Raw genomic sequence first — 126201 nt, 5'->3', positions numbered from 1 at the left:
AGGGGCATATTGGTAAAAATAGAATATAAGTATTTTTTCTTTAGTGTTTTTCAGTCTGTTCCTAGGGCTGGCTATTTTCACTGTTTTCCTGATTCGATTTGATTCAATTCGATATTGATTCGCTTGGGGATATATCACCTTCAATACCAATTTTTGGTATAATGTGATAGAGATTCTGAGAGAACTAATACTGTAGATTTACAAGGAATTATTTTTCAAAGATAGTCAATTTAGAACAGGAATAAAACTAAATGATGTTTGTAGAGCAGCAACACTAATATTAAAACAGCAAAGTCACAATATAAACTCAATGTCTCACTGGAAACAAATCAAAAATGTCAGTATATACCACCCAGCCTGAGGTTGGACAGTAAAACCGTCCCTCTGCTCCTGAGGAGATCACTGCCTGCAGGTCACATTACCGTTGGCAAATTTTAAGATATGCAAACTAAGCTAAACTGTTACACATAAACAGTTGTTTTAGTTTGTTAGTAACAATTTGCTATTAGCTAGAAAGCACTCTGTTGTTGTTTAAAAGAAAATGTTAGCGGTAGTGGATGAGAGCAGTAGTGGATGAGAGCATCATCATCTGTTCCAGAGCCACAGTCGGACGGTCGGATGAATTTCTGACATGTCAGAAATTTTGGTCAGCCGGCACAGACATTTGCACAGTTGAAGCAGAGCCACGAGCCGATTCACCAACGTCTGTGCATTTATCCCTCAATGCGCCTGCGCGAAGACATAGATCACCATGGCGACGCGTCGGTGGACTGTAAATATGGAGGCCAGGTTGGTTGAGCTGTGGCAACAGTATGAGTGCCTGTTCGACGTTAATTCTTCCACCTACCACGACCGCTATCAACGAGAGAAATGCTGGCAGGAGATAGCCAATATTCTTAAGCTGCCTGGTAAGTTTTTTCTGCTCTCATTTTCAAGCAAGTGCAACAAACATACAAGCTAGCGCGCTAGATGAGGTACAACACACAACACACACACACACACACACACACACAGGGTGCACCCGGCTGTAGCCGGCTCACCTCCAACTCTCGTTGTAAAATGGACAAACCATACTGTCCACGTCTCTCAAGCCATCTGCGAGTCCATATGCGCTGACGCCTCTTCTTTTTGGACGTTTCAGCACACAGTATAGCGCAAATCATCAAAGCAAACCGCTTGTCCTGCTTCGTTGGCAACATCCGCACTTCCGGAACAAATCGGAGCTTTCAAATGTATCTTTATTGACAACTGTCAACGGGCAGGACAGTCAGCAGTGGCCGACGAGCCGTTTTCACCCGTACAGTGTGAGCTCTCTGATCGTGCTTTATGATCGGAACGTACAGTGTGAGCACATAAATCGTGAGCTTTGGCCGCACATCGCAGACGATTCACTCGTACAGTGTGAGCTGGTATTAACAACAAGATTTTAAAAATCGCACAGTGTATGCTGGGCTTAAGCTAGCAGAAATTAAAGAGTCAGTAACATCGGGGTTTCTAAATACTACGATCGTTAATAATTAGCGCTGCAGCCGTTTTCTATCAACGAGATTAACGGAGTTAAAGCTTCACGCATTCGTGGAAAAAAGCGTATATTAAAAGATCGATCTCAGATTTTATGAATCGATGTCGGGTCATTCAAATTAAAATCGATGTGAATCGGATGAATCGATGATATTTACCCAGCCCTATCCGTTACCTTAGAATGAGTCACTACAGAGTGGGATGTCCATGTATATTACCATGTTGCAATTCCATGTGTCTACCGAAGCCCAGGATGGACAAACCAAACACTGGCTCTAGATTAGGGCTGCAACGATTAGTTGACTAATCGATGACTAATCGACTAGTAAAATAATCTGTGACTATTATATTAGTCGACTAATCGATTTGAGGTCATTTTTCATAGAAAAGTACAATAACTCTTAATGCAGCTTCTTATGTTCAGATATTGGCAGCTTTACACACTCTCCCATGACGGTGAACTAAAACCCTTCGGCGTGAGTACGAAACAAGACATTATGTGACATCATTTTGGGGTTTGGGAGAGACGGACCGACTTTTTTCAACATTTTAACACATTTTTCAATAAAATGATTAGTCAACTAATCAAAGAAATAATCAACAGATTAGTCGACAATGAAAATAATCGCTAGTTGCAGCCCTACTCTAGATGGGGCCATTTGTGTGCTAGCATCGATCACCATAATTACCAGCCCCTCCACATTTATTCTGTGTCTTTAGCAGCCCATTTGGTTTGGAAACCAACTGGAACTGTGAAATTGAGCAGGTGGAGTCGTATAAATATTTGGGTGTCATTTTTGATTTTAACTTGAAATGGAGCAACCATGTTGATTTTCTGTGTTCCAAGCTGGCCCAAAGAATTCACTTTCTTAGAAGACTAAGACTGTTTGGAGTTAACCCTGACACCATGGTAACATTCTACAATGCTGTGCTGGACAGCATCATTAGATATGGTTTGGCAGCTTGGTACGGCACCGCCACTGTCCAGCTAAGAAATAGAATAACAAACATGATCAAAACTGCCATGAAGGTGATAGGCAAAACTGTTTATCCTTCCCTTCAGAACACTTTTGAAACAGTGGTGGTCAGACAGACGCACAGGATTCTTAAGGACCCAACAAACATTTTAATGCCCGAATACCAGCTCCTGCCTTCAGGCAGACGCTACAGGGCTAGCAGGTATAAAGGCAACAGATACAAACTCTCTTTTATACCTACATCCATAGCGCTCCTGAACAAAAAACCAGCCCTGTTCCCTCCGTAGTGAGGAATAGCCTCAGTCTAAACATGGTCTCCTCTTAAATTTAGTTTTTAACTTTTAATAATTTAATTTAATAATTTTCAGTTAAATTATTTTAACTGTCCAACTCTCCCTTAACTTTCTTTTAACTTCTCTATGCACTTTACGCTGCCGGGCTTAGTAGTGGCCGACGCCTGCATGGTGGCCAGTATTTGTCCTATTGTACACCATGTGTACTTGTAAGTCTTTGGAAAAACCCTATTGTTGTTTGTGTACTGTGCGTTGTGTGTCATTGTAAACGCAGTTTTCACACACTCTGAGCCCAAGACGAATTTCCTGTAAAGGACAATAAAGTTTATTTGATTTGATTTGAAAGAAGGACACCTCTGCAGATAATTCAGTTCCAGATAAAAACCTCATGAACATCTGGATCTTAATTTATCAGAGAAAAAATCTGAGTACACATTAGCGGGTGCTTGGCTAGTGGCCCATCTCCAACATGATGACGAACAACATTGGAAAAACACTTTCTTTAAAAACTGTTAAACAGCTTCATTGAGTGTTTTTACTGCTTTTAATCTCCAGGGGTCTCATTTATAACCGTTGCATACACACCAAACAAGGCCTGAAAGAGGCGTAAGACACTTCCCATGGAAAAGTTGTGATCTATAAAAGCAGACTTGATGGGAGAAGCTTTGACCCATGCTTACAAACATTTTGGAGACAGGAAAATGGCAATGCAGATGGTGAGGTGGAAGCCTGATTGTAGAAATTGTCGAATATTTTCTGGCACATGCCATTTTTGGCTTTTGTCCGTAAGTAGACTTTTAGTATTGATCCTACACACTGTTTTATAAATGAGACCCCTGGTTTGTTTGTTTGGAGAGATGAAGACCTCTGCGGATAATTCGGCTCACAGTAAAAACCTCCTGAAACAATGAACATTAAAGGAATTCAAACCAGTAAAAGTTTCAGTTCATTGCAATTCACAGTCCAAGCACTAAGTGCTGCTAAATCCCCCTAAATCTTAAAACCTGTTCCTTTTAAGTAGAAAAACCGTAGTGTAAGAATACTAAGTTACAGTAACCATTTAAATTTCAAACAACAAAATTTACTTACAAGTATCAGAGGAAGCTACTTTGTGTGTATTATATTATTAGAGTAATATTATTTATAAAGTGTAGGCAGCATTTTAATGTTGTAGTCAGTGTAGGTGGAGCTCATTTTAAGTGCCTTAGTGGAGTAAAGGTATAAAGTGAATGGAAATACTCATGTATAGTACAGTCAAGTACTCAGTTACTTTCCACTGGGGTTGCAACTGCCAATTAATTTTCTGCAAATAGATTAACCAACTGATGACTTTGGCTCTACTTTCCATCATTCCTCAATACAACACAGTAGATCACACTATGCCCTCGTCTAACCAATGGCAGTATATGAAAGTGTAAACTGATACTGCAGTTGCTAGTTGTAAGTCCTGCTTCCCTACAGCAGTGGACAAACACACACTCAGACACGCGAGGGGAGAAATGAAGAGGAAAAACAGAAACCACACATTAAATCCAGCTTCCATCAACCGTTGGATTGTATTTGTGTCTCCCTGTGTGTCAGCTGACCTTGAAACCAGTGCTTTGTCCCATTTGTGTCTCTCATTCCTTATTAGGAGTAACAGACTCGCCCCCGGTGTAAACCATTCCTGTCTGGCGAACACTATGCATGGCAGTCGCGATGGCTGCCAGTGCCCAGATTGTTTTACTTAATGACATCACCGAGATTTTGGTTTTCAAATGCAGAGGGAGTTGAAGCCAGAAGTTTTTTTATGAGATAAATTACTTCTTTCCAGAGAAGCCCTGATAAACCCTGAAAATGTAGAGCCGTGCCAGAGAACACAACAGAGTACTTGACTGGGGCTTGAACTATTCTTTTTACTGTAATTCAGCATGAATCCGACACTGAAGTGAGCACTGGGCAGGCACGTTTATGGAAATTAGTGTGTTATGAGAAAATTACAACTTTAAATCTTGCTGTGTAGCTTCAAGCAAAAAAGGCTACCCTCCCTATTGTGCAGCTCAGACAAACACAAACTGGGTTAAAACAACACAGCGTTAATCAAGATTTGCAAAGGTATCAATATTTGTAATTAAAGTCTTAAAGAATGTGTAATTTCAAGACTCAGTGATACATATCTAGCAGGGATTTTTGCCCCGTGGGTTGGTGAGGGAACTCTGCAGCTGGAAAATATAAGTGTTTGTGGTACGGAACCTCATGCTGCATATTGGCAGCGTGCGATCGGGAGTAAGCTGTGTCTTGCTTCAATTCACTGCAGCCTGAACACCCACCAAACGTTTGGAAAGGCCAGTGAAATGTCCTCTGGATTTGATTACACCCTGACAAAATGTCCAGAGGTTATATGAGGGGTTTAATATCCCATCAGAGGCCCACGCTTGGAGATGTGAAATACTACAGCCTGTAAGAAACACTAGGACAGTTGTAGTCTTTTTCCTTTCCAAGTCAGGTTCTGCAAAAAATGTGACATGCAGTGGCACTGATGACACATTATAATTTGGGATGCATGTGGCGTGGGTGAGGAAATTACATTTAATTACACAGAAATTGCCGCATACAGAATACAGAGACTGGGAGACTGCTGTGGTAAGTGGGGTGAGGACAGAGGAGAAAGCCAGGAGCTCATCAGGACACCTGCACATAATTACCCCCCCCTCTATATCTGCCTGGGTATCAGCAGAAGGTAGCAGACTTTGGACTACAGACATGTACCTTAGAGCTAAATGCAGCTGTTTATCAAACCCCTAAAAAGAAGCATAGACTGTTGGGGACTTTCTTACAGCACAGGTGGTGTGCTCTGGAGGAGCCTGCTTTTTTAATTCTGGCTCATTCCAGTGCCAAATAAAACACACAAGCCTCCAGCCTCCCCTGTCCTTGCATTAACAAAAGACTAAACAGTGCTGCAGCCTCCTGACGACACTAGACCATCCTGTATTTTCAGCGCTGTTGTGGAGACAGTGGGTTTACAGGCACTGTTTAAATTTAATCAAGCTGAAAGAAGAAACAGATGATTCATTAGGGAGGCAGACTATAAAGAAAATGCCCAATATTGAGTATAAACCTAGAAATTCCTATGAGGAAAAAGAGAGCTCATGAGAAAAGGGACACATGGGAAAATGAAGCTGAAATAGTCCCTCCATTTATTCAATGATTTTCCCGTATGACTGACATGAATATTATGGGGCATATACAGTAATCTAAAGAACGTATTGTCCCTTTCACTTATGTCAGCGCACTGCTTCAGGCGATATCTGTCAGTGGTCGGACACACCTTGGGTTTCTTTCCACTTTTCTCTATTTTTGACACAACCTTCTTTTGGTGGTGCAGCCAGATGGTTTTGCAATTGCACGTGACTCACAAATCCTAGACACTTGGTCCCCTAAACCTTGCTTAGGAACCCACAATTGCAACATGATTATGAAGAATGAGTTTTATTTTTATCTCAAATGCTTTGATCACTCCGCAGAAAGTTTAATTACTAGTCCCAATCAATGGCGAGAGCAGCACTCCTTTCCCCCACTCAACTCGTCCTCTTCTAAATTTGTCTTTACGTCATCCTTGGCTCAGCTCTGTCGACGTCAATCCCACTTATGAGGTCCACGGGGCATCCACTGGCCCAGGGTGTGGTCTAGGGGTTTGCTAGGAAGGGGTTTCATCAACACCACATTTAATCTAAGACCAAAGAACTTTAACAAGCACAGCAAGTACTTTTTTTAATGTCACGCCAGAGTCTGGCCACAAAAGGGAAAAGAGGTTAGGCATGAATTAATCCACTTTGATCATGGGCGGTCTGCCTTCCATTGTCTCAGACTAAACATCTGAGCTTGCCGTAAAGATTTGAGCAGCAAATTATGTGAATGCACACAACCTGTGTGACTCTCAGTCCTATAAAATTGCATTTTTACCAAATAGTCTGGGTTTTTTCGGGCAGTGTTCCTTGAAAATTACACATAATGAGCTCTTTTGCTGGCCTTTCATTTGAATGTCATCATTAGGCGGCCACGTGAAAACCACAAAACCGTTCCAGAAGTAGGTTGAGGAGAAGAGGATTCAACCCTGCATTAATCTCGTCCTTGCAGTGCCACCTTTATCGCTCCAAAGAATCTGTTCATACACCACTAATTTGCTTTGCCAAATGCAGTTTGGAGGATACATAATCGTTGCCTGGACAACTATTTTTTTAATGGCAGGATGGGGGACCTTTATATATCCCAGAAGGCACAGGGAGGAGGTCAGGGTGAGTACTTAGATGTACAAAGCTCAGGACCTTGACACCATGACTTCGGATTCCTGTGTTCCACATGTTGTTAGGACTAGCCACTTACACGCTTAGGCCCTGATGAGACAGAGCGCATTTTGCAGTTTGCTGCACTTTTTTTTTTTTTTTTTGTAATTATTGCAAGGCAACCACTGACTCACATGGACAGACATAAGGCACTTGAGGACTGCACATGGGGAGAGATCTGTGTGGGTATATGAGACACTCAGAAAAAGGAGAACTCACAGAGTACCATGGGCTGATCCAGGAGCTTTGCCTGGATGATGGTTGGTTCACAGCTTATTTTAGGATGAGTTGGGGACAGTTTGACAATCTGCTGTCAATTGTCGAGCATAATTATGGTTGCTAAAACATTAGAAAGTAATTGAGGCCGCAGTTTGTTCAGATATGAATTGCAGATTGCCAAGGACGATAATGAAAGTGAGCTAACGTTAGTTTAACAAAAATTATGCACACTACCACTTGTAATCTCAGCTACAGAAGGCCCGCCTTTCAATTCATCTGATTGGGCAATGGCAAAAAATGCCAACAACGCTTTTTTTGCTCTGAGTTGAAGTCGAAAACAGAAAAACGTGAGGTGCTTAGCAAGGCATAAAGAGGCGAGCAAAACGCTTCACTCTCATCGAAAACAAGTACAAAAAGCCGCCACAAGCTGCTAAAAGTCACTCTGCCTGATCAAGGTTAGATTTAAGTTAGATTATAGTTACATTAAAAATACATCGAGCATGTTTTGTAGGTTAAAAACAATTTGATACTTTGATTCCATAGCCTGTTGACCCAAAAGCACATTTGCTAATGCATTTGTAAGTGGTGTATGAAGATCACTGTTAGGAGAAAGTGTTAGTGAGATCTAACATGTCTCCAGTCTTTGGTTTCCTCTTAGGAATGTCAATGTAAAAGTAAATAACCATCCCCCGTTTTATATTTTACATCTCCTCTCTTTCCCCTCATTGTGTGTATATGGTGTTTTTCTAGGCTGCGTTTGCACAGATGTTGCCTCAGCCATTTGTTTATCTCAGCTGTTTGAAAGCATGAGAAATTCCAGATCCTGTATGCTGTCTGTAGTGAGCAGACTACATTTTATTTCTCAATGTGTGTTGAGCTCCAGGAGTAATCAGAGGAGTATATTTTTTGTTCCATGTTGGCAGGAAACAGAGTTAACAATTGTTTCCATAAAGATTCTGGTTTCAATGATTTGTTATCATAAACCCCTACAGGACATACTTACAGTCCCAGTCAGCCTTCACAATGCCTTTTAAAACTCACTTTAAGTTGAATTCTCAAAATGTGCGCAGTAATTTAACCCAACAGTTCTAAGAAATGAACAATAGAGGAACCTCAGCCCACAGTTGCTGGATGTGTCAGTAGTGTAAACACATTACTTTAAGACAAGAGGCTGGCTAGTTGCCCCAACTTACATACTGTCATTTTCTTCAATCACTGAGGCATGGTAAAAGTTGTTTGTATCCCCTAACTTCCACACATCAAACTTACTTATGTAACCAGTTATGTCATTTTTAAAGACTTGCACAGCATGAATTTATCACACAGTTTTCAACATTTTATTATGTGTTTAATTATAAGGGAAGTCTGTGACATGGGATGTTGCACAAAACAGGACCCTGCATACTCAAGCTGAAGAAAACATCTGTGTTTCTCTCAGCTGGGGACATCTCAGCCAGCAAATCACTGTGGGAATGACATCAGTCACATCACATGTGTGTGTGGCCTGGGTGTTTGAATTCATCCGAAACGTGGAGAATTTCTCAAGATTATCTGACGCACAAGTTCAGGAAATCCAGAAATGTACATCTTCATACAGAATATCCCCAGAGTGAATTCTGAAGAAGTCTCCACAGTTCTTTCAGAGAGGCGAAAAACACGGAGGAGTTGCACATTAATCTTGACCGACCACAGCTGTTTCTGTGTTGACTGTTTGTTGGAGAAAGTTCTCGATGATGTTTATTGAAATGTGGGCTCACCAGGAGTTCAAAGGTGAGAGTTTACCACTTTTACGACACCAGTTAATGTTGTAATACAGCACCCATATAAACGGTGGTCAAGATGCAGAGAAAACAAGGTTTAAAGTAACTTTAGTTTTACTCTTGGCACAGCTTGTTTATTATGTAACTTGAGCACTATGGGGCAGGGTAGGAATGATGAGGTTTTGGTTTAGATCCAAGAATTTTTAACATTGCAAGACCAGACATGTAATATTCTCAAGAACTTCAGCTGTAACTTGGATGAAAATCAAGCTTGTGTCCCATGACTGCAGGGTGTCTTAAAATGTCTTAAATTCAATGTTACAACAATAAGGCCTTAAAAGCCATTAAATAGTCTTAAATTTGAATTTGTTAGGTCTTAACTGCTACAAACATTTGATCTAATGTCATTTATACATCTTTTAATTTGTGTTTGTGAAAATGAGTAAAGCCTTTCTGTGTTAAAGTCCACATTTCTAATTTTGCAAACCTTTAAAAAACTATAATACTGTCACTTTACTTCATACTTGCACTTACTTTATGGTAAAATGTACATCAATGTAACTCACTCTCATAACCATATTCCTACAAAACACCTACCTCTGCACAGGACCACATATATACTACTTACCTGCAATGCTTAAATAAGTAAAACATGATTTGTCTATAAATCAGTCCTAAATTTGGTTACAAGGTGTCTTGAATGGGTCTCAAAAAGCTTTAAATCTAACTGTCTAATACCTGTAGACACCCTGGACCGTCTATCATAAAGTGCATTTTAATGCATGTAAACCTGGATTGAGATGCAGATAAGAAATGTAAAATGGAAATTACTCAAGAGTACGTACCTCTGCCAGAGCTGTCCAATGCTCGCACATTTTTTTCATGTGAATTTAAACTCCTTTAGTTTAATCTTTATTTTTCTCAGGAAACAGCTTCTGTGTTCTCTTCATTTCAAAATGTTGTCATCGTGAAGAAAATGACTCAAATTGATCACAGAAAGAGAAAGTGTTATCTGGTGATCACATACAGTAAATGACTAAACAACACGCTAACATTAGCCAATACCACCAAACACAAAGTACAGCTGAGGTTGATGGGAATGCCATTAGCTTTCCGGATATTCGGTTGTAAATGAACAAATTTAACAAATAAGAATTTTGTCCTGATGACAGTGCTAGACAAAAATTGACAACCCAATCGCTAAAGTAAGTGTTGGCATTGTGCATTTCTGGCCCCAGTGAGACGGAGCGCATTTTGTAAGTTGCTGAAATGTACCCTAAGATCTAAATAAAAAATGGACAGGCATAGGGCACTTGAGGACTGGACACAGGGAAACAGATTTGTGTGGGTCCATGAGATCCTCAGAAAAAGGAGAACTCACAGAGAGTACCATTGGCTGCTCCAGGAGCTTTGCCTGGGTGATGGTTGGTTATTTTTGGAGCCTTAAACCAACCGGCCAAATGGTTTACAGTATTAGTGCAAAAGGAGAAGATACAGAAGGAGAAAATACTCTGTTTTATGTATACTGTCAAAACCAATGGCAATCTGCTGTCAATCATTTCTGCAAACCACGGATGTGTCACATTTGTACCTTTTTATAGCGGATAATTTAAAACCTTACATTTCTTTACATTTTTAATTTTATGTTGTGACAGTGCTGTGGTTAACGAGTGGTTAGGTTTAGGCACAAAAACCACTGATCGAGGGTTGGGGAGAGATCATGTCTTGGCTTTGAATACCCGTTTTGGTCGCTCCAACCACAACTGGAAATGTCCTGAACTCTTGTTAAAAAATCCCGGCTTTTCTTGGTCTTGAACAGTGGTCCGCTGCTGGGCAGCCGTCTTGCCAAAGTATCAGACCATCCACCATCCCTCCACCTCCTGATGAGAAATTCAGCCATATAAACGGAATCTGAATGACACCAATTAAATTAAATGCACAAATGTAACATATCCGGGGTTTGCAGAAACGTACAAAGCCAAAAATTAATTGCAATTGGGCTGGAAGCAAAGGGCTAGCCAAAGCTGTTTAGTTCATCCTTAGGGGAACATACATGTGTCTACCAATTTGACAATTCACACATCACTTAAAACAAAAAATGTCAGAGGATCACCAAATTCAGTTGACCTCATTCTCTGAGGCCTATAAATATCTGTACCACATGTGGTGCCAGTTCATCTAATAGATGCTGAGATATTTGTCAGGATAAGTACAAATTTTTACCTGCCAGGATTGAACATTTTCCGATGATCAGGAGAAAATGGAATAAGAAATCACCCCTATCCATGTCCTTTCTGGCCCCGCATGTAGACGCCTCCATGGTTCACATTGTTTTCCAACCACAGCTTAATTAGCTGAAGCAGTCAGAACAGTGCCACGTCATATATTCCAGAAAATCATGCCAAGCAATGTGTAGAAACTATCATTATTACAAAACGGGGGCTTTGCTATGACTCAGAAATTCGTAGAAGTCTAAGATAGTGAAGTGAATTCATATGAACCTCGAATTCAAAGGGACCTGTGGCCTCAAACGTTTTGTATTACAAAAATGATCACTTAACATGGTGGAGTGGTGACAGTATCCACGGACACGCTGACATCAGCCACACTGGAATGTTGGAGAACATTTCCACATTAGTGATTTTTAAATCTCCTATAAATCAAAATCTTATTGAAAAGATGCCGTTGTTGCACAGATGTAACAGATTGTGAAAAATAATACGCAAGCTGCTCCAAACTGCACCACAAACTGCTTGATTTAACCCTCTATTCAAGCTTTGCTTTTTATTCTGCCCCAGAGTAGCTCTTTTCATAAGATGTGTGATTAAAAAAGCTTTAAAATGGCAGTTCTTGAGGTTACACCCAAGGTTAACAGCTTCAGGTTAATGGCTTACTTGAAAAGGGAGAAAATGAAATGTTCTCATTTCCCTTTTCATTTTACCCTCCAAGGACATCTGTGTTTAACACAATCAGTCCAATCAGTTACTCTGCAGGCTGGAGTTTTGTGGAAACATATAAAAAAATAAAAATAAAATAAATTACATCCATGTTTTATGAGAGCTGCTTAAGAATATTGCTTAAGAAGGTGAAGGTGGTAATCACAGCAGCTGGTGAACTAAAGTAATTAACAAGCAAGGCTGAGTGGTTTTACATGACCACTGACAAGGTCTAACCCATTTAACACTCATAGTTACAAACTGCAGTGAAAGGACTGTGGCTCAGAAGGCCCCTTATAGAGTAATGAAAATAATGATTTTGGTGATTGAAGACATAAAAACCAAAGGAACTGCACACATCACTTAATTTGTTATTCTTATTAGTATTTTTATTGAAGAGTTTTCATGGACTATTTGCACAATTTAAGCTTAGCTCACAGAGTTAGTTTGCATTCATGACTCAAATTGGTTTACAGTATTAGTGCAAAAGTAGAAGAATAAGTACTCTAACTGTTTTTATATATACTATAACTGACTGGGAATACCTAAACTCCCTTTGTATCACATTCTGACTTTAATTTTTGGCTTTTAAACACAATCAAAGAGCCTTCAGAGGACTAAGCACCAGCGTCTTATACTATTAATCCATTTGACCAAACAAGATGCGCAACATTATCTGGGTAATCCTAATGGCATGGGTGTAAGTTAGATTTACTTAAACAGAGTAATTAAAGCCATGAAAACAGAACAGACTGCAAAAAACATCCATCTTAAGTACTTAAAAATATACTACACAGGATTTTATTGGAAATGTATACACACATACAAAAGTAATCCCTCTCAGTCGTTACTTGTGACCCATCGAGGTGTGAGGCAGTGCATTTATCTGCAGAGACTCCACCCTCTGCCTGTATTTTCTCAATTTTTATTATCTTCTGTGCTTGGGATGTTTATGGGCACTGCACTCAGGTGAGGTTGGGACTTTATAAAATGGTACTGACCAGGTGCCAGACCATTAGCAGCACATATCCAAAAGACACAGCACAGAAAAATGTAAATATAACAAAGCAAAATGCCAAAGAGTCAGTCTAGGGTTGGCTTTTACTTAGCTCACAAACAGTAGCCAGCAATCCTGCATAGTGTACCTTTAATCATGTATTTGTTCTTAAAATCAAGTTTTCAAAAATACTGCTCATTAAAGGTGAGATAAATCCACTCTGAGAATCAATACATTAAAGGTAGAATAAAACACTGTTGACACAAGAAAATGACTTAAGATGGATTTTTTTCCCAGTTTTTCTGAACCACAGATGACATACACGCCATTGTCATCATGCTACAAAAGAGCTCTGAATGGCCTTAAAAGGATAGTTTGGATCTTTTCAAGGTAGGAGGTTGTATGAGGTACTTCCCTACAGTAGATGTCAGTCCCCCTCAGTTTGGAGAAGCAGACAGGAGTGTCAAATCACAGGCAAAGCAATGAACAAAACATATTTCAGCCACCTGAACAAAGTCCCACCTAAAAACATCAGTTTAAGTTTAAGTGTATGCTATATCGCTATATACTGCTTTATCATGCCATCAGACAGCAGTTTCCGGCAGGGATGGAAGCCTTTAAATCGCTCTTTTCAAAGCCAGACTCCATTGAGAATAACAGTAATTTGAAATTGGTGAACACAGGAGCTGCTGGTCTACTGCTGCCTCTATAAGTTACTTTGTGTCATTTTGTGACTTTGCTGAATTTAAGCTAACCCTTTAAGATGTGAAAGTCACACGACGACCCAAACAAACTGACTGATCGAGGCAGCAGTAGACCAACAGCTCTGCTGATAGAAAGGGCAGTCCTGCCCCGCATCAAGGTAAAGAGGTAAAAATATTCTAAATACAGGTTACAATTAAACTGACAGTGATTTTATTTCAGTGGGACTTTTTTGGGGGTTGCTGACGGCAACTATGACCAAAACAAACTGACTGATTGAGGCAGCGGTAGACCAACAGCTCCTGTGTTCAGCAAGCTAAAATTACTGATTTTGTTTATGGAGTCTGGTAGCTTTGACGAGAGCACAGATGGGGAAGTGAACCCTTCAGCTGCTTCCCAACGTGAAGCGCTGTCTGAAGGCAAGGCAAAGCGGTAAAAATATTCTTAACATAGTGTAAACTTAAACTATTATTTTTCTAAATGGCTGCAATATGTTTTGCTGCTGCCCCCGTCCACAGCAGTACATTGCTTTGCTTCTGTGGCAGTACCTTTGCCTGCTTCTCCAAACTGGGGGTGTGCCGACCGCCATCTGCTGTGTGTAATACACTGACTACCTCATGCCCCTTAAGTGACATTTAAGTTACCCCCGCCCCTTAAAAAATCTAGATTAACCCTTTAAGGTTGATGTAGCACATACTGTAGATAAATTATATGCTACAATGTTCCATACCATTCTTAATCAGGCTGAGACACTCTATTAAATCATATTTGAATTTTACAAGGAGGCATGGTGCACAGCAGTGTCAATGGCAATTTGATTGAGGTTATATTTAACTTTTTGGACACATGTAAAGGTCGCCACACCATATGTAATGCAACAGTGAGAAAAATCAAGTGGATATACTTGAAAATGTACGCAGAATATGGATATTTAGCTGATTTAATGTACACCATCTTCAAAATATTAGTCTTTATATTCATAGTATCAGGTGCTGGTGTGTAGTTCCTGGAGTCAGCAGTAGCCAACACTGTAATACAGTAGCATGCATTTCAACCTGAGTTTGTCCAAAAATAAACAATGTCTTTAGACACTACTATTTCAATAAAAACCTATGGCATAAGCAGATTGAGTTGGTCTATTTGGGCCATGTTGGGTTATTCTTAAATGAAAAGCTAGCTCCCTCTTGTGGACAAGACAGGGGGATGGTACATGGAGCCATAACCCATCTGCTCCCAAATACACAACCTCTACAGAGTTAGTTGACTATGCATAATTGCTATGGCGTTGAAAATATTATTGAAATCCTACGTTATTTTATGTTTCTGTTTTAAACACACACAAGTACACTCATAGCACACAGACACGCACACAAAGCAGTGCACACACACACACACACACATTACTCTATGTTGACAAATTGTAACAGACCAAAATATAAAACCATAAATGAGGGCTTTGAATATCTGAACTACAAACTACATTAACATCTTGATTATTAATATGACCAAATTACACAGGTGCTATGTGGCTGACCTCCTCGGCGTACCGACCATAACGACACCAGTTTTCTGTCACAAACTGTATAACAGCACTTGCCTGTATTAGTGTCACCCTTTTTATTGACTTGTATGTGGATGTCATCCTACTATGCAAGTTTTTTAAGTAGTAACTAAAGGTTCTGGGCCCAGATGGGCTCAGCGACCATAATGTAAACACAAATGAACTTCCTCATATAAAAACTGCACTGTGCAACTGCACTCACAGCCCAGTCACATGTTTAAACAACCAACCTGAGCAGCTAAGACTAAAACAAACCTTCTATTTCATTGTTCATGCAAAATTATAATGTGTGGGTACCTTTTGGGTACGTTCTTTAAACTATCTGTTTGAAGGTTGTTCTGTGTTAGGGCATTTGGGACTGATCATCATGGCTTTGTGGCCTTGTTCTTCCAGGAATGTTTGTATGCTTATATGGAGATCCTGATTGGCTCCTAGTTAGTAGACTCAAAGAACATGAAATCCTGTGTAGAAAAACAAGAAGAAAAAGATGCGTTAAACTGACACAGAATGTACTTGAGGTTAAAATACTTCAGCTGAGGTGTAGAATTAAATCGCTGATATGTAACTGCCAAATTATCTGTGAAAACATTCTGAGATTTTAGCATTGGGGCATTTTAGCAGATGTGGCTGCAGCAGAAAGAAGTTTTGAAAAGCTGTTTTGCATCTGTAGTGATTGGGGTTGATTCAGGTCACATTTCCCACAAAATGTAGGCTAAGTGGTGCATTAAGTGGTAGGTACACGAAGTTTCCGACTACCAGTGAACTGAAAGACATCCCCATGAAAGCGGGGTCATATGAGGCTACTGCTACTCTGTGACTGCCACATTCGGCACTCTTATTTTGCTCGGAGAGAATCCTAGAGAAGAAATGTAACTTTACTTTTTTGACATGTTGCTAAACAACTAAGGGTACATACTACTTTACTTACAATGAGGAAACATGCGCCGATCATTACAGCCTTCATTCTCACATCCAGGTCCATGGGGAACTGGATACCAAAGTTGTCTGAATCTGTGAATGCTTCCCGAAGAAGTCCTGTCCACTGCTTACTGACTTTTCCGATCTTGCTGACTTCATCCATCGTCAAAATCTGCAGAGAGAGTTTCAGAGAGGACAAAATGCTGACATGTGTTGCATTAGGATGAAGATCAATCCCTTAACTTGTTTGGTTTTGTTGGAGGGAGATCATGGAACGATTCATAATCCCATCCAATTTCAGCTCTTTGCCTGCTGCCACAGTAACTTGAATTTTCTATCCCAGTAATGACTTCAAAGCAGCTAGGGAGGAACCAGGATGGTAATATCATGCTTCAGTTACCCCTCCTCTGGGTCTGGTAAAAGGTCTGTATCAGTGACCCAAATCCCCTTCACAGCTCAATCTAATAAAACCAGCTGAGCCGTGGAACAATGGCCACACTGTGCCACACAAGAGCATGCCCTGTGCGATGGCTTCATCCAAGCTGCAGCCCGCTCTGATTGGAAACATATTTCCTGCTTCAGAGCACATGGAGAATCCCTTTCCCCCCCCAAAAAAAAGTCCTGAGGGCGAGAATGTTACCGTGTTTTCACAAATTTAATGGATCTCTATGTTTAGATAAACCCACCTCAAAGTCAACATCTGGAAGGCAGCTCCATCCACAGAAGGGCCCGTGGATCTTCAGTACAGGCTCGGTGTGTTCGTTTGCAATGATGAATTTGGGGGAGAACGGGTGCCACTGTTGTGCAACGTACCCCACTGTGTTACCGGGGGGAGCCTGCACCTCCAGCTGAGTGAGGGATTGTGGGAGAACAGAGTGTGATTTGTAGCCACATCTTCACAAAAAAAACTAGACGACACTGAATGTAAACAGTAATGGATGTGGTGAACAAAAAAACTCCTCGAACACTGTAATTTCACGGACACGGTGTCAGCATGTCGAAAGGTGCTTTCACTCACCTCTTGTAGACAACAAGGGAAGAAGCAAGACATGCACTTAAGTGGCCGGGTGACGGTGATGACCTCTTGTCCGAAATTGTCGAGGACGTGGATGGTGAAGGGGCGCAGGGGACCACAACACTGTCGACTCAGGCAGTCGTTCTCCTCGACCGCATAGAACACATTCTGACCCATGCTGTTACGCACTTCATACTTGTTGTTGCTTTCGAAACCAACAAGGGCTGCATGGAGGAAAAGTACTCATGAAGATATCATTGCTGCACAGACCCTGCAAAACCAATCTGTACTTTACAGAAATCAGTACTTGTTTACATACTTTACCTTCAACAAGCTCTACTTTCTGTTTGATGAGTAGCTGATCCACCTAGAAAACCAGATACAATGGATTCAAATGTATGCACTTTTGTCTTTTTACATGCAGCAGTTCAGTGTAGTGGGTGTAGTTGGAGAGGAGGGCTTTAAATACAAGATGGTGTAAGCATCACAGCTACAACAATTAATTAATTAGTTGTCACAGGTTTGAGTAAAATGTGTTCTTAAATGTGAATATTTTCTTGTTTCTTTACTCCTCTATGACAGTAAACTAAATATATTGGGGTTATATATGAAACAAGACATTTGAGGACACTATCTTGGGCTTCGGGAACCACTGATCAACATTTTTGACAATTTTCTGACATTTAATATTCCAAACAACTAATAGATTAATCGAGAAAATAGTAGACGGATTACATGACAGTGAAAATAATCATTTGTTGCAGCCCTAATAAGCATGTTCACATTTTGCATCTGGCCAGTAAATGATAGTGTGGGGTCACTGACATGTTAAAAAAGATCTGTCCAGCTGTGCAGGGTATAAATATGCAATAGTCACTTCTTTTTCCAGTGGATCTGTATATTGTTTTTTTTCTGTGGACATTGTCATGCACTTCTCAAGCTCCACTAAAATGTAAGTGTTTTTCTCCAACAGAGACATTGTGTGCTCAGTGCAGTTTCTGGGCGTTCAATCTGCAGAGGTGAGGGTTGGAAGAAAACTCTTTTCCCAAAAGATCCTTTTTTTTTTTACAGTCGACAAATTGACCTATCGTAGCAAAAGTGCAGGCATGATTGATAACATTGGGGATGTTGCTGTTCTTTTGAAAAGGCTTGAGACAAAGTGAGACAGCAAGCACAATAGCAGGGCCCTGAAACCGGATTCAGCCCTCATGCAGTTAATAATTTACAACTTTGCTTTTGCTACTGTGACGTGTCAAAATTTCGTTCATTAAAAGACCTATCTTCTGTAGCATCAGTGCATTATAATATCTGTATCTTTAAAGGAGAAACACCCGCATCAAAGTTCATACATGTTATTAGTACGGTCTATGACAGTCCAAAAAATATTAGTTAACATGGGCACCTCTCCCAAATCCAAAAGCTAGAGTGCTACAACTCAAATTTGTGATGTCATCATGTATAAAGTCTGGAACTGCTTCAGTGACAATGAATGTAATGGGAAAGATTACTGGGAGCACCCACAGCAATGTTCTGAGTATAGACCTAATCACAATGTTTGTTTGCTATAACTTCTGGGTAGAAAATCTTTGCTTAACTAAAATCAAACGGCACTGAACAAACATTTCTTCAGTTGGTTAGTTTTTAGCCACTTAAAAAAAGTGCCACTAAAAATCTGTGTAAGTTTATGCTATATTTACATTTTTTGCTTGCTATTTTCGTCGGGGGATTGAAGCTGTTACATCAAAGCCATCAGACTCCATTGACAAAAACAGTAATTGTACACAGCAGAACACTGGAGTTGCAGGTGTGTGAGCTCAGGCTGTTAGTATGTGTGGTTAAGCGGTTTTGCTGCAGCCCTATCCACGTCAGTGCATTGCTTTGCTTCCATGTCAGTAGATGTGGTTTATCAAAGATAATTTTAAAGCAACACAGCACATAAAATAAGCACAGCGAGATGTCAGATGGGTCTGCCCACAGTGTTTGATTATATATCTTTAAATGTTAAAGTTACGGCTAAATATGCCAACAGAAATAAACAAGTTTGCTGAGTTCACATATCTCAGCAGCTGAAATGAATTGCCAACTGTCTACCTGGAAGCGATTCTCGTTGTTAGTGTGAATTGATTTGGTCTGTATGAGTACATTTTCTGTTTCAGAACTGAAAACACTTCAAGAGGATAAAGCTTACTGGGTAAAAAGGGAAAACATTTTGTGAGTACTCAGTCTCCCAGTTAGTGTCTACAGAGCAATTCACGAGTTTATACTTGATGACATCACAAGGTTGAGACTTCTCTGGTTTCTGGCTTTAAGAGAGAGCAGCTCAAGTTCACAAATTTTAAATCGACCTTTCCTTTTTTGCCATGGAAATAACATACTGGAATTCTTAATTGAAGTGGTGTTCCCCTTGAAGGTGTGAAATATGTTTTAAAACTAGTTTGAAGTATTCTGTGATATTCCAGGCATGATGTGATGATGTTAGTTTTTTATTTCTTCTGCTCTTAATGAACAAATAAACAGACTTTATGTAGGAAACAGGCCACTAAACTAACTTATAACATTTGTAAGAAAAACACAAGCTTAACTAGTTTAATATTTTACCTGAGTCAGGTATTCTAGTCCTGGTGGACAGCCTGGTATCCCCGGGTTGGGCACAGCATACATATCCATTTTGTCAGACTGGAGGGAGACCTGTTGATAAATGCAAAGATTAAACTGAGATACAGCGCCATCTTGTGCTCATAGAGGTGACACATAAACAAATGAAGATGAGTCGCGGTTAATATGTGTGTCTGGGCTGTGTTGTTAAAGGGAACAGGGGACACTCTTGTCCTCTCTGTTACAGTGTACATGGCATTATTGAGGTATAAACAAGCAGCTGAGCAGCTCGTCCACAGCCTGGGGGAGCTGCTGCTGGTGGTGGTGCTGCTAGTGGTGGTGCGGGGCTCCACGGTGGGCGACACAGATAATCTTGCTCATATCTGGATTTAACGGGCTCCAGACGGGAACACACCACCATGAGCGATCCTGTTACTCCGCTTATTTACACATATAAATCAGCCCTGAAGGCAGCACATGCCACACCGCACGTCTCCCACATGTAGGCCATCTCCACAGCACGTCTCTGATTGATTATATTAAGAGTGTGATGTTCCCAGCCTATGACTGTTTGGGCTGCTGACGGGAACGCACGCCGAGCACCGATCCGCCTACTTTCTCACTCATAGGAGACGTCGACATGTTAAAGGCGACGCGCTGTCGTCAGCAGTCTCCATCAGCTATAAAACAGGCAGATGTTTGAATGAAAGCAGGATTACTCACCGATATTTCACCTGCTACTCCAAATAATAACAGGCCACTCCGGAACCAAGCCTATGGAATAAACCTATAAGCTCATTGGTCGACGTCAGCGTACTTCCCATTTCCATGCGCCAATCACAAGACGGGAATATAGAAGAGGACTCAACAGAACAGACATGAACGGACTAGAACAACATGTAATAGAACATATCCACTAATACCAATTGTATGCCACTTTTTTCTGGATTTTCTGATTATACATCAGAAGCTTGAAATATGTTTTTATTTTCAGACATATTTATAGTGATGATAAATGAACAAATTTTAATTTTTCATTTTCCAGATGTGACCAATAATTTGACAAATGTCTGACGGTAAATCCATTGAGAGAGTGTTCTCATGCAAGTACTTGGATAGATGACAAGCTTTCATTTAATGTACATAGTGCTGCTCTAATTAGGATGCAAGATTAGCTTTTTTATTTTACGTTCAGTGCTAGGAAAAAACACGTGGGAGCTACTTTTCTGTCTGTGATTGATTGCAGTGACATATGCAACCTCCTTGATTCAGTATACAATGCATCTCTACGTTTTATCACAAATGCAAAGCCCCTTACTCATCGCTGCATTTATAATTTAATGGGTTGGACGCCATCGACCACTCAGACAACAGCACTGGTATATTTTTATCTATAAAGCAATATTGGGCAAACTTCCACCTTACCTCTGCACCCCTCTGTGTGCCAGCTATGCTCCTCCAGGTGGTTGCTTTTTAATGTAGCCCACGTTTTAACAGATCTATATTTTCCTACTCTGCACCATGGACATTGAACAATCTTCAAAAAGATCTCAAATTAGAAACACTTACATCCATTGATGAATTTAAGGGCATCATAAAGAATGTGGTGACAGAGACATGTTTTCTTGGGAGGCCACTATGATTGAATAGTTGTTGTTTTATTCTGGATTTTGTATTTGTTGCATTGTAATGTGTTGTGATTGTGAAAAGAGGTTTTCAATATCAATAGGACTTCCTGGTTGAATAAAGGTTAATGCGTGGCACAATTATGTCTTTTACAAAAAACTTATGTATCACATACTGTATTTTATTTTAGATATTTGTAGGGTCATTTTTTTTTTTCTGTGTAAGATTTAGAGGGCTTTAGTGTCATATGGCAGCGAGGACTGCACACTGGAACCAGCTGAAACTTCTGGTTAGAGTTCTTTCAGTGTTCATTGGTTAGGAGGTTTTAAACATGAGCCAAATTATCCACAGAGGTCTCTTCCTCTCCAAAACAAACTCACCCAGTGATTTAAACTGGTAAAAACATTGAATAAAGCAGTTTCACATTACAAATCAGTGTTTCTCTGATGCGGTGTGGCATGCTGGAGTTGTTCAGCTCACGGACAACATGCTACTGTGTGCTCACCATTTCTCCCTGATAATAATAATGCATGCTCACCTTTTTTTTAATCCAGATTTTCAGGAGGTTTTTACTGGGAGACAAATTATCCACAGAGGTAACCTCCCCTGCAAAACAAAGAGACACAATGACTAAAACTGGTAAAAAACAAACAAACAAAAAAACACTGAATAATGCAGTTTCACATTACAAATCAGTGTTTCTCTGATACTCTGCGGCATGTTGGGGATGTGCAGTGCTCCCACCACATGCTAATGTGCTCTCAACTTTTTTCCCTGATGACTTAAGATTCAGATGTTGGGAGCCAAACTATCTGCAGAGGTCTCTTCCTCCCCAACACAATCATACCCAGTGATTTAAAAACACTGAATAAAGCAGTTTCACATATCAAATCAATGTTTTTCCACTGCTGCTCATCACAGATGGGCCTCTGACAACTGTGGCTGACGCAAAAATGTGAAAATGCAAATAGAACCAGTGTTTGATTTGTCTGTTCAGGGCTACTGTATTAACATGGTGGGGAACATGGTGATCTCCATAAAGGAGAACCCACTCGCTATGTAGATATAATTGGCTCATTCTAAGGTAAGGAAAACACAATTATTCTTATTTTCAGGTGATTATACACTAGAGACAAATATACTTGTAATGTTAGATTCCATTTTGCCAATACATCCCCTCAAATCCAACATACTATACCTTTAAATAAAAAATATAGGCACCCTCTTCATTTTCAGACTCTGCTGTATAACATCGAATAAAAACTTTTTAAATATGCTTTTGTTATTTGATATGAAGAAGGCTAAGCAGACTGAAAGGATGGAATCTTCGAAAGAGGCGTTCAAATTTTCAAAAATGTCCTCACCAGAACTATGTAAACATTAGGAGTCCCTGTTTGTCTTCAAGAGTATGTTGACTAGTGGCCATAGGGTTCTCTATTTGCAGCTAGTGACTTAAATCAACAGTGAGTAATAATTGTACATGTAATTTGTTAAGCTATGAGTTGAGGAAGAAAAGTCAGCTAGCTGCCAGGCTCATTTATACAATGCACTTAAGCAGTTAGTTAGTTATTTACATTATCTTTGTGTTGTTTTTTAACTTTTATGGCCAAAAGCAAATAAAGAAAAGGGTTACCGATGTGTTATATGGGCAGATAATATCGTCTCATATCGATCGCAAGCCCCTGAATCGCATTGAATCGAAACCGTATCATGGCAGACTTTGTAATATCGGCAAATATCGTATTGTTGTCCAAAGAATCAATATAACATTGTACTATGATGAAACCAGTAATTTACACCCCTAATTTACCTTGATGCTGGCTTCAGTTCCCTATCTTTGCTCCCATCAAAGCCACCAGACTCCCTTGGCAAAAGCAGTAATTTTAGCTCACTGAACATCGGAGCTGATGGTCTACCGCTGCCTCAGTTACTTAGTTAGTTTTATTGTGTGACTTTTGGGTATCTGAACTAAGTCTTTTATAGGACAAAGTCACACAATGACACAAATAAAATAGCTGATCAAGGCAGCAGTAGACCAGCAGCTCCTGTGTTCAGTGATGTTAAATTACTGTTTTTCTCAATGGAGTCTGGCCTTTCAGAGAGCAATAAAACGTTTTCATCTTAGGAATCACTGTCTGTTGGCAAGGAAAAACAGAAAATATTCTAAATATACATGAACGATACATCACTTAGCTTCCATGCTAATACTCCTGCCTGCTTCTCCAAACCTTGAGCAGGTTTACTGACATCTACTGGAGGTAGTACACTGACTATGGTAAAGTACCTGATACACCCCCATTACAGCCCCTTTTACACTGCCAGATTTTCCGCGAATGTTGGGTCGTTTTGCCGGCACGCTGCGAGCGTTTAGACACACAGAGCCAGATTGGTGGGTTGATCCGAGGCCCCAATTTTCTGCCTCGTAGGGTAGTCATACTGGTGGAACCCTTTTAGTTTAAACAGACCGAGGCGACCTTCCGCAATGGGAGAGGCTGTTGAAGACTTGTGGGAGGAGCTGTTGATGACGCCGCACGTGCGACCCGCTGGCGGGGGATAAACAGGAAACAGCTGATAGCAGGAATTAGCGAGCAGCTAGTAGCAAGAGGGAAACACAAACCTGACAGACACTGTAAAGATGAGCAACTGGGGACACAAGGAATTGTGCGCCCTCCTTGTCCTCGCAAACGAAGAGGCCATTAACCATCAGATGACGGGGACGGCGAAGAACAGGCCGATTTACGAGAGAATTGCTGAAGGACTGAAGGACCGTCACTGTTTACGTCACACGCTGAGCTAGACGTTTTGTTACTTGCTCACGCCCCCCATTGCCCCGAAAAAGGCGCATTCTGTATCAACAAAAGTAGGTAGGCGGCATTTTGCCACACTCCCCGATTTTGTTTTTATACTGCCAATGCTATGGCTAAAAAAAGACTGCTAAAAAAAGACTGATTGGGCTTTCCTGCAAATTTGCACAATTCCTATCTACGTAAAAAGGGCTTACAAAAGATCCAAACTATCCCTTTAAGTCGCTGCATAGCTCACCAAAGAAGGAAACTCTCAGCTGCTGTTTAATTAGCAAGTACTGAATGTGTTTAATGTATGGTACAGTGCACCCTGGTGAATGTAGGTCACCAGCCGGTTACAGTTGAACGTATGTGAAGACAGTGTATTTATCTCTTACATTACCTGTACTGTATATAGCCATCCTAACAGTCACAATATGAGTCTATGCATATTATTGGGACACATACAATGATAAAAAACACACAAACGCTGTCCTTCAAGAACAGCATTGCTTCTCTGTTAAGGTTATATTTATACTATCGGATGTCAAGCAGTGATTGTGTTACATCTACTGTATTCTAGCAAATTGCATGTTATGAGAGACACTATATTTTTGCTGTCCCGACATTGCAGTGGGAGAATAATTGTTGACAGCTGTGACCACAAAGCTGTTCTCCTTGTCACTCAGCTGCACACACAAGCAATAGAGACATGCAAGGTAAAAGTTAGCTGCAGGCTCGTTGTTCTGATCCGGTAAGTTAACAGTAATATAGAGTAAGAAAAATCAGATCCAAATGAAGTATGAGCATCCTAAGGAACATCATAAACCTCCTTACATTTGCATATAAGGAATAGATGAGCAAATTTTATGCAAGAAAAACAAGAATTTTAAAAGTTCAGTGTCACAGTCGTACCCTGCAGTGCATCACTTAAAATCTGACAGAGATTAGCGGTTTATAATAGTTAGAATAAGTCATGCTGCTACAAACTTTAAGGCAGTAACATAACGACATGTTAAAGAGAAGAATCTTTACACACAGCTGATGTGCACTTGAACTTTATGTGTGGGTTATTATGCTTTATATCCACTGGAGAGCAGTGTTGAGCTAATGATGCTCAGCCTCATGGCCATTACTAAGACTAATGCAGAAATTGCCTTTTCATTGTTAAACAAAATAGTCCCAAACAGACACACAGTGACATACACACAGTACACACACACACAAATACACTTACTACCCTGTTACAAATGACACGACGTTGTTGGGCCGAGTATCCTTATTTGCGAATACAAATTACCTGATTTCCTCAAGCGCTACTGATTTCTCCAAGAAACACTAATGAGAACAAATGATGACTCGCACGCAGATCTGCTGACACTTCAGGCACAGACAACTAAAAACACGTTTTAATTGATTCATGTTAGTGTAATTGCTTACAGTGACCTGACGTAGCCTAGAAAACACTGCATATATAATAAGTAGTGTGTTTTCTGCTCTACAAATAAACAAATTTATATATATTTTTAATGATAGCTTTACATTTTTAACTTTTGAGGTGTATATTTAATTGAGCTTTAAACACACTATATCACACGTAGAATAAAGCTGAACAGTTGGTAGCATCAAGGGTCCTTTTTATCACCCTGAGTGTCCAACCCGCAACCCTGAAACTTATGTTCTTCATCAGTGAGATCAAAACAAAGTAATGCAATGACTTTGAAATGGTGGCGTTCTGTGCTCCCATCTGAATAAACACACCGGACAGTCAGGGGTCTTTGAAAGCCAGTCAGATTGTCTTTCTGACTCCAAGAGCCCAGTTACTCCCACCAGGGGTTTGTGTGTGTGTGCGTGTGTGTCTGTGTGCAATTGTACAGTCCCTGCTCTCCACATTCCTACCTGTTTTACAATTTTTCTGTGTGTTTGTGTTTTTTTTTTTTCTCTTTGCGTTAAGGTGGTGCTCTTTACCCGCATGGGTAATCTTTCGTGCACTCCTAACGAGGTTGTCATATTCGGCGCATAATGAGGAGCCTAAAGATGAATGTAAAAATGCCTCCATTACACCGCTTTCATCCTCTTGTTCATTAGGTTAGCATAAGGTTACAATACATTACACCGGTCCCAATGTTCCACACACAAAATTGCATGTGTCACCGAGGGGTTGTGTGTTAGTTTGCCATGATAATATTCATCCATGTACACACAAACACGCACATAGTGGTGCTATACCTGCCTAAATTTAACCCCTAACAGAACCTCAACATTGTCAGCTTAAATCTGACTTTTTTTGGTGATGTTTGGAGAGTAGGTTTTATAAATGTCCCCATCACACTGGGTTTCTGATACATTATGTCTGTAATTCACACCCACACACACATACACACACACACACACACACACACACACAAAATGCAAATCTGTCCTGCATGTTTTCATCATCTGTGGATGTCCAAATTTGCCACATTCACCGCTTTTGTTATTCCGTCTCTGTCTCTTCACCTCTGCCCATCCCTCACCTCCCTCCCTCCTTTTATTTCTCCCATTTCTGCACCCCTGTCAAGTGCTTTGTTTGCTGTGACTTTCCATGCGGTTATCTGAGCGCAGACAGTATGCCTCACCCTGGCACAGGACCTCAGTTTCCACGGCAACTTTATAATTGTTTTGGATGCGTTCCAAACGCCACTGGATACCGAGGCATTATTGATGTCAAAAGAAACATGTATGAAATGAGGAGATGTGGAGGCGTCCATATGGTTCTGTACACAGCCTCATGCAAAGCCATTTAACCGTTTTTCAATGGGAGTTTTGTGATACCGCTGAATAGATCCCACATGTGTCGCATGATATTTCATAATTTTGATCTTTCTGTTTCACAAAGGGATAATGGCACGCATCACAAGCCACTGAACTGTGCAATATTTCCCCTATTCATGTCATTAAGTCATTGTCACAGTATGCACTGCTGGGCTGAGTATGGTGACCTTACTGAATACAGTATGTCCATCATGATGCTTTTATGCTTTTATTATTAAAAAATCTGAATGGTAAAAATGAGAATAAGGTCCATCTGAACCCATGAGGGAAAATAAAAGTCTGCAGCACCAATAGCTTTCCCCAGTTACCGTAAAGTGGGCTGTTGCCGGCCTCATTCACTTCAAGTAGTCTTTGTTTTGACAGCAGAGGCGGTATGAGTTATCCCAGTGCTTGTCACCATAACCATATTGTGACCCCCCCCCAGCCCCCACCAACTCTCTCTCACACACATATGCACAGCCTCGCAGCACCTCTGCGCCTTGAGCTGTGGCCATATTAACCACTACGCCGCAACACTCATTAAAATAACATATAGTGTCAACAGCAGTGTGGCCCCAAGTGGATAAACCCAAAATGCTCTGTCTTAACTTAATCCACAGACTTGTCTCTACATCAGAGAATTGCCCTCCGAGCAGCAGGTTCGCCTCTTGCTGTTGCTTATGAAACTTTGACTCTTACGGCACTCTTATATCACAGAATGTGTGATTTAAGAAAGAAGAAAAAAAAAGAACTGAAATGAGGTCCTGACTGATCTTTTTTCTCTGATCTCGAAGCCTCCCCTCCCTCTGCTTAATTTATGACCTGCGAGGAGGAACCCAGGGAGTGAGAAGTGAGTGAGACTGGTGTGAAAGCCCTGAATAGAGCAGGGGCAACAGGCCCTCCAAATAACACAAAAGAGGCACCACAGCTGTTTGGAGGCAACACAAGCCTTCACGAGGCACTGTCTTCTGCACTGGGCTCCCAGACTGGCACTCACGCTGACTTTGTAAGCCAAGTTGTTATATGAATACTGTAACACAATCATCACATTAAATCTGTGAGTGGAAAACCTTCCAAGGCGTGTGAGGAAAGTTAAAAAGAAGACAACTGATATTACCCAAATAAGTCTGCCTGTTTTGCTTGAATGAAAAACCACAGTTTTTGTCACTGATATTTATTATTGGCTCTTAACTTGTCGCTAAAAGGAGGATGCTCCTACTGTGACATTCGCCTTTGAATTATTTGATCTTTCCATGATGCTAGCAACCGAACATGAGGAGAGAAAGATGTAAATGAGGTGGCAGGAAGAGATCAAACCGTCTCTATTCCGTAGTGAGAGCCAAGAGGAGGGAAAGAAAAACAGCACAACAGCCGATCACCTTTGCAGAGGGCCGGATCATTCGAGGACCCTGCTGAGCCGCAGGAAAGTGTCACCAGGCCTTCGTGAGCTCGCTGTCAAGCGCCAGTTACTGACTGTCAACTGCAGCTAAAAATGATTTCAGAATCCGGGGTTAGAAGTTCAGCGCACTGTTTTCTTCCCCCAGACTGAGGGGAAAATGCTGTCACCATAGCCGGGCCCGTAATAATTTATTCCCCCCTATACAAAACTCTGTTGGCTCCCCGTTCCTACGTCTGCTTCTTAGTTTTGCACTCACGCCCATTAGCTAGCCACATGCAGGACACGTGTGAACTCTCAGGATGATGGCGGATTTTCTGTATAACTTAATTGCAGCCCGTATCCATCGTCATGACCGTGTTAAAGGAGCCACTATTGGAAAAGTGCTCACTTTTGAGCATCTTTGTTTGCATTTGGTGCGTTCTCAGGATTGTATTTGCATGTTTTGTTAGCATAATTGAGCATTGACATCGTCCTAGCAACCTTAAAATCATTTTTTGAGCCTCCTGGATGCACAAACTTGAAGCTGCATTGTTAGACTAGAATGACAAAACAAAGATGATACTTTCAAATCATGTAAATTGGGAACTTGGATGAAAAAGAGTGTAGTCTGCTCTCTTTTTCCATCTCTCTCTCTTTCCCATCCGTCCATAGAGAGAGTATCCGGAGCCATCTGCAGACCACGATCCATCCCCAAACACTGGGGATCACAAAGGTGTTATTTTTCAAAGCTGGCCCTGTCCACCTCCTGCCGAGGGTTTGCGGCTGCGGTTCAAGGGAAGGTGGGAAACTTCTGAGGCCCTGTTCCCCTTGTACCCCCCTCCCTGTCGCCTGCCTCCTCAGGGGCAGCCCTTTGAGGGTGTCATAACTGCGGCCTGTATAACATGGGTTACTGCTGACGGCGGTTGGTCACAGTTGATGAAGCCTTTAAAGAAGCCTCCCCTCTCATGGTTTCTGTTAAAATTCTGGAGAGCGGGAGCAAAGGCCTGGCTCCCAGACAATTACAGACGTAGTAATGGGAGGACTCTGGGGTAGGCCTGCATTTTGACTTGTGATGGGTAGAGGGTGCTCCAAGTCCACGTTTGAGGAGTATGTCGGTGCAGTGCAACCCTCCACTACCGCCTTCTCTTTTCCCCCCTCCAAAAAAATGAAATCACCCTCTCCATTTTAGTTTTGTGCCTCCATGCTTGCAAGTTGCCTCCACAAAATGAGTCCTCCATGTTTCGCGCGACTCGGCGGTCTCCATTTCCCGAATCTAAAGGGAGAAAAAAACCCATGAAGACTATGAAATACGCTTTAAATGGACAAAGCTGCAGAACATGCAGCTGTTGTGGTGCCATCCTGTTATCTTGGGCATTGGGGGAGGGTGTACGCAAGGTAAAATGGGACAGAACGCCATGACAGTCTGGTGGTAATAGCATGAGAGGGTTCGCAGCACCTGGTACTCACCTCTTTCTCCGGAGAGTCCCTGCGGACACGGTGTCCCGCTGGCATACCGTAAAACTTGATTGTGGAAAACACCATCACGCTGAGACTGATAAAGGGAAAAATAAAAGATGTTTTTATTTTCAAATTTTGGTTGTGCCAGCAGAGGAGGGAAGAAATTGTTGTTTAAATAACAATTTCGTTTTTTATGTTTATGTCCAAAGCCTTTGTAGATTTATGTTTGTTAAAGTCCAGAAACTTCATTTAATGTTTAGTAGTAGTAGTATTTTTCTTCTGAAAACTATTGACTTAGTTGCACTGGCACATGCTTCTGTAGTGTAGATTTTCTGATGACATATGGTTTCTAAAATTTTTCGGAGATGGGCAGTCATGGATATTTAGTAGATAAAAATTACTTTAGATTTCTTTTCCTTTTTCCACCATTTCACTTCTTTCTTTCTTTAACTTTGCTAAAATCTCTATATTGAAGTTGTTGAGAATAACCAGATTTTCAGTCCTGGGCTTAATTATGGCCAAAGTATTATCTCGATAAATCAAAAGTGATTTTATTTCGAAAGAAAAATGTTACACGCCAAGAACCACAGATGCTTGGACATGTTCTAATTAATAACATTTGACATCTGTTCTGCGGTTTGCATCTGCAAATCCAGTGAAAATCTAAAATAAATATTCTAAAAAGAGAGATATTAATGTATTTATTTTTAAATTCTGAGTACATTTTTATTTTTATAATTTAATTATTTTTACATTTTGTGTTTTTTTTATCTTAAGTCTGTCTCATTTTACTACAATTGATTTTTAAAAATTTAAAAAATATTTTTTGGACTTTGGACACATTAACAGATTTAAATTTATATAATTTAATTTTCCATATTTGTGCTGAAAAAAAGTCACAAAAGATAAATATTCTGAAGTTAGTGCACCAGTACTGAATGTTAAATAAGAAAAACTGCAAGCGTACAGTGAGTGTGCTGTTTCTCCACGTGTGTGTGTTGAACCCCGGCTTGACCAGACAGATGCAGCGAGGCGGCCACCTTGCCCTGTGTGAGTCAGTGTCGGTGCAAAGTGCAAAGGCCAGCGCCGTTCAGGACTTCTCCTCAGGCCGTGCTACGTGAGCTGCAGCATGTGGACGACGTGCTCGGGAGCGGACCTGAGGAGCCCCAGCGCCGCACAATGCTCCTCTGTTCTTTGTGCTGTACTTCTATCTCGCTCTCTCTTTGTCTCTCTCTTTCTGCCCTGCACACACACACACACACACTCACACTCACACTCACACTCACACACACACACACACACACATGCACGCACACTGAAGAGTTCTCTCCACACAGTTGGAAAGACAGGGGTCACTGACTGGATGCTCCCAGCTGAGTACTTCAGTGCAGCCCTTTTCTCAAACACACACACACACACACACACACACACACACACACACACACTTCACGTGCACTGTGTTAATGTCTTTTTCCATGCTGGCACCCTGCACAAAGCTCTGGCGGTGTTGTAGTCTGCATTTCTCTCTGAAACTCGAGCATTAACTGAATGTTTTTCTCATTCATTATATAATCAGTAAAAACTGTTTCACAAATGCATCTGAGGGAATGTGGACTGTTGCTAAGAACAACAATCTTGATAGTAAAATGTTTTAATAGTATCTTTTTAAACCAAACACTCATTAAAACCGAAACTATTTGCGGTCAAATTTAATTGTAATTATGCTCATTAAACCTATGTTGACGACTTATTAGTCTCCGAAAAATAGAACAGATAGTGTTCTTAATTCAAATAATAAAACAAAGTGATTAAGTCATTATTTAAGAGATTCTCTGTCGTCATTGCTCTCATACAGGTGCTGCAGGATATTCAGTGTCTCAGCTGGCACACTAGTTAGATCTGGCTGTTTTCAAACCCCAGAGCGAAGCAACCCTCGGCCTGGAATCTTACTTTGGGATCCCCGTAAAATGAGTAATTTCTTTGTGAGATCCATTTATGTTTATTTTACAATAAAGCGACCATTAATGGTTCTGGAAAATTGAAACCAGACATACAAGATACTTGAAAACAAGGTCTGCGCAGTGAATGGGTATTTCATTAATCCTATAAGGGATGTCCCGCAGTGATTAGCTGGAAAGCCCATAAAGGTACTGAGTTTCACTTTATTACAAGGCAGGCTTTTTATATTATTGTAAATTGCAATAACTTGCAATAAAAGTAATGTTTAACAAAAAACAAACAAAAAGTATGAAGGGAGTGATTAAATTATACATGAATAATAGAGTTTACTCTTGCAGAAGTTTGACTTTGTCTAAACTGATGGACCGTGGTTCGGCAGATGATTCAATCGACAACCTCTCGATGCTCAGCTGAATTAATTACTGCCATAACGCTGCCGTATCGATCAAAAACACAGTGATCCTGTGGCCGTTAATCATTTGTGTCAAAATGGGAGAAACATAACCCAGCCAGGCAGTGCAGGGGGCGTGCAGAGGAAGTGGAATGCATGAGGAACAGGGAGGTTGATCCCTCTGCCGCTTTGACGTCAGGCATCCATCTACTGGTGTTATTCCTTAATCTGATTCACTTGGCTGCTCAGCAGACCAGTGTTGCCTGTTGGAAAGGTTTCATGTGTGTGATGGATGCTATTGTCAGAAATGCCAAGGTCAATATGCGACGCAGCAGCAAAAAAAAGAGGACTTTCTTATTTCAAAAGTGCTTCCCATGTATCATCATCTCTGCAATCTGACCTTGCTTCCCTCTGTAATAACATTCAGAGGGAGGACAACTGCTGGGTGCATGCTCATGGGCTGGCGTTGATCTTTAAAACGGGTCATGGCGCCGCAGAGAAGAGGCCCGTGTCACTCATGACAGTATGCAGGCGTATTACTTACACTAAGACAGATTTGGAAATGGAGTTGTACTGTCTGGCGTGAATGCTCGGGGACAATTATGTCTTGATTTGAGCATCTTAACAGAGGGGCCACCATTTGACTGCGCGCTCTCTGTACAACAGCAATTAGCTGATATCCAGGCACATCATCGTGTAAACAGATTTAGAGTAATGAAATGTCAATTTTGGCAAATGACAAACAATAAAGAAGACGTCGCACGAACAGATAAGAACTCTTAATAGTTTGACTGACACTGTCAGCCGTGGTTACTTTTGCTTTGCATTATACGATTCACTCAACCACATCACCATTAAAACTTAATCTCAGCACTGGCAGTTATTGATGCCACATGAGGCAGGCAGTGGGCAAACTTCGTGTGAAGGAGGGATTTTCTTGTCAACATATCCCGATGCTGGAGCTGTACGGGCTGATGTAATCCTGGTCATATTAAAGACCAACTCTTGACATTTTTATAAGAGCGTATAAAAGATACTCTGCTCTGTCTGATACAGTTTTTCCAAGGTAAAATTTTCTATCCGTATTAAAATATGTAAATATTGTCAGTTTCAAATTTAACACTGAGACACAGATGTTTCCTACGTGATGTGCACTAGAGGCTTTAAGTTTCCACATCACACTTGTCAGCCCTGTCCCCTAGAAATTATGTTTATATACAGGTAATTTGAAGCAGTAAATACATCTTGAGGGAAACAATTGCGAGCAAATTACGTTTTCTATTAATATAATGGGAAATTAATGTACCTGGCAAGTCGCAAAAATGTCGGCAAAACGTTTAATGAAAACATATTTCAGTTGTTTTCTGCCAAAATAGGCAACCCTTGGAATACGCTATCTGCTCATAGTGGCTACAGCATTGTTTTTTAAAAATAGCTTTTTAATTAACATTTAACCAAAATCACGATCTTTCCCTGAACTTAACCGAAGTGCATTTACTGCCTGAAGTTCTGGGGTCGATGTCCTGCAATTTGTATGCCCGCTATCCTCCCTTGCCACCTTCCGAAGCCTTCACTGTTCACGAAAGTAGTTTTTCGTTACCTGAAAGAAATGTCTATGAACATAATCCAGACACTTGTGTGATTACACTGCGACAACAACGTAATTTCAAACGCAGTTTTGCAGCGTACAAACATAAATTCCAGGAGACAGAGTTGCTGTTGTGTAAGCTGCATACTCGGCCATAATTGGCCCACAAACTAGTAGTGATGTCACAAACTCATGCTCCTGCATACATGTCTTAAACTCAGATTAAAGATGAGAAACTTTCCTCTTTCAGCAGTTGATTGTGAAAACAGCCATGTATTGTCCCTGCACATGCACCAGTCTGCACAGTGAAGGTCAAACATCCAAGTAAAGTCACAATAAGCAAAAAAAAAAATTGATTGTAGGGGGACTTTAAGTTAGAACCAAGATCAAATAGTAATGTTTTGCTTTCACTCAGTTAACTACTTAATTACTGATTTTAATTAAACTGTCAGATCAGGAAAAAATATTTCATGGTGTGTTATAACAAGGCTGTTATCACTCAACAAGGTGGGCATCACACCATCAAATTTCTTTCCTTAGTAATGTAAGGAAATGGCCGCTAACCCGGGCGGGGTTTCCCCACTGAGTCCTCATCTCCGACTGTCCACTGATTCACCGCTCCCACAGGGGAGACTGACCTCCTCAGCCACCTGGGGACGACCCCCCTACACACAGTTAAATATGCTCACAGGAAGGAACCGCAGAGGAGAAAATCATGTTGTTAAGACTCTACACCAAGCCGCTGTGTCCGGCTTCCTTTTTTCTACGGCCAGGGAATAAGAAATACCCCAAGTCTTGGAAAATGACTTCAATTAACCATAATGTTAATCACTATTGCTCAGAACAAAAGTCAAGCTGAGAAATCCCTTGATGGAAATTGTTATAATTGCCCTAACAACGGGAATGAATATTTCTCCCTGCTTAATTACATGTGACTTAATATTTAAATATACCATTTGCGGGTTTTAAAGTATCTTAATCACAGCCATTAATTTTAAATATCTAGCATTTGGAGTGGCGGGGGAGCAGACAAACACCTTTTACAGTGTGACTGGTTACATGTGGCAGGTAACGTTAGCAGAATGTCAGGTATGTATTATGCACGAGGCGCTGCTGACAGGGCCTGTATGCCACGACAAGAACAGGTAATTGTGCTTTCCTCGTGCGGTAGGAGGTAGGGAGCGATCTGTTACACACGAGCTGGAGTCTGACTTGTCGCTCTGACCCATCCATCGTAAACAATGGCACTTTTCAGACAAAACTCAGGCTGGATTTCCATCACCATGATAAAGTAAGGCAGGTTGTGGGAATATACTTCACTGTATTTTATTTTATTTTTTACAAAATTTAAGGTAGTGCTGAAATGATTGATAAGTTGATATGTTGGCCAGGAATATTATCACCAACTGTTCTGACACTCAGTTAATTGTTGAAGCCTTTTATCAAGCAAAATTGCCAAACATCAGCACCTGAAGTGTGAGAATTTGCAGATTTATACTGTTTAACATCATTGTAAATGTAATATCTTTGAGTTTTGGACTGTTCATCAGACAAAAAAAAGCAATTTGAAGATACCTCCCTGGACTTTGGGAATTACATTGGACAGTTTTCACTATTCTTGGACCTTTTGGGGGTCTAAATAATCAACAGATTACTCCATAATGTAAGTAATCACATGTTGAACCTTCTTCCATTTCACTGTAACCAAGACGCTAACATTTTCCAAAATTAATGCAGTCCTTGTCATCAAATGTTCATTCCCTCCTCTCCCTCGCTGTGGTCATTTAGGAACTCGTGGCATGGCTTCTCGAGGTTCAGAGGTGGCAACCCCAGAGTCCTGGCCAGCTGCCAACAGTGACTCTCCCAATCTGGCCACCTAAATCACCGCCTCATCTAATTGGCCAAATCACCCGCTGTTCTCAGACCCCCGTTGCTGCGTGGCAAAGGCCTTCTGAGGAATCAGACAATGTTTGCAAACTGTTAATGTTGTGTTTGGTCGGTGTGGATGGAGACGCTTCGAACTGTTGGGAGTATACAGGTTATACGGTAGGAGGAAAAAGTTTAGATCAGAGTGGAGTAAACCCGAATTGTATCTAGCCTGGCATCGGCAGACCAAATCACAAATGCGAATTAGTTGAGAATATTTTAGTTTATTTTCAAATATCAAGGGGTGGTATCAATACGTGACATCGCCCTGGGTGGCCATTGACCAGGTTCATCTGGTTTAGATGCCAGTCACAGCACATTACAACAGGGTGCAGAGATGAGCTGGTATATTAAATGTTGGCATATGAAACTTTTGCCAAATCCTATCCGAAGTGTGCAAACACATCTTTCTTCTTAAGAAAAGCTTTTAAGTGCAGATGATTGATCTTCTTTTGGCAGAACCGTCCGGTTGGTTCAATACAGACATAAAAGCGGCTTCAGCAGAAAGTTCCGCATCAGCTGCAGCCATGTTGGTTGTTTTCGAAAATGCCTCAACAATGCTCCTCTTTACGGTCTTTGTCATAAACACGCCCCGTATTAGATACATGGTTGTGATTGGTCTGGCCCGTTTCAGGCCGTTGAGAATCTGTCCAATGCGGAGAGGGACCAGACGCATCTGCCAGAGCAAATAAAAGCTCGCAGATTCGTCTTGTTCCCAGGCAAAATTTCATCCATTTCATATCTGAATTTCAACAGTCAGAATAAGTTTCCAGTTTCAGAGCAATTACAGCAATATACACAAATCAACCAGACACTGGGACGCTGCATTTCCACCATGCTGTCACTTATCGAGAGTTGACAATAAGCTGAAATGCTGCAGGGCTAACAAACACGCAGACATACACGGAGAAGCGCACACATCAACAGACAACCGTGCGCACACACACACACACACACACACACACACACACACACACACGAGTTAAGCAGGCCTTTGGGTCACGCAGTGTGAGTGAAAAACAGAGAGTGGGAGTGAGCGAGCAGCTGCAGGAGCCATGGGGTGGGTTGGGCCTTACGGCGAGCAGCGAGGGGCTGGGGGAGGCTTAGGGGATGGAGGAGGCTGAGGAGGCTGGGGAGGGCTGCGGGGAGACCCGGAGCTAGGGGCCGCCTGTTTAATTGGAGCTCATTTACACAGCAGTGGAGCAGGAGACACCTGAAGGGCCTTCCCTGCCTTATCAGCTAAATGGCTCCCGCTCCACATCTTCCACAAGTCGGATTCTTTTTCTTATTTATCACTCGGTTCTCTCTCAGAAAAACCGCTCTGATACTGCAGCTTTTTCTGCACACGTGGATTCCTTGAAATGCCCGTCCTCTCAAACATCAGACAATTAAGCGCAAAGAAAAAGTTACAAAAACAGCAGCAGAGGCAGCCCCGAGCTGCACACACAAGTTGTTGACATGCCTCGTAAACTGAATTATAAATGATATGCACCTTTAATACATTCTGCTGTTGTAATATAATTAAATCAGCCAGTGTTGACAATGATAATACCCACCATACCATCTTCCTGTAGCTTTGAAAAGCAGGTAGAGGATGGCAAGGTGGAAAACAGGAGGCAGCGGTGAGGTGAGGGGGAGTATGATGAGGAGGAAGACGAGGAGGAGGAGGAGGAGAGGAGCCAAAAGAAGGAACAACTTACTGTAATCATAGTCATGTTCAATCAGACACCTGCTATTAAGTTGATAAATACACTTTTCCCAGTGTGAGTCCGGATACACTGAGTACCCCTAAGGCACTGTTCTGCTCTTTAACTACCTACTCTGCCTGGCTTCTTCACTCAACCACCAACTCTCTTCCCATTAACTCACATTTCACCCAGTCTCACAAGATGTCCCGAAATCCATTCCTTATAGGGCACTGTATGATTGAGTAAATGCAGTCCTCGATGGTGAGACCAAGAACAGATTTGGTGAGTGGTTTTTCTGGCTGTTGCGGAGTGAAAGGGTAGGGATTTGGGGACATTTTTACTCCATTAGTAAGTACTATTTTGTCCTTTTTTTCCCTTCGTGCTTACGGTAATAAGAAAAAATGAGAGCGGAGTGTATGTGTGTTGCCGGGTTGGTGGGGGTGTGTGAGGGAGGGTGTATGGAGAGGTTGTTGTGTTTGAGGCAGGGAGGGTGCACAGACAAAGCTTGCCTCCTTAATCTCTTGTCTCGCCTTTTCAGCTCCAGTCGGTGCCCACATGCTGGTGACGGGGCCAAGAGGATGCCTCCTGTAGAGAATCTTACTCAGCACGGTGTCATGGCCGCCACGACACCTGATAAACATTAAGTACAGGCTGTGATGCCTAAGTGTTATTATTGTTGTTTATTTATTTTATGTCCCCTTAGTGTTTTACAGTCATCTCAGCTGTAGGCTGGTGGAATAAGGGAGCGATACGGGGGTTTGCGTCTCTTTAAGATGACTTTGCTCCGGACTTTAAGAGAATGTAAAGTAACCGACTTTAGCTCAGGCTCCAGATTTAAATGGGCTCTGGGATTTAATTAGCCGAGTTATCCAGATAACTTTGTAATCCTGAACTTGTGCTATACACAAAAATACCTTCCAGCATATTTGGTCCTCCTGGCATGTATTGTACCCCCTGAGTGGCTGCCTCTGGCATGATTACAGGCCATGGGGATGTGTTAACGGCAATCTGATCAATAAGAGCACACAATTTGCCTCTAATTAGCCTATTTTCTTCCTCTGTTTTTGGCAAAATAAAGTTGCCCAAAAGCCATTTTCAAATACAGTTTCTCCCCCAGTAAACGAGCTGATAAGCATCCTGCGATCAGCAGTGTAACAATATTGTATTTGGGTTGTCTAAATTCCCTGCACCAATATTATGAGTGTTCTAAAGAATGAGCAAAACAAACTTGTGGAAACAGCGTGGTTTAAAAGCCAGACTTCCCAACGTTATTGAAATCTAAACTTGCTTTGAAACATGAATATCCTGTGTACATTGTCCTGAAAATGTTTTCCTTAAGTTCCTCTGAGCCTTAAAAGAAAATTCATAACTTTGCGGTCAAAGTTCAAAACCATCCCCGGCGTGAACATCTGAACAAAAAAAAAAAGAGGCAAAACATACAATTCCCCTCTTAAAATCGCACATGTCACTGATTGAGTTGCAAACTGGCTGGGACGAGATGCGTCTGGAGGCATCGGAGGGGGGTCTCTCTCCATCTTTTCTCTTACTCTTCCATCCCTCTCTCTTCCTCTATCTATCTATCTATCGGCTGAGTGGAATTCATCATCTGTTGCAAGGGCGCGGCGCATGATAAGCATGCAAGCGGGTGAGCCGGGCCGCTATATCACTGGGAATGAATGAACGACCTCACTTTGACCCGACCAGGGGAGAAAAACACATGTTCTGCTGGTCTTGGCTGGCTGGCTACCTGCAGAGAGGGTTGGGAATTCCTCCAGCAGGAGGGATGGGGAGATGGAGAGATGGAGGAGGAGGAGGAGGAGGAGGAGGAGGAAGAGAGTCGGGCTCCATGTGTCTGCGGCGCCCTCACATTAACTTGGGGAGGATGTTGGCATATTGTCCTTTTGTCAGACATGGCTGGTGTCTTGCTGAAAGGGTTAAATAATTCAAGATGTATAGATGTTGGGAGATAAATTTGGGCGAGCGGGGAATCTATGGAGGGTGATAAAGTTAGGTTGCATTATATCAGTGGTACATTGGACTTGTTAAGGGGAACAATGTGAGAGAGTGTTAACCTCTGCACCGTGATAGACATTTAACAGGACGTTATAAAGCTGCTAAGCTCTCTTAGACCCAGCTCACACCGCAAATCCTGCGTTTCCTGCTATGAGCCCAGCAAGCTCTATGGCTACCTATTGTTTTTTATTACGTGTAAAGCATTTTTCCACTCTCTTAATCTATGGAGGGGAGCTCTTTGTCCAGCATTACCTCAATACCGAATCAGTTTCCATACTCTGTCCACCCATGTTCCGATGAAATACAGCTCTGGATTCCATCACCAGTGAGTTTATGTGCGCCCATATGTTGGTGTGTGACACCTTAAACACCTTAATTTGAGGTAATCCAGTGTGCATATGTGTGCACTTGTTGCCTCATGCGTGCATGTTTGCAGTTGTAATCTGCGTACATGTGAGTACACTTTATATGTGTGTTTATAGAGCAGTGTGTCTGAATATTTTACGCACATGGAGAAACGCTGTTTGCACCACCGCCAGAGCCCATATACTGCAGCTACCCGACTGTGTTTCAGTGTCAGACTGTTACAAACTGTGGAGAGGGGGCCTTGGCCTCATGTCTGGACATGGAGCTGGAGAATGTAGAAAAGGCGGCATGTGGCAGTGGAGGTATGGATGGCTACGGGAGGGCGTGGTCAGTGGATAAAGAGAGCGATTCCTGTTGCCGGGCTGTGGGATGAAGGGCGGAAAAGGGGTTGGTAAGGGGGTTGCTGGAGGCGGTCCACGTCGCCCCTTTATTTACTTTGACCCCAGGTCCGCAGGAGGCCCGGGGAGGGCACATGCCAAACTCCCCAGGCGGGCAGAGCTGCCCTGCCCTCTCTCTCACCTCTCTGCCCGCCCCTCTGTCTCCAGTTAGATATATGTGTGCTTGGAGCCAGGGCTGCATGAGGGCCGCTGATAGTCCTCTTCTCTTTCCCTTACATATCTGGGTTAAGACAGTTGGCCTCAGCTGAAACAAGGTTTGGATATGTGTGTTTGCGTTTGAAAGCATTCCTCAAAATGTTGTTTTATAGTGCAGATCATTGAATGAGTGATTTTATCATAACAAATTGCTGTGCATCTAATGTTAATGGCAATAGTTTGATTACTTTCTCAAATATTCTCAGTGTATCTTCTTAAAAAAAAGGCAGCATCATCAGTGTATCCATGTCTTCATATTCTAAATTAACTCTAATAATGTATCTAATATATGTGAATTTCGTGACACTGCACGATACTTTTCTCTTTTGCATTCCACCATAAACCAACTATGATTTATTCCCAAGCTTCTCCGCAATAGCTGCAGGGATATTCTTAGACAAATTAATTTCTCAGTCACGAGCAACAAGACACATTAAACTTTAATCTTAAATAAATGTGACACGTGTTATTTGAAGATGCAATTTTATAAATGCATATAACTAATTGGTAAATTATGCAAAGGCCTCATCAATCCCTTCCTTAATAAAATCACAATTAGAAGCAGAAACGGAGGATGATCGAGGAAGAAGGAAAAAAAAAAGGGAAAAGGAGAAAGAGCAGTGGCTCTTGAGATGTTAATTATTCTAATGAGGCAAAGTGTACCTGCCTGATGTCAATGTCATCACAGTAGTAATTATTACCATGGTAATGCTATTGCCATGGCGAATCAGAGTGTGATTTATTTCGTTAAAGCAATTAGGCGCTGTGATTAGAAATACAAACATAAATGCAAATTTAAACAGATTTTTCACTTTTATTGGCCGTTTCCATTTTTTAGTGCACATTTCTCTCAGCAACCTTTGACACGACCCTCCGCAGTCTCGTAGCATTCATGGCGGCATTTAAATGCTTCAATTAAAAAACAAAAACATCACATTTGGAGTCACATTTCTTCAGATTGTTATCGGCAAAGAGGAGCTTTTAGAGTCAGGAAAATAAATGAAGGCTGAACAGAACGCTGAAGCAATCATCTTGGCTCGGCGACGAACGTGCCAGTTGAAAACCATTAGTGTTTATTAGGAAGAGTTTTATTATTTTTTTAACACAAACACACTTTTTCACCCTGACACGTCTGACAGTGTTGCTGCTGACATCACTGACTGACTGCGCCTCAGTATCGAGGGATTTGGAGTGGAGAATTCTTGTTTAGCGAGGGGGACGGTTAATTGATTGTCAAATCATGTCATAGTGTAGAGGGTAACTGAGATGACTCCGGGGCAAATATGTCCTCGTGAACACGCTGCCCTCCTGCCCGGTGAGCTCAGCGGAGTCAGTCGCAGCACAGTGGCAGTGCTGAAAATGTCACCCCAAGATGACAGTCATATTCCATTACAGCTATCGCTCAATATCTTCATGCAGGGCAAATTATAGCGTTTCAACGGAGCATAAAGTAACAAAGGAAAAGCCATATGGATATAAAATAAATTGGAATTATTTTGCGAGGACTTCGGAACTCCCAAATTGTACTTTATTTGTGGATTTGATAGTTAATCGCGATTTCACAGTTGCTTTTACACTCAACAAAGAATAAAGGGGGGGGGGGGGGGGGGGGAGAGTTCAAAAATGAAAATAGACATGTTTTATGTTGAGAGTAACACGCTGTGACATATTGAATGACCATTACTCCACTGTAAACCGCTTTGCCATTGAAAGCTGAGGCCAGTGACAAAAATCTATCCAATTCCAGTTGTTGTAAGTACCCAGAATATATTGGACTTCTATGGGGACGCGAATGAAGCTGCTGGGCATCCAGCGTATTTCAGCTCCATCTTGTTTCTTGCCGAAAGGCTCTGGCGTGGGCCTGTGGTTGCCAGGCGCCTCCTGAGGTGACTCTATCAGAGCCAGTCAAGCCTGAAATCAATCACTCACACCCATCAAAGGCTGCCCTGCACCGCCATTGTGACTGAGCCATCTGGGCCTCAGCACACTGTCTACATTTATCTCTATGAACTATATGTGTGCATTCTTGCTTCTGTGTGTGTGTGTGTGTGTGTGTGTGTGTGTGTGTGCATATGTATATTTGTGTGCTTTCTTACAAATTTAATAGAGTTAAAATTAAAAAGGCACACTGTATTGCTTCTTGAAACCATAACCATAGGCAGTGGTGGATGCAGGACAGCAGAGGCAGGCCTTAGCATCCATCACACACGCATGCTCCTCTACACCTGTTCACAGCCTTCCACTACATGTCTCTCCTGCATGGCATCATCTGCTTGAACTAGTTTTCCTGTGCGGAGGCCTTCCTCCTTTGGCCCCCGCTTTCGGTCAGTCTCCCGGTCTCCGGTCCGTCCTCTCAGTGCCGAGCGCTAACTGCCCAGCACTGGCAGGCAGAGTGGAGTGGAGCGGCGCTGAGTGTGTGCGGCAGCCGCCATTGGAGGGCAGTAGAGCACCAGCGCATCCATCTCTATCAAAGTGGCCCCCTTAGCCCCAGAGGGTGCCCGAGTGTAAAGCACTACTTAGAGGGATGTTGGGAGCACAGAGACAGGCTGGGGGAAATGTGGACAGGTCAGGCCAACATTGGACTCGTGTGGCTCTATGGACTGTGTGCAGCATGTGCGCTCACAGCTTTATATGAGGAGACAGATTGACTGTAACAAGTATATGGAGAGGGGACAAATAATTGCACTTGCACATACATTGAGTTGCATATCAGAGGTGTGACATGAACAAAAAGTAGAGAAGATAGCAATTACTGCTGCTATAGAATGACTAATTTACATGATGTTTGCATTTAGATAATGTCTCAGTAAATTTAAAAACATACCCAAAGTGTAATATCCTCATATAATACTGAGTGTGGTCATTATTGTAGAATTCTGCACATGAAATTGCAAATTACTTTAAAAAGAGCCTGCCACAAAACACAATTAAATTCCAAGATTATATGCTAACTCTCAGATTTTAAAGCACATCCCTCTTAATCTTAAAGTTATTCTTTATGTCCTTTGACTTTGCCTCTGTCGGTTTTGCAGAAGGACATATAAGGTCAGCACTATGCAGCCAGGACCAGTCAATGCACTTCAATACCAACGTTTAAAACCCTTTAAGAAAAAGAAAAAGAAAAAGTCAGAGGTACTCATGGACCTACACCCTCTAATCCCTTTTTCAATAACAGTTCAATACTGTAAGGATATCCTGCCAATATCCATCAGCTTCACTGTCACATATATTATTCAAATCCCCTCATATGCATTTGGCCAGTAATCTACCTTAATTTAAAATGAGCCTTAAACCCTATTTAATACAGTACAGACACACTGTTATGTGAATACTTATGCCTTTAGATTGAAAGTCATTTCATCAAATCTTGAGCAACTGTTACATACATCTACTTTTTAAAAAAAAAATCCAGTTATTAAAAAGTTTATCATTATGAATATTACAGTTTTATAGTATAAAGAAAAGTCAGCTTAAGAATATTAATTAATAGTCTACAGATCATTTGAAAAACAAGGCATTGATTTCAATGATGTGTTAAGTTTATTTATGCAAAATTACTCTCACATAATTTTTCTCACAGTGCCGTTATTGTGATATGATGATGATATGACACACCAAATATTATACAGCGTACATATTTAATAGCTTTACTGTTAAATTATTCACTCACTTCACTTGCTGCATTTATAAATGAAATAATAGCATGTTTTTTTTAAAAAGGGAAAAATTAAACATGATTGGATACAGTCAGAACAACCATGACTACTTGAACGTAAGCAATTAAGACAGTTGTGTATGAAAAGAAACAATGAAAAACAGCAGGTCCGGGACATTGTCCTACATTTAAGTATAGCTCCCAATTCACTTAAAAACAAACCAGCCTGGAAACTTTCATCTCAGGAAGAAAACACATGTTCCTTGTTTTCTGCTTTTACATTAATGTCCATGTTTTCTCCATTCCACTTAGACAGAGAACTGGGATGCCCCGGTCCCGAGTGCAATGTCCCAGACCTTGGCCGGCTCTTTTATGTAAACAGAAACTCCTCGCTGTGAAGGGGTCCCATAGTTAAGAATTCCACTTAGAGAGCACGTTGAACTCTGCCGCGATACGGGGAGATTCATGTTCCTGCTCTATGCTTTAAAGCGACTTCATGTAGCTCTAAATGTAGCTTTAATACCCAGTTGGCTGAGGATAAGTACGATAAACAGTTCAGCTTAAGTCACAAACTAGTTCAGCTTTTTATGGTTTTATTATTTGAGGATTTTTCTAATATGTCTTAACCTCAATTGAATCCATGTTAATATTTCCATGTGCATTAGAGGCTTGTTAATTTAAGACATGATCAGTATTTAGCTCCAGGTATTATTTTACAGAAGATGATGTCGCTGTTTAAATGTGTAAGAAAAAAATTAGAATAACAGTGACAAGTGCTTTAAATCTGCAATCTTTAATTTCTGCTATGTCAAATACTTTTACATGTGAGTTTTGTTCATTTTAAATATGCAAATTACTACTCCAGTTAGAGCAGAAATTATAAATAAGCAAATTGGGTTATGTCTCTAAACATTTTGGAACTTATTTTTCTTGGATTAAGTACTTTTACCCCTAATTTATATAAATAATATGCAGCTTGCACACTTAAAATATATATATTTTCCTTTTTTTAATTTGCAGAACTGTTTTTTCCCTCTGTCAGGATGTGTTTTTTGATGGCGTTGCCAGATCCAGCAGGAAACAGAACTTTGCATGATGACGGCAGCGTTTTCCAAACACTGTTGCCATGTTTACAAGTGCCAGAGGGCAAAAAAGGACCTTTTATTTCCCTCCTGCTAATTGTTTGATTTCCTGTTGCCGCTGGAGAGCTCGGCGTACTGTAGGGAAAGAGCGAAGGCCCAGGTTGGCACAGGAGCTCGCACGCTCTCACTTCATTTGTCTCAAACACTGAGATGGCTCCGGGCTAGCCTCTCTCTCTGGAGCTTTGTAGAAATACCAAACAGTGACATCTGACGTTGTCTGTCTACAGTTCCTTTTTTTGTCATCTCTGTGGTTTTTTTTTCTTCTTTCTTTTTTTACCCCTCTGCCATCTCAAGCTGTTTCTTACACCCTTGCAGTGCCTGTCATTGTTTGTTTTGCAGCGCTCACCTCACTAATAAGGTAAGGACATAACTCTAGACGTCTGTATGTTTATCATACAATGAAATCGCTGAGACCATGACATGCCAAATCATAAATCATAGCCTCTTAAGTGCATGTTTTCGAAGGAGGGTCCCTGCTCCACTTGGGGTTCTGATTCCTGCCCTGGACTGTTATTGTGTCTATCTGGAACTTGTCATCGGTTCGTTTGCATAGAGATACGATCCTCTCATCCCATACTGATCCCAGTTCTTATTCCAGCAGGTGGTGGGCTTTAAAAGTTCTTGTTTGTAAGCTGCCGTGGGAGAGATGACACATTTACGATGAGCAGCGCAGGCCAAACAGGCAGGGAAGATTCCCCGCTCATGGCGCGCAGCGCAGTGCAGTGCATTGTGGGCTTCCTTCTGGCCATAACACCACATAGGGCGCCGGACTCACCTACCACTGTTTAATCACAGAGGGCTATTCTCATGTAAATGTATGTTAATCAGGACACAAGGAGATTGTTTTAATCGGATTGCTGGTTTTTGTTTTGTTTTGCTCTGCCTTCAGAACTTGGGAGTGCATCAGGAACAAAAAGTGCCATTGTCAGGTGGCAGTAAGCCAGTAATTCCTTTTGCAGCTTTTTGACGTTAGCACAATCCCACCGACAGACAGATTCTCCGCGGGGACCTCCACGGTGATTGGGCTTCTGTGCAATCTCACCCCTGAACCTGGGCGCTGTCCTTTTAAATTAACTTTAAGGGAGGCTGCATAGTTGGGCTACTGTATGTCCCACATTTGAAACAGAGCCAGGACAAGGGCAGCTGTGAAAAAAATATATATCTATGAGTTCACAAAACAAAGTTGCCATCCAGTCAGAAGATAACTTTGCCCTGATGTAACTTGTGTGATAAACTCCTTCAGTGCGACTAACTGTACAGTTTAGAAGAAACAGATGCGATAAAACAGCAAAACACAGCAACTTTAAGATTCATTTAAATGTTTATTAACCTGAAAATGCTTTTGCATCACAGCATAATGCTATAAGAACACGGATGTAAGCAAATTAAAGCCCAAAGTTAATATACATTTAATGAAATTGCATTACACCATCATATGTGATTGTGATGAGGAGAACATCAACGGCTGTCAAGTGACTGACTTGTGCCACATCGCCTTGGGTTTTGTGTGACGGATGCCCCTGCCAGTGCCAGTGCATTTCTGCCTGCCAGCAGGCCTTTAATCCCTCCTAATGGGGGTTGTCATCTCACCGCTAATTTAAATGCTCCAACCACGAAGCTCCCCCACCTGGCTGAGCTAATCCCAGTGCGAAGGGCCCCCTTCCCCACAGCTAGCCGCCTCGTTTTGGGGCCCAGGGGCCCGGGGGCCTCACCACCCTCCTACACAACAACAGCATCTTTCAATCATCTCTCCCTGATTGTATTAATCTTATCTGTGTTTAATTACATTTTTTAAGATTATTGCTGTATGCCATCTTTGCACACTGTGGGGGCCGCAGAGGGCTGCTCATTTCGGATGCATTTTCATTTGGGCACAAATCCCCATCAAAGACTGCCAGAAATTATAGGAGAGCCATTTCTTCATGGTTGGGGGAGTTCGTAAACTTGATTCTATAGCCTGAAGTCATGTTGGTTGTAGTTCGGTTTACATTGTCTTGGGCCGTTTTAGATTTAATATACTTTAAGTTCCAGTGGTGTAAAAACTATCCAGATCTTTCGTATGTAAAAGTGTAATGAAATAGAGTAGAAATTAGGGCTGAGCAATATATCTGTTTTATCAATATCCTAAAATGAGACTAGACATCATCTTAGCTTTTGGATAGTGCAACGAGTGTTGTCTTTTCCTGGTTTTAAAGGCTGTATTACAGTAAAGTGATGTAATTTTCCAACTTACAGACTGTTTTAGCTGTTCTATCATTTGCCTTTACGCACTTGGTCCTTATATCCATGTTATTGATGATATTTCAAAAATCTCACTGTGTAAAAATTTGATGACAGCAGCAACAATTAACCCTACAATATTGTCCCACATATAGATATTGAGGTCTTTGGTTAAAAGTATTATAATATTTGATTTCTCCATATCGCTCAACCCCAATAGAAATATTCCAACTACAATAGTATTATCAGAAAAATGTACTTAAAGTATCAAAAGTAAAAGTTTTTCTAATCCTGACACTTCCCCTTGATTGTTAAATTGTTGTGTAGTATATTATTGTTGGTGCATTGTAGAGGTAGCATTTCACAATGTAGTCAAGCTAGAGACAATTTTATCTATGTTAAATACTTGTCGACTAGTTTAATCTCTAATAGTATGTCATATTTTATAAGATCGTCTCATGCTTTGTGTGTAAAATAATATTCGTAAAGGTAACCATAGCAGTGAAATAAATGTGATGGAGTAAAAAGTACAATATTTGCGTCTAAAATGTTGTGGAGTAGAAGAATAAAGTGACAAACGTGATGAAGCCATGGGCGCAACACGTTGTTTGCAACATTTTAAATGAAGACTAAATTAAAAGAAGAAGCAATTCAGCCCTCTTGTGTGTGGTGTATTTGCTTATTTATTAAAATAAAATGTTCTTAATGTACTTGAGTACTTCACTTATGTTCCACATCTCTGAAGTCCCAGACCTTCCTTTCCCAGAAAGTGAACATGAAACATTCAGGTTTTAAAGTCCGTGTCACTCAGGTGTGCACTGCCTTATTAAAAATTCAGAACTCTGCGTTGTACCAACAGGAAGTAATTTTGTTTGTGTCATTGTGTATTATTTACAGAACCCTGGAGAAAGGGGAGAATAGCCAAAGGAAAACTCTTCTTCTTTTTTTGTGTGTGTGATGTTCGTCAGTTTGGTTAACCCGAGGATAAAGGGGCTGGAGGGCGCTGGAGGGGTTCTTCAGCAGGTGCATTTAATTAACCAGTGGCTAATTCTCCCGTGTTAGAGTGACACCTCTGCAGACTTCATCCCCACATGTCACAGAGTATGCACATGGTCCAGATTAACATTAACAGTAGCTAACAGGTGTTTCTGCATCTCCATCGTCATGATTTCCCAACTCTGCCTAATGAAGCTGCGATGGCTGAGAGTGATTGCAATCAGAGATATGCTTTTTTTTCTCTCTCTCTCTCTCTCTCTCTCTCTCTCCACACAAGTAAACAATCAGCCATCTGGTCAGACGAGGAGTTTTTGTTTGATTGCAAACTCTGTACTCGATTTCTTGGCACTGACCCACTGCGCTCGAAACATCCGAGAGCAATTACAGCCTCGATAGAGAAATAATATCTTTGTACAGAAATAAGTGAATTAAGTGTTTTAAGTAACTGTTGTGAGTAGCTGCTGTTTGGTGGTCCATCCTACTGCGGGAACATGTTACAATACTTTTACACCAGTTGTGTTTTGTCAATAAAATGTACCATAGCAAATATGAAGGTGTTGCAAACTCTGTGGCAGAATATTTACATACAGTAGCTCTGAAATCTATCTTCAGCCCAGCACATTAATCTGTAATGGTGTTATGCTGTGACTGTAAGGCTTGTAGCAATCAGCAGGACTTTGTGTACCACTTTAATATGGAATGGGGGGTGGCGGTGGGCACACACAGAGCCTGTTGATGATTTTTTTTTTTTCCCGTGCATATTTGTGGAAGTGATCCGAGGTTGAATGTGTGTGTTTTTCTATCTTTAGGCGCGAGTTAAATGCTCGTGTAAGTACAGCGAGGCGAGGGCTGGAGGGCGTCTGTAGCTCCCCCTGAACCCAGGATGCCGAGTTCACCGCCCAACAGGGGGCGGTGCAGCTAATTATTAAAACATTTTCAAAAAAAGATTTGATGTTCAAAGGTGCTGCACCTGAAAAGAGGTGACACCGTGTGCAGCTACATCACATAAGATTACATGCACATTATTGTTAACGCTTCAAGTGGTGCTGTAAAATAAATGTGATGGCAAGCTTGGCTCATTTGAATAATTTTCGGAGTGCGAAGACAGATATGGGTTTTGGGCAGAGGGGGTGGCGTTCCAAGAGGGACAAAGGGATGAGACTTGGCAGCACATGAAAACGATCGTTTGACTTCAAACATCCCCGTTTAATAAGAGACCAGAAACCTGTGATTTCATATGCTCGTGTATTTGATCTGAACATGTCTCTTTTCTCGTTGAGTGGTTGTACAATCCAAAGCAAAATAGCCAAAGCGCCTCAAACACTGATTGGCCGTAACATCCCTACACCTTACCGAGGCCAAGATTCCAGGTTAATGAGCAAAAATTAACACATGACAACATTTTCTTGATGTCATTATTCGGCAAGTCCACAAACTTCTGATGTGGTGTGTAATTCTCCCAGCGTACTTCGTGTCTTTGTAGCCATCACGGATCAGATCACTTCTGAAGCTCCATTACCAGCCATGCTGCCCTAACACTGGAAGAGGAGCCCTGTAATGACTCCCTTCAACAAAGAATCACTGATAAAAGGATTAACTAATTAAATTAACGGAGTAAAGTACTTTATAACTGTTAATTATGTGGTTCCCTTGGCTGCTCTGGGCCACTAGCACCCTTTGTTTGAAAGCCCCTTGTCTGTACTAATTGATCTCTGGGGAGCGCTTGGCGTTTGCGTATGAGTGTGCGTGGGTGTATGTGTGTGTGCGTTGGAGGGTGCCTTACACAATCAAACGGCACGTATAAACAAACTGACAATTTACTTTGGTGTAGAGTGTCACTTTGTAGGACGTGGGGACACTGGCTTAAATGACCTTGAATGTGCCACCAGAGAATAGAGCCTCTCTCAAGGATCGGGCCCCTCAGAAGCCTCGTCCTGCTCTCTGAGGGGCCCCACTATCTTTTACACTGAGATGACATTCAGAATTGAAAGCTGGGGTTGAAGTTTTTAATATTTTCTATTTTCTGATCCAATTAAAATGAACTCTGTGTAGCAGAACCGACACTGTTGCTCGCGGCACATTGCCAGTTTGCAATATGAGGCTTCATAGAAAACCATAAAAGGCTTGTTTTGTTAATACGCCCCGTCCTTTAAACTTTTCTAACCATCACAAGGAGGCAGAAGCAGAGGCTCTTTTATCCTCAATGGTGTCTCCTCTAACGCGTGGCCAATCACATTATTAACCTCCATGGCTGCAGTCAAAAGGCTGATAGATGTGACCTGGTCTGCCATCCATTCCCGCCTGAGCCAGCTCCATCTTTTCCCAGTCCTTCTTTTAACCCTTTCTCTTCGTCCAGTGGGCCCGGCCACCAAAATCCTAATGACGTCCTTGACAAGTGATCCATCAGTTGGCAATTACAACATCTGTCGCCATGACAAAACTGCCCATAAAGATGGCTCCGGCACTCTCTTTTGGGGCAACTCTTCCTCCCCCGCGATTATGTCTGGGTTCAGGGGGAGATGCAGAGTTGGTGGGGTCGTGTGGGTTTGGGGGGGGGTTAGCCACTTTGTGCAGTAAAAAGGGGCCGCCCCACAACACAGACAGACATGTTGACAGCAAACACAAACATAGCAAAACAAATGGTTCACGCCTACCTCTTTAGATTTCCATTCAAATGCACTCCACAACTCTGTGAAAGTGCTCTATCTTCTATAGAGGGAAGAACCTACCAGCTGCCATCGTCTCTCCTCACTATAAAGAGGACCTTTCACTTGGGAACAATGAGAGGGCTTCTCTTGTCTCTTGGCCCGGACTCTCTGCCGCACCATGTTTAATTTCAATGGCCATAGATCAATGCAGAACAACACTCCAGAAGTGGTAGGGCTCATCTGAATCAGCCAACAAGACTTTTGTTAAAGTCAGCAAACATGCATTCAAATAGTGATTCAGCAGTAACATTCAGTCGTCGTCGTAACATCCAGCATTTAACCAGCAGGCAGCTCATTTACAACACCTACGCACTCTTCAGAGAACTCCCTAATCTGTGAAGGTGTGTTTTGAGGGGAATAAATCCTATTTCAGGTGGATACATTTGCAGATGATGCCTTTCATGCTGTCTTTTCTGTGGCTCAGTGGGAGGAAGGTGTGGGACTTTGCCTTGCTTTTCTTTCGCCCCTTTAAGTGGAGCACCGGATAGATGGCATGACATCACGGGCCAAGCCGGCAGCACAATGCAAAGGTCATGCGGCCCATTGATCTAGGGGGCCCCTGATAGAAACGCCCTGTATTATGGGTCCGCGCACGCGGGGTCTTACACACACTGAGCCATAGAAACAGACCACAAATGGAGCCTTGTTGTCTTCCCATTCAGGGCCTGCAATCAGCGGATTTACACTTTGATGTGGAGCTGAGGAATAAAGCCCTTTCGAGCACTGACCTTTATCGACTGACGGATTAAAATCCATAGCCCTCTCTCTCTCACTCTCAAAACTACATATCTAAGTTACAGTCCAGCTAGCTTGCCACTGAAGCTGAGCATTTCTAAAGCCAGTCCTTTTCATTCTCTTTATTCTCTTCTTTGCTCTCACCCTGACTTTTGTGCCTGGCTGCTAACACGGAACAAGATTTCTTTTTCTCGTCGGGTAGCGACAGGAAACGGTTGAAGGGTGGTGGCCGTTTGAAAGGTTTTATTCAGAAACCTGAGAGCAAATAAAAGAAGTAGCCATCACAGCTACTGCTTATTGCCTCACTTATTGTCAGAGCTGTTTTAATGCTCATCCTGTGCAACAAAAAATTGTTTTCAACATTAGGTTTTCTAAAAATCTACGATTTTGTACTAGGGATGCGTCAAACAAATTTTTCTCTTCCAATACCTTAACTCTGCCTTTAAAATCTTAACAAAGAACATTGACAAAGTGATTGTATTTAATGTAAACTGGTTACATCTGATCCTCTTTCTAAGGTTAGAATTAGTGCTGATACTGATCCGGATCAGTGCATCCTCATTATTTTCACTGATCAATTTTCTTACATATACAGCTGTCTCTTTTTGGCAGAATGTGCCTTACAGATGTACAGTAATGGGCCTTGAGGCTTTCTATGTGGAACAGTTTCTATCACACACTCACTGAGGACCAGACACAAGCACACAGCTTCCATTTTATGCTTCCTAACGCCTGGCTTCCCATCTATTGTCTTTAAAACCATCCCTGATGCCCACTTGGACATTTCGCTGTCTGCTGTTCTCCCAGAGGAGCCAGCTTGAACCAAATTAACAGAAACAGAATCTATCACTTCTCCGTCCACTATCAGGCCAACTGGTTTTGATGGCCCCATTCTGCTTTGTCAGAAACATGCCAAAGCCTGCTGTAATCCGCTAAAGAACACTTAACAACCAAGTAATGTCACGGTAGACCAGCGGTCTGTATGCTGTGACGCACTTAAAAAATCTCGCAGCCATATCCACTTAATTCAGCTAGTGCTTTAGGAAGGCCCACCTGAGAATTGTGAGACTGCCTGCAGAGAGTCAACCATCAGCATTAGAGAGCATTACCACCGTGCAACAGAAAAACACTTAGGCTATTTCTCACATGAAAATGCTAGCCTACACTCCTTTCCCAGAGCTCTTGTAAGTGCAATGAGAATTTGAGTCTCTGTTTACTGCCATTGTTCCAGACCCGCAACACCAATTGGACCGCCGATACGCGAGTTGTATCCAAGTAATTACTGTTCTGTTACTGTGAGCCTTTGTTAGAGAGTCGTTAATTTGTTAGCTAAACAATCATGGTTTAAGATCTCTAACTGCGAGTTTAAGAGGTTTAGAGTCGTATAGATCATGAATCCATCCTTTGTTTTCAGCACGCAACGTGAAAGGTCTCAGAGCAAAACAATTACATCACACCGCAACAAGGCTTTGAGTGTACAACAATGACAAGAGAATTGTGCCTTCAGGCAGAAAACACTTTACACTCTGGAGATGGAGAATGAAGGGAGGGTATTTTCTGGTTGATGAGCATAAGGTACATGGTCCATTCAGACAAATGGGGAGAAACAACAAGGTACACTGAGAGGAAGCTGCAACAAAAAAAGAAAAACAGTTCCATGAAATATTAATGGGATATATTTACTGACAAGCTTCTATAACCAGCAGCTCCCTTCAGGGACCTCAGGGAGAGAGAGCTTGTGCTTGACTGACAACCACTAGGTGCAGAGGTACATGAACATGACCTGCACACACAGACACAGAAACACACTCATACACGCACTTGTGAAATTATGACTGGACAGGAGCAAGGACGGCCCCTCTCATACCTCCAGAGGACGCTGAGAGCAGTCTCTGTGTGTATTCTGAGAATGCCACAGACATGACAAAAATGTCCACGTGTGGTTACACACATAAACTCTCCACTTTTTCCTGTCCTGTGCAGCGAAATCACCCCCACGATTTGAACCAAGACCACTGCTTCATCAGATAGGAAGAGGGAATGATGTAAGCATAAGATAATACTCCCGCGTGCACTGACACATCCCTCTCCTAACCCTCTCCTCGCTATCTCCCCTTGGCCCCGCTCCCAAAATCTCGCTCCGTCCCAGAAATTCCAAACTTTGCTTACCTAATTTTTGCAGCATATTTCTTTGCCACAGGAGGTGGTTATGACAAATTAGAAGTCTACAAATGTTCTGATGGTGTAAAGGCTCCAGCTGTCACCAGGGAGATGGTGATCAGGTTTCCAAGCTGCATGGTCTCTTGGCGCCACAAAGAGTTCCATATGGTCATCCAAATGCTGCACCTAAATCTGCTCCCAATCTCCACCCCGGAGCTGAGCACTTCTACTGAATTAGTCACAAGGCTTCTGAGCATATGAGGTACAAGACAACAAAAATCATATGTCCTTCATGGAGAAAAAAAATGGGAGGGGGAGTAGTTTATTAGCAGACATGAACATGTAAACATCATTCACATTTCTTGCTACTCAGACTACTGTCTTTGTACGCACATGGCAAATGATCTCCACTGCACAGACTGTGATCTTCATTAGGCACAAGTTTCAGAGTCGCAGTGAAGTCTTACTTATGGGATTTTTGTAAGGGATAATAAACTTGGCGTTCTGATATGCAAAAATAGTTAGGACTGGGCGTTACGGAGAAAATTAAATATCACAATATTTTTTTACCAAATACCTCACTATCCATTTAGTGACAATTTAGTTTAGTTTGCCAGTTTAGCTGAATAATTGGCATCGATAGATCGTTTTACAAACTATCATTATCAGCTGAACTTGCCTCTGATAGTGGCTGATGGCTTCACAGCCTCCACCATTCAGGCCAGGACGTATATCACAGATCAGAGCTGAAGAGCAGAGGGTTGTGTCGAATGGAGCTAACTGTGAGTTTGACAGACAGGACCCTTCTGCTGTGTGAGCGTGTCTCCGTTTTAACACATACTTTCGGGAAGTTAATGCCTGGTTCAGTGCTGTTGCTAAAAGTCTGTGAATTCATGACTGAGTGAATGCTTCCACTTCCTGTTTCAAATTAAAAGTCCATGTTCAAAATAAAAGCCCTGTAGTGCAATGGTTTTTAAACTTTTTGTACCCAAGGCATACCAAAGGGCAGGCCATAAAACTCAAGGCACACCTGTATTTATACTCATCACTTTTATAGTAGCTTTTTTAACGTGTGTTACCACTGTGTTATCATGACATAAGACAATAAAAATATGAAAAATAAGACAGGTAGCTTTCGTGATACTGTATGACAGTTTTTTTTTCTCTTTTCTTTCGGTGGTGCTTTGTTGTAATTTGCTTCGTACAATAAAGCCATCCATTGTCCACTCGTGGCTTTCTCCTGATAAATGTTATCATCCTTCACACTGGTTGCCAACCAGGGCTTTTGATGTGTCACACACTTATAATTCCCACGCGCAAACGGCAACAAACAGGTTCCCAATGAAGTTTTTAAATTAAATTACCTTTTGAGAGTTTGCCTTTTTATTAGGAAATGGGTGAACACAACATACTGATACAGTCAACTAAAATTTCATTCATAACTTTTTGTATAGGCCCAGTTGAATATTGCAATAATAATATGTGATTATCACAAAATTCCATGGCACACTTGGATTGGCATCACAGCACACCATACTGTATGAAAACCACTGCTCTAGTGTTTACTCCACAGGTCAGCCATATAGGCCCAATAGGTTTTGACCTAGTCTTGTTTTTTTATGTTTTATAAATCATTAAGGAAATATTTAGAGTATTTCAAAGACACAAAATTACTCCATTCTAAAGCATCTTGTACAAAACTGCATTTGAATTTTTTTGCCAAATACAAAATAATCAAAAGTAGTTGTAAAAGCATTTCAAATAGAAGTAACAGAAATACTGCCCATGTCTGTTCACCGTTTCGCATGGAAGTCAAGTCAGTTTCCGACACTACCGAATTTTTGTGGCTGATGATATAAAGATAATAATCCATTATCAGTCAACCAGCAGTGGATATAATGACTAAGTGGCTAAAGGCAAATAATAGAGGAGCTACAACAGTCTGGTAAAGTCAGAAAATTATTTCACTTTACTGTAATGCAGCATTTAAAACCAGGAGAAGACAACATGGTATTATGATATCCCAAATCAAAAATGTATTCCCATATTACACTATCAATATATTGTCCACCCCTAAGCCTAAGTTATTTTCTATTGTAAATCAGGACACCTTGGATTGTTTTATAACGTCTAAGGCCCCAAAAACAGAGGCTTTGATTAGGATGTCAGCAGTCTGGTGGTTGGGGGTAGTTAACTGGTAACCATTGAGCTAACTTCCTAGTTGTGTGAAAACAGGTTACATTGTCAGCTTATGACATTTTTAGCCTTGCATTATAAAGCTGAATGGTTCTAAGGTGTTCTCCTGATACTGAGATGACAGTTTCTGTGGGTGCAGGACATTTTGACGTGACCACAAAAAAGCTCACGATGGAAAAGGAAAAAAAGTCAACTTGTGCTGTCATGTTCTTCACCGGACCTGTCAACCTGCTTCGACAGAACATCTCCCCCATAGCCTCATGATCCTCTCGTGGCTGAACAGTGAAGAGCAGGGGATTGGTGATCTATAATTAACTGGTGGGTCGGTGTTGATGTCATTGACACAGCGTGGAGGTAGAAGGTGGCATTGCCAAGGCACCTGTTGTTGTGGAGTGTGGCATCTGATATCATTACCTACCCAGCCGGAGCGCCAATGTCCCCGCTGGGTCGCGAACTGTCCAAGCTACCGACCACGCTCACCTTTCACACACACACATACACACACACAGACTTACACACGCATCATCCTCTGTCATCATGTCCTCCTTTACATAACTGACTCTGACGGCTCTAACACCTAGAGGGCAGAGATCCACAGAGAGTTTCAATTATTGTTAATGATATTTTGATGGTAGCTGGTTAACTTATGTATCCGTCAGGATGGAGCTGTACAAATATGTGATGGTGAAATCTTCAAAATCTACAAGATGTGGATATATAGCCCAAAGGGTTTAAAGGAACAGTCCAATATTTTGGGAATACTTGCGATCAGGCCCACAGTCTAATGAGAATGGCGTGTTATGACTTGAACCATAAGGAAACTGTTTGCCTTGTTATATCAGAAGGGAGGAAAAATATACATTTAAACAACTCTAAAGCATGACACCTTTTATCCTGCTCACTAGCAGCTAATCCCCAATATGTTCACTGCTACTTGGGCTCATGATAGAACAGAGGTACCGCAGCTTACAAACCAAACAACCATATCCATATGTGTAGTAAGTAACCCTGATGCATGTCCCCAAGGATATATTTTGTCTTAAAAGAACACACAAAATGTCTGATTTCTACATCTTCATTTGTATCAATAGTTGTATAGGGCTGTAACTAACAATTATTTTAATTATCAATTCATCTGCTATTATTTTTATAACCATTTGATTAATTGTTTGGTCTGAAACATGTCAAAAAAGTGAAAATTCTCATCACAATTTCCTAGGACCCAAAGTTACATCTTCAGTTTGCGTCTTTTGTCCAACCAACAGTCCAAAATCCAAAGACTCTTCACTTACGATCATACAGGACAAAGAAAAGCAGCAAATTTTCAAATCTAAGAAGCTTAAGCCAACAAATGGCATTTGTTGACATTTTTGCTGAGAAATAACTGAAACGATTAACCGATTATCAAAATAGTTGACGATTAATTTTCTTTTCTATGTACTAATCGATTAGTCAACGAATTCTTGAAGCTCTGCTGTATATAAAGATGGACAACACATCACCTCCTTCATCTTTACAAAAATGAAGCCAATATATCCCAGCTATTGCTGCTGCCATCTTGGGCTAGTGATGTCATTTGGAGCCAGAATGTGCGCAGTAGCGATCTCCGTGGTATTGAATTCCCACCGCATGACCAATCTTGAGCAACGACATTGATGGCTAGAGCACTGATTGGCTCACAGCTGTCAATCATGATGTCAACCCCCTTTTTTATAGCATCAAATAGCTAATTTTAACCAAACTTATCAGAATAATGGACACTTCAACATACATCAGTGTGAAAAGAACTACCTCAAATGACGGAAAAAATGATTTGACGCGTACTTAGATTGTTTAGTTAAGCCCATGTCCCATACGCTAACATGGAGGGGGGTGATCGAGATGTTTTGGCGTCACTTTTGTGGAGCTGTCATGTTGCTTTTATTATACAGTCTATGATTCATACACATATATTAAAAGATAATTCCAGTTTATTTAACTGGTGTTTTGTTTTTGTGGGGTCTTCACCATGGGTGATGATAACATCGTTCTAACCAGGCTAATTGCTGGAATCTGAAATCCCAGTGACGTCCCAAGTGAGCCAGAGAATACAGTGGTATGACTGGTCATAAATAAGCTGACAGCGTATCCAGTTTAACATCTGACTTCTTTTTAGCGATGTTGTCACAGTGTTTGAGTTTTTTGAAGGTGTCTTTTTTTTATTTATTTTTTTAAACTGTTTCCTCTAGCTTCCAGTCCTTTTGCTTGCTGGGGTAAACACAACTTGGACCTATCTCTATGAAAATGTTTGTATTGTTTTTCTCACTATGGTTTTGACAGTAAAATGTCAGACTGTTCTTTCAATAACAACTCTCTTAGGAAGCCATTTCCTATTGGAAAGATAAGGGATTTCTACCATGGGATTATGCAGCTGATGGGATGATGTGGCCGCTGTTGATTTCAGTAAGAAAATATCGGAGGGGGTGGGACGGCTGCACACAGAAGTATGAAAAATGAATAGAACATTTACAGTGAGACAATGTGACCGTTCCGGGTGAATGCCATTTATTAGTGTAGCAGCTTTCCCAAGCAGATCAGAATGCCTAAGCCCTGGGCACTGACAGGGATTTCACAGCCCAAACTGATTTTCAGGCTGGCAGGGTTCTCACACACACATGCAAACACACACACACACAGACACACACATAAAAGCCTAGCGACATCCTGACACGTTGATAGAATGTTAATTTGTTAATGTGTTGTATTTTTGATGTAAGCCTAACTTTTGTCATAATGTTCTCTCATCACAGGATCACAAGAGCTTTGAAATCATTCCATTTTTAATATTTCGATGCTCCCAAGTTTAACTCGAGTTTTCCCTCCGACACTGCTGTGATCACCGACGTGTCAGCAACTAAGAATAACTTATTAATAACTCCACATCTTTAATGAATCATTATTGAAGATGCATGCGCCGATAAATTAACAGACATATTTACAAAAGACTTTGATGTTAGACACGTTTTTTAATTTCAATAACCCAAACCCCTGGGCAAGCAAATCCCATAATGTAATGTGTTGTTTTTTTATGAATCGGTAACTCCCCAGATATGCAATAAAGACACAGCAGTGCTCTACATTATTGATTCAGTTTCTAACAACCCAGAGTGTCTTTATTCACTGCAATTGGTGAAGAAGGAATCGCACACACTTATTTAAAAAATCATTGCACCAATTAGTGAAGTTGGAGCTTCTCCTTCTGCTTTAATAAGTCCTGCGAGATCTGATTTATAATAAGAACAGCGTTGTGTTCACCGTGGCGATGGCTTATTGCTAATTTGAAATCATTGACTGTGTTACCGAACATTCGGGAGGTATATCACACATCACGAGTATGTACACAGACGGGCTTGCCGGTAACTGTATGTGCACAAGGGCAGGGAAATACACAAATAGAGATACATCTTGCTGGGTCAACTTATATCATTAGTGATTGTTCTACCACAATCACTACAGGGCGGACGTTTGTTTTCTGTCAGGAATCTGTCTACATGAACACTTTGTTTATCAGATCTGTTGAAATTCTCATGTTTGCTTATGTCAGATCAGCAGTGAAATAATGTTTCTAACTTCCTGTGTAAGACACAGCCCCGCTCTCAGTCTCTTTCGGCCATTATCTGGTGCACTGCTAGCGGTGTGTCTTCAGGGAGCTGGCTGCCTTTTCATTAATGTCCCTCAGAGTTAAAGCCCGACGTCCTCTGGGACTGCATGTCATTGGCTGACAAGGTTTAGGGATTTGAGTGAATTTTCCTGCAATAATGGAAATATCCTAAGCCCCTGAGACAAACAGACAGGAGACTGGCAGGAAATATCTTAATCTGCATTGACCCTTTGCTGGCACAGTCCCATACCCTTAGTGAGAAGAACATGTGCGTGTACGCCCAAGCGCATGCATACCTGCACACGTCCACACGCACAGTACAGTACATCTGGATTGTGTTGCAGTGACCGTAGGCCCCTGAGTGTGCGGCCTCAGTGGCAGTGCGTGGGTGAGAGCCAGGGTCCAGTGCACCATGGTGGGGGCTCTCCATCACTCTGCCTCCTGGCTTGACAGGCCCTGGCTCTGGGGCCCGTCAAGGTCTTGCTGAGTGCACTCAAACTGTGCACTGCTGAGGAAGGGATTCTGTATCCTTCTAATGGATTACTCACCCACATCACCTGTCTGAGTGGATTCTTTTGACCGACAGACACGCACCGCATGCAGACATGTGCCCGTGCATGGTTGGGGAAGCATGGGAAGCTTGCATTCAACAAAAAAATCCTCCTTTAGCAAATCAGAATCACAATCGAGGGCAATCTAAGCAGCATTATGAAGACATTCCTCACTTTGTCTTTAAGAAAAACAATGCACCACCCAAAGAATCGGCCTTTCCTCATGCTGCATTACAAGTGAAGTCATTTCCTCTTCTAACTAAAAAGGTCACGCGTATTCCTCCGTCATTTACTCTTAATTCGGACAGAGAGAGAGGCTGGTGTCACGCTGCTGGACACCTGCGGACCTCGGTCAGGGCCGCAGCCCTAATCAGCCTAATACATATGTGTCACATCCAATGACCCACAGGCTCTTTTCATAATAAAGGTCACTCGGTGAGAGATACTCTGTCCCCTCAGGTCCTCCTTAATGGGCAGCCACTGCCGCTTTTATAACCAAGTACACTCAACTGACTCAGATAGTCTAGCATGTAGTGAACTACTGCACAGACGTCTTGGTCATCAGTAACTAATTCCATACAGTTTTTGTTTTTTAATTCAATCCATTCGTCCAATTCGTCCAATCCCGTACTTATTTTGTGAGTCAGGCAATATGTTTCTATAACATAATAATGACAATAAAAAAACCTTCCTTGCAAAGATGAAACATTTAGTGTATCGTCAACATCTCCTACTTAAATTTGCCGATAACACGGAGATAAAAGTGTATTCTGGTATTGTTTTGCAGTGTAGACTACTACTGTATGCACATACCCACAACTCAGGACCCACAGTTCTAGAGGGATCCCTCCTCAGTTGCTCTTCCTGAGGTTTATACCACTTTTTCTCTGTTAAAGGATTTTTTTAGGGGAATTTTTCCTTATCCGCTGTGAGGGTCCAAGGACAGAGGAATGTGAACAAAATCTATGAATGTTTATAGCTCAAACAAACAGGTATTGTGATATTGGCGTAATCATGTGGGTAACCTTTCAAGCTCCTTAAATGACATTTGCTTTTTTCTGTTTTATATCATTGTAAACTGAATATCTTTGATTTTTTGGATCAATGGTAAAATACAATGAGCAGTTTGAAGACCTCTTTGGGACGGCACTAGGAAATTGGGATATGCATTTTTATTGATTGTCGCTTTTTAAGTATATTCTTTAGACATTTTTGGCTTTATTCAAGAGCAGACATTAGAGAGATGATAGAAAACAAGGGTCAAGACACAAAGTTCCCCTGCCAGAACCAAACCTAGGGACACTGTGATCACCGTATTTAGTTGTCCACCAGACACCTAATTTTCTGATTTTCTACTGACAAAATAATCAATCAAGAAAATAGAAGTAATCATTAGTCGCCGCCTGATAAATGTAGTCGAAGATAAATAGTAATAATATCAAATATTTACACCAGTCTTTATTTCTCCTTCCAGATTACGTTAAGGTTAAGAACATGTATTCCTTTTCCGCCCTGACAGACACTGTACATCATTTTCAGAAAAAGGTGAAATGCTATTTCCAGTAAGTAATGGCTATAGAGGTCAGCTATTGATCCGGTGCTGAAGGGGACCTTAGGGGCATGTTAAGAAGGGCTATTGCTGCTTGTCAATGATCCCTTTATGGCCTTGGACTCGACAGGTGTGCTGCTATAAATCAAGGTTAAACTAGTCCTCTAATAGCAAATCAATGGCAGTCAATAGATATTATCATGTGATTATAATTCAGTCGAGTAAACCATTAGTCAAAACTTAAATAGTCTTTTTAGTGTGTCTGCAGCCGCCCGGCTCGAGAGGAGAGAGCCTTTGTGAGGGTTGTGTGTCGACGCAGACTGTTTTCTAAGTTCCCCTCTAAGTCATGCTATTGTGAAATGGCAAGGTCTTCCATTAGTTTAACTGAGGAGGTTGCTGAGATTTGAGAGAACAACGTAGAAGTTATATTGAGATAACCTTTACACAAGAGTAGATATTTCACCTGCATTAAGATTACCCTGAGAGCAACCCACTTGTTATTTAGCTCTAAGCCTCCTCTATCAATGTGGCTCTAGCTATTTGAAAGCAGCATCAGTCAAACGTGTCTGCTATGCAACTAAATGGGGCGCAGGGACATATCTATCTAACTATAACCTTTGCAGTACTGATATTTATGAAAAAGACCATTAGGCATTTGTGAGTTGCTTGCGCAAGGGCTTTAAGGCTAACAACGATCGTGAAGCGAGCCGCTATCCGGGGGTTTACAGGGATGTCTGTGTCATCCGTCTGCGATACAACACTGCCTGTGATGAAAATGTCATTATGCCCGGTGAATTTCTGAGAAGCTATGATACAAACATTGTCTCTATAACCTCTGTTGTAACAGCACAGACGATAATAGGATGAGTATGTATTGCTTTCTCTTTCTTTTTCCGTCTTTTACTCATTTTCTTTCTCTTTCTCTTAAGAGACCATGTCTTTGATGCCGGCCCCTCTGCTCCACTCATCACAAGCTGGACAGCTCTGTGCTCACCTTGCTGTCTTGAAGGACAGTCTATACTTTAGTAGTACAAGAGAGAGAAAGAAAGTTGGAGGCAGGTGTGCTCAAGTTGAAGCACTTCTCTGACTCTAACTTGGAAAAATGCATTGCACTGACAAGAGTGTGGTGAGCAGTACTGAACCGCAAACTGATCAAAGTAATATATTTCTGTATGAATCTAATTTATTCTTTGCTGGGGCGTATATCATGCTTAATTTTACATTGAATTAGTTATTGCTTTAAACTAATGTGAAAAATAAACGTACATAGCAATAATTGATGGTAATTTCATTCAGGAGACACTCCACATGATCAAGTGCAGCTAGAATCCAGTGTCTTAGGTTGCCCGTCTCAATGCTAATGTGCAAAAATGTAAACTACAAACCAAATCAAATTCAAAAGTGTCCTATCAATTGCATCAACACAGCAGCGGGAAGCCCTGTCTTTTATTTTGCATATTCATATGATTACTCTTCCAACGGACAACTACATTCACGTCAACGCCATTGTCCTTTGATTCCACATGATAAAAGCCTATCTCATTTCATTCTTGCACCTTTCTAGTCCAAACCTAGACACTCTGATTTGGTAAAATGTAATTCTAATTTATCATTTTTCTGCCCGAGGCAAAACTCTCTCAAGCCTGGGGCTGTTTGAAAAGCAGTTGGACACAAAGACAGACCCTGGGAACTTTGCCCATGCAGTCAATCAGTCAGACACCCCAGAGTGCCCAGACCCGAACAGCTTGTTTTTTGTCCACGGATATCAAACAGATTCTCCTCTCCCGTTAGATAATAAAAACATATAAATAGGAGTGAGTTGTTTCTGTCTTTTTTTTTTTTACTTGAGATGGTTGGTGGATACGCGGTGTCGCTGTGGTCAGGGGCTGGGCAGCAGGGTGGACATCAAAAGCCGGCAGAGGTCTGTGACGGTGAATGCAGCTGGTGTCTGAGTCTCCGTGCTGGACAGAGCTACAGGCAGGGCCTCAGCTGCCCCACAATAAAGACACACAGGGGAAGGCAGAGCCTTCAAAGGCTAGACAAATACACACTCAGCCATACACCGACAAATACACACACTCATGAACACACAGGCAAACAAGCACAAGAACACAAACAACAATGCCCCACGAAAAATTATTTCCTCCACCAAAATATCATGCAGGTTTTACAGACGAATCATGAAACCGTGCTGAGTTTCAACCTTTTCTTCTTGTTTGGCCACTTAACTTCTCCTAAATGAGGTTTACTCGTGAGTTTTGAAAGTAATAGCTGCCTCTTTGCAAATTCATAAATATAGTGGCTTGTCTGCATCTGTACAAATATTGTTAAATACAGTGAAATAGTTAAAGTCGGGTCTTAAAATGCAGGATGCCTAGGGACCCCTGGAGATCGAGGGTCACCAGCAAAATGACAAATAACTTTAATTAAGTGGAAATTATTAATTACAGAATCTTGATGAATATATTTACATCAAATGTTCTTTATCTTAGAAAGATAAGATAAAATCTTTCCCTTTTCATGACTCGGAGCTCTCTGGGTTTTTTGATATGAGACAGATAGATTATGATAAACTGTATTTGTGACTGTGAGATTGTACAATGATTTTTTTTTTCATGCGTGTGTGGAGGAGGGAAGAATCTGAAGGACAAAGAGTGAAATCCTGATGGCATGCTGTGGACAGCTTCATGTCTGCTGTGGTCCGGACTTCACAGTGGGACTCTGTGTCTCTGCTGCTGACAGTTTTTCCCTTGCGTCCACTCGGGAAAAGTATCTCAAAGGTTCTGAGTTAGCGTCATGCAGCAACAACACTTTTTGAGATTTTGACTTTGGTGAATGCATCTCAAAACAAAGCACAATTTGAATTGTAGTAATTGTTTGTCAGTTTCACGACTGGATAACTAAATGTTTCCATTTGATTAATAATGTCTCCTCATATCCCTTTACAGTCATTTGTGAAAAGATGATCTCAGAGGACAGTGGACTCTCAGTTCCACGTTTGGCCTGTAGAGGGCATGCCTAAACAGCAATCTGGTCAAGCTCAGTGGGGAGTCCAGAGACATACAATATCCCCACAGAAGAAAAGCACAGGACGACTTTCATCTGTCCATAAAGGGAGGAAATGGTTTTGTTAGATAGAAGAATACTAATATTACAATATGAAGCTGGGAGCTGATTAACTTAGATTTTTACAACATAACCATTTAGCTGTGGATTTTTTTTTTTTTAAGGAAACTACATGTGATTTAAACCAGAGACATAATACCTAAAATCACCCAAGGCAACTTTGCACAGTATAACTTTATTAAGGGCATTAGATTAATAAACTTTTGTCACAATACCACGTCTTCACTTGTACTCAGAGGGAATTTAAACAAACGACTCATTAGAATAACGTCCTCTTTCCTCTCTGAACGGGTTAGAGGTCCTGAATAAAACATGACTTATCTATTGCGATCACGTTAGTCGAGCCATTATTCATTTAACCATTTATTTATTACTCCATTCATCTACATAAATATTTAACTATGTCTTGGCATCTTTATGGACTGCTTGCTCTGCCGCTCAATTACAAGGAGCAGTGTCCTACCATGGCCATATGCCTTCTATCTGGCGACACTATATCTCCACAATTTATGGATGCCAACTCAGAGCAATATCATTCTGTTGGCTTTTATGTATATCTTAGCAAGTATTAATCTGGGCCTAATGACTGGCAACAATATGTTCCAGCCTGTGTCCCCAATAGGACCACTATTGTATACATATAATGTGGTGTAAAATAAATTGTGAGTGTTCTTTTTTTGTCATTGTTTAAATTAAATCGGAGGCCCATATGGGGTCCTCATGAGAAGCGTGCAGAATCCTCCGGACTCCGAGTAGCTTGACATGAATAGATGCATGGTTTATTACTCGCACACCACATATTCACGCCATATACTATAAGCCCTTACAAGTTTTCACTTCCCCTCCTACAACAAAAGCCCCTGCTCGTTTGGCGAGGGGAGCATGGAAGCATGCAGAACGGAGGGGAAGCGAGGAACCGTAAACACCCGCCATGGGTCCTCCTTTAAAGTGATGAACAGCAATAAAAGCAGCACTGGTTGTCTGCTGAGAGACAAAAAGAGCATTTGACCACCTGGGTGCACATCATTTTCTCATGCCGTTTCTCAAGCATGACTATCAGGAGATGTCCCCTTTAACATTATATGTGGCTAACTCAACCCAATCCCCAAGTCACATATAGCTCCTTTCATTCAGCAGGGCTGCACAGCTCGCTCTGTCATACCTGCTTCTGCAGCAAGAGAAATGTCTCTGCAGCTCTGTGACACTTTCACATGTCACTTTTCCTGCGAGGTCACCACCAACCATGGCCCGCAATTTGATCAACTGAGCTCCTTATTATCGCCTGAAAACAGAGAGAAGCCAAAATGACTTTCCGGGGTAGCAGAGGGAGTCTGTTGGGGTGGGATTAGACTGCATAACTCCCTGTGATCAGCATTGGATCACTTACTTTCCCTCGCATAAATCGCTATAACTGAGTATAAAGTTATAATTCCAGAGGGAAAAAAATATTTTTAGATCTGTTTGTTCTGTCTCGGACTCATGGCCCCAAAAAAAGGAAAAAGCAAAATCACCTCTAGATGCCTTTTAGGGCTCATGTTGCTGATTTAAATTGCGGGACTCTGCAAATCAACGGCAAATCAAACATCAGACCCACATATAACCCACCCCCATGTCCCAAAATGGGCTTTTTGTCAATTACAATCAAAGGCACTTTCACTGTTATCTCCCCTTTTCCCTCTGCCTTTCTTTTTTTCCATGAATTTCCTAAAATTACAGAATACTGTGTACACTAGATCCTCAATAGAAATCCATGTATTAGGAACAGCATTTTTAGTTTGATTTGTCTGTTTATGTGTAAGGGTTTTGTGTATATCTGTGTGCCATTATTAACCCCATGGCAAAAAATAGCCAGTCAGGGCCACTGATCTCATTTGTGAGCTATGTTAAGTTTATTTGCTTCTTATAATCCTTGGTTGCTTTCTAGACAGCTCAATGATCCAATGAAAAACATTTTAGCATATACTGCAAGTCCTCTCTTATTTAGTCATATCGCATAATGTGCTAATTAGGGATGTCAGTTTGGGTTTTTTGCGACAGCTGCAGCACCCATTAACCAGTAACTAACTGGTTAATTTTGTTTAAAAAGCATGCAATGACGTGAAATACAAGAGACGCCAGGGCTCGACATTAACACTCGCCCCCATCAAGTAAACTCTATGCCCTGGCAAGTTAAATGCTACATACAGTTGTCTGGTCAGGCAAATCAAAAATAAATGTGTTGTTAACGTCTGAAAATAAACTGCATGCTGCATGTGCGAGTCTGTCTCACTACCAAGCGCTGAACAGGGAGAAACATCTGACACATCCGACATACTGGAAACTGTAAGTTAAGTTTGGGGTTGATGATGTCATAAACAACGCTAACAGTCATACTGTTTTAACGAGGGCTTCGAATGGATCCCAACTCTGTCAGATGCTTTGTAATCCAGCCTTGACCTACTGTGTCTTTCGGAGACTTTATAGAACTAACTAAGTTAACTAATAACTCATACTCATAAATCTGACACCAAATGTCTTCTATGATTATTTATAATTTTTTCCGTGTTGAAAACAGTTACTGGTATTGTTAGCCACCCCTGCTAGCTGTCCATGATGCCTTTGTTGAGGGTTTTTTTTTCGGACTTATCTACGAATCAGAGGTCAGAGTTTCCAACTGTGTCTGTCTGTGGCTAACAGGAGTGTAACAGGCAAGTAGCTGAGATGCGCCAGGTTGTTGTAGTCCCCTCCTAGAAGTTCCAATATGGCGCTGTTGGTGTAACACTGATGGCAGCGGGTGCAAATTAACCTATAGACCGACGTGTGACCGGTCAAAAACATTTAATTATGGTTAAATGTTGACATTCCTAGTGCTGATTATATGATCTAAGGACCATTGCAGTATCTACAGACATACAGTGTGCGTATACTGTGTGTCTATGTGCATGCATGCGTGTAGATACTTTTCTTTTGTCAGTCACCAGGCTATGGCATTCCTTTCAATAGAGCAGATGTCTTGCTGAATCTTGGATAAAATCCAAGCAGCAGAAAAAGCACAGTAGAGGAGTCTCAGTTTCTGCAGCGTGCTCAGCTACAGTCCATACGTACGTAGTATTGCAAGAGACAGTGAGTCAGACTTTTACAACCCTCGCAGTGCTACTGCCTCTATGTAAATATAACCTCCCTCTATCTCTCTTTCTAAGTTAGTTGACCAGTGGTGTCCTGCTGGCTCAGCTTGGCCTGCGAAGTCTGCCTGGCGCATGGGTGACATGTCTGGCATGCCACTGCTGGCTCTTTTTGATAGCACAGAGAGTGTGTGACTGGCAGGCCATGTTTCTCATGTCTCCGGCCCCTGAAACAGCCATCACTCCGAGTGGATGTTTTCAATCCCTCAGCTCCGTACCCCTCGCAGCTCGGAGAGAAGGTCAAGTTTGGCCCATCAGTCACTGACCAAAGGGCGGGGCCTAGCAGCTGGTGGCCATCAACGGCTGCTATGATGTTCGGTAGCCCCAGCCCTCTCACATGTCTGACCTATTTGCAGTGTTTATAGATACCTTTTGTTTAGCCTAAGTGTAATCATATGTAAAGGCTAATATATGGAAGAAAAGATATGCCTGCTTATCTAAACTCAAGCACAAACTTTGGATAACTTTTGAAACAATCTCAGTATGATACACTTTAAGAGTACCAAGTGTAAAAAAAAAACCTTTAACTTATGCTTTAATATAGATCTGTAACACATTTGACCTCACATGGAGAATGCTTCACACACACGGGTCATATGTTTGTGCACTGACACGTTCAGCTGCATGTCACATGACTTCAAAGCAGGGAAACCCATGAGGTGGTCATTTGTGTGTTTACCCAAGTTTGGGTCAGTGTTTTCAGGTGCAAATACACCTTTACATGCCCTTCTTTCACCACTCATAGACCCGCACACACACACACACCATTTACACCCGAACCCATACCTATATTGACGCACACTTTCCCTGGTGTTGTTTTAGCAGGGGGAGAGCAGCAATGGTCTGGAACAGGCCTGTTTTTTAGTGCGGGTCAAACTTTGGCCAGGCCTGAAGGCAGCAGCCATCCGATCCCTCCCGAGGTGCCTCTGGTCTGGGACCCGTTTGAACCTCCACCTGCTGAGAGAACTTCACTTTAGATACATTGTTCAGGCCTCTCTGAACACTGCGGAGGGGAGGTGGGACATTATGTTAAAGTCAACACCACAGGATCAGTTCGCTCTTTGTACTGGGCTTTGAGGGTGACCTCCATTCTTGGACCATGTAAAGTGAAGATGAAGTGCAGTAACTCATGTGGTCACACACATGGGCTGAGCAGAAGGTTTTTCTTCTTTAAAGCTGATTTTTTTTTTACTTTAACTGTAATTTAGGAAACGGGGCTCTGTACTTAATACATGCGCATCACATTGTCATACCTAAATGACAGACTAGGCTGTTTGCCAGTGACTCCCCAAATCAAATATATGACCACTGGAGAGCAGTAGCAACAGGAGCATGTACTAGCGATTACACTTTTAAAAACATGTTTAACGTTGTGAAATGGGCGCAGTAACGCACCACAACTATGTGGGCCGGTTTAGAAAGAAGATCATAGTTTGGCTTAGAATAAGTACATTTGTTATGTTGACATTTGGTGTCATACGTGACACAGACAGTAGTCCTGGGTGAAAGTCCTGTGTTTGTTTGACCCGTCCTCCACCTCAACCTCGTCCGTATGTGGACTTTGCCACTGTTTACACTACGTCACCCGACTTAATCCTCTGCTCCCATCATAATTACTATGGCCATGAGAGGTCGCCACCTAACAATGAATGAATATACGTGAAATATGGTTCATTATAAGGTTCTTGCCAGTTTTTCGAGTGAGTATGGGCTGCACATATACCGTACGGCTCCAGACTAACTTTCCTACTGGTGCTGCCAAGGAGTGTAGCGATACATTGATCTGGATCTAAATATCGGGAATAAATCAGCAGTCTGGAAATATTTTTTGATTTTGAAAGGTCATCTTAATCCATGTGCTGTTTTATATGTGTTAGTGGAGTCAGTATAAAGTAAATTTTACTGCCCTTAAGCAGTTACAGTTATTTACATTATTTATGTGTTGTTTTTATTTTTTATTTTTTATGGCCATTTGCTCTGATGCAACCGCCTGTCTGTCTCTGGTTGTTGGTAGTCATCACTCTGTAGTTTCACTTAATGTCCTGCCCACAGCACTATCTGATTGGTTACACATATAAATAACAGCTTATCAACACTGAAGGCTGCCGTGCCACAGACGGGCCAAGAGACTGGAGCTGCTGCTCCAATCAGTGAGTGGAGCTGTGAGTTGAATATTATAGAAGTTTGCAGAAAGCATCACAATCCTCTTTAGACTGTTTCAAACTTGACAGTATAATCATTCTGAATGGTTCCTTCTGTATTTCCTGTGGGAATGTTTTGCAGTTTGAGTGACATCAGCTGACAGGAAGTAAACATGGACCCAATCTGTTGCCTAGGAAAGCAATTCCAGTGAGTAGTTACTGGATGTAACTTAAGTTGTATAAGTACAAGGACTCAGAGGAGAGGAAGAGGGAGTGAGACCATGCGTGTCCACAGGCAAGAGAGGTGACGAGTTTATCAGTTCTTATTATCTTTTATAAAAATGCAGCGCAGTAACGATACAGATTTCATTCATTTACTTTAATTTCATAGACCAGATATAGATAACTGCCCATGCTCATTCAGCCCTCACTAGACCTGTCGTCACTGTAGACTTCAGTCAGCAGTGTATACTTCATACACTTAACTGATATTTATATCGATATTTCATATTTATTTCAAACATGTAAAAAAAAAAAAAAAAGACAAACATACAAACAAGCAGACAGACAGAAAGAAAGTAAGATTTACAAATAGTAAAAGCAGTTGTCAGTGTTACTTTGATTTACACATTGGAAAAGAAGAGGTAGTATAATCCTATTTAATCCCACCTCTTCTCCATAAGTCATTGAGTTAAATGAAACAGCTTCCTTATATAGTTAAACCTATACCTTAGACTTCTCTAAATATACCATTGTTACTACCTTTTAACTTTGTCACACAAAAATAACCCATGCATGTGTATATAGTATTAATTACCAAATATTTATCTTACAAAAACCTGACTTAGTATATAACATAAATTACCAATTATCTGTGACTTACAAGTATAAACCAGTCTAAATATACAATATATATACGTATATATTACCAGTTGTCTTCACCTTACAAAAAATAGATATCAATTTCATCAACTTGTCTTGCAATCTTTTTGTATTTAAATAAGTGTACATATGAATTATACAAAGTATGAATATATGTAATTCTGCCAGTATATAGTATATATGTGTGTGATAAACCTGAGAAGAATTGTACAGTACTACTGGGCTTTATGGGGCACATGCACATCATGTGCTGTGTGTTGGGCATTAAGTGCTGGCAGGGGCACCAGTGATAATGATCTTAATGCACTCACATGAATGCGACCATGTGAAATTTTAACTCTCACACTCACAAAAAATCATCGCAGTCTGGAGCCCTGACACATGACATCTGTTAACTGTATAGGGTTTTTGCAGGTTTACACCGAGGAAGCTATCACTTAGTTATTATTACTTAGGACATTAGGACTGTCCCTTAAAAAAACAAGTTAAAAAAACTTAAACTAACATTTAATACACTGGATGTATCTTGAACATGAACCACATAACCTGATCTGAAACTTTGTTGTGGAATATATGTTGCGACCTCACTACCAACAGGCTAACACTCCTGAGAGGCTGCTGCACATTTTAAAGTCAGCAAACATCTTTAAGTTTATCCAGTGTTTTTCCACCTATGGTATAAAATACAAAATGCTTTCACATATGATTTCATGTCATGCTTTCGGCATGACTTGATAGTTTTCTCAGTTTTGCATCAGAAAACTATAATACCTATCGGCTATAAGGCCCACTGTGCTTATATTGTACACTCAGGATTTTGAGCTTGAAACAGATAATTATAGATCAAATAGTTCTCCCACGTCAATGGCAGTTTGAATTTTGGATTAAAGGTGACAGCCTGAGGGTGTATTAGTCCATTGCTTGCATTGCTGCAAATCAATAATCAGGCAATACTGGATTTATTGGATTTTTGCATTAATGTGATGAACTTATCAGGTATTTGATCAACTGACTTAGCTAAAACAAACATTATCATTTGGTTATTGTATCTATAAATAGTTTCCCCAACTTCATTTCCTCATAATTTACCTTGTCACAATACATACACACTGATACCACAGTGTTAAATTACATAAACCTTATTAAAACATGAAAATATAAACAACCCTGATTGTCCCCCTTGTGATGAGCTGAATATGTTATTTTCATTGAAACAGTATATTAATCTTAAAGCTGATTCATCATGTGATTTACTTATCGTTTTTCATTTTGTTTGTGTTTTTTGTTCAGAAAAATCCCGCAGCAGAGCGCACTGTCCACTGTATAAATAGGTGCTACTCCTGGCTGCATGTTCAGGTTTTCTGTGTTGTTTTCTGCCCGTGCACTCTACTTGTCGGAAGAGGCAGGATGAGAAGTCATCCATCTCCAGCTAACAGCCACCAGTCTGGCCCCATGCTGGAGCCCCAGAGAGAGGAAGCGATCGCTCACAACACAGGAGCACATTCCCCCTCAACACAGGGGGGACAAGGCCATTTAACCCATCAAGGCCCGGTCTACTTTTCTTTGCTTTCACGTGCAACTGTGCATGTGTGTATCTGCTGTAGTGTATTGTTCTGTCATTGGGCGCACACGTGTCTATGTGTATGTTAATGCATGCACAGTCATTAGCACCATGTCCCAGCCTCTCCTGTTTGTGTTGGTGGGCTCTTCACTACAATGCGCCTGGCGGTAAGTACTTAAATAGCCATCCTGGGGTCAGACCACATATACAGTAGCACAGTACATCCCTCACATCCCCCCACCTCTACCCCCTATCTCTCCTTGATCCTCAATATATAATTCCTAGAGCACCCACCCCCTGTCTCTCTGTCCTACTGGCATGACGATAGCATCCCTGGACACACAGAGACTTGCAGTATAACCAGCCTGAGGAATTGACACTCCAAGTGTTTCTCCACACTTTTTCTAATGGCATTGTGAGCCCCCCGCCACTGCTGGGATGGAAGGTGTTTAGCACCTCACTGTTTTTACTTTGACAGAGGAGGGACACTAGCACTCCCCTGGCTATATAGGCCTCGACCAGTTCCACTGTTATCATTTCCACTGTGGGCACGCTTCCTCCCATTGAATCACAGGTATTTATGTGGGTGGCGGCTTGGCTTGGCTAGCTGTGCTAGCTCTGTAAGCCAAGGCTTGGTTTGAGGTTTCAGGCAGGTAAAAATGCTGTGGACAAGGCACGTCTAGGTGACACCAAGGTGAAAAGCTCCATCTGTATATGGGCATATGCCTCAGACAGACAAATGTGTGATAGAGAGATAATGGTTGACCATGCACCATTACAGAAATAGAAGTGTCCGTGAAGAATGAGACAACAATGGAAGGAACACTGGAAATGAGAGAGGTCTTGCGTGGTGAATACATATGCACTGAAGCTATCGAGTGAGAAGGAGACGAGAACTGAACGGGTAGTTAGGTCAAGAAATGAAAGAAAATGGAGTCAATAAATGTTAGGCAGAATGACTTTTAAACAATAAAATTGACGACCCTTGTCTGTAGAGGTAAAGTGTGGACGTTGTGAGCCATGACCAAAAAGCTATTGTTGACTAACGTCAACCAAGTGCGTTATCTTTGACCCCTGCGGCTAGAAATGGAAAAACAGAGTGAAGGGAGGAAGCAAATATGAATTACAGACAAACATGGTAGTGTAGCAATGGAAGGAAAAGAAATGAGTCTTTAGACATTCAGAGTCAATTCTGTAAATGATCGCACAGTAGCAAGTATCCTCAGGTAATATATTTGTATTCATAAAAAAAGTGCAACTACACTTTCCCCCCCCTTCACAAGCAGTGCTCTCCATGACAGAATGGCATTCTGGGAGAAGACAGACTGCAAAGGTCATAATTATTTGCGGTCATGCTGCTCCTCACTTAACAGATGGAGACAACCTGAGTCAACATTTTTCAATTAAAAAAGAGAACACAAACAAACAGAGGGGAAGAGAAAACACACACTCGCGCGCACACAAAGACGTACACACAAGCTGGAAAAAACGGAAATGACCTTGAGGACCTGATACCTCATTAAAAGTGATGCTCCAAGCCTGCAAACAGGCTAATTAGACAAATCCTGCTCACACTTAGCAGTAGTACACATGGTGGGGGGTGCGAGGGATCGTATTGTGTTTGTGTGTATGTCGGAGGAAAGAGTGTTTTAGCCAGATCTGAGTGGAAATATCTGAAGACACTTAGGTCTGTGAAACAGGAGGGCAAACTGATACAGAGACAGACTGAATTAACACGCTAACTCATATGGATGCATTGCATTTTGATTATAGGTGGATGATGATCTGTCTCACCAAAAGAGCAGCAACTACATGTGGGAAGGATTAAAAAATATACTGAAATTAAGTATGTACATATCATGTCATATGCAAAAAAAAAACAAAACCCTTATGGCACAACATAGTATGAAGTTTAACTAATTTATTAAAAATGTTAACACTTTATTTGGATGGTCCACCTAGTTTATAGAGTATTTGTTTCATGATACAGATGATACATTGTATCATGATACCTATGTCGTAGCCTGACATGCACCTCCTCAGAAATGAAACTATACATAGCGGTGACGCAGACACAGACCTCCTGTCTATATTTATAAGCTGAAACCATTTCCCTCAGTGGAAACAAAGCTTTTATTTACTTTTGTTTTACAGATAAGAAACAATAAATTATGAAGACAATAAAGCCTCCACAAAAATGCATTTTAAGTCTTGTGTGTGATTTATCCTGGCTTGATATGAGTAGAGGAAATCTCTGCTTTTTTTCTAGGCTAATTTATACAATGTTAAATGCCATAGACTTGTGCTAATAATGTTAGCATGTTATATTTGTTTGGAAAACGTGTTTAGTATAAGACAGTTGATTTGTCAATGAACCTTGTGAGTTGTAATGGAACCGAACTTTGTGATGTTATCTTTGTTAAATGTTGGGAACCGAACTTTGTGATGTTATCTTTGTTAAATGTTGCTGTTGTCCCTGGTTTCATACGAGTAGAGAAGACTGCTAGCTGCTAGGCTAATTCATACAATGTAAAATGCCCTAGGCTTGTGCTGAAGACATTAGCATGTTGTATTTGTGGGGAAAATGTGTCCAGATAAAGACAAGTGCTTTGTCTGTGAATGCTGCAAGTTATAGTGAAGCTGATTTATGTACTTGTATTTAAAATTGTCTCTATTAAGCCATGTTTAATGTGTGTACCGCACAAGTATAAATGCTCATAACAGCTTATGCGGCATGCGTAGGCTACGGCGTAGGCTCTGCATAGAGCTGATGGACAAATATGAATCCTGCTTTAGTTGAGATTCAACAACTGCATTGTATTTAACAAATATTGTTACCAAACATTTCGTTGTTTGACTTAAAAACAGGTGTACAAGTTTTAATTTAAATCACTTCACCAAACAGTTACCGAATAGTTTGATCAATTTGTTAATTAGTTGCTCTGATATAAAACTTTTTTGCTCCAAAGGGAGCAGCACAAAGTCTGATAAATTTCTTCAAGCGATGTCACTTCAGTCGATTGTGGTTGAAAAAAATAAATAAATCTTGGGGTTCAGAGTTAGAAAGAAGTGACCTTACCAGACCTCTGCAGCCCACTACTCATCTCTACTTGAAGCTGTAGTGGCTTAATGCTACATTAGCTGCTACTAGCATAACACACTCAAAACTCTAAACACACAGTCAGTGGTCAAGATGGAGTAGTCACCAGGTTTTGTTGATAGAATAGGCTGTCTCTTTCTCATTTTCCTGCTTACTAACTGACTACCCTGTAAAAGCGGTATTAAAATTGCTGGTTGCTGCATATTATTGTGCTAGAAAAATGCATGGCCATGGTAAACAGTCTGCACTGCCACAAGGTAATGATATATGCAAAAGACAAGGAAATATTGTTCTTTTATATTTTTAGCGTAACTGTTTTGGGCGGATAGGCCATACGTCTACATCTGACAAACATAAAAAGACACATAACAAGCCTCCATTTTGTTGCTTTCCTCAAGTATAAAAGGCTTCCTGGAGAATGTTAAAGGGACAGTTCCCCCCAAAATCAAAAATACATATTTTCCTCTTACCTGCAGTGCTGTTTATCAGTCTTTACTGTTTTGATGTGAGTTGGAGATATCAGCTGTAGAGATGTCTGCCTTTTCTCGAATATAATGGAACATGATGGCGCACGACTTTTGGTGCTCAAAGCACCAATTTCTAAATTTGAAAATCTCATCAGCAATGTCTCTTTGCAGAAATCATCACCCTGTTGCACAAAATAATCCACAGATCTTGTTGTGAGCAGTTTCATGAACTGTTTTCTTTCTACCAAACTACACCCGCCAACTGTATCACTGCACAGTAGGTAGTGTGCGTCTACTGCAAAAGGGCTCATGACAATGCGAGATGTAAACATTAATGGCGTCCTCCTCAGCTGAGCTGGAACGTTAGCAAACTAAGTGATGCTAGGTCAGCTAGCAGTAGATGCTGCTGCCTTCTGCGCAGTGATACAGTTGGCAGGTGTAGTTTGGTGGAAAATAGTTCCTACATGAAACTGCTCACAACAAGGTCTGGATTATCTTGAGTAAACGTGTCATGATTCTTGGAGAGAGACATTGCTGTTGAGTTTTTAATGTGGTTTTTTTTTGGCACTTTGAGCACCACAAGCTGAGTGCCATCTAGTTCCATTATATCGGAGAGAAGGCAGACATCTATATAGTCGATATCTCCAACATTTGGCAACTCACACCAAAACAATGTAGATTGATAAGTGGCACTACAAGTAAGAGGGAAAATATGTACTTTTGATTTAGGGGTGAACTGTCCCTTTAAAGGCAAATATTGTGCATACTAGTGTGCTAATAAGATAATTATGTTGCTGAAAACCAAATGAATCAATTTTTCACTTTCATGTTACAAGACTTAAACTCAAGATTAGAAGATCTAAAATAACTCTGAATGTAGAAACTAGACAATTTAAGTTGATTTGACTCAAAAACCAACCAAGAAAAGGTGAATATAAAGTGTGAATGATGATTTAAGAATTTTAAAATGTAGCAATATGTAGCCATGCACAATTATTGTTTTGTGTGCCCAGGTCTTGAGATACCCACCTCTAAAACTTTATTTAGTTATTTATTTTGTGATTTGGATGGACCGATCCTTGAACAGCAAAGAAATATTGCAAAGCAATATCAGTAATAGCAACTTTTTTTTTGATTGACAGCAGCATCCTGGTAAACATCATATCAAGCTGACAGCCCTGGAGAACTTAGCCAGAATGTGACAGCCATCACAGACCCACATCCACACATGAAAGGGCTTTGTGTTGTGAAGCCCCTCTACTGAGACAGAAGAGGACATGTTGTTCTCAGTTAGAAACAGACATTCAGAGAGAGAGAGAGGGAGTGTGTGTGCGCTTATGTATGTGTGTGTGTGTGTGTAGCCTTACTGCGATAGGACAAGGAGTGCTGATTTAGACATAGCCAACCCAAACACAGATGCCCCAGTCCTTCCTTCCTGTGGGTAACAGAAGGAGACACAATGTGTTCAAGAGGCCGGAGCTGACAAAGGGATTAATCCGACGACAACAAATGTTGCAATCTCTGGCATAAGTCGCAGCAGAAAAATACATATCATATGGCCGCAACAGCTCTGACACAGACAAACATGCACGGAGCCAGAAACGTCCCGGAAAAAATAAAAATCATGAAAGAAGCTGCAGTTTTAAAAAGAAGTAACTCAGTAGTTTGCTGCCCTAAATGTATGAGTGTCACATATTTTATCTTCAAAAAAAAAAAAAAAAACCTATTCCTTTAGCTCTGGGAATGAATCTGCAGCAATGATTTTTTTTTTATTGACATATAGTATCTCCCACTGGTAATCTGTCGATCTCGCTATTATCTCTTGCTTTCTTGCCATTGTCGGATCTCACATCTTTCTCTCTATTTCTTCCTGTGTCTGTCTCTTTCTCTCACACCCTGTCTGAACGTTGTTTTGGGGGGCTGATATGAACCTGTGAACATCTGCCCACGATACAGTGGGAGGAACAGACGAGAGAGAGACTGAGATGAGGTTGAGTTCATGTGAACCACCCATGGCGCCGGACTGTTACGGCCATCAGTAAATCTATCATCTGACTGCTATCAAAGGTTCTCTCTCTGCCTCTGTGTCCGTTTGTGTGTGTGTGTGTCCGTTTGTGTGTGTGTGTGTGTGTGTGCGTCCATGTTTTTCTGTGCGAGCCTGTCTGTATGTGTGTGTTTTCTTCTCAAATAACATAATCCCATAAGAGGGTGGGAGAGACATTTTTTGAGGATAAGGGGAGAAAAGAGAGGAAAAAATGATGGCAGTGAGGAGAGAAAAGGCGATGAAGGGAGGGAGAGGGGGGGCAGAGCAGAGCAGGAGAAAAGCATTAGTAGTTCCAGCCAGCTGCCAAATGATGCCCTTGATTGCCTCTCTTCTTGTGCAGAAACAGAAGGTGTGAGGGGTGATTAGGCCTGGGCCCGATCCCTGATGAACAGATGTTAATAACAAAGCCCATGTTCATTGTGGTTAATAGCCAAGCGCGCCAGGGCTGGCTGCTGAGGCTAGGGGAAAATCTGCCTCCATAGCTCTTCTCCTCCCCTCTCCCTTCATGGGAGAGAGATAGGCTCCCTCTACTAATGTTTTGGCTGTACACTAACGTAATGAGCATGGTATTTGCAAGAAAAGGTAATGATAATCAGTCACGGGGGCAGAAAAAACACAGCAAATGATGGTGCGTCGCATTCAGGAGATAGAGGAGCTCAGGGTTTGTGCTGTTAACTTTTAGTTGATGATAGCCTTTTGATGATATCAGAGATAAAGGGATGTTAATAAAGCTGGGCTGCATGGCTGAAATCACTGTTGCCTCATCTTTGATCCTATTAGGCTATTGTCTTCAGGCGGTAATGACAACAACTATAATGTGCAGAGGAATCGTCATAATTCAGTTTCATCAAAGCTAAAATCATTCAATTCTAAACTATATAGAGCAATACTCAGCATCTAAAGCTAAATCATCCGCCGCTAACAAGTTAAACATAACATTTTGAATATGTGTTGTCAAAATATCGACCTGAAAGGGGTCAGAGGTCAAGGCAGAAAGGGTTAACAGTGCGGACAAATACATCATCAGCCTTGTTTATGAAAGACAAAGCCACAACAGCTCCCACAATGCCACATCCTTCCTCCTCAAGATAACACAGTTTACTTATAAAACATTCAAATGCGATGAATTATTGAAGTGAAGCAGATGTTGCAAATTGAATACTTTCGCCCCGTTTCCATTGGTGAGGAAAAACTTGCTATTCTTCCAGAAGTATGTATGCGCCGGCACCAATTCTCTTTTCTCTCTGTGTACACAGCATGGAGGGAAGACTCATCTCGCACTCAAATATCTCCGTGGGGAATGGAAAGATGGCAGAGATGCATGCCGAGGCCACTCCTTTTATCCGGGCCTCGGAAAGAGAAACATTGGCACCGTTGTCAGGAAAAATGTGACATTTCCTGCACTGTGATACCTCACATCTTCAAATTGATGCCTTGTCTGGAATAGACAGAAGGAGGTGTAATGAATGTGCTTCGGTGACACAAAGACATGCCACCAGGACATTGTGGCATCTCAGCTCTGGAGCGTCCTGACTGGTTTGCTTTTTAAAGCGCAGAGGGCCAGCTGTTTATGTTATTCAAATTTAGAGGGGTTGGAGAAAATGTGTCCATCTACTGTTGTGGGGGATAATAATTTGGGCGAAAGCATCCATTTCTGAAACCGCTCTTTATGCTATTTTTGTCAATCAGACTACATTGAAAAGTATTTTCCATGACACTGCTTGAATTCCTCTTTATATACAGCTGAAACTTGGACAAAAGATTCAAATGATTGTCATTTTCTTCAGTATTCACGCTGTCATCTCCACATATCGTCTGAATCATTCCTCCTTTATGTGAAATCTTCCACTGGTAGGGGACCGCGTTACTGTATGTGTGGCGTACAGACAGACTCATGGGAGGTCATGGGAGTTCTGAGCTGACAATCAAGAGACCAGCTGTCACTCATAGCCCCATCACCAGCCGCGCCACGTCGAGTCTTGTGACGACCACATGACTACAATGGCACATTTCTCTTCTGTCTTTTGGCAGGTACGTATCAGCGTGATGGATTGGCATTACAGGAAATCTTTCATCAAGACCCAAATATCCTTTGTAATCACGCTCATTGTGTGACATGAAAGCGCATGCACGTTTTCATATCGGGAAATCATAAACTGTATATGTACAGATCAGACGAGCTCAGCTACCCCCTCACTGACACCTCCCATCCTATACATCTCAGTTTATTTTATCACTTTATTTTTTTATCAGTTTAAGTGGATGTCATTTAACACTAATAACTGAATATAAATACATTTATTTTATTATATTTATTCATATCTTGCACTGCACTGTCGCCACACTGTACTTTTTTAATTTACTTGTTTAATTTTAGCTTATATTTGTATATCTTCTATTAAGGATGTCATGGTTAACCGCTAATTGGCTTACCGCTGAGAACATTTTTGGCCAGGGGTCATGGCTGCATGTCGGTCTATAGGTTAATTTTGCTATACTTAAGTTTACTGCACTTTGCACCACCCAGATCTGGTGGGAGCTAATGTTAGCTAGCGGCACCGCTCCTTCAGCATTGGTGTGGAAACACTGTACCCACCCTCAATTTTGAGCTGCAAAGCGTGGTTAACTACTGTTAGCTCTGTTAGCACCATTTGCAGTGTCAGCACGGCTAGTGGTGCTAACATACCTTACAATGCTAAAGGGGTATTGTGACCCAGGAATGAAGTTGCTAACTCAATGGGGCTACCTCGTGGGAGACCAGAGAGTGGCCACAATGTTTTTCGCAGCAACATGTCCCATCACTGAGACAGCATTACCAGTGGTAATCACAGAATGAGCCGCGCCACTAGCTAGCTTCCACCCGACCCAGGTGGTGTTCAGTGCAGAGTGGCCAAAGAAGTAGTGGAGACCGAAGGGTTGACGGTGGGAACTATGTTTCTGCTATGATTCAGCTAGAGGGACATCTATCAGCAAAGCCGATTTCCTTTTCCTAATTTCTTTTTGTCTCGTGTAAAGCATTTGCCTCGTTGAAAGGTACAATACACATAAATTTGCTTTGCTACAGTTCATACTGCTACCACTTGGTGCCGCAGAGGCTGGACATTTCAAAAATGTATCCATTACTTTTAGCGAACTATTTTAAATCCATTACTTTTAGCTTTTGCAACATTATTCAGTACTTAAATCGAGGCATTTCAGTTTATGCATTACGTTTTTCTGTCTTTTAACTGTTCATCCATCACTGGTAGCTAAATCCTCAGACTTCTCTGTGTACTTGCCAGCTAGGTCTTTACATACTCTTAATCACTTTATATTATCCCAAGCAGTAACCTTCAGGACTGAAAAATGAAGCCAACGCGAAGTGCCAAAATTGCAGTTCTTTGAATCGCCACTTGAGACTGGATCCAAAAGTGACTCCCATGTTAAAATGCCTAAAACTTTACAGGATAAATAAACATGTTTACAGCCTGGTACAAAACATGGTTTTGCTCTCTGTAGCTAATTTTAACATTTATGACAACTTTCTGGGAGGTTATTTTTTTTTTATATAACCAATTTAAATTTTATTAAGGTGTACATTTATAAATTGTTAAGGGGATGGTCAGATTCAGTGACCAGCTGTCTGTGAAGAATCATCACAGTCTTACAACACTTTTACACAGAGATTCTGTAAAAGAGCCCCAACGAGAACCCTTCATCAGGTCAGCTTTGCCTTTTTTATTTCTTTTTATACAGAACCAAACAACAAAAAGCATAATGCTGCCCCGGTATATGTTTTAAGAGAGCATGCGGGCATTCTGGAAACAAAAGAGACATGACAGGCGTGATGTGTAACAACAGCATCAGCCTTTAGTGTGACATATTAACACATGCTTCGGGCACCTTTTAAAACAATAACAATGGCATAACATGGCAATAAAAGTCATTTGCCATTCCTGTTATATGGCAGCTGATCTCATCCTCTGCTTGGAGTGTAAGAAGCTCCCAAACCTCATTGTCTCCCCAATTTGTGTGCATTTTTGGTTATTTGAGTTAGCTGCTAACTGCTATTAACTGCCTTTTAAGTCTCCTGGCCATGGGTGGCACACATAAAACATCATCAAAGTGTCACATCCGTCCTCTATGGCCGGCTGTCCCTTTTACACAGACACTGATTCGCTGCTGTTACCACCTCTCCACACCTGAATCCTTTATACAGAACAGTGAGGCAGAATAATGGCCGGACATTCCTGCCTTGACCAGGCATTGTAAAAGGGGCTTGTGAGACAGATCCACTCTTCACTTCTCCACAGCTCAACCCTCTTGTCCAAATGTGGGCACTTCTGGCTCCAAAAATCCATATCCAAATATTCCTGAGGCTGTTTAATCAGTATTCATAAACAAAAATGCTGTATCACTGATATTTCATGCTCCCAAGTCTTGGCTGATACTCTGTGAACTATATGTTTTTTATAAGTTCATCATTTTCTAGGTCGTGCGTGGCTTTAAGGGACAGTAATACTTGCTCACACTGAGGCAGCTAAAATATCCCAGGACACGAACAATACATTTGAATGCTGAAATTCAGTGATATCCTCCTTTAAAAAGAAAATATGATATAGATGACAGCCCTGGTTCCTCCTTTAAATTGAAAGGAGACAATGCTAGTTAAGAGTTATATTCCCAGCGGTATGCTTCCTCTCACAGGCGTCAAGCACCACTGTTTAATGTACACTCATGCCCCATCTACCTTCTCTTCCATTATTCCACTCTCCAAACCTCCGTCTCATGCGCACTTTCCCCAGGCCCCATGCTGTCCCTCTCTATTTATTGAATACATCTTTTACTCTGCAACATTTTTCCACCTGAGCTGGCAGTTGCAACTTTTATGGGGGTGGTGTGCACACAGGGCCACGGAGAGAAGAGGACCCTCGTACTTTCATTGCACGCATCATGCTCCAGCGAACGAGGGCCATCTAGGCTGAAATGAACTAACAGGGAAGATGACTTAGACCTTACCCTTTTTTTTTTTTTTCTCTTGTTTATATTATTTAAGACGGAGTGATAGCAGCACTTGGTATTGCCCCCACTTCACTTCATGAAAAAATAACAACAAGTCAATAGAAGGCCACCAGCTGAGAGGAGATAGAACAGGGATTTGAAAGGGTAAGTAAACAGCAACCTGATCAACAAAACAATCTATTATTCAATGCCATTTTTGGCAAGATCAGTTTTTACATGCCCCCAATTTATCAGGCAAGCCAAGCAGAGAAAACACATAAACAAGCTTTCAATGTGGGAAAAAAACTCATTGAGGCATCTTTGATGGTGACACGTCGCTTTAAACCATCATCAGAAACACTCAAATAGAACTACTTAATGCCCATCAGGATTTTTTTCTGCCGTTTTGAATACAGCTACAGTACAAGATATTGGCTCTTACTTTTTCTGCGTGCACGGCTTCAGGCATCACAGTGATATCTCACCCCGTTACACATGAATCTGCATTTTATCTGTGTCCACATTTTACAATGTATGTTCTGTCAGGTGCAACTTTTCATACATGATGTAACCCTATCAGACGCAGGTCAAAACCGGACGAGTGTTGATGTGAAATTCACTCCATTAGAGTGAAGCCCGGCTTTGTATTCATGGCAAAGGCGAGGCTTTCCAGCAGAATTACACCAGCTTTGTGTAAATAATCAAGGGCTGACCTGTGGGGTTAAACCCCGTAATTGAAGTGATACTTCAAAGAGACGACTACCACCTTCTCTAGGCGGCAAAACGCCGCGTGGAGCAAGCAAGACAGGCGGGAGGGGGGCCGGTTCGCACACAACGCATAGACACAGACAGACCCTCGCACACACATGCATACACACATGGGGGCAGAAGAAGGAGGTAATGGGGTGCCCAGATTGGATGACACTGTGGGAGTGCCTATTCTGTCATACAAGTGCTTTCTCTGTCTCTGTGTCTCTCCCCTCTCTGGTAAATGGCTAAAATGCCATATTGCATCTCAGCCACAAATGAATAAATGAAATGAACATATGATGCCTTCGCTACTTCCTGTCACAGGCATGTGTAACATGTGCAACCAAAGTCATGATGCAATGATCTAAAGGTGTTTGAAAAGGGGAAAGTTTTTTAATTTGCTTCCACTAACATGAATAGATTAAGTGTATTCATTATGCATGGTGTGACGCCGGTGTCTGGAAAAGGTGTTAATGGGGTCAGAATCAAAAAATGTATTATTTTGCATATATTTAATCTTTCTTTTACAGTATTCACACAACCATTTATCATTATTCATGACTATTTGTTTCCGCTGCCAAATGGGGTCACAGAGGTCACTATGATGCAGCTATTCATCATTTCTGCTGCTAATATTCATCATCATCGAATGTTGTGATCCAAAATGATGCAGCTATGAAAACACAAAACATATATTGTATGAAATGCTTTCAATCCCCCACTGACCCAGAAAATCCATGGTGCAATGAGTGATTTTGCAAATGTCTTTTTTACAATTTCAGCGGCTGTAGAACCATAAACGTTAAGTAAGTGTGTGAATACTCTTTTTTCTTTAAAAGCATCAAAACTGTGCTGATCCAGAAAAACAGAAATAAAAGAATTGACCCACAAAAGTCCAGAAAAATAAATGTTAGGTAATAAATCCTAAACCATGAGCATGTTTTCTGATTCCCTCTTTCTGCTTTGAAGCAAACCCCCCCTCATTAAGAGACAAAAACCCCAGTGACCCAGAAAAATCTCAAAAAATCTACAATGTAGAACAATCTGAACAATGAGGGAGTTTTGCAAATTCCCCTCTTCCTGTTTTGACAGCATCAAAAACCCCTCTGACCCAAAGCCATCCCCATGGCGACAGGGACCGCATGCAGCCCAGATGCTGAGCTATTCGCACAAAACTAGCCTCGCTCTGCCACAGCACATCGTCACTGTACCGCCAGCGCTCCACGCCGGCAAGCTCGGAGACATTTGCCCTGCTGCAATTCAATTAGAGGCTGTAAACATGTGACAAAGGCAAAGACAGACAGACGGGCAGCCACGACTGAAAATTAATCAGTAGGGTGGTGGTGGGTAAGGAACTGTGCTGTCTGTCAGGGCTGCGAGGAGTGACTGCCACTGCTGTAATCACTCATTTACAGTAGTGATCACCGTAGTGCATTGTGGGTGACGGATGCCCATGCTGTATGGAAGTGTACAACCCACTATCTCCCTCATCTCACCCTCCTCTCATCCTCCCACCCCCCCAGCTTCACACACACCTCCAGCAAAGAGTAGCAACCAGCGGAGAGAGGCAGATTGATCCCTGGATTCTGCGTAGCTACGGGCCTCCTTCCCTCATTAATTCTGCTGATTCCACCAGATGGGAAACAAAATATTAATTTTATTCAGCCCTAGGCATGGGCTCTCTGTTAAGGTGTTCACTAAATCACCAGGGTTTCATCAGGATGCTCTGATATTGCAGCCTGGCTGTAAAATTGCCGGGCCGGTGGGTGGGACAAAGGTTCAAATTGTCATAAATGTAATTAATTGTATGGCAAGAATGATTAATATATCAGAAATGGAGGAGCTGACGTGACTAGCCAAGATGCCTAGCCATGCCTTCAACGTGGCAGTACATGCTCGTTTGAATTATGCAAATTAATTGACTCTTTCAATGTGGCATAAAATGCTAGTGCAACTACATTGCATGGTACATTAGTCTGTTCATCCAATAAAACTGCATTCTTTACAAGTGAATCCTTGACTCAGAGGGCTCTGGGATACAATTCATTTTCGGCACAGATGTGAGAGTCTGGCAGCATTTGGCAGAAGGTTTCAGGCGGAAATTGAGGAGAGGATGGAAGGGCTTGGGTGGGTGGGGGGTGACTTAGAAAGAGATGTACAGTGTGGTTATATATGTATGAATGTTTGGTGTTTGTGTGCTGACCCCACTGAGAACCAGACTGGCATGAAACCCCCGCACATTCGGGATGTAATCGTCGTAGCTTCGGTGCACTGTGCTTTCAGTTTTTTCCCCCCGTCACCCCTTTTGTTTCGGAATGAGATGACAACTTAGTTTGTTGGTCACATCTAAAGAACCATGGATCATTGATTTCATTGCAATGTTGCAGCGCTGCCCTCCCACCCGCCGAGCCATAGTGGAAACTGGCAATGACAAGGCATGTGCTCAGATGCACAATACACATGCGTGCACACACACAAACAAACACACGCCTAATTATAAGCACCGCTTTGCCACAGTCAAACTCCAGTGAAGGATGATGATTTCCGGAAAGGCGCAAAATTATGGACAAATAGACAATAGGAAGATTTTCTTTCCAATATTAAGCATCCACCATGCGAAAATGTGTCATTACATGCATAGATAATCATCAGAAGCTAGAATAAATCAATGAAGTAATGCATGATAATCATTATTTCATATGGCCGAATATTTCCCTCACCTGTCCAGAATTCTAATTTCATATCTGAGTCTTGTGTAGCACCTTACACAATATCTCGCTTTATGCCCCCTCATGAAATCAAATGACACTACACCTGCCGTTCACTTAGCAGAGAGGAGATGGAGAGAGGAGGAGCGCTACCTTGCCACCTAATGAAAGCCCAGCATACCACTCTTGCACCACTGCCTTCCACCTCCCCCTCCTCCTCTCTGAAACCACCTCCTCACCCCTCTAGCCGCTCTCCCCACCCCCACTTTGATATACATGTGTCAAGGCAAAGTGACAAATAGCACATATTAATTAGGCACTAGGCCGGGCGAGATTGCTGTTATTAACGGTGGAAAGGGGTAAGGTTGGATTTAATTGCCTGTGACATCAAAGTCAAGTGACTGGTATTTCAAGCATCATTTAAAATGTTTGATATTGAGGCCATTGTACTCACATAAAAAGCATCTAAAAATATAAAGGAGACTGATGGGGAGGAAAATACCTACATGCGTTTGCCGCAGCTATCTGGAAGCTAATAACATCTCTCCTCTGATAAATTGACTAGATCCTGATGGAAAGTGTATTGTGGTCGCCCCTGACTGACTATCACTCCCTCTCTCCGATTTGCCATCTACTCTCACGTTCTTCATTCGCTTTTTATATCGCTCGTACGCCGGGAGAGAAAAAAAAAAAAAAAGAGTCATTTCAATATCAAGTACAGACGTGGAGAGAGTAAATTTGCTTGGTTGGTTTGGAAAGCTCATGCAACGGTGTTTTTATTACAGAGTGCATCTGCTAAAGAAATAAATGAGAAAAGACAAATGGATAAAGCCATCATGTTTGTGTTATGATCCTGAATGCTAAATAATATCAGCTTTTGTACAAGATGATGAAAACAAGCTTGAAGGAAAAAAAGGGATTAAATCTTCCACTCTTGGGGCACTGCATGCAGAAGTGGTGCCAGTGCATTTATAGTGCCGTCTGAATAAAATGTTTAACAGGTGCAAAACACAGATTTAACGCTCACCTAAATTTTCCATGTTGAAAAAAAAAAAAAAAAAAAGACTGCTATAATCGTCTGTGTGTCGTGATGACTGATTATCTGGGGGCCCCTATCAGATTGTAGACAGTGCTTTTAGCTGTTAACTGTTGCCATGGCAATGCTGTTCTCCTGTTGGGCGTTCTGCTAACCCTGAAATTAGTGCCGAGGTGTGGCGCCACCCCAAACTGCGCTCCTCTGCTTTGCTGAGCCTGCCCTGATTTGCTGTCCACAACAACCCCAAAAAACCTGTTGAAAAGATAAGCTGACGCTCCCCTGGAAGCTGTTGCCGGCCAGACGCTCCGGCACTCCAAGCAAGGCAGGTGAGAGTGATAAACCGCAGATATATAGTCTCCAATAGTCACAACCATAACCATCACCCACTGTATGCCTTTTAAAGGGTTTAGAGCTTTTCTTGGATATGGGACAGTTCTCGATCCTTCTAACATCTGCATGTCACAGCCATTTCACTTTTACCATCAGGCATGGGCCGTCTGAAACAAGCCCCAACGGGGTCCCTACGGCAGTTCATTCAGACCGCTGCTGTCACGCTCCTGTCTACATTAATCTGAGGCCCTGCTCAGTGGAAGGCTTATAAAAGCTCAACACTGGTCATTACAGGACATGGTGGCCATGTTGAAAAGCTCCACTTCCTCTTTATCTCATCCGACTCCGGTCTCTCATTCAGCAAGGCGCAGCAACTTTTTCTCGCGGCAATGACTTCATCCTTCTTCATTTTAATGGCCCGTTAATGCTAACATCGTCAGTACCTCTTCCCTGCATGGAAATAACCAAACCGGGTAGACGGAGTGCCATTTCTCGGCACGCAATAAGACACACCAGGTGCGCTCAGTCTCAAATTAGCCGATCAACAGGGAGGCAAAACTGGCATCCTGATGATCCTAGGCGCCAGCATGGCACATCATTTAGAAAATGGCCTATTATTTTTGTGCAAGCATTAAAAATAATTTACTGTCTTTAAAGTCTTTGATTTCCCCAAAGACATGACAAAATGTACAACAACTTGACATAGGCTTTATTGTGTTGCAAAAAACCCCACAAACTTAAGAAAAACACCGGAGAGGAAACTCAGAGACACCTCCTAGTCGTGTTAAAGAATTTATTACTGCATGTGGTGTTATGTAAGTTTTCAATGGGTGCAGCTTACGTTAAAGTCACTATAGTGCGTACACTTTTATTTCGATCACATAACATTAATAAAGTGTTTTTATTATGCACATTTGAAAAGAATCAGGCACTTCCTACTTTCATTTTTATAATTCTACCTTTGCTGTCTCCACTTGCAGTCAGCTTCGTCGCATGTATTCCATCATTACACGTAGTCAAAGCACTTGTTCTCACCATGCATAGCGTGTATGCAAGGTCACTTCCTGCATTAGTAATGTGTCATTATGTTGCTCTTGACAACGGCATTACAGTAGTTTAACCCTGTGAACACACATGACAAATGAGATATTCAAGAGTTAGTGGTGGTAAATATGTAGCTAAATGTGGTTATTGAATTCAGTTCAAGTCTGCATCAGCACTGTCAATCTTCTGTCACGGGTGTGCGTCATGCTCCTGGTCATGATGACTCGGATCGTACACTGACAAAGAGACAAAGAGAGACAGTCAGAGAGCCACAGTGCATTCAGGGGCCACTTGGAGAGGTGAAAAAGGGGAAATACATATTGATAAGATGGTGGTAGGCCCCTGTAGTCCCTTTCCCAAGACAGGCCACAGACTGGAATTATAATGAGTGGGATTAACACCCCCTACCACTGCTGTTTCTAACCCCTCAGCCCCCCTACGCACACTTACACACACATACACACACACGCGCAAACACACAAGCACTTCTACTCTAGGATCTGCCCCGAACGAAGGACAGGAAGCCAAGTGCCAGCAAGGAACATACTGACATTAATTAACAACATCTGACACAGATGCCACGCTTGTACTCGCTCTAGAGGTGGTCCCACACATTATTTCATTTTGGTTATTTCCTTTCATTTTCTTCCTCCCCTTTTTCTCTCCTTGCTTGATTCACTTCTTAATCTCCTTGACATGCTGTCCTCTCTTTGCATTCGGAACGTGAGGTTTGAACTGGCGTTGAATGCAATTAACTTTCCACTTGTCAGGCACTTTTGTTTAATTTTGAATAACCCTTTGCTCGTAATAAGGAAGCTATCAAATCTCATCGCAGAGATACATGCGGCGATATTCATTGACATTCACACCTTGCTTTGCTCTAATCTATTTGCTCTCTCTGATACCCCAAATATTGTGACACCAGACACAACACCGAGGCCCCAGTACCGTGGGCCCGTTGCTCCGTGCGCCACCCAGAAGCCGCGTCTCACAAAGAGGAGCCATTTCACAACACGGCTCAGGAGGCAAAGGTCAAGCTTTCAGTCCAAGGTAGAGAAAGAAAAGGCAGTCAGACGCTCGGTAATTAGCCGGCGCTGCTACTGTGCTGGAGTTACACCATGACAACGTGAAGAGTGCAAGTGACACATATGCTCCATCCTGTATCTGCACCACTAATCAGCCGACCTCAAACTGAAATAGATGTGTGACTTGCCATCTTGTCTGCAAACGTGTTGATAAGTGGCACATATGTCAAACCATTATTTGTGATGCAACATAAAGAGGAAGGGCATGCCGAGTGCAGCAGCCGTATACTGTACAAGAACAAAGAGCAGAGGTGAGGATGGGTAATAATCCCTTGCTGTCTTGAGGGACCATTCACCCATCAGGGGCCCTGCGTGCGTTCCCGGAGAAGGTCTGAGGAAATGTGGCATTTTCTAAACTGGCCAGACACTTTCTGCCTCCTCTGCTGTTTCTCTTTGGTGGCAAGAATGACCTGGACTCCCTCCTGACCTGCCTCTGGTAATGACCGTCGTACATCATGTCTTAAGTGCTGCAGCCCTGGTCGGCTGATGTCGCTGGCCTGTCCGGCGCTCATTTCCATGTGACCCACCGAGTCCTGGACTGGGGCCACGGCAGGGAAATTAAAAATGCATCATGTGATTCATCTTCTGAATGACTCCCACCACATAAGGGACCTGACCACCGGGGATAAGTCATCACAAAGGACCTTGATAGCTATCCTGTCTGTCCAGGTGTCAGCCAGTGATGCTCAGACTTTGTTATGATTTGTTCAACAAGCAGAAAAATATATTATTGTCAAACTAGACATGTTAGTGCAAAAGGTCCGCGATTCAGAAATGATCATTACTGACCAAAGACTGTTTTTTTTTAAAATAATAACCAGCTCAAATCTTGCAGACAACATGTAAGAACAGCTTTGAATTTCACTCATCGATGATCAATAATATCGCATTTGCTGACATGTTGACAGTTTTAATTTCTCCTGAGCTGGAGGATAAAACACCTGTCAATATTACCAGAAAGTCCACAACCCAGAAGCTGAAGGGGTGGGGCTGCTCAAACGTTATGCTGCCGCCACCTGCTGGTAAGCAGCTTTTGAAGCCTTCTCCCCCTCCCCTTTTCTGCCATTCAAACTCACCAACCCCCCAAAGTAACCAACAGTAAAATCTCTCCTGCCTCCGCTTCACTCCCCAGCCTTCTTCTTTTTTTTTTTTTTTTTTTTTTTTTTACAAATCCCAAAGCTAAAGAATAAGTGTTTATTTTTTAGCCTGTAAAAAATATTTCCTTTCACCTTTTAAAAACCTGTCTGGTGCGTCCACATAATTTGAGTAGAAATATGGGCCTGTGTAATTCTATCATGCACAGAGATGGGTGCAGACAGGGTGGGGTTGCAGATATGAAGGTCAGCAGATAGACGAATGGTCAGTGATGGTGGAGGATATCCTGTTTCACGTTATGCAACGTTAATTATCCTGTAAGAAAAGGAGGCTCTCTCACATTGAGGAGGCACCTGATGAGGAGGCCATTGTGCCTGTACAAAGGCCACGTGTTTTCCTTAAATCTCTTTAAGTCACCACTCCAACACTCCTGAGGCATATCTGCAGCAGGCCCAAGTCCAGGAGCAGACAAAGAGAGTTCTCAACCATTTATCTTAAAGCTGGCATAAGGTGCCTCCGCCACATTACTCTAAACACTGTCTTTTCAATCGAATAAAATAAATTCTAGTGCTCTCGCTAATGGTCACATCGAACATTGACCACGGGAGGTAAGTCTAACAAAATTAGTATGCAAAAGACCTGCCCTCGCGAGGCCTATAATTTCCTTGCAAATGATTTCCGTATTTGAGGATGAAAGGGAAAAAAAAGACAATGGCATTTTGAGCGTGCATGCGTGTGCAGCCTCCCAATAGAAGCTGCATTTAAATAACTTAACCCACGACAGCAGGTGGGATTGGATGAAATAAGGTAAAAATGCAGAGTGGAAAGATCCGACACTCTGCATCTTTGATATTTAGTTGATAGGCTTTGGCATGACGCCCCGACGGTGTGAGCTGAGGACAAAAACAAGTGCCTCAGAGACAGTCAGCCTTAAGAAAGCCCTGCATTTGCTCTTTCGCCTACATTATGTGCAGCAGGCAGGCTGGTTGCTGCATGCTGTGACATCTTTTTTCAAGAGTTAACTTAATTAAACCTATATCCGCCTTACATTGTTTTGCCCAGACAGACCTTTAACTTTGAAATAAAGGTCTGCCATAGCCCGTGACTGCCTTTCAGGGGAAAATAAGTTTTTCATTTTGTAGGGAAAAAGCAAAAAAAATCAGTAGTAGTAACACAATAATAATAATTATAATAATAATGATAATTTTAACAAACTTAATTAAAGTATCTTCTCGTGTTGCTGAGCTGCACGGGCCTATAGGCTCCATGCAAGGCTGCATTTATTCAGACCACAAGTCTATGAATGTTAATTGCACCGTTTCCGAATCATAAATACCAACATAAATCACTGGACTATACAATATTATGCTCTACTTTTTATGTCCCCTACGTGGTCTGCAGGAGTACATCCTCATCACTATAAATCACATCCCTGCAGCTTCCAGGACTGTTACAGGGACCGAGCAGTGCCCGCACCCTTTCCACAGCTTCGAGACCATTTCATGGTATTAATTTTAATGTACATAAAAGATGGAGCTGGACTTCCCATGTTCAATGTCCATTTAATAATCAATCATGACTTATAATGTGCGTGGCGGTATATTAAAATCCAGCCTGGGTTAGTGTAATTTCTGTGATAAGTCATTGAAATAAACGATGGAGGAGAGGTTTGCTACAAAATGTATAATAAAATGTCAATTATTTTTTATTAACAGTTATTATTATTATTAAATTGTAAAAATAAAATTCCCATTTAGAAAATATGATTTCAGCTTTAATCTTTAGAATTACCGGTGGACTTTTTTTTAATATGCAAGCATTTGACAAGCAGTCAAAATATTTAGCAAGTGTTAAAATGTGTGGACACTGGCTGTGATGATAAAACATTTCATGGAGGATTTAAACCTTTTGTGTGTAAGAGTTTTGCAATTTTTTTAAGTGTTTGACATCTTGAAAATTCCAAATAAATTAATCAATTTCCAATTTTTTTTTTGGTAACTGATATTTTCTGTGCAAGCCGGCTCCTTTAGTGGGATTTTCAAAAAATACAATAAAACAAAATAAATTAATTTAAGTAGAATTTCAATCTTTTAGGATTTGATTTTGGGATCATAATTTATTAATACTTTATAAAACCAAAGTGTTTCTCACATAAGCAAGAACAGAAAAACAGTTAAATTAAGCCTGCTTTCACTTTTTAAAGGTGCAGTGTCTGTGGTTATATTATAAAAAAACACTGTGTAATCATGTCCACAGTCTACAGTGTGAAAGTGTATTGATTCAAAGAACTGTATTTATTTTTTGGAATAATTAACATTCATTTTTATGTATAAATCACTTTTAAAAAATAGGAAATACATTTTAAAGGTGTCACAAATACAACAGAAATTTTAACCCTACACCAGCATTTATTATTTCACATTGACCTTTACATTTTCTAACATTTGAAAGTATAAGGACGAGCTTTTCTTCAACCAAACCTCATGTAAGTTTTGGCTGTTTTCAGGCCTCCTGCACACAAGAGCAGTGAGCACAGAGGAGTGGGCGCCTTAGCCCTCCAGTGTACACGTCTCTCTATGAGTCTGTGTCATAACCTCCATCAGGGTTTCATATTTCCCTCTTCCCTCATCTGTCCCAGCATGGTAGCCTTAATATGCATGTCTCCGCACAGACACGCTCAGACTAAATGGCCACATTTGCACATCTTTTTCGCAGCCTATGTCCAATCCCCTCGCTCCGTTAATGCGAGTTAATTTCTTCCTCCAAAATAATACTTTGGCAAATCATTCTTACAAAGTGCTACATCATTTATTGTGAGGACTTCGGTGAACTTCTTTGAAAAATTAATGCCTTTAATTTTGGTTGATGGCAACATCAGTGCAGCTCTGTAAATTGCACTTTAATGAGATTTTGCTACAGGGGATAATCTGCAACTGACAGAAAAAACATCTTGAAAACATCTGTAGACCTATGATTTCACTCTGACGATTCGACCCCCCGTAAATCTCGGAGCAGAAGGATGAGCAGAAAAATGGTCACTTGATAAGCACAACTTTATGATCTAAACTGCTCAAAGTTAAAGTACAAGAAGTAAACTTTAAATATCGCTCATCTGAATGGGCAAAAAGGACAGGACGCAGGCAAAGGATGGGATTTTTGATAACATGCCTGCTTGATGGGGCTCACTGAAACCTGAGGAAAGTCAAAATAGTATTCATACTTGTCAACTTGTGTCCACTGTAAAAAGCTTTAATAAATATGACTCACAAATCTTACAGTTTAAATACATCAGACACAGAAAACCTCTGCAATTTAAGTGAAAAAAATCATAAAAAGAGCAAAAATTTACAGTCTGATTTCGACATCAAAAGATCGTCCAGACCAGCTGGCCAACTTTTGCATCTGATACTAAAATACAAGACAAATTCCACGCAGAAACATTTGATCATAAAGAAACGCAGCCTCTCTCCACCCTTGCAACCAGTCCAAATTGAGCTCATCTGAAGCACTGTGGTGTAGTGCTTCCTTCCTTGGGGTGTCTGGACAAAGTCCCATGGCGTGACTCTTCCAAGGAGAGACAGATTTGGACGGTGTCCAGCAAAAGTATAGACCCGATCATCTGCAGCCCGAGCTAAGCCAAAGTCCCCCCAAATTAAAGCTGACACATTCAATCTCGTCAACATGGTATTTTTAATGTGTCTTTCTCGCACTGTCACCTGATCTCTTTGCAGCACCATGAGACTATGTTAATCTCATCTCTTTTTAAAGGTTTTTTCTCTGTCCGTCTGCAGCTTTAACCCCACTGCTTTCTATTCAGCGTAGAAATGAGTGGCACCGAGAATCTGCAAGGTGAACTGTGAATGTCTCATTACTGCTTTACAGATGTGTCCCGAAATTTCCACCTGGTCTGTATTTTCCTCATTCTCTCTTTATTTCCCTGTCTATGTTTTGTCTGCCTCGTGCTTGCTCTTGCTGTCATGGAAACAATAGCTTGCCTGAGCTAATTACAGAGCAGACAGCAAACTGCAAGGTGGGATGTGGTGAGGAATGCTTGCGCTCATAATGAATGCAACGGCGGATTGGATGCAAGTGATGGAGTCCCACCCTGTATGATTTGGTCCTGCTTTTTTGAAATTCCTGACATTTATTGGCCCATCCTTATTCAATCCGTAAAGAGTGTAATGTTTTCCATGTGCAACCTCACAACCCTGCAGCGGAGAAAGACATGTTTCCAAATGTTTCATGGTGAGAGTTTGTCTCCCACGAAAGCGGTTCCTTCACTCAGTTTCCCCCGTCTGCTTCTGATAGCAAACAACACTACACCTATTCGAGCACACACCCTACCTTTACAATCTGAGGAAGGAAAAAACAGTCCCTACTGGAGGCTGAGGAGAGATTTTAGAGTCGTATTAAACTAACAATAAATGTTGTGTTCATGGTTTCATGTGGTAGAGCAACCATGCCTTTCACTTCTGTTTTCCCCCAACTTCTTTTTTCCCCAAGAGTGACACAATTAAATCAGCTCCAGTGATTGGTGCTGTGGTCAGTGCCAAGTTGGGATCACGCTCCCAGCACGGTCCTGGGTCTTCTGCAGCTTGAGCAGACAACTCTTGTCTGGTTGGTGGCCGAGCCGCGCTGTCGGGATGGCAGCACCTGTCAGAGCCAGGCGCATCATGCCAGCATCTCACTAGGAGCTCCTGAACCCAAAAGAAATGACGGCCTTGTGCTGCATAAATGTGGCATCTCTCCTCGCCGTAGACACTTGAACCAAAATACACTGCGCTCAGCCGCTGAGAGCGGTGTGGAAATACAGCACAGTGTGTGTTTGCGTGTGATTGCATGCCCGTGTTGTGCAAGTTGGTCTTGGTCTCTTGCTCTCCCCTCTCTGTCTCTCTCCATCTCTCGCATGATTTCCCTGACTCGGGCTCCCCAGGGGTTAGTCATCTTGGTCATCAGCTCCACTCGCAGGTCAATTGTAGCAGCAAGTGGTCGGCCAAACAATGCAGAAAAAAGAGAAAAAAAACGTTATAGCCATGATCCACCACCGCGCTTGTATCACCGGCGCATGACAAGATCAGAGCAGAAAGCTGGCCATAAACAAGCCAATGAGTGGTGTGAGAGATTTGCCCAAGCACTTAAAATGGATGAAGAGAACACATGAAAAATGGAGAAACAGAAACCGGTTATATGTATTTGCATTAAGCGTGCCTCTGTGAATCTTTGACTGACTGTGGCAGGCTTTTTTTTTTTTTTTTCCTCTAGCTGATCTCCAGTAGGGGAAACAGTCCTGCCGGGGCAAATTAACTAGAGAGCCTTTGCACACAGGCCCCGTAGACTAATGAAGAGGCCCAGAGGATATTTGCAGGGTCACACAAAGGAGGTGGTATAGATGCTGAATGAAAATTGGGCATTAAGCAGGATGCCATGGGTAGCCTCAAACTACTGCAGGCCTTGCTTCTAGGGAACCATCACTGACAGAGGATTGCCGTGCCATTTTTTATTTATTAAATCTCTTTCAAGAAATGAGATGATTATTCACAGAATATCTGCATGTTTAGTAGAGGAACTGTCATCATCTCTCTTACCCTGCAGACCCACAAAAAGAAAAAATTAACATTTATTCGGGGCCACAGGACTTTTATTGGCTCCATATGCCGGCTACAAACCCACAGGAAATTTCAATTTGAAGCCACTTAACTTCAGCAGTATTGCAGTCGTCTCCAACAATGAGGCATTTAGGTTTTAAGTATTAAGAGTGAATCAAAGAATGCCAGTGTCAAACGCTGTGTACCAGTCAAGTGCAGCGGCCATGAGGCATCACTGTGAACGCTGGCATCCACTGATGTTTTACAACACTGCTACTTACAGCGGGATTCCAACTGTTTGCCCAATATGAGGTAAAATGAAATTAATAGCACTGACCATACGTTTTGTCCCACAAGCTATTGTGATTCAGAAACCTGTGGTGTAATAATACAGCAATTGTTGAGTTACTGTATTTAGGGATTATAATAATATTCAAATCCTTTTCTTTCCATTTCTTTTTCATCTATATACAATCTACTACTAATACAATCATATCCTTTGAGCTACACTATTCTTTGCAGTTTAGTTTCCACCATCAATATGCTGTGTAGTCATTTTCCAGGGAAGAAATTATTCAATTGTTCATCAGATTTTTGGATCTCCAGTTTTTTTTCCCCTCAGCCGAAAAGAAGCTGCAATTACAGAATCTAACTATCTGTTTACTTGATGAATTCTATTCCACTGTGTTGTTTGATAAATAAGGAAATGCGTCGACGCTTGCACTATGTATAGTAATTAAAGTGAAAAATACTGTCACAATGTAAATCCTTAATTGGACTCCCAGAGAGATATTGAAAATTTGTCTTTAATAATAGGTGATGACTGGGGACAGAAAAACAAAGCGTGTTGAAATGTGGCTCTGGAAGTTCAATTAATCACAGCATAGAAAACAACCAATTTAGCATAGCTCATTCAGGGAATCACCAGGCCCAGGTAATGCACTTTTAATCATCTCACGTTCTGCATCTCAGTACAACAGTGAGATGGAGAGAAGTCTCGCACTCGGGGAGGATAATGTTTCTCTGGGTGTTGCAAAGTGTTCCATTTTAATAGGACACGATTAGTAATTAATCGGTAAGAGGTCTGCCATCTTTGGACGACACTTGTGACATTCGTGCTATTTAATATGCAGCTGGTGAGCTGCTCATCTAAAGAGGTGTGGACTGGAGCCACAAATTTGATGACTTTAGACCCAACTTGACAAAATCAGTAAATACTTGCAACTCATCTTGGACTCTTACACCAATGACTTGTGATTTCACTCTGACTTGAGCCTTTTGACTCGTCTTCCTCAAAGCCTAAAGATTAAAAAAGTGTATTATTTAAAAAGTGCGTCGACAATTAATTCCCCAGATGATCCAATCCGAAGGCACCCAGTCGAGTGGCAAGAGAGAACCATGAAGCACTGATGTTACGTTACTGAGCTGTAAAAAAATTAAACCAAAGATAATTTCATTTACATACAAAAACTACGCAGTGGTCAACAAAAAAGGCACTGCAGTATGCAAAACACGCGGGTCAGAAAATACAAATAGAGACACAACAACTTCCGACATACTTGTTGTAACAAATAAATTCAATTTTTTAAAAGCATTCGTGGTTTTTTACATTTAATAGATCATTAATCTGTTTTTAAAATGGTATTACATTTGGCGAAGAGTGCATTTTGACTTGGACTCAAATCTTTATAGTGTTTTATGACTTGTTTAGGACTCAAAACTCTAAGCTTAGGACTTGGGACTTGCCTGTCTTGACTTGGAACTTGAGTCCGAAGTCTTGAGACTTGTGCATTGCAAAAAAAAAAATGACTTGGCCCCATCTCTGTGTGTCAGTGAGTCCATAAACTCTGTGCTAAAGTACGTGGGCAGGACCTTATTAGCCGGGGTCAATCAAATCATATGTGCGAATTGACCTCACATTCCACCGCTCTGACGAGTCGGGGCTGTGCACTTGGTAAAACAATCTCGCATCAAAGATAAAAAGTTTTCTGGTGTTTACTATTCTCTCATTAACAACGCTCCCAGCCATCTGTGGAGTGCCGCAAACACACCTGCTTCACCCTGGGCTTGTAATGGCTTTTCTCAATGTGCATGTGGGTCTCCGACTATCTCAAGGAGAGAGGGCTGTTATAGACCTGTCATTCCAGGATCATCAACCAGACGCACAGCACCTTGTATTCCGCTCGCATAATTATGGATATTGTAAAGCATTCAAAATGATCAATTTAGCAGGCTCTGTCACCAGAGGAGTTATTAAGCCACTTTGTGTTGATTTCAATGTTCATAATGTGGTGTATTAAAGCACACCCGACTGCGTGAATTTGGAGCTCTGTTGCAGAGCATGGACGTGTACAGCTCAAGGCAGGATACAAGTATATTTGTGAGCAGAGTCAGTCGCAGCGTTATCCATTTGAGACCAGAATCTCTTGAAACCTTGCAATGCAGCTTACTAAAATTGTCACAATATTCAAATCCTTCTCCTCGTCACATAAATCTGTTAGTAATGAAAACTAAAATCTGAAAATTCATTTTTGTTCGTTATTAGCAGCAAATTGGACGGACCTCAAGGGGTGTAGACGTTACGGAGGTGATGCAGTGGTTAAAAAGACATCTAACTGCATGCAGGCTCATTTTGAATAAGAACGTTCAATAACATTGGCACCTTTGAAGTCTCGCTTTTTAAACTGAAACGCCTCACGAAAAGCAGAAGCAATGAACCGCATCAGGTGCTGAGATGAATGAACTCCAGCAAATGAACTTTGGCAAGACCTCTTTGGATCCTTTGAACTTGCTACAGGGTCTGTTTCTAGTCTGTCAGGGGAGGGTGCAGTGTTGTGGTCACTCTGTGGTATGGTCATCAGGCTTTGGCCCCTCCGCTCCTCTCTGCCAATGTATCTGTTTCCAAATGGGACTGACACAGGCCTTAGACGTACCCTGCTGTGGTCCTCTGAAACCAGAGACCCTTGAAGTGGACGTCTGCCTGTGTCCAGTCTGCTCCCAGAAACCCTTTCAGATCCATGACTCCAAATGTGGCCTTCTGCATGAAGACATTTTGGACACAGCCTGGTCGGACGGTTGTGTCCCTGCCCCCGATGCCTTGGCCCTGCACACACCACCTCAACCACGCTAACCACCAGCAGCCTCTTGCTGACCAGGGAGCAGACCACCCTGGGCTGGTCAGCAACCCCTGCTTACACCTGCCATAAAACTTAAAAGCTACAGTCTCATCCCCCTGCTTTGAAGTGTTCAAAGCATAGCTTAGTGACCTTTGATGCGACTTTGGCCGCAACACATGTTCTGCACCCATGTATAAACGCAGGCCTCTCAGTAGACAAGGCGGGATTGTTTACCTACATGTGCAAAACGTAAGGGCCAATGCATGGCAACCATGCATGGAGGCTCTATTCCCACACGTCAAGTTTCCCGTGGTGGGAAACTGACATGAGTCGAGCCGGACACTGCTTTGAGCTAACATAATCAGCCGCCATGTGTTCGGCATTACTTTTCTCTGTGCCCTCGCACTGACCACCACAGACCACAGTCTGTCTTAGATGTGGATTGATGCAGCAGTTAAGTCACTTGCCTTAAACATTATTACGGATAATCAGAGTAGGAAAGTAACCAGATACATGTAGTAATGTATAATTATTGGGTACTGACCAATTTGTCTGTAGCACCAATATCAAAATCTGTAATACAGATTCTCACTGCTGTAAAACACAGCTCTGCCACTTTTAGACTGCATTTTATTTTGGTTCTGATACAGCTGCTTGTGTATAAACAACATATTTCCAGTTGTGCAGGAAGTCCTCACTTCCCACACTGTAAAAAATACACTATTACAAATAAAAGCCCTGGATTGAAAATGAAATAACAGTGAAAATATGAGTATTATCTGCAATATTAAGCACTAGTTGCAGCAATATTGCCCCTATGTGTGTTATACCAGGAGTACACTATTATTGCAGATGTATTAATTTGTAAGGAACATTGAGCATTGAACATTGAACAACTGTTGAGTAGTTTTATCTCAAACAATGCATCATTTTATGAGCTTTATGTATGTTTTCTATATATTATGTTTTCTTACTTTGTCATGTAACTAGTAACTGAAATATAGTGCAGTAAAAAGTTTCCTCTTGACTGTAGTGACATGGAAGTATAAAGTGGCATAACATGGAAATATCCCAGAATAGTGCAAGCACCTCAGATTTGTGCCTAAGGGCAGTACTTGAGTAAATGTACTTTGCTGCATTTAAATTTGGCTTTTGTTTGTGAATTGAAAAATTGTTTAGCAAAACATTTTAGGCCTATATTCCTCAATGGGAATGGGCAAGATATCGGTAACTCGATATGAGACTACATAATGTCTTTGATTCTGGATATTGTAATATCAAAAGTGTTGTCTTTTCTTGGTTTTAAAAGGTGCTTTACAGTAACGTGATGTGATTTTCCAAACTCTTTTACGACTGTTGCAGCTGTTCTAATATTTGCTATTACCAGCTTTATCTTTATATCCACATTGCTGATGACTATTAATCAAAAATCTCATTGTGTAAATATTCTAATTGTCAACCCCACAATATCTTTGTAATATCAGTATCGAGGTATTTGGTCAGAAATATCGTGATATATGATTCTCTTCATATGGCCCAGCCCTAATCCTCAATGTAAGGTTTTTTTTTAAACCTATGGGAAGTTTTGGTATCAGTGCTGAAAATCAGGTGTTGTAGTGGCATTGCATAAATTTAAAAAAACAAAAAAAATCAAGAGACAACCACCTCTACTTCATGTTCAATACTGGGATGCTGCACTTCTACTTTGCTTAAGTCTTTTCACTAAGTACAACTGTATACTTCTACATCACTAATTCGAAGGTGAACTATTGCACTTTTAACTTGACATACACAGGAAGCTGGTTACTGTACAGATTTTAGGAAAAAAATTGAAACATATGTCATTGCAACAGCTTATAAAGTAACAGTAGCGCTTCCAGGGTCAAATACAGTATTAAAATTACTCTGACATTTACATGAAACAGTAATATAAAGCTCTGAGGGGGCGTGCTGCAAAATTAGTTCTCTTACTTTTAAAACTTAGTGTAAATAATGCTGCGGATACTTCTGTTCTTTAACTTAACACAGGTTTTGTGTGTTAAACTCAATTGTATTTGAGTATTTTTATATTGTTGCATTGCTGCATTTCTTAATTACAGCGCCCGAGCTCCCCTCCCAACACTGTCTATCATTTTCATGACTCAATCACAGCAGCACCAGGCTGGAAATGCATGTGAAGTATGCAAAATGGCATCCTTCACTTGCACGAAATGCAGCATGCTTTGTACCACTTGGCTCCATAATATACGGCCGTTGTGTTTAGAGCGCAAACTTTAGTTTGATGAGTTATAGGTGTCTGCTGGCATCTTAAACATGTAGACACTTACGACTGTAATCATGTTTACTGTCCACATGTCACAAGGATTATATTCTGCCGTCTGCCTCCTCCACTCTCACAAATAGCATCGCAGCATTCACTGTACATTATAAATAGCTGGCTGTTTTACAAGGCATTAAATATTTGACAGAACAGTAAGCTCATAATTACACAAGACCATGGCTGTGTATAAATGTCAAACAAAGCAGGCTGATATATAGCCGGCCATGGGGTTTACATGCTTCACATGCTAGTGTCTGAATGACAAGGCTCAAGATGATGTAATTATAACACGAGAGGCTTTATAAGTGCGTGAACCGTCACAGTATGCACACAGAGTTAAAATAGCACACGCTTGAGTCTGGAATAACCTGGTAGCAAAACATAGGGTCCCCTTTATTTACACAATGTGTGCCAGTCCTGCTGTGCATAGTGTTAGTACACCGAGAATGAGTCTCAATTACAGTTCAAATAGTGCACATAGGATAAATTGAAACATAATCAAGCAGCTTTCTGTTTTTGTTGTTCTCTTTGGTCCCTGCGCCAATCAGAGAGCAGGTCCTGCTGATGTCAGTCCTGTCCCTGCTCAGTGGAGCCAGAGGAGCTGGCCTTTTGCTAACTATAGACTGAGAAATCCCGAGCGCGTTTCTTTTGGCCTCGGGGCGGCTGTGCGGCCCACACAAATGTTGATGAGGATGAAACGGCTCGACTGTGCGGTGTCTGCACTGTGACCTATGGAATGTGCCTTCAAAGAGGATTCTCAGGCTGTGTGAATTTCTCAGAGGATTTCACTCCCATGGCACTGTGTTAAACCGGCGTTTATTCACTTGGGTTTACCCTGCAATTTATAGCAGGCTGTGACATGGATACTGCAATATGAAATGTCATACCTGGTCTGTGCTGCTCTTCACTGCCTTTCTTTGCACAGGGAGCCAGTCGAATCCAGAGTCCCTCTTGTCCCTTTACAGTGTGTCCCAGTCACCATTCATGGCACCCACGGCCTAAAAAGTAGCAGCAAGAGTCATTTCATGTTTCCAAAATCTTGTAAACTTTTACACTGTGCATGCACAACGACCAAGAGAGGAAGTCAAAGCAACAGGAGCGACAAAACCACATTGTCCCTCAGCCCAAGATGCTTGGGACATGGCGAGTGTTCGGCGCATGAGACAGCAATGCCATAACAGCAACATTAAAACAGTATGAGGGAGAAGCTGTCAAGTGTGGCTGTCAACACCTCTATTTCAGCAGACATGACAGGCCCTTTAAACCTTGATGGATATAAATCAGGAGGCCATTTTGAAACAACAGGGTCATATTCAATCCTTGTTGAAAGTGTGTGTGTCCACATAAACCCTGCCAGCATGGGACTCCCCCGAGGGCACGCCGGCCTCCCATTCCCATCTCTGCCAGGCAACAATTTAATATCTAATGGTTCTAATTGTGTCCAATAATCCCTCATTACTGTTAATTAAAATGCTTGGCCTTTAAACAGAATTCTACTGTTTGTGCTCAACTTTGAGGAATTGTTTTCCGGATTGGAGCATTTGTAGGAATCTGAGCTATGAGGGATGAAATGGGTGGAAAATGATTCTATTTTATATGTGGGTCAGAAAATGTTGTTTGGGGTCATAACCACAATAATTAAGATAGATTATTACCTGACTTCAGTTAGGTAGTGTGGGACAAAAATGGTTTTACAACTTGGGCACTTTAAATATTAGCAGCAGTCACCAAACATGTTATTGCTTTACTGCTACAAATGTGCTTTACATGAAACAAACATTTTGATATGTCTTTGATAACTATAATGGGCAGAGCAAAGAGTAAAATAATCAAGTCCCACAAGTTGCCAGGTCAGTTATGTGGCATGGGGATTTTCTCTTTTTGGTAATAAAAGTGATGCAGCCAAAAATATTAAAGGGTATACGGACAAAAAATGGTTGTAGGATGTTACATTTTACAAACTGTTTGACTTATAATCAAAACATATTCACAATACACTTTACTTTCTATGGGAAAGGGTTTTGAGTGATGCATTCCGGTAAAATGGGACAAAAAATTAAACTAAAATGGGACATTTTTCTGAATTTTTTGAGGCTCCCACATGCCATCAAATCATGAGTTATTTTGCAACTGTGTGCGACCCTGTCATGTTATATTTTAGTCTCTTAAAAAACATTAAAGATGATGCACAATAGTGCAGAATTAGCCATTACTGTTACGTATGTCTATTGTAGATAATATGGCACTGAGGAAACAGGAAGCAAAAGACCAGGGAAAGCATGGCAGAAACGTTTGACAATCTTTTTTAATGACTGGTTAGGTTATATTAATGATTTCATAGATTAATAGTTAAACTGATAAATGGATTGAAGTAATTATAAAAACAAACATGGCTGCCCCATTTTACCTGAACATGTCATAAAGGTGAAGTAGGGGTTATTGATGTGTTTAAAGGTCCAAAGTTTCTAAAGTATTTTACTTGGCAACATATTTTCTTTATGGAAATATAGCAGAGATACATAACAAGTTCTAAAAGTAACACTTAAGGTAGTCTTAATAATTTTAGGTGTCCCAAATTACCTGACGTCACCCTGAAGCCATGTGTTCCTTTTACCAGAGATACAGATGACCATATTATTTTTTCATGGCATATTAGATGGTAATAATTAAGTAGTAATCTGGTTTAAGCTCTGCTAAATATAATAATGCAACATAAAAGTATACCCTGTGTATCTATGCCAGGCTAAACAGGTGAGCAGACTCTTCTCTGCTTATTAAAAGGTGAGTAAACTGAGTTTAAGTGGGTTTACCCAGCCACTCCATCCCTAGTTAGGAAGGGAAATCAAGCACAACAACAAAACTTCCGTTCTTTCTCTAAATCTTCCGACCCCTCTTTCACAAATCTCCAGCCCCTTCATTCCTTTCACTCCAATGGGACTCTACGGAGAGCCTTTGTACTCCGCAGATCAGGCTGTGTCCACTACTCCCACTCCTTTCAATAGAGAGTAAGAGGACTGCTAAGGGCTGGAACGACAGTGTTACCCATGCAAGCAGAACATCCCTCTCTTTTTGTGCAGTGGGTTGGTGAGGGGGCAGTGGGAAGGATGCGGTCAGTCTGCTCCGGGATAATAGAGGGCTGGGCAGCTGCCTTTGGCACAACAAAGGGACTAGTCTCCTGTTAGTCCTGTTTACTTTAGTGTTGTTTCTATGCCGCCTGCGTGTCAGGGTACCTGAAAGGGGCGAATGGATAAAAATGTGCGTGGGCCTTACAATTGAGACGTTTCAGTCACCAGCTTCCCGGATTCTGCAGGGTTTATTACAGGCCGAAAAATACTGCTGGGAAGTTTATCATGACTTTATTTTATATATTTTAATTTATTATGTATTAAAAACTGCAGTTTGAGCGTATAAAACAGGGGAAAGGGCTTTTTTTGCCTGGTTATATGAAATAATGCGTCCTGAGTCGTGCGTCCGGGCGATCAAAGGTAGCAGAATAACACCACCTTTGTGCGTAAATCTTCTTTGAATTTGGGTTTATTTGTCTCAAAATGTTGCTTTCCTTTTTGTGTCTTTGATCAAACGAAAAACGAATGAATCATTCTGCAAAAAGACACCCATTTATTATTTAAAAAATAAGTTTGCACAGAAGAAACTTTGTTGCACACTGATTTTAACGCCACTTTCAGAGACACAGCCTGCAGAAAAAGGGTCTCCAAAATCTTGCCAACACTTAAAAGTCAACATCGTCCATCTTTTCTTCACGCAAAAAGCCTCCTTGAGCCCGAGCCTTTGATCCTTTTGATTCCCCCCCTCCTTTTCCTGCGCCAGATCTGTTATGCGCTAAAATTCTTTAGTTTCCCATAGAAACGTGTCCTTTCCGCGGGGATATTGATGTTTTTTTCCTCGCAGGGGTTATGATATGGTGAATCAGAATTTCAAAGCCGGGGGGACAATACTCGCATTCATGCTTGTGTTTTTTGTGCCTTTTGTCGGGTTTTGTCTCCTTGTTCAAATCCTCATTTCTCAAATGAATACAAATATTTATTCTGTGGATGTCTGCGCTCCAGTCACTTCGGATGCTTTTCAAACTATTAAAGTCTTTGTCGGAGCAGCAGGTTGGAACGCCAAGACGCTCCAAGTGCAGTGTGAGGACGCGGAGACAAGAGACATTCACTCTCACAAGATTCGACTTTTTTTTTTTTATTCATGGCAAAGTCACCAAATATCCTGCAAGACGCGCACAGTTTGGAGACAATATCGATCCTGGAAATCCCTGCGTAAAATCTGACTTCCAAATCAGTGTCTCCTCTCTACAAAAATAATAAAACCTACAATCTAAGGTACATTAGCACCCTGTTGTCACCCATGTTTAGCAAATATTCCCCCCCAAAGACATGGATCACAGATGCTAACTGGGCCAATAACACTGAAGAGACTTGGCCACAGCTAAAAGCTTCAAATTCCTCCAGTTGGGATATTAAATCGACACCCAGGCCTTTCTCAGCCCCTCTCCTCCCTCTCCTTTCTGCGGGCTGACATGTCTGATAGACCACGCTTTCTCTCCGCATTGTCGCCCTGTCATCTCAACAATGTACATCTTCGGGACACCAATTTCAGAGGCCTTTGATCTGCAGACCGAAAGGAACAAAGTTATGGAGAGAAGGAGATGATGGAGGAGGACTTTTTTTCTCTCCCCCTCCTCCCTCCCCTCCATCAGTTTGAAAAAAGCAGAAAGACAGAAATTGATTATCAGAACAAGCCATAAAGAATGGATGCAACATTTGCAGGGACTGCCTCCACTGTCATCTCTCATGCAAAATAATAAATTTAACATGTTAAATTTATTAAACACTTCAAGCATCATGCAGCAGATGTGTGAGCAAATAAAAGTCCTGCAGGAAATACACAATATCTGTACAGTAAACTCACCATTGCATGATTTCCTTTGCATATATTCTAACTACTACATCTGTTTCCACATCTCCATCTCCTAAACTACATCACAGCCTGTAATTATTGTGCAAAGAGGGAAAATATTACCAAGGAAGTGCGGGCCTCGAGCAGTAACTCAATTTTCAGGTCTTTCTGCAGGCATATGAAATTCCACACATTCCCTTTGTGCCCTAAAGGCCGGCGGAGTCTACATTTCAAATCTGCCCCAAACATTAATTATGATATTCTGCAAGTCTCGTGGGAGCTTTTATATTTGACACAGTCTGTGTAATCCTTGTTTTCGCCCTCTGATCTCCACATCTGAGCCAAACTATAGGAACATACAGAGGGTGAGGACTGTAAGGAGTGCTGTATAGCAACACTCATATGTCCACTGAAATGTGTTGGGAAGGCTGCTGCTGGAGAGCTAAAGTAGTGTGTGTGTGTTATTGGTGCGAAAATGTTCCAAAGTCAGTGTATCAGTGAGATGTGAAGTGGCAAATCACATCCTTAGATATCTCTAAGTGCTCTGAGGTCACGATTTAAAAGTCACTATTAGATGTAACAAGATGATTGAAGTGGTGAGTGGCAATAGATGCTTGTAAAGATGGGAAATTATAAGTTAGGGTGCATGTTTTGATTTGACATGTTTGCACTTTAAAGACATGTTTCACTTGGGTTAGTTTGCTGATTGATTCAGTGGATCATGGGCTGTGTTTCTGCGGAAATAAGGGCGGTAATGTAACTTTAAGAAGGAGATTCAGTGTCAGTTTCTATTGCACATTAAGGCAGTTTGCATCTGTGTGCAGCTGGGATAAATCTATGTCAACTCTTATCAGTCCAGCAATTTTATTTCACCAAAAAGTTGGATGAGCCTCACTCTCCTGATGCAGCACTCCCTTCAATCTCAAAGACACTTCAACTTTACATCATCTTGCATTGTGTAAACCTTCACATGTATGAGCAAAAAAAAGCTCCTCCAACACTCAGCAGTGTAATTATCATCATATAGAGCCATTTGATGAAGCTTTATGATGAAGAAAAGGAAGGGGGGGCTCTGCTGTCTCTGTTTTCCATGTCACCTCACACGCTGCCACTCATGATAAATGAACACATCCCTGCTCCCCTATAGGCTGCGAGCAACGCCATCATGTCCCTCCTGTCATAAACAGCAGTCGTTTACTGGCTCCGTTAGTATTTCTATCGCTCCCAAGCAACTTTCCCGCAGTTTACTTGAGCGAGTGCTGAGAGTAACTGCAACACAGAAAATAAAGATACTGTGAAAATTGACAACTAGAGTGTCACAACGCGTCCAGAGGCTGTTGGAAGGGTCAGAGCCGCGATGCTGTTGTTGCGTGCATCCAAATAAGTCCTCTGGTGATGGTGCGCATATCTGCCTGCGCGTATTTCTTGTTTTTGACTGATTTACTGTATATTAGGTATTGACATGAGTCATATTTCTTGCACGGGTTTAATCGCGTTATGGTGTAAAGTCCAGGCAGTAAAATTGGAAACACGTGTATAGATTTGGCATCGAGGAGATTGACAGGCTTTGCGTGAAATAAATAAATCAAAGTTGTTGTTTTTTAAACTTTAAAGTACATTATTAGATTATTTGTGTGTGTGTGTGTGTGTGTGTGTGTGTGTGTGTGTGTGTGTGTGTGTGTGTGTGTATTTGTAAATGATAAAAACAGGAACATATAACCATTTTATAGACTTTTTTTTAGACACTGTAGCGGAGTTAATTTTACGCAAGTGGTCAAAAAATACCAACTGCGCCTTTAAGGTGAATTTTAACAAAAAAAATTGCACTGTAAAAAAAAAAAAAAAAGTTTAATTTTGTTGTTTTTTATTTTATGCATTTATTTATCTAAAAAATATTTTAAATGACATTTAATTTAATAGGAAAAAAATACTTCTTTCTTAATATTTTAGTTTTAATTTGCCGTGTGATGACTCCACACTTCAGCCACCTCTCCATAAATCAGCACCACCTCACGGTATGTAGGCCACTGTTTGTTTACAGTCGACTCATGAGAGAACAATGACAGAAAAACCTGGAGGAATCCCACCTCCGAGAGCTCCACTGACCCGTGTGTCCATCCAGCAGAGCTGCAGGTAGACCTATGCGGTGACATGAATGGTAACAAGTTTATCCCTCCCTGCAATATGAAGCATGTGCGCGCAGGAGCTTCACGGGGGCCCTTCAGTGCGCTTTAAACACGTTTGGTGCACACAGAAGCGAGAAATTAATCACCTATGGGAACTAGTTTGGGCCTGTTGTGACACTTGGAGCACATTTTGTGAACATTTCTTGCCATTTTATCCTCTGTGTTTTCTGGGCAGATCACCACAAAGTTTCCAAACACCTATGTGCCATTGACGTCCTCTCCAGCCCGTCTGACTGCGAACATCCATCCGCTCAATAGGACGTGTCACGGCAGCGCATGTCCCCTCACAAAAGACAATTGTGATTTAGACAAACATTGGGGGGAAAACATAAAGGCAAAGGTCAAGTCCTCTTTCAGTTCAAGTGTGCTCCGATTCACCTACAACACAACGGGGACAAAGAGTTGCAGCTACCTCCGTTTCTAAAGGGGATGTGATTACCCCCGCTTTATGGCGGCGGTGGCGGCTGAGGAGGAGGAGGAGGAAGATGCTGATTCTCAACCTGATTCAGATGAAATTAAGAGGAAGAGTATTCTCCACAAATCAGCAGCAGGATTCTTTGGGCTCCTTGAAGGCAACCCCCTCCTCTCCTCCTCCTCCTCTCCTCTCCTCACCAACACACACAGAAAAAGACAGAAACCTGAATTCCTGCTATAATAAACACATTATTATTATAATAATTATCATGCCTCCCAAAAATATGCATTTCCTTACAATTTAAGCATCGGGCCATGCTTGCTTTTCTTTTCTATTATTATTGCAAGTTCAATTATTTCTAGAACAGAGGGATTAGAAGAATAAGTAGTGTTAATTGCGCGGCAGGTATAACGAGCAGGTCTAATCCTTCTTCCCCCCTCTTTGTATTGAGTTTTTGTGGGCTTAATGAGTGGCAGGTAGGGCTGCTTCCTGCTTTCTCACATGCTCAAATAGGCCTCTCACTGCTTGCCGTCCTGGACCCTGGCTGTGTACAGGAAACAATTGATTTTGAGCATAAAGTTAATTATGCCTAGAAATTAGACAGCCTTAACGTTGGGTAAGGACTCAGAGGCTGATTTCCTGACAGCTCTTAACACACTCTCACATATCATTCACGTGTTTTTTTTCGTTAATATATGTGCGATAACATGAGGAAAAACGACTCTTACCTTTTCTGCTCCTGTGCTTATTTTTAGCATATATATTCCGTAGAATAAAACTAAAAATGCCTCTCTACTAGTGGCTGTTTTTACCCAGCCTTAAGGGTGAATTTGGAGAAATAAATGCACACAAAAAATCCCCTTGAGCTTGAGTCTGCTCTGGTCTGAGTAGTTTCCTAGGCTACACAAATCAGTATTATGAAGATAGCCTAAGCTCAAAGAATGTCGCAGTGGTCGACTTATTATTGAAAGCAGGAAAAAAATCGTATTGAAACTTTTTCCTTTTGATGAATTAACTCATGGACAAGGAGGATAAGCCTCGCGTTGCGCCTTCTGCGCTGAAGTAGGAATAATTTAAAAGAAAGTCCTGCTTTGTGTTGCTTTGGAGAATCAAGTGCCTTTAATTCTGCTTCGTTTTGAAGACTCTCCAAAGTAAAATGTGTTTTTACGCACGATTATTGCGCACAAACTATTATTATTATTATTGTTATTGCAGCTGAAATGTGAGTGTCAATAAAGTTTTCACGCACAGATAAAGACCCGCTGACCTCTCCACATATGGTTTACGCGTCAAATTGAAATTGCCTGCCGCTGAAAGGGTTTTTCTTTAATTCTATTACCGGACGTGGGCTCGCTTTGTTTCAATACTGTCGTATCAAAATGATTGACAAAGTAATAAACGCGTCATGCTGCTGCATCTGATTATGCCGCGGCATTTGCATCGGACATTGAGGGGAATATGACAACCTTGACACGCTGGGGATTTGCTCTGTCAAATAAACACGTCTCCAAGGATCTATATTGTTGCGCTGACAATACCTCCCATTCATTGAATTTCAAAGTGTTTCAAGTTCGTGTATCGTTTTTGTTTTTTTTTTGATCAAGTGCAGTGTGTGGGGATGTGCAGCTTTGGCACATGTTGGGTCAGAGGAAGGAGGGAAAAAATATAATAATAATAAGGACGATGAATGAATGAATGAATAAATAAATGGCTGGCCTGAGCGGAAATTAACTCTACACTGGCTCCATAATTAATATCTCCCCCTCCTCTTCCTCTCTGCCTCTCTTTCTTCGTTTCACAGGTTCAGTCCTTTAAGTGCCTCTTGACGTTGTAGTGGTCACACAAGCTGCGTGCACTGCAAAAAAATATCTATTTCAACAATATTTCTCACAGAAAATTGAAAATGTAAAAATAGAATATTTTTTACTCGTCAAATTTGCTCCAAAAATAAAACATTCTTTTAAAAATTCGATTTATTTTTAAAAAATAATATTTTTGCCCATTTTTGCGCAGTGCAACCCTCCCAGAATTTAAATCCACATTTTTTATAATCTCACTAACACTTAATACTTTTTATGCAGGCTACTGGCATTATAGATGGAGGCCATTTATATCCCATGGCGTGCCCACCTCCAGCAGGTGATCCTGATGTCGTAACGTGTCAGCGGTGGCCTGACATAAGTATAATAATAGTTAATAGCGCGTGCCAGAGAGAATGGTATTAAACCTAACAAAGATACGTCAAAAGCAAAAGTCTATGTCTTCATTAGCTCCATCTCCGAGGACCGTCGAACATTTCATTAGTTTGTAATTTATGAATGTTTGACAAATATTAAAGAGTATGTAAATATGGGAGGCGTAATGTCTTTCCTGCGGGAGATGGCGAAATGACCCAAAGTCTTTCGATACTGCTAGACTGATCACGTGCATTATGTTTCTTCTCAAACTGTGTCTGTTCGGAACATATTTCCCATCTGACGTGTGAAATAGTGCAGATAAAGCAATGATTCATAATGCTGGCAGCATTTGCATCCCCTAATACTCTGTGTTATTTTGATATATGATGATATACTGTCTCTTTTATCGAGTGTATAAACGCACTTTTGCCATTATGGCTTTGGCTAAATCAGTAGGAGGGTTTTTTTGTCCTAAAACGGTCCATTTCCTTGTTTGTGAACCACTTCCAAGAAAATCGTTATTTTATTTTGATTTCAGCAGCCCTGGCTATATCTCAACTTCTCAGGTCATATATACATGATTTTTTATGTTGTTGTTCTGTACTGAAACTTGGAGCATGAGGCCTTCTGGAAACATTCCTGTGTGCAGTATATTTAATATTTTTGTTGGGCTGAACACACCTGTTCGCTGCTTGGGTCTGATATTAGCGTCACTCGGATCACAGAGGGGTCAGCAGAAGATGATAAATCCAAGTTGTGATAAATTGCTGTGCGTCAGATCGACTTAAAGGGCAGGTCCTTGAATTCAAGTCAATTTATTCTGCGTGATGCATGGCTCAGTTTTGTGAATGTGAAGTTTGCACGAGCATGTGCATGCCTGACCTCTGAATAATTTTAAAATCCTAAATAAGTTTGTTGTCATGCGAAATAACGAGTCATGTTCTGCGGGGGGGGAATCCGTGCGTCATGCTGCACTAACAATTGCACGTTTTTAATCCTCCTCTCCATATACACACACACACACACACACACACACACACACACACACACCTGACTAACAATATTTGGATCTGTTTGCCCAAGTTGCAGCAACAAGTTCCCTTACATATATCCAGTCGCGTGCGTTAATGAAGGAAGTCATCACAGCTCTCGCTAACTAGTCATAGCTCAGGCTGCTGCGAGATCAAATGAGAGAAGCAGATCTCAGATCAAAAGAGACCAAATAAGCGGGTCGCTGATTCATTCATGCAGCTGCATTGAGCCCAAGGCCAACAGGCGTATCATACACTGAAAGGGAGCTGCTATTCAGAGTGCAGGTGTGAAGTATGTGGCACATTCTGCCATATAATGTGGCAGTTGTTAGAAACCCGTGTTCGGCCTATAGGCTACTGGGGGGCTGATTCGCATTGGAGGGAGCCCGCTCATCTATGGAAGTGAAATAACTTGGTTTCCTGAAATCTTGTGGATGACGGTAATCCGAAAACCTGGGGAGTGTGCAGGAGGGTGGAGGTGGAGGGGGCGGTGTAGCCTATAAAGTCTTACTGGCACTGATTTTTTTTTTTCCCCCAGGTGACTTATGTGAGGTTTGCCTGCTATATACAAAAGCTACCGCAGGGGTGTAGCCTTAAACCTGCCTTAACTCTGCTTGCGCACCTTTTTATATGCGGAATACAGTTAATTTAGCTTTAAAGGTTCGGCATAAATCTTTATGACGGAAGCTCGGGGTATGGTCGATACATCACAGCCATGTGCAGCCATGTGATCCTGTAAATCCCTCCCTTTGCAAACTAACCTTGGACGTTATCAGAATAAAATATTCAATATGCACGACAAGCTTTATGGGTGTACTTAACTTGTGGGTGCGCGTGGTTTTGCCTTTTTGACCTGCTTATCTGCGCACTCGATCAAAGTCTGAGAAATAAAGTGTAATGTCCCTTTAAAAAAAAAAAGAAAAAATAACACTATAAAATGCTTAAATGGAAAAAAATAAAACTATAAAAATTGTTAATATTTTTACAGCCACGTTTAATTCATCTAAACTGTATTTACTGGCTGTAATAAATACTCAAATCAGTGCGTTTCCGGTCTGTCTCTGGTGGGTCTATTGCACCTGTCTGTCTCTTTATTTGCCATGCCAATTTCGGCCACTTCATTCCTGATAATTATGACCTGGTTGGTGTTGGAGGTGCTGATGGTGGTGGTGGTGGTGTTGGAGCGTGGGGTGGGCGTGGAGGGGGGGAAAAAAGGAGGGGTGGTGTGGAGGGGGTGAGTGAGGCTTTTACTCCTAGACTGCTAATCCCCCTATTAAAAGGGTTTTGTTCAATAATGCCGGACAGTTTCCGGAAGTAGGATTACCGCCTCCATTATTTTACAAAGAAATGATATTTCACACTCAAATGAGCCTCAGGATGCAGCAGTGGTGGTGAGAGGGCCTTGTGAGGAGCGAAATGGATTCATTTTATTTTTTTTGTTGCGCTTTGGAAACCTCAAAACCTCCCCTTCCCTTTCCTTTTCTTTTTCCCAACATCATCTATTCTATAATTAATGTACATTACTTGTGAGGCTGCAACCATCAGCTTCCTGAGTTGGACTGGTGCTGCAGCTCAAGTGGAGCCTCTCTCTTTCTCTCTCTGTCTCACACACACACATGCACACACGCACACACACCTGTTCTTGATTCTTGACCCCAGAGCTGATATCAGATCAGAGGTTGTCGCTCAGCTGAAGGTGGGAAGCCCCGATGAGTGAACCCAGTTGTTTAAGATCCTCTCTCACAGTCCGCAGTGCCTGCTGTATCCACTGTCTGCGCGCCGGGAATTTAACTTTCACAACAAAAAGCGAACTCATCACATTTTATCTCTGCTCGCACTTATACCCTAACTCTCAGGATCCAACTTTGCAGCCATGCCTGCTCGCCCCGGCTTCATTTCTGACTGCAGACAGCGTGTTTGTTTTTGGTTAAAGCCATAAATCCTAAAGGTCACTATATATGTAAAGGTCAGTGAAGTGTAGCAGAGCAGACGTGCAGTCCTGCAGCACTGGTGCATGATTTTTATTTCTCTTTGTGGCTTCTAAATGAATTCAAGGCCATATTTGTGTCTTTGATCTTTTCCCCTGCAGTAAAGATCAAATTCAGAAATGCTTTGGCTGAAAAATTGCACCTCGTGTTTTAACTCTTTCGCTTCTTCTTTTTTTTTGTTTCTTCTTCTAATGAAACAAGCCTTTAAATGTTGCCCATCCTTCACTTTCAGCGGCTGAATGGAAAATGTTTTTACGCGACTCAGTTAGTTCTTGTCCATTTTGACGACTGGAACTAAAAGCTTTAGACGGCCCAATAGAGAGGAGCCCAATAGAGAGGAGCCCAACAAATCGGTGACAAAAGGCTTTCCGTGTCATCAACGTCGTTCAGACGACCTAGAAGAATCCCTCTGATATCAACTTCCACTTCAAAGACTCCCACTTTCAATTGAGATCCAACTATCTTGTTGTTTTTCTTTCTTCCTTCCTCTTTTTTTTCTTACTCTTTTACGCACAAGAGCTGGTGCCAAAACAGGCATCATCATCATCTTCTTCTTCTCCTATTTGCTTTAGTGTTTATTCTTTTCTCTGAGCTGGGCCTCTTCCACAGAGCAAACTGTCATGCACTTAACCAAACTCTATAAACGTATCAGAGAGTTGTAGCTGCGTTGTTTCCACCCACTTCTGCCTTAGTCAAGGCCGGGAGTAAAAAAAATCAGCCCTCAGCCAAAAGTTTTCCCAACGCAGCAGAGCTCTTCAGGTTTCTGGTTAGCTGCATGTTTTCACTCCTCTTTAAGCTTCTTTTACACCTTTTATTTTACACTATTGAGGAAAAAGCGGTGCTCAAAGCTGAGAGAATTAATTTAAACGTTAACTTTTAACTGTGCAGTTATCATTATAGGCTGCTAAGCTTTTATGGTTTTTCATGTACAGAGCCTAAAATATGATTATGGTTAAATTTAACCATGGAGCAGCTCGGCCCTCTTGCAATGCAAGTCTATTATGGTGTGGGACAACTGCGTTTTAGCGGCGTCTCCTTTGATTGTCGTAAAGTAGGCCTGGAGCAAAAGAATATATTTTTCTTCTTTATACTGCCCTCGTCTGCAATATAAAGGACATAGATTACCGTTTCCTACCCCATGGGAAGCAAATATTACATTCTTTAGAGCGGGCTTTTGAGTCCACGGACTTGGCCCCATATCATTTGAGTTTGACTTGGCTATTGCTATAGAAATCTTAATTCACCATGAGGATTCACCGTCGTGAAAAAAAATGGCTCTTTGTACCAAATGCTCTTTGAAGTCTGGATCAGAATATTGTAGCCCCCTTCATCACACTCTGCCCACGTCTGCATCAAACCAAAGCTCAGCTGAGAAAAGTAAGACTTTTACGCAAGCGGTGCGCACTTTAAGTTCCCCGAGAAACACTTTGGAAAATCACATCTTTAAAATGTGTTGTTAAAAAACCTTTCATTATATTTTATTTCTTTGAGTTTGCAGCAGTTTTATCTGGATCTAAAAAAAAAAGTAGACGTGGGTTTGTTATTACTGGGTTTTAGAGCTGTGCGTAAAGGAGGCATTATCTTTATGGAAATATTATTTTTAAAGACATAAACAAGGCATGTATTCTGCACATTTTCTCCATGAATGCAACCACTTTTTCAGATAATTGACAACCGGCTGTAAATCCCACATAGACCCGAATCTCTCAGCAGAGTTTTCACTTTAGTCATACAAGATTTATTCAAAATACTCACAAATTACAAGGCAATTCGGTACGCATTTTGAGTGCCGCTCGATTTCAGATATTCAAAAAGGAAAAAAAAAATATTGACGACAATGATACAAAATCACAAAATGCCCACTTTGATAAAACATTTATAATTTCACGGTCGTATATCAAATACTGCAGGCGTATGAAACAGTTCAATTGTTGACCCTCTGCACAAATGGAAAAGAAAAAAATAGCTGTAAACATAAAATGTTTGTACAAATAACCGCAGTGACCGGTGAGAAACTGCTTGGAGACAGATCCTTCCAAAACTATCAACATCAACACATCGAAACTTACAAAATTTACAAATGTACATCTTCGCCCTAATTGAAACATGCACTTTGGTTCGATAATACAAAATATCAGATTGAAAAATAAATAAAAACATATCGAAGTCGAAACTCGAATTTACAAAATAATTGTACACCAACATGCCTAGCCTACAATAATGTACCACATAGTCTAACGGATTTACACGACTCTCTCCACAAGTGGACCAGTGGGCCGTCAGGGCGCGTAGGCACTGAGCCAACCATTTTGAGTAGCTGAGGTTTGAAAATATATTCTTTTAACTGTGCCTGGAAATTAGCACGTCTTTAAGGTTTGCACTTTTTCCTTCCAATGTGGTTCAAATGCGTCTCTTGGCTCTGGGGTGTCTTGTTTGGTGGCTCATCCAAAAGGGGGACCAGTGGGCCTTCGCAGGCGTATAGGCACCGAAGCCAAACCATTTTTAATAGTTAAGCTTTTGAAAATGTGTTCTGTCACTTCTGGCACCGTGTTTGAGTCCAATTGGATTAAAACGCGTCCCTCGGTTCTGGGTTTCTGTAAGGTGGCTCGTCTGTGGGGTCGGGTGTGGAGGGCCCGCTGGGCGGTGTTTGGGCGCCGCTGGCACCTGAACTGTGGCACACGTACCATTCACTTAAATTCGCGGGCTGGGAGGCTCCCACCGGCTCCGACAGCACCGAGGAGCCTCCTGGCTCCCGGCCCAAGTCTGAGGAGGGGGAGACCAGGGACGGGGTGGAGGACTCGTAGCCTGAGCTGGGCGGGGGGGACTTGCAGTGCACCTTCATGTGTTTCCTCAGGGAGCTGGGGTGTGTGTAGGACTTATCGCAGCCTCTCACTTTGCAGTTGTAGGGCTTATCGCTGGTGTGGACGTGGGAGTGCTTTTTCCGGTCACTGCTGTTGGCGAAGCGTCTGTCGCAGCCGTCAAACTCACATTTGAAGGGCTTCTCACCTGTTAACAGTGGTGGTGACACAATGACACATAAATCAGTAAATTGTGGATTTAAAAAAAATAATGTATTTAACTGAGACATTATCATATTTATGTATTTATTTATTTTATGAGACCATCATCAACTTCAGTTGCAAATCTCTAAACACACTAATAAAGTGGCTAACCCCACTTTATGGGCATGCATGCGTTCAAATAAACCAAGCAACAAGTATCCAAGTATCTGTGACCCAGTGAAAATAAATAAATTCAAATAAATAAATAAATTTAGAATATATATATATATATAAAGCTGGTCCATTTACCGCCACTTATTTTATTTTTATTTTTTTTCCCAAATTTAATTAAATTCGTATATTTTTGTGTTTTGTTTTTACAGTACACACTCCCCCCTACATACACTTTTAAAAAGTGTGCCTACTTGGACAGACCTGCCTCCTGTTTACACCAGACATTACACTCATGCATGAGCCTCAGTCTGGTGTAAACAGGAGGGCTGAACCCCCACTGTCCTGGGTCTATACCTGGCGTCTACATGCATCAAGGCATACGTCAAAACAGACAAGCTATGAGCACAGACATAGCAGGCCTAAAACCAACTGAAAAATCATGATAAATGAAAGTATCGCCACAGCCAGGCTACACCCACTGTGTGCTAACGCAGCCTGTCTGCTATTTGAATCCCTGCAAATGGTTATGGACTGGCTCTAATTTTTGCGTCTTAATAATAAGTATTTCTACCTGATTATGACAAGGCAAAAAAAAAAAAAAAAGACGGTCTGAATAAATTACACGGAAATCATCCACTGCTGATTTTTCTCCTCCGATTAAAGCTTTTGAGAATATGTAATTGCCTCTGTCTAATTACACTTGCGGGTTGAATATCAATTTGACCTTCAGCTGTTGGGTTGAGAGAGCCAATCAAGGATATTAGTGTAGTACAAGAAACCGTCGAGGAACAGACCCCAGGGGCAGCCCCAGTCATAACCACACTTTCGGATAGGTTTTAAACATGATACCAAAGACCAGGCCCCTTGGGAGTCAACACACAGAAATAATTTAACAGATTTGTACTTAGGTAATGTGAGCAAATTATATGAATAATACATAGGGTGCAGAAATGGAGCAGAGAGGGGGGAGTGTGCCATGCAGCCACCGACGAAAAAAGGAATGTAGTCATTGTGTTCATTTACAAGTCTGACTCGACATTTTGAGGCCTTATTTCCCCCCCCTCACTGGCTCCACAGCACGTCACTGGGTCACAGAGGCAAGCAGCCATATTGTAGCATTATATGTGTTTTTTTTTAAAAAAAAAGTTCAACGCGAGCTGCTGCTGCTTGGAGCTGCATCGCATATACACACGTCAGTCATTATAGACGCAGTCAGCTCTGCCAACCTGTTGGTGAATTATTTCAGCCGTCTGCACTTGTCAACTTGTTGCTTTGGCTAAAGGCTATCAAGAGCTGATCATTCCAGGAGCAGGCTTACTATTTCACCATGCACACATGTCATATCACTCTGCTGGGGGAATAACATGAGGCTGCAAATACTCTAATGCATATATGTAAAATGAAACTGCGCCTTTATTCGTGGCTTTAAATCTAAAAATGCATTCCAAACTATAATTAGTAGTTGGGATATGGAGCATGCATTAAACAGTTAATAAACAGAGCAACAAGTGTCTGGAAAAAAACATCATCATCATCATCATATCAGTCACAGTGAGTGTGAAGATGCATATTTCCAACGTTGCTGCCAGTCATTATCTGGCATGCTCTAAACTACACGAACACGTCCTGACGTGGGCCTCAGTCTTTTGTGCTGTGGTGTAAACAAGAGGTCGAACCGTCAAACGCCTGAGTGAGCTGTATCATAATCCCCCAAAGCTCAGTCCCTTTGCAAAAACTTGCGATGCAACTCACAACAAACAGGTGGGCAGTGGCTGCTGCGTGCTGATGTATCAGCAGCACAGATTGATTAATTGCTTTGGCACGTCAGAGGATATTTTAAATGCGTAAAATTAAATTCAATTCAATTAAAAATCATAAAAAACACAACGTGAAAATTATGCAAAACAGCACGTGTGTGTGTGGATAATTTTGTAAAGATTAAATCTGAATTTCAGCATGCAACTTGATGATTTAATTTCACATATTACATTTCTGCAACATTTATTTTTAGGAATATAAAGCTACTGACCTGTGTGCGTCCTTTTGTGGATCTTAAGATTCTCGGATCTCGCGAACACTTTCCCACAGCCAGGGAATGGGCATGGAAACGGTTTCTCCCCGGTGTGCACTCGAATGTGATTTACAAGTTTGTACTTGGCTTTAAATGGTTTGCCTTCCCTCGGACACTCTTCCCAAAAACATATATGGTTCGCCTGCTCCGGTCCTCCAACGTGCTCCACCGTCACATGCGTTACGAGTTCGTGCATGGTGCTGTAAGTTTTGGAGCAAAGTTTCTTCGGCGAGTGCTCCGGTTCCAGCCACTTGCAAATCAGCTCTTGCTTTATCGGCTGCCTCATGTAGCGGAAAAAGGCACCGGCTCCGTGGTGGTGGTGGTGGTGAGCGCTAAGATTCATGTTCAGATTCAGACCACCGTAGCCATGCAACGGCGAGGCGGAGAACGGATCAGCCCTGGAGCTTGCCACTTGACTCAAGTGATCAGACCTAACGTACATTTCTCCAGGTAGTCCTAACCTTATTTGTCCATTCAACGCTTGGCCACCCGGTGATCCGCTAGAAGGCTGGTCGTGATGGAGTCCGGAGAAGAGGGTATGGTTCCCAGCGTCAGGGTGATGACCATAGTGTCCGGGGTAGCTACCTGTTGTTGAGACAAACATTCCGTGGTGAGAGGCTGAACCAGCAGTCTGGTCAGTCAGTACTGGCATGGCTTGAGCTGTCAGATCTCTCCGGATGAGGAAATCCCTACCTGCGGATAAAGCCTGGGCCGTGTGAGACATAGAATAGGGGACCGATGTCGCCTGAACCGGGCCAAAAGCTCCCGTTTGACTGGAGACCACTTCACTGTGGCCTGCCATATGATGATTGTGGTGGTGGTGATGGTGGTGGGGATAATGATGGGCTGGGCTGATTTTGAGGGCCGCGGAGTGCCCCATGTGTTCTGGCCCGAATGGACTCGGCCCCAGGCGGGGTTCCGCAGTAATCTCCCCAGGGTGCGAGTGAGCCATTGAGTGTGGATGGCTGCTGAACCCCGGGAAGCCTGTCACGCTCTGAGGGGTATGGTGGTGATGATGGTGATGGTGGTGAGCCCCTGCCAAGTCAACTAATCTCAGCGCCGTGTTCCGTTTGGAAAACGTAGGGTCCATCACGGGGCTTCCCAATGCATCCACGCTCATTACTTCCTAATTTTAGAATAACTTGACAGCAGGCAAAATAATAATGATGATGACAAATATATTTTAATCGCAATGAAAAATAAAGAAAAAAGACTTTATAAAGTTAAGTCTATCTGCAGACTACATGGAATCCCATTCGGTTGAGAGGCAGCAGCAGGACGCTTTGATACTGAATAGAGATTCATGGTAGGCGCTGCAGCCCGTGGAGCTAAACAATCACCCTGCGCTCTAATTGGTCAGAGCTCGGTGATTGACGTCACCAGTGACAGTTTCCAACGTGAAGAAAAATGTCTTTAGTGACAGCAAGCAGCCAGCGCGCATGCGCAGTGCCTCAGGCAACGCTTGAGAAAAATAGTTGTTATGCAAAGGTTATTGTACAATAAAAGTCCTAAAAAGTTGATCCAGATATACAGTCGCCTTTCTTTTGTCGCAGCGCACAAAGGCTGCGCGGCTATGAAACAGCAATTTCCCCCGTTTGATTCTGCAATTACAAAACAGCCTGCCTCGCTACACTGTGCATATTGCCAGTATAAAAGTTGTAAGGATCATAAATAATGCAGTGATATCTTCATTTCGCCCCGCATCGTATGAAGGACAACTTTACGCACAAATTACGCACAACTTTACGCACGTAAAAGATCGGCGTCAGCGGGAGAAAAACTTGTCAACTTAACCAAAGGAAAACTCCACGTGGGGGTTTAAAATAGTCCGGAGTACATACCATTAATGTGCGCTTTGATATACAATCGTATTTACATATCCAGCCGTTCGCCCTTCAGCGCGTACTACAGTCCGTGCTCTGCTCGGTGGGATCCGTGTGTGTAGTAAGTGTGAATAGGGCGAGCTGCGGCCATTGTCCCGAGGGAAAAAAATGTAATGGACGGGACCTGTTGTTATGATCCGGGGTAATTTTGTTTTAGACCCAGGACGGCAGCAGATGAGGGTCACGGGAGGTGGTGCCGTTGCAGAGTTAAGTTCAAAATAAAACGTGTGTGTACTGTAAGTATCGGTTACTGCAATATTCTCCTCAGACTTAGTGTTTCTTTTTTCTGCCTTTTGTTTGAATGCTTAAAAGAAAGATATTAGTTATGGATCATAACAACATGCCGTGTGGATGATCTGTGTGTTCCCACTTTGTCTTTGTAAACTATCAAACAAGACGAATTTAAAAATCAAATGTGTGTCAGGAAAATGTTGAGTAATGTTTGTTACTGTACATATAGTCTTGAGCACGGTGGCTAATTTGTCTCTGTGACAAACATGAATGGCCGAAAATTTATTTGACTATCACAACTTATTTCATAATATTTTTCTTGTACCGCCCTGCTTACACTTTTGTAATTAACAGCTATGACTTTATTGTTTTGGGTGAGTTATGTCTTGTGTGTTGTCACTATATTTGTGTTATTGAACGCTTTAAATTGTGGGGGAGATATTTGGACTATACGCTGTATCTTTGTAGTTGCAGACAAAAATAAATTACTGCGTGAGGCGACCTCAGAGAAGGTCACATGCAGTGTTTACCACTTTGATGTCAAATATGAAATGCGTAAATGTGTTATTTAACTTCTGCGGTTATCAGAAGTAATTTGTGCAGGACAACTTAAATTTATTGTCAGAGCCGCTCGTGAGTATCTCAACCTCCTCACACGTTTTTCAAATTTTCGTTGATGATAAAACCAACTGGACAAAATATGACATTTCTTTGTTTTAACAGCCCATGCTGAATAATAGCACACACACACTCACTTGGCTAATATTTTCTTTATATAACAGTAATTTAAAAACTATCTTCCTATTGGTTATTTCTCTGAATTGACTTGTCAAAATCTTTGCTGACAGCGTCATATCCAGCACGTTAGAAAATTGAGTCAATGTTTTGAGACATGACGGATCCAAAAGATGTTTATTAAATGGCCTTTACGCGTGGGGTTTCACGAGGCTCACAGCTGTAGCCTTCAGAGTTATCACAGCACCAGCGTAATGCTAAACTTTGAAGTGCTATTTCTGGTTCCAAGTTGTGCATGCACTCACTCTTGGAGACAAGTAAGCAGGGGAGTTGTATAAGATCCCAAAACAAAAAAAAAGAAAAGCTGAATATTTTCGAGTAGTCTCATAAAACACTGTTGTTGCTGCTTTGGCTTAACTGCCTTCACTGTAAATCCTGAGGAGCTCCAGGTAGCCATCTTAAATTCTACAGTATGACTGCAGCACATTAGGATCATGACACTGAGCGGGTAATGGCGTTTTGATTAGGGCGCACCTTTTACGCACATATGCTAAATATGTTATAATCAGTTTGAGGCACATAAATGGCACAACTTTAAATTCACTTGCAAAGTTATGTATAATTCAAACTTTTCTTGGCACACATTTCTCAAGTTATCCTCACTTGTTGCAAGTCTGCGTACATGACCTCCAGTTTTGACTCTCCCCCTTTTCAATCATATGCCATTCTTACCGTTTTCCACCTGTTGAAAGATCCCTCCAAATTTTGCATAGCAGAGAAGTGGGCTACCTAAAACGCCGGATCGGGTTGAAGGTGTAGCTACTTGTTAAGTTGAGAACAACAAAACTTGCCCTCTTCCCTTGGTCTCCCAAGACTGACTTGGAAAAAGCCTTGTAGAAACTAGCCTAGTAGCCAAGAAGATATTTTAATGGTTCGCATGGCACGTCTGTGCATGTGGCTTTGAACTCTAGCAGCCGGAGGTTCCTGCAGAGAGCGCCGCAAATCCCACTTGATAACTTCGACAACCCACAACGTTTTACACACAGGCTATGCATCACTGGCCCTGCAAAGAAATGAGTAAGTTGCACAAGCACAGCCAAACCGTGATGGATACATTAGGCATACTAGTGGATCCAAGTTAAATACTGGCCTATATATGCAAGGTTACCTTTGTGGACGTGGGGTGTGCTGGTGAGCGTGATGATGTGGAAATCTAAAGCACAGATGTTCCACTGGTGTGAGCTCCAGTGGACGCGCACACGTTGTGTTCAACACGCAGAGTGCGCACAAGAGACAGACAACAAAACGTTATGTGGATTCCCTTCGAGGTAAAAAGGGATAAGTTGATAATAACACAGCTTTTTAAAGAGAGTGGTGACAGTGGGCAGACTTTATATCAAAACCTCAACGTCTCCCATGGGGGCTCCTGAGAAAAGACTCCATACCTGTGCCTGACGCACGTAGGAAGGCTCCACAATTGAATGCTGCAAGGCTTGTTTACAGTCCTGTCAGTCCATAGGTGCAGTAAATTGTCATAGTTGATTCTGGCATTGTCTTCATGTATCTCTCAAGCTCGTGTCAGACAGACAGATACACAGACAGATACACAGACAGACAATGTCTGAGTGCTTCATTGTGCAAAAACGTCACCGATTACAGCACCAAAGGGCTCTGCTTGGTGATCTAATGTCCCCAGGTTAACAAAGACAACGCGACACATTTGCTTTACAAACTCTTAGTGCACTATGTGGCTGCAAAACGTGCTTTGACTTTCTACAAGGCCGGTGTGTTGTCTCGTGTTCCTCAACTTTTTGTTTTGCTGTTATTCAGCCTTTTAACCAAATCCACAGTCAGCAATCTCACAATATCTGGGATTGATGATGCAAAGAGGCCAATAGAAGTGTGGGCCCTGCACCGTGGATTGTTATTTGGTGAGTGGATGTTATTGGGGGGAAAGGTGTTCCGCCAATGAGCGCGCAGCTCCGGGCCCACATGACTACCCCCCTCCTCTCCCATTCATCAGGGCTGGACTGTGTTGTCTTTTCAATTCATTTATCTGCAGGAATGATTGCGACTATCAGTCTAGAGCTCACCGCCTGACTGAGGAGGTGAAAGTTGCGCCACAGGAAGATAAACCGCAAAAGACAATATTGCATGTATACATGATTTTGCGTGTGCATCGGATGCGCGGTATAGGGGAATTCCTCGCGTCTTAGAAAGTAAACAGAAAATCGGTGGATTTGAGAGTTTGCTCAGTCGAGTGAGGTCCAAGAGATAGAGAGAGGGGGAGGAAGAATATCTGTGCGTGATTTTTTGATTTCTGCTCTCAGTCGTCTCGGCGAGTCTAGACTGAAGATGCTCTTGGACGCAGGACCGCAGTATCCCACCATAGGAGTCACTACTTTCGGCTCCTCACGGCATCACTCAACAGGCGAAGTCACAGAGAGAGAAGTGGCGTTGGGGATAAATCCGTTCGCAGATGGGATGGGCGCCTTCAAAATAAACCACAGCTCCCACGACATTGGCTCCGGACAAACGGCGTTTTCCTCCCAGGCGCCCGGCTACGCAGCAGCCGCCCTGGGACATCACCACCACCCGACCCACGTTGGCTCTTACTCCACGGCGGCTTTCAACTCCACCAGGGACTTTCTCTTCAGAAATCGGGGTTTCGGGGACGCCACCGGGGCGCAGCACAGTTTGTTCGCCTCCGGAAGTTTCGCAGGGCCACATGGACACTCAGATGCAGCGGGGCACCTGCTCTTCCCAGGGCTCCACGAGCAAGCGGCGAGCCATGCGTCTTCCAACGTGGTCAACAGCCAGATGCGGCTGGGCTTCTCGGGGGACATGTACGGACGGGCCGACCAGTACGGCCACGTTACGAGCCCACGATCCGACCACTATGCCTCGACCCAGCTGCACGGCTATGGCCC

The 126201-nt window shown here is 41.7% G+C and overlaps 3 protein-coding genes across 6 annotated transcripts in view; 1 reads left to right on the top strand and 2 right to left on the bottom strand.

Moving 5' to 3' along the window:
• Positions 1 to 12395: 12395 nt before the first annotated feature.
• Positions 12396 to 77789, bottom strand: si:ch73-206p6.1 (phospholipid scramblase 1). Of its 3 annotated transcripts, XM_050056300.1 has the most exons (9): positions 77736 to 77789; positions 69004 to 69174; positions 21981 to 22048; positions 19820 to 19909; positions 17546 to 17588; positions 17225 to 17445; positions 16893 to 17054; positions 16217 to 16378; positions 12396 to 15749 (listed from the first exon to the last, which is right to left on the bottom strand). In XM_050056300.1, exons 4-9 carry the CDS (start codon positions 19886 to 19888, stop codon positions 15720 to 15722), a joined length of 687 nt encoding a protein of 228 aa, XP_049912257.1. In that variant the 5' UTR covers positions 19889 to 19909; positions 21981 to 22048; positions 69004 to 69174; positions 77736 to 77789; the 3' UTR covers positions 12396 to 15719. The 3 variants fall into 3 exon arrangements, with proteins under 3 accessions (XP_049912257.1, XP_049912255.1, XP_049912256.1); XM_050056298.1 differs by lacking the exons at positions 69004 to 69174; positions 77736 to 77789 and adding an exon at positions 54004 to 54042; XM_050056299.1 differs by lacking the exons at positions 21981 to 22048; positions 69004 to 69174; positions 77736 to 77789 and adding an exon at positions 20540 to 20611.
• A 39108-nt stretch (positions 77790 to 116897) lies between these two features.
• Positions 116898 to 122234, bottom strand: zic4 (zic family member 4). Of its 2 annotated transcripts, XM_050056295.1 has the most exons (3): positions 121116 to 122234; positions 120381 to 121007; positions 116898 to 118181 (listed from the first exon to the last, which is right to left on the bottom strand). In XM_050056295.1, exons 1-3 carry the CDS (start codon positions 121540 to 121542, stop codon positions 117742 to 117744), a joined length of 1494 nt encoding a protein of 497 aa, XP_049912252.1. In that variant the 5' UTR covers positions 121543 to 122234; the 3' UTR covers positions 116898 to 117741. The 2 variants fall into 2 exon arrangements, with proteins under 2 accessions (XP_049912252.1, XP_049912251.1); XM_050056294.1 differs by having other exon boundaries at positions 120381 to 122231.
• A 3093-nt stretch (positions 122235 to 125327) lies between these two features.
• zic1 (zic family member 1 (odd-paired homolog, Drosophila)) overlaps positions 125328 to 126201 on the top strand; it is a 12270-nt gene continuing 11396 nt past the window's right edge. Inside the window, exon 1 of the mRNA XM_050056297.1 lies at positions 125328 to 126201. This exon is cut by the window's right edge and continues 386 nt beyond it. Within this exon, the coding sequence (XP_049912254.1) occupies positions 125627 to 126201 (575 nt within the window). The 5' untranslated portion in view covers positions 125328 to 125626.

The sequence above is a fragment of the Epinephelus moara genome, chromosome 11 (genome assembly GCF_006386435.1).
Source record: "Epinephelus moara isolate mb chromosome 11, YSFRI_EMoa_1.0, whole genome shotgun sequence".
Taxonomy (NCBI): domain Eukaryota; kingdom Metazoa; phylum Chordata; class Actinopteri; order Perciformes; family Serranidae; genus Epinephelus; species Epinephelus moara.
The sequence above is the reverse complement of the archived record's forward strand: the minus strand, read 5'-3'. Positions and strand labels throughout refer to the sequence as shown.

Bases quoted from the DNA above. Each gene is read 5' to 3' on its own strand.
- si:ch73-206p6.1 (XM_050056298.1), bottom strand. The intron at 16,379-16,892 runs GTGGGTTTATCT...CTCTCTCTGCAG, and splicing joins TTCCAGATGTTGACTTTGAG to ATTTTGACGATGGATGAAGT. The intron at 15,750-16,216 runs GTAAGTAAAGTA...TTTTCTACACAG, and splicing joins TCGGCGCATGTTTCCTCATT to GATTTCATGTTCTTTGAGTC.
- zic4 (XM_050056294.1), bottom strand. From the start codon at position 121,542: ATGAGCGTGGATGCATTGGGAAGCCCCGTGATGGACCCTACGTTTTCC. The intron at 118,182-120,380 runs GTCAGTAGCTTT...CACTGTTAACAG, and splicing joins CCACAAAAGGACGCACACAG to GTGAGAAGCCCTTCAAATGT.